The sequence below is a fragment of the Xiphophorus hellerii genome, chromosome 24 (genome assembly GCF_003331165.1).
Source record: "Xiphophorus hellerii strain 12219 chromosome 24, Xiphophorus_hellerii-4.1, whole genome shotgun sequence".
Taxonomy (NCBI): Eukaryota; Metazoa; Chordata; class Actinopteri; order Cyprinodontiformes; family Poeciliidae; genus Xiphophorus; species Xiphophorus hellerii.
Genome location: NC_045695.1, coordinates 15,336,869 through 15,481,047, shown reverse-complemented (window position 1 = coordinate 15,481,047; position 144,179 = coordinate 15,336,869). Strand labels below are relative to the sequence as shown.

The 144,179-nt window shown below is 40.5% G+C and overlaps 1 protein-coding gene and 1 long non-coding RNA gene across 9 annotated transcripts; one reads left to right on the top strand and one right to left on the bottom strand.

Moving 5' to 3' along the window:
* Positions 1–50,305: 50,305 nt before the first annotated feature.
* On the bottom strand, positions 50,306–132,463 carry zeb2b (zinc finger E-box binding homeobox 2b). Of its 5 annotated transcripts, none has more exons than XM_032557073.1 (10): positions 132,156–132,463; positions 130,963–131,174; positions 72,550–72,804; positions 67,979–68,047; positions 65,215–65,403; positions 62,473–62,687; positions 60,253–60,361; positions 57,318–59,326; positions 53,915–54,095; positions 50,306–52,323 (listed from the first exon to the last, which is right to left on the bottom strand). In XM_032557073.1, the coding sequence occupies exons 2-10, from the start codon at positions 131,033–131,035 to the stop codon at positions 51,755–51,757; spliced, it is 3,669 nt and encodes a 1,222-aa protein (XP_032412964.1). In that variant the 5' UTR covers positions 131,036–131,174; positions 132,156–132,463; the 3' UTR covers positions 50,306–51,754. The 5 variants fall into 5 exon arrangements, with proteins under 5 accessions (XP_032412964.1, XP_032412965.1, XP_032412966.1 ...); XM_032557074.1 differs by having other exon boundaries at positions 72,550–72,801; XM_032557075.1 differs by having other exon boundaries at positions 53,993–54,095; positions 132,156–132,445.
* On the top strand, positions 128,489–138,255 carry LOC116716183 (uncharacterized). Of its 4 annotated transcripts, none has more exons than XR_004338401.1 (4): positions 128,489–129,020; positions 129,405–129,490; positions 130,771–131,041; positions 132,462–138,255. It is a non-coding gene; the product is annotated as an uncharacterized LOC116716183 (long non-coding RNA). The 4 variants fall into 4 exon arrangements; XR_004338402.1 differs by lacking the exon at positions 128,489–129,020 and adding an exon at positions 129,027–129,233 and having other exon boundaries at positions 129,405–129,480; XR_004338403.1 differs by lacking the exon at positions 128,489–129,020 and adding an exon at positions 129,027–129,233.
* Positions 138,256–144,179: the final 5,924 nt, after the last annotated feature.

Here is a 144,179-nt window from a genome sequence, read left to right as displayed (position 1 = left end):
AGTCAAAATAAGTTGCAGTAAAAATATAAGAAGCCATGAAAGGCTAGGGAAGATTAAACTAAAGATCTAAAGTTAGCTGAACAAAGCTACACTGAGCTAAAAAACCAGAAAGACTAAATTGAGTTTAAAAAGCAAAAATTAAGCAAACTAAACTAAACTAAGAAAGTGAATCGTAGATTAAGTAAAGCTGAGTCATGGTAAGCTAAAGAGTAAAGAGCCTAGCTTAAGCACGCTAAGGTAAACTTAGCTTAGATAACCATAACAAAACCACATTATGCTAAGCTAAAAGAGACTAAACTGAGTATGAAAAGGTAAAAATAAGGCAAACTAAACAAAAAAAGCTCATTCAAGCTTAGGTGAACTAAACTGAGTCATGTAGAGTTAAAGTCTGTAATACTGGCCTCTACAGCTCATCGTTCCTGTTTATGGTCGTTATTATGTACAACACTTGGAAATTAGATACAACATTCAATTTCCCTTTGGGATTAGTTAAATATGTCTGAGGTGAATTGTAAGTAGATCTATTTAAACTCTATTTTATACCTGAAGAACTGATCTCCAAAAGGGAATCATTATCATTTATCTTCAAAACTGTAAGAAAAAACTATAATCAGAGAACGTTTAATTAAAGTTAGCGAGGCCTCCTTTGAGGGGCTCAGCTGAAATAATTTAAATATTTGCAGTTTTCCAGATGACGCAGCTAATTAGGAGAGTTTAAACCCGTTTCTGAGCATGAATCCTATCACTCAGCCCCACGCTCACAGGCAGGTACGCTCTTGTCACCCTCCATCTTCATAAACAGGCATGTTATTATAACAAGATGGAGTGCTGTGCTTTCCTTCCAGCATTTGTTTTTTTATTTTTATTCTTTATGGGACACTGTAATGCGCCGGAAATCAAAGCTTGTAATTCGACGGTTGATGTTTATTGTGCGCCTCCTGTGTCTGGAGACGTTTGATGAACAGCGTGTAGCGAAGGAAAGGAAATAAAAAAAAGGAAAAGGTGTTGTAGTATCTAGTGGGAGCTTGCCAAAATAATACCCCATTCAGCAGAGCTACCGTGTGAAAATGCCTCTCCTCACTGACTCATATTTCACCGCCACAACGAGCGGTTTGCCGTATGGGCCCGGTGATGAATTACACCGGAGCATATTCCTTATGGGAAATCTGGATGGTGCTGAAGTGAAGGGGGAGCAAGCTCCAGCGACAAATTGCCTTCACTGCCAGTTAGTCCATGTTCTTTTCTTCTCCGTGTCGTTTGGTGAGGGTTTTTATTTTGTTAGGCGGAGGTTATTTCTGGAAATTCCCCACGGCAGCGGAGGGAATCAAACAGCCCTAATCTGCCCAATCGGCGGCGTCGATACCTGTCAGCAAGCAGAGGGGAGCCGGACAGTTGGCTGCTTGGACGGTCGCCAGTTTGAGTCCCGGAGACGTTTCCAACAGGAAGCGGAGCTCATTGTGATCCAGGAGGGCGAAAGCCGGGAGAAAAACCTGCAATCTGGAGGATAAAGTCGGCCTCAGAGCCGGGCTCAGGAGGGGATAACAGGAGGAGGACAGGAAGGTTCAAATCTGTCCACTCCACTGTCCAAACGCAAGGCAGGAAACCAAAACGGGTTGTTATCATAGTTTATCTAGCTTTTACAGTTCGTTTGCACGTTTTTACTAGTTATTAGCAGTTAAATGTGGGTACTTTTACTTTATTATTTCATTATGAAGTATTTCTACTCTTAATTGAGTTAAATTTCTACCTATTGAATGAAAAACAGAGACACACACCTGCAGTTTTTGTTAATGTTTGCAAAAAGAAAAATAGAAACTCATAATATTACCAGAATTAGTACTGATGATAAAGTATGAGTTGAACTGACAGACTATTTTATTTTTTACACGACATTTTTGCTAGAAATTAAATTATTCGCCAGCAGAACAACTTCAAATAAGATCCTATCTTGAGCTGTGAATTTACTTGTAAGTTAATTTAGTCTTATTTCAAATGGAATAAGATATTTGCAATAGAAACTAGACAAAATACTTAGTAAAATTTGTGCAAAAAACTGTTTTCAATAACTGCTCTTTCTTGAACAGCTTTCAGAGCCTCCTTTCTAAACCACCGTTATGTAAATGTAAGTAAAATGTTGGATTCTTCCCCATAAAAAAGATGAAAACAACCAGCATTCCTTGCATCTCATTTGAAGAACACGCAGTGGGATGTGAATCAGCGCCGAAAATCTGGAGATAAGCGCCTCGATCCGGCTAGTTGGACGTTCCAGCAGCCTCTTCAGTGTAGAGGGGATTACCGAACACGAGGGCCGTCCTCCGTCAATCCCAATTTACCTCCGACTAAATCCCAAATTTATGAGCGCGTTCGCGGCCGTAATCCGGCCTCCGTTTGCTTGAAAGGGAGATTAGCTCACGTTGGTATCCGCCGGAGGAAACAGGAAAACACCAGGCGAGATAGGTGGTCTCCGCTCTTGTTGGTTCGCCTGATTTATTGATATTTCTCACTGGGGAGCTTTTGTCTTTCGTCAGACGGTCGGAGCGGAGAGGAGGGGGAGGCTGCAGCGGGGAAAAGTGGTTATTTCTGCTGATAGGGCATATTTTCTGTCAACAATCTCTGGCAGATGAGTGTATGTGATAATACCGCTGCCAAGGAACAGCCTCAGCTCTTCAGAGGAATATTTCTCTCCTCCATCCCAACCTTCATAATTCAGTAAACTGGAGTAATTACCACAGGAGCACGCTCCGTAATTACAGAGCGCTGTGCAGGTAATGGCATCTCTTGCTCTGCTGGCAGCGATAACACAGGTGAGACGAATCGCAGAAAATGCATCTGATAGCATTGTTATGGTAAAGGAATGTCATTATGATGAAGGCCGGCGCCGCAGCCTGGGGGGATTATTGACTCGTCTGTTCGCTCTCTACAGGTAGAAAACCATGCAGCCCAACTTTCATGTCAAACCGGCGTGAAATCGCTCTAATTATCAGCCGAATATTAAAGGTTGTTTACTGTGATTCTGCTTGTTTGGATGATTTACTCACTCATTTCTCTAGATATGGAGACAAAAATGCTAAAATAACAGGTTATTAATAATAAAACAAATCCTACATGATACGATTAATCGTATTAACAGCGATTAATCGATTCAAATGAGCTAATTTAGTGACTGATTAATCATTAACAGGAGTACAAACTCAAAAAGTACAGCATAATCAGATCAGTAATTAATCCGAAACCTTTAAAAAAAATAGATACATTTTGCATTTAAGATGAAAAACTCGTCTATAAACACGTTTAATAAAAGTTCTTCCAGTTGTGTAGGTTTAGCTTCACACAGTTCAAAATGATGCTATTACATTTTAGGAAATAAAATGTTTTTTTCTTATTTAAAAATCTGAATTATTTGTTAATGTATTTCTAATGATGTCTAAAAAAAAAAAAGAGTTAAATGGCTTAATAAAAAATCTCCAGAATGTGTCAATTTTTTTTTGACATTTGATTAACCAATAAATCGTTAACAGGAGCATACACTCAAAAACATTATAGTAGGAACAGTAATTGAGTAAAAACTGTAAAATAATCTATAGTATAAATATATTTAGCCAAAATACGGTGGTAGTTTTAGCTCCACTCACTGAGTCGTTTCTCACATTTAGCAGGGAGTACATGAGGATGATTGACAGCGCTAAGGCCCTCCTCCTGGCTCTGATTGGTTGTTTTTGTGGTGCATTTTTCAGATGACAATAACAGCTTAAAAAGGAGGTGGAGCATTTAATTTTTTTCACAGATTAAACATGTAAAAGCATTTTTTATTAAAGTTGCATGCATGGCGTCTAAACCTTTACAACCAGCTTGTTTCTTTGTAAAAACAAAATGGTGGAAAAACTTCAGAAACGTCTCAGGAAAGAAAGGAGTGTGCACTTCAGAGATCCACTGCAATTAGCAGGAAGCGGCCCTAAATGCTCGTCACCTTGAGAGTTTGACCCTATTTGTTTGTGCCGAGGTAATTTCATTACGCCCCGTGCGATTCCCAGGAGCTGCCGCGAGTTAACGCTAAACGCTCACCAGAGAGCGGATAAGTATTTGGCGAGGCATCAGGAAAGAGAAAGAGAACGAGAAAGGAGGGAGACGCGGCGGCGGCAGCAGCAGCAGCAGCAGCAGCAGCAGCAGCAGCAGCTCCATAACACTTCTTTCATGTTGACAACTTCCATTAATGTGCAGAAGCTGCTGTTTGCGCTGCGTTTTATTTACGATAACGGCGCGGATTCACAGGGCGGCGTTCATCACCGATGTGGCCCGACGGCGCGTGACGACGTCTGATTTGTGCGTCGCTTCCACGGCAACGGGTAGCATCCTGTACGACGAGCGCATCGTGAATTTCCTGCTTGGACATGAACGGATGAAGATGAGGGACGGCTAAATCTGGAGGATGGGATTCTGGTTTTATTAGTTTGTTTTTCTGCATTTTTTTATTTTTAAACCTACAATGTGAAGCGATAAGTTCAACATTTTCTCCAAAGTTTAGAAACTTTTCCTCAATGATTTAAAGACCATTTAACAGTTAAAAAGTTTAATTATTTAATAGTATTTACATAAAAAATGTAAAATCGGATTTTAATATTTGCATTTAAATTTTATTTTGAGTAATTTAGTTCACAAACCAAAACACTGAAGTGATAAATTTAAAATTTTATTTTGAAGATTATGGTTTAAACCAAAAAGTTTTCCAAAATGCAGCATGTTAACAGAAAGTTGGGTGGAAGAAAAAACTGTAACATTTGTAAATGTATAAACTAAAACAGGAAAGTTTAGTGGAAGGAAAAATGTGGCAACAAAAGCCACAGAGGAGACAGTGGATTATTTCACATAAGACCAAAATTTATCATAAAACATCATCACAACAAAAGGTCACAGCCACAGAAACCGGCAGATCATACAAGGGTGTAGCTAAACTAATACCAGAAAGTTAAGTGGAAGGAAAAACTATGGTAGCAAAAGCCACTGGAATAAATATGGTGTCAGTGGATTGCTTTTCAGGAAAACAAAAACCACAAAAGGTCACTATCATAGAAGCTAGCAGTTCACAGGATGCTGTCGCCACATTGATACCAGAAAGTTCAATGGAAGGAAAAAGTGTGGCAACAAAAACCACTATGGCGACAGTGGATTGTCTCAGGCAAAGCGAAAAACAAAAGATCATTTCAGTAGAAACTGGTAGTTCACATGATGCTTCAGGCAAGCTAATACTGGAAAGTTTAGTGGAAGGAAAAGTTTTAGATGTGAAAATCGCTCAGTTGTTACATCTGAACTGAGCCTTTCAATCTCTTATTTTAAAAAATGTTTCTCCCATGAATAAGGTAATCATTGTGGACATTAATTAGCACAAAGCGGCTGGAAATCCTCCATCTTGTTTTTCCACTCTCTACCATTTCCAGAACCTCTAGGAACCCGGATAATCTCTGATGATCCGACCCGGCCGCCATCTTTTCCCCTCCCCTGCATGTACACAGAGCTTCAGCTGGGAAACATTTGAGAGCTTTTCTCTCCCACTCTCTTAATGAGAGGCACTTTTTGCCAAGTCAAGCGGCCTGACATGTAACAGAGAGACGGCAGCACCGTTTTTCTGATGCAATTACTGCTGCAGCGTTGGGGTATCATACTGGGGACTTTTCAGAAACGTAATATTACCTCATTTCGTCTTTGGTGTGGTCTGGACGGAGTTTTTGGGAGGCATTTGGAAGCATTTTACTCATAAAATACTTAACCATTTAAGTGATAGGATACAGTTTCCTGGGTTTTGTTTTCGGCGTTCGGTTGGTACAAACGTTCTGCTTTTTGCTTTAAATCCGGAGGTAAAATCAAGTTGCCAAATGTCACAAAAAGTATTTTGGGTAACTTTCCCCCCTCTTTTTCTTCTTCTTCTCCTAAATTGCAGATTCTTGAGTTACTAAGCTGCCCTAATAGGTACAACCTGCACCGAATGGGTGTCCAAAGACGGGATCTTACCTCTCTGAATTGCTTTTTTTCATGCAGAGGATCAAGAGATATCCCACAATGCACCCTGTCACACGCGATGCTGGGGTGATTTCGGCTGGCTCCTGAGCGCTATCCTGACGGGTGCCAAAGATTTCAATGTGTTTTCTATTTCTTGCTTCGCTGTTGACATCAGAATGTTTCCAACCTCAGTGTTTTATGTGCGAGTACGCCCCCCATCCCCTCCCCCCAACAACCCAAAAAAAGAAAAAAAACACTTAAAACACACACATACGTGGGACTTTTTACATAATGACACACACACACACAGGCATCTGCAGGAGCAGTCACAGTCAAATCAAGCCACATGAATGCAAGAAACACATGCAGGCAAGGTGAGCTTGGAGTTGTTTTATAGGAGCCGAACTATCCTCTGTGGTGCGCTCCTAAATGAATTTTCCGAAAGGATTAACAGGTTATTAGCCGCTTCATGTTGGAGCTTAATATTTAATGGGCAAAGGAAAAAAGAAAAGTTTAAGAAGCTTCTAAGAATCATTGCAGTTTTGCTCAACAGCTTTAAAACCCTTAGTTTTTAGGATGCTTTTCTACATGAGGGATGTAAAGAAGAAAATAAATAAATCAAGATGGAGGAATAATGGCTAAAAACTGAATTCCACACCTTTCATCCCATTATACGTGTTCTATTCAGCACACATTATAAGCTGTTATTGTGAAGCTGGTGCAAGAAAACACTTTAAATGTGATAGAATCCAATGATAAGCTAGGGTAGGCTAAACTAGCTTAGCGCAGTCAAGCCAAGCAGTTTCTCCAAGATGGTACAAGCTAAAACGAGCTAAGCTAAAAATAATCAGACACAGTTAAACTATAATAATTTATCATAAACTTAAAAAAAAATTATCATTTAAAAAACTGGTGGTAAACAATTGTAAAATCCATTGATAAGCTAAGGTAGGCTAAGCTAACTTCAGACCAGGCAGATAAAATTGTCAGACAAAGATAAACTATTATAATTCAATAAAACTTAAAAAAGCTGAAAGATACACAAACTAAAACAACACAAAATAAGCTAAACTAGTAAAACAAATTGCATTAAGCTAACAGGTGCTAAAGGTTGACAAAACTAAATTAAGCTAATGTAAACCAAGCTGAGCACAGTATCACAAACTGTGCTCAGTTTGCTGATTGAGCTAACTTTATTTAAGTTAGCTCGTTTTAACTTTAACAAAAGTTAAGACGAGCTAAGATACAAAAAGCTAAACCAAGCTACCCATCTAAGCTAGCAATGGTAAATAAACTAACATAGCTTAAAAAAGACATGCCAAACTAAGCCTAAATAAACTAAAACAATGCATAATCAAAGTTGCTAAATTTTAAGCTAAAGTATACCAAGCTACACTAAGCTAGGATAGACAATCTAAAAAGAGTTAGGCTAAATAAATCTAAGCTAACTATGCTAGGTGGGACCACTTGAAACAATTTTTTATTAGACAAAGGTGAACAAAATTTTCTTTAAAAAAGTCAAACAAAAGTAAGTTAATTTGAGGTGAAGTAAACCAAACTGCTAAATAAACTGAACTAAGAGAAATTTCTAAACTATAATCTGACTTTTTGTGTCGCTTTTGGACTGATGGCTTCTTCCTCACAGAGTGGCCCTTCAGTTCATATTTGCTTTAATGTTTCCACACTTTTGCAATTTTCAGATCCTTAGTATTTAAAAACAAAAACTGACAGAAAATCTCAATATTCTTGTATTTATCAAATGAAAACGTTTGTAATCCTAATCGAACAAAAATGGGAGAAAAATTAGTTGATTTATGATAAAATGAAGATAAAATAATTATAAACAGCTTTAACTGTAAGTATTCTGGAAAAAAAATTAAAATATAATCCTAAATTCTTTCCATCAGTCCTTTTCTGAGGCCTAATGTAGCAGATTTTATTATTTTTAAAGGCTATCAGGCTTTTCCTGAAAGTAATCCTCTTCTCTTTGGTAGGAAAAAAAATCCGCAGCCAAGATCCTCCATTTTTGTTTTTTTTTTTGCTTCTAGTTATGTCAGTCTGTATTTTAAACAGTGCTAATCATATACCTTTGTGGACACTTAATTAAAATTACAAAACCAATTTTAATCGGTGGTCCAATTAATATGTAAATATATGCAAATGTACTGAAACAAGGTGGTGATTAAGTTAAGGACAGTGTTTCATGTCTTCCTTAAACATGGAAACAAACCGTCTTCCCGACAAAGAGCCTCTCTGTCTGATGGATGGAGATGTTTACAGGCCACATGCTGAGTTAGGGAAACACGACAAGCACACCGGAGCAGATAACGTAAATCCTCTAATCCCACGTTTTTAATAGTTTACTCAGCGCACATAATCTGGTGTTCCCCTGCAATAATGTTCATTTACCTAAGGTCAATGCAAAGTTATACCCAGCACAGTATCTCACTCCATTAAACGTTATGGCTTCGTTTGAACCGGTTTGGGCTTGAGGTGAGGGTTGGCGATTCTAAACGACTTTCAGTTCTAATTAGGCCTCGGAGACACGGTGGTCTTTCAAACGTCGTATCTGCAGGGGTCCGACTTAGCAGGTAATAACCACTCTGAGTACAAGTGGATGTTAAATCACTTTAAAAAGAGGAGAAAAATTATTTATCCTGCAACTGACACCTGTACGTGGAGGTGACTTCATGCCGTTAATGTTTTTAAATCCTGTAATTTATTTTCCTTCAGAACTCTTCCCATTTTGTAATTTTCATTGTTAAATTTTTTTCCCACTAGTTTCTTCAGCCAAATGGAAATCTGAGAAAAAACAAAACAGATTCAAGTTCCAGAAATTAAACAAAAACGTTAGAGTTAGCTTTTATTTAGTCCGCTTTTGGAGACGCACCAAACCGATGTTTACATCTGTATCAGCCCCAATAATAAAAAACATTCAGAATATATAAAGGCAGATCTATTCAGCCTAATTCTATAATTGTTCTTTATTTATTTTACATCATATTTAGAATAATTACTCTTTCTGAACTGTTTCAGAGACGTTTTGTTGCATTTTATTTTGAAATGTTTCACCAAGTTATTGTTTTAGTTTCAGTTTCCTGATCTTTAGACAGAAAAGACAACTTCTACTTTAAAAAATATATATATATTTTTACATCTGTTCAAACTGGAAAACCTCCAATGTTGATATAAATCGCACATAATGCTTTTTACGTCTTTTTTTTCAGCAAATTCCCTTTTTTTGTCTTTACTCCAGTTAGTCAATTACTTTAAATTAGTTGCTTTTTATTTAAATTATCGCTTGAGTCATAGTTTGTGTGCATGTACGCCTTCAGGAGGGGTGTGTGTGTGAAGTTAAGTCTTCAGGAAACCAGGAGTGTGAGATGTGGGAACAGCTTGTGTCATCAGGTGTTAGCGACCTGTAATCCCGTGTGAGTGGGTCTGCAGCTCCCCCCTCCGCCGGCAGCCTGCGCCCCGCTGCTGCCGCCGCTACACGGCTTTCCAGGTGACTTACACTCACCGACACCAGGAGGGGGTCTCAGCTGCTACAGACACACACCGAGCCAGAGGGAGCAGGTAGCGGCCCTGCTGGCAATTTATTCCACCTCACAACGCGGTAAAGAGGCAGCAGACACTTCCCACTGCCAGCTTTAATTGGGAATTCATAGTTTAGTTCAATAATGCAACTTTTATGCATATAAATCTGAAAAAATGGCAAAAATCCTACATGCAAAGCTCAGTAAATTAGCATATTTACAGTAATACACACAGAGATACATTTCACATCTTAATGTAATTTAAATTATTGCAGCTTTCAGTTTAAAAAGATTTTAGGGCGTGCCGTGGTGGCGTAGGGGTTAGCGCGACCCACATTTGGAGGCCTCAAGTCCTCGACGCGGCTGTCGCGGGTTCGACTCCCGGACCCGGCGACATTTACCGCATGTCTTCCCCCCTCTCCCTCCCCCTTTCCTGTCAGCCTACTTCATGAAAAGGGACACTAGAGCCCACAAAAAGACCCCCTGGAGGGGTTACAAAAAAAAAAAAAAAAAAAAAAAAAGATTTTAAACTTTTGCATATTCATGGTAAGTTGAGTGGAAGGAAAAAGTGTTTTAAAAAAGTCTAAAATAAACAGGAGTCCTGCTTTAAAAGGACTGACAATAAATAAGACAATATTTTTATTTTCAAACTATTTAATAACTAATAAAAATATTACTGTTTCATCCAGAATAGCTGTTTTCTCCATATACATGGTCTAATTGCATCATGATTGTTCACAGATTGCTGTATCCAAACATTGCCATGGAAAGTTCAGTGGAAGGAAAACCTGTGGTAGAAAACAACCCTTGAGCAACAAGTTTAACTGCAGCTTTGAGATGATGATTTTATATAATTATGTTTCATGTTTTTACCCATTTTTAATGTCGAAAGTTATTTTAAAGTTTGTTGAAACTGGAAAACTTCCAATGTTTAATAATGTTCAATAGAATAAAGTTGGTACATAAATAAAAGAAATAAATGTGGGAATATTCTTTACTTTTTAAAATGTGTTATTTTAGCTTCCTAAGCTGCATTTTCTTCTGAATATTTTAAATTTGATCTACAAAAAAAGTCTATGAATTAGCGGATTTTCCTTAAATAAAAATAAAACAACTTCACATTTTCACAATATATTTAATTTAAATGTGATTCTATATAACAAAGTTCTCACGTTACAACATAATTTAGCTGTTAGCTTGAATGGAAATGCTGTAAAATTACATTTATTTTTAATAATTAACCTATTTTCAAACCTATTGAACACAGATTAACAACTTAAAACAAAGTAGTTTCAATTTTAATATAAAAATAACAGTAGGACCAGTTTATATGCTCAGATTCTCTCCAACAGCAGCGCGTTTCCCTTTAGACGCTCAATAACAGCGGCCTAATAGAAGCTTTGTTAAATCTGATTGTGTTTGAAAAGGTCAATTGAACGTTTGCTTTCTTTCCAGGCGGTTCAGGAACTAAATCCAAGTTGTGCATCAGGGCTGGACGACGTCCTGATTGGCTCGGCTCACTGAGCGGCGACTGAAATCTGTCCAGTCACGTCGCTTTTCTGCAGCTGAGCTGGAGCCCGGTTACCTCATGTCAATTCAACACGCTGCTCCTGCTGTAATCATGAACTTTAACTGGCTCAAATTAAGGATTTGAGACTTTCAAAGTAAAGTTTATGGATATCAGCAAAGAGGAGCGCTTAAAAACAAAAAATCATAACTGAAGTTTTAAAATTAGATGTAAAAAAATTCAGATTTTAGCTTTTTTTTCATGGAATAATTACGTTTAATTTCCACATTAGTCATTTTTATTTACATATGTTTTTCACATTAGGCTGGAAACTGGAAATAAATTTTTTTTTTCTTTATATTAAACCCTAAAACTATGAATAAAGTGAAACCATTTCATATCAGTCAATATCAATAATTATTGATTAGTTTTAAATGTCTGAAATACTTCCAAACTGGTGCTGTGACCTTTCCTGTTTAAACCAAAGTTTTCTCTGAACTTGTTTTTTTTTAAGCAGTTTTGAGGCGAAACATGAAACTGCTGCTGCGCAAATTACTCAGTAGGTTGTTGCTAGGTAACCATAGAATGAGTGAGTTGCTAGGTAACCATAGAATGAGTGAGTTACTCGATTCCACCCACCTTGCTTAGCTAGCTGTGAAAGGTTTAGCAGCTAAAGCCTTGCCTACATCTCCCAGAATGCTGTGCAGTGATTATTCTATCAGATGTATTATTTGTTGATATTGATCATGTGTCTATTGATATATGTATTGTTATTGATTTATTGCCTTGAAGTAGATTTTTCATTGTTTCATTGTTTTATTGTTGAATCATGACCTCTGACCTTAACCGTGGCCTGCAGAACTTTAGATGACGACCTCTTGGGAGTAATTTAATATCAAATGGACCGAAATTCTCCATTCTTTCTGCATTGATCTCATTGTGTTTTGCCTACTTCGTGTTGTCATATATATATTGTCTTCTTTGAGGGGTTGGGTGTAGATCTTGTATTTTTATGAAAAAGTTCATTTTTCTCGCCACTCTGACTGTTATTCAACAGAAACAACGTGCAGCTAATAGAAACCAGGTTCTTCTCACTTCCTCTAACAACTGAGGCGTTTATGGAGAGAGATTAAACTTTCTGAGAACAAAAGGACTCGATTCTTAAATGCTGTTTCATTCAACACCGACATCAAGAAGCAGAGTGAAGGAGATGAAATTATCACCTGCGTGGAGACGCGTTGTGGTGAGAAAAACGCCACGGTACGAATAACAAACTGCATAATGGCTGCTGCGTTGACTGACAGGTGTTGAAAGGTATTCTCCCACTTTTTAGAATCAAATGTAGAACTGACAACACTTTTTGTTTTAAATTAGACACAGATGATGTTTTTCCACACCAATAATAAAACCACCTGATTAGGTATTATAATGCCTCATTTTCTCAACTTAATTTGCATTGATTTCAAGGAATCAACAACTGCTAAAGACAAAGATTCAGGTGCATTACTGCGAGTTCCTTAAAGATTAAAGAGCAGAAACTACACAGAGGAGAAGCTGGCAGGTCCGCTGAGATCCCCACTCAATATGCAATTTAAAAATGGAAGCAGTTGGTTTGACTAAGCAATAAAACGCAGAAGGACAGAAAACCGAGGCGGCGGCGGAGGGAAGGACCAATTAGCTTATTTATAAATCAACAGCAATTTCACTGATGACTCCATCTTAAATTTGATCAAGCTGCAGGTTTTGAAGTCCCCTAACAAAAAAAAAATCATTTATCTAATTCCCTTTATTGGTAATAATGGTGAGTCCCTCTTTGGCCTGCTCTAATCAGACTCTCATTGATTTCCACTGGACTGCAGGGCGGCGATAAAGTGGCCTCAAGCTTCGCTGTTCATCATGAAAATGCTGCTCATAAAAATGGCCGCCTCTCTTTTTTTTAAATATGATAAACGTCACAGAGAAAAGAGACGACATCTCCAAAGCCTGGTTTATTTATGAGATTGTTGCGTTTTTATGAATATCTGAACTGTTTAATATTTCCTTGTAGGTTTGTGCCAGGAAACATGTCAACTAGAAAACGGTCAAATAGAAACACTTTTCTTAAGTTTTACAGTGTTGATTCCTCTAAAAACAATTATATTACATGAAATAAAGCTGTAACTGTTACATTTTATTATGTCAAATTGATTTCCTACTTATTTCAGTTACATAAACAGTTAAAATAATTTTTATTTAATTTATTTCTACTGAATTAATTTATTCTAATAAATGTATTTTTGAATTTGAAAAATTTTCTTTTTTAAATGTATTGAATTTGACTAAATGTATTATTTTGTTTATTTTATTAAATTTTTTCAACCATTGCAAAAGAAATTCTTAAACTACTCAGGCTTTTTTTATACAATATTAGAAATTCATTAAAAGATTTAAATGATTTGATTTAATAAAAAAATTTTAAAGCAGGTAAATATATACTAAAAAAATCAAATTTCTAAGTTTTGCATAAAACATATTGAAAAGCTAAATTATATTTATTTTGTACAGTTTTGGCTTAATTACTGCTCTGAATATGTTTTTTTCTTCAGTAAACTATCTTTTTGAGTGTATGTTCAAAATAATTATTAATTAATTACTAATTTAGTTGACAAGTCTTTCAATAGTAAATTAATCACGATTAATTGACTCAGCCCTAAAGAATAAAAAGTAAATAAATGAATAAATTTATATATTAATATCAAATTTAACACTGGAACTGGAAGACATTGTATTAAATATCCAAAATAAATAAACAAAACAACAAATAAAATTATATATAAAGTATTTGTAAACAAAATTGTTCTTTAAAAAAAGGGCTGGTCGAGATGAAAACACCAAACTGAAGATTTTAATCATCCAGTTTTTGGTCAAAAGAGAGAAAAACTATAAATAATGCAAATTGAAATAATTGAGTTGTTTTTAATTTACCAGCAGAAAATGAACCAAACTATGAAAACACTAAAACTATTACCGTAATATTTAACTCATAAAAACCAGAAAACATTTTTAAAACTACCTGAAAAGTCCCAGTAACGGTTTTAAAGGGAGTTTAGCTTCTCAGTATCTTGTTGTAGTGGTGTGGATGGGCCGGGTTGCCAGGTTGGTGATTTCATTCCTGTGCAGCATCACTGCCCTCATTAGCGCGCTCGCTTCCACAGGTGACGCTACTGGAAGAGGACACCGCCGCTTTAAAGCGACGCGCAGCAACGAAGACAAACACAAAGATCATTAGCGCGCATTAAAATCCACATCAGGAGTCGAATGCTGCGGTGAGTCAGCGCCGGCGCGCTGCGGCGCGGCCTAATGGACGCCTGCCCACTGATTGCAATTTGGCAGCGAGACGAGGAGAGGCTCAGCGAGGTACATGATGTTACCGCATGTGGGCAAACACGGCCCAAGCTTATGAAACCGAGCCAAAACGGGGTGAGGCGTGCTTCCTGAATTAGCTTACAACAAACATCAGAGAAACCTCCAGGCGATAGCGCCGGGTTTAAGGTTTTTACATTTAGAAAACTCGAAGAAATAAACACCATTATACTTAACTTGTGCTTTAAATTAGTTTATAGAGGCATGAAAAGTCTGAACTGGTCCACAAACAATCAAGGTTCAAGTTTTAAGAAGCTCAAATTTAACCTCCAAACAGGAGAGTCAGGTTTAAATGTAAGCAAATGGTGGTGGCAGCATCATGCTGTGGGGCTGCTACACTCTTATTGGTGTGTGGCACCATGTGGGTGAAATATTAAAGGATGAGCCGCTCCAAATGTATTAATTTACCTCAAATCAACAGCTAGATGGTTGAAACACCCCACAGCATGATACTGCCACCATTGTGCTTTTCAGTAGCAACAGCGAATTTAGGTTTTCCTGTTTGCAGGACATTAATTACCATAATAATAAAGCTTCTGGGATGACTTTGCAAAAGAAAAACAAAGACAAAAAAATCTCAGAAGTGCTGACACTAAGACAATCCCACAGCATGATGCTGCCTACACAGTTTTTGACAGAAAGCGCAGTGCTGAGTCTCAGAGACTCAGATCACTTCTTCTTGTTTGGAGACCAACATCAAACTTCTGGACTCAACTTCCAAAAGCAAATATTCCAGTTTAACGACAAAACAACCCCACAGCATGATGCTGCCAACACTGTGTTTGCTAGTGATTATTGTGGTGAAAAAGCCTCATTTTATCTCATCTGATCAGATTGATCTTGAACTGTTTGGGCAGATTATTAAGAAATAAAAAGAACGTTTCAGTAATTTCAGGAGGCATAAAAAGGTGAAAGGTCGGGTTGGAAATGGCTCCTGGTTTCAGCCCAAAGCTGTCGGTTAGCGCGTTGCTCCTCAGCTAACGCAGAGACACACGCAGCCCAGCAGCGCCGGAGCTCCACCGTGATAAATGAGTTTGTATTGTCTGTCAGAGCGGCTTCCTGCCTGCCCAGGTCACTGCTTATTAAATTAGCACTTGTCAATGTCCTAAATACTGATTGATGGATGATCATGGCAAATGAAGGACTTCCATGACTTTTGTTCCTCTGCCTCCCAGTTTTGTCAGAGCGAAGCGAAACCTTTACTGGATTGTTATTGACAAGTATTGAACCGTCACTGCTGGCTTTCCTCCTGAAATAATCCTCGTGGTTTCATTAATCTTTTATTTTAGCTTCTTCAAGTAGGGCAAATGTTTAGTTGTTTTAAATGTAATTTGTTGTAAATATTGATATGAAATTCACAATTAAAAGCTAATTTCCTTTAATCAGGAAGCAAATATTCTCAGGTGGTTGTTATTTTCTGTATAAGTAACAGAAAAGTACATTAGTTCGGTGTAGAGAAGATTTTAGTCACTTTCATAAATTTAATATCACTGGTGTCAAGTTTTACATTTGATAAAGACAAGCTAATGTAGGATTAATGAAATGTTGCATTAGGCTAAATTAAAGTTGTCTAATGTATGCTAAATTAAGCTACATAGGCTAATTTAAGCAAAACTAAGCCAAGATAAGTTAAGCTATCATGTTAAACTAAGCTAAGGCATGCTAAACTAAGCTAATGTATGCTAAAGTAAGCTAATGTATGCTAAAGTAAGCTAAGGTGGGCTAAACTAGGTGAAGATATTATTACAAACTAACCTTACGTACACCAAACCAGGCTGAGATAAGCTAACCTAAGCTACAGAATGTTAAAGCAGGTTAAATTTAGCATACTATGCTAATGTAGGCTAATCCACACTATTGAGTTAAACTAAGTAAAAATCAGTGGTGGGAAGTAACGAAGTACAAGTACTTCGTTACTGTACTTAAGTACAATTTTCATGTATCTGTACTTTACTTAAGTAGATTTAATAATGGGTACTTTCTACTTTTACTCCACTACATTTTACAGTAAGTATCTGTACTTTCTACTTCACTACATTTCTACAAAAGTGTCGCGTTACTCGTTACATCCAAGTCGCACTGCTCTCTTTTTGTCCGTTAAAATATGAAGTTCAGGGACTTTAAGGTGGCGCCGTAAAATCCAAGCAATAACGTGACTTAGTGTCTGTTGTCACCCATCGCCTCCCCCTTTACTAGCACGGAGCTCCAGACATGCGCAGTGGTTTCCTCTGAGCTGAGAAGATGTCTAACTAATCGATAATAGCTGCATAAATCATAAGATATGACGACATGTAAAACCAGCAGCGCTTCGCTTTCACAGACGGTGGGACTTTGTCCAACTTTTAGCGTCACTTGGAAGGAAAGCTTAAAGAAAGGTAAGATCTGTGGACGTGATGCTAGCAAAGCTAGCTGTACTGAGACACATGTTGCATCTGCGATGAAAAAAAGTTGTCACTCATGCGCTGAATTATTGTGTGGATTCAGGAACGATCCGATTCTTCTGGACGGATCTTTACTAAGGTTGATGGGACTGAAGCCTCACTGAGAGCCGTTCTTTGTTCTTGTATACACTGCAATAGCTATATATAGCTATATATATATATATATATATATATATACACACACACACACACACACATTTATTTAATTGCCGAATAAGTAAAAGTTGAACGTATGAACACAGAGCATGCTCATTGGTTGATTTTGTCTCCTGTCATGGTGGCAAACATGCAGTGGGAGGGAGGATGAGAACAGTCATGGTGCTCCTTCTGCTTGTTGCGCCGTTGGACAGTGTTCATAGTGTTGTTGCAATTACAGTTAATTGCTATGTTTCATGGTTTAATGGTGCAGACAGTTGTGGTTTCTGACATGGGCAATATGGGCAACCGCCCAGGGCGTTATTTTTATAGGGATGGCAGGCGACCTCTGCGGATTGTAGCACAGCGATGAAAGCAAAACAGAATGAAATGAGTTGTAATTGATACTGGTTAAATATATTTCAGCTCTAAGTATTTATATCTAGGTGTTTTTATGGAAATGTGGATCTTTCAGATCAATCTGAGAACCAATTTTGATAGGTGCACTTCATTTTATTGTGTCATGTAGCGCAGGGCGCTGGTCTTGGTCTCGTGTTCAGTGGTCTTGACTACAACTCTGCTACGTGGCTCCTCGATTGCCTGTCTCCCCCCCCACACCTTCGTTCCATCCCCTTTCAGTTGGATTTCTTTCTAAATAAATGTCACTAATGAAGTTCATGCTACGTTAGGACAGGAAATAAGATGTTTCCATCCCTGAAATTATGATGCATAGAATCACATATCTAAGTCTAAACTCTTACAGAGAATAAACACAATAAGAACATGTTTAATCTGTGACATTGTTTATTAAAATGGCACATTTATGATGTATTCAAATTAAATACTATCGGCACACTTAATGATATTAGCGATTAGGTTATGTATTCAGCAAGTACTTTTACTTTTAATACTTAAGTATTTTTAAAAGCCAGTACTTTTTTACTTTTACTTAAGTAAAATGTTAATGTGGTACTTTGACTTTTACTTGAGTACATTTTTGCCTGTGTATTTGTACTTTTACTTAAGTACATTTTTTGAGTACTTTCTCCACCACTGGTAAAAATACATTAAGCTACAATCCATTAAAGTCAGCTAAGCTAAACCAAGCTACATCAATGTTAAATTAAATTAAGGCAAACAAAGAAACTATTGTAAATTAAACAGTTAAACCAAGATTAGACAAGCTAAGGTTAAATATAGCATGCTAAATTAAGACAAATTAAACCAACTGTTAAGTTAAGCAAAGAAAAAGAATGCTGGTTGGTTACTTAATTAGGTGTTTGGGTGAATAGATAGGTGTTTATTTTAACTTAACTATTACAATGGTGACACATTTTGTGGATCATTGTAAAGCAGAAGAGTTGCACATGTGGTAAAATTGTTAGTCATTTAGTATAAACTAGGAGATAAAACTGCATAAAACACAACATGTATACTAAGATCTGGAAAAACTCAACTAAGACTCACTTTTAAACTATAAATTCATGTCTGGGAATCTATTTTGGTTACTAAATCTAAGGTTCAGGTGAAGGTAAAATTAAAAAAGTGAATAAAAATCACATGTAAATGAACAGTTATGACAATAACCTGCTGTAAAAAGAAACTCCATTGACTAATATAAATAAAGTGGGATCAAATTTGTATTTCTGCTTCATTTGGACAGAAACAGAGTGAAGTGGTTCTGGAAAACCCATCTCCAGTCAACACGGTCCTGTTTCGTTTTCTGACACGGCGCTGGTGTGTAGCAACGCGGGCTGAGTGTGCGTCTCTGGGGGGTGCTCAGGGTTCGGGGCATTGATGAGTCTGTGGCTGACATTTGAGCATGATTGAGGGGGAGTGCGGCTACTAAATCACTACATTGTTCTGCTGTCTGTGGGTCCGTGTCATTGCTGCACTTTACCAACAGTTGAGATGCCTCAAATTGGATAATTACCAATTAAACAGGACCACAGGAACTTGGCGCTTTGATGAAAACCCAAAACCTGAGGTGATCGGACCCAAAAGCCGAGAAGTTCAACCAAAATACGACTAAGCAGCAGCTGAAAATCATCTTCTTTATCCAGCAATCACAAAGAAGGTTTTTTATTGCCTGCAAAGCCATCATCAAAACTGATGTTTTTCTTTTCTTTTTGCCGCTATTAAGCCATGCCATATTTGTGTCTAATGATAAGGTAAATGAAACGATGTTTCAAAGAGAACCGGCCCACCCTGAGTTTTTTATTTCTTTCAAAAGACTGGACAAACTGGAGCAGTTTGGAAAAAGACCGTAGGCGAGCCGAATGATTGTCAGTCATGCAAATAATCACTTACTTACAGTCAGTGAGTTTGCTTCGGATAAGGCAAATTACCATTTGAAAATGAGCTCAGAAACACTCTGGGCAAAAAGCTTGCAACATGATTCTCAGTTGTATTACCACGTAAACGCAATCGCACACACATAAACGCAAACAAACGTGCTTCAGAAACACTGCAGCTAGCAGAAATAAACGCTCCTACCTTACTGCTGCTCTGTCAAACTTTTTCCTTCCTCTTGTTCCACATCTTCTACGTTTCTGCAGGAATAAAAAACAGAAATTATGTCAATAATGATTTACTTGGACTACTGACCTACTGTCTTCTACTGAAAATAGAAAAACACACTAAAATGAAACAACGTGACTCTCTTTAGAAAAGATACTTTACAAAAACTGCTCGGTTTTTAGACTTTCTATTTGCTAAATTGGATGTCAGACAATATTTCACTTGTTTTTGTCCCAAGCAGAGATTTTATTCTAATCACTTAAAGAATGTTTTAATCAATAGTTAATCAGTCTTTGTGAATATTCAAGGTTTTTCTATCTACTTTGCCTGTTTTTAATAATAGAATAGAATTAAGACAATGGGAAACAAAACATGAGACGTTTCTAGAAAACCATTTCCAAACGATTCTAAAATTAAGTTTAGAAGTTGTTTTTTTTATAGCTGCTAGTTAGATTAACCCGACTTAACACAGAGTTCAATTAAATGTTAAGTGAAAAAAACATGATTAGATCCACGTGAGTTTTTTTCATTTTCATTTTTGATTATATATTCTACATTTTCCATTTTAGGGATAAATTAGCATCAGATAAGGTAAACCAAACTAATATATGTTAAAGTAAGCTAAACTAAAAGCTAAGGTATTCTAAACTGCAATAAGCTAAGGCAAGAAACTAAGATTAGCTAATATAGGCTGAACTAAGCAACACTTTAAAAGGTAATACTCAACTAGACCAAGGTATGCTAAACTAAACTAGTGCAAGCTAATGCAAGAAGAGCTAATGTAGGCTAAACTAAAATCTAAAGTATGCTAAACTTATTGAATGTATGCTAATTTTGAAGCTAAACTAAACTAGTTTCAGGCATGTCTAACAAGGCTATGCTAACATAAGATGAGCTAATGAAGGATAAATTAAACAAAGCTAAGCTAAAGATTTCTAAGCTGAGCTAATGCTAACCTAAGATTACCTAATGTTGGCTAAACTAAACTAAGCTATAGAAAGTTGTGATGAACTTAGCTCAAGTATGCTAAACTAAGCTAGTGCAAGCTAATCTGAGAAGAGCTAATGCAGGCTAAACTGAAATCTAAATTAAAGTCTCCAAAATTTATTCTGAGTGGGAATATTTTAAGGTGACCTCTTATATTTACCAAGAAAATATCACCTTAGTATAAAAATTTACCAAATATGTATGAAAGTAATAAATTGTTTTTTTTATCCTGATTTGGAGCCAATTTTTAACATTTTAAAAAATCTACATTTGATTTGCAGAACAGAGAAACTAACCATATTTGTAAAAACATAAATACAAATTTAAGCTGTTATTGATGTCAGCCAGTGGGGTTTACAGTGGAGGATAGGAATACTGGTTCATCTTATTCTTTAATATTTCTTAAACTGTAGCGTCTAAGTGACAAAAGCCTTCCTGCTGCGTTTTTATTTCAATCACCTGACACCCGTGTTATTCACATGGTCAGCGAACATTTAAACACTATAATACAGCCAATAACAGGGAATAAACCTGCAAGGTAATTCATTCGAAATGCTGCCCTGAAAGCTCCTTAGGTTTTCAGCCAGGTGCGTGACTCACACTGTCTTCTGGGCTGAATAGAAAGGTTATAAAAAGCCCTTTAAGCTCATCTTATCCTTTTACTTGCTGAGTCTATAGTCGAATTTGGAGCTACTGTCAACAATATTAAGTTTGCAGACAGGATTGAAAGTTTAAGCTATACAGTTTCCAAACTAATGCCAGTTTGATTAAATGCTCTGGATACAAACAGCAGGGGTTTCTGAGCCCCTTCAGCATTGTAGCTTCCCTGATTGTGACGCGTCTCCTCCTGACCAGCTTCCTGTTGGATCATCAGAACCACAAACTGACCAGTTGAGCCACCCAGACGTCTAAATGGTATTTTGATAGATATCTGTTGCTTGCATTTATCTTGGATAATCCAAGTGTGGCAAAAACAACCAACAAAAGAAATGGTTTGAGCTTCATTTTATCTGTTTGTTAAAGATGCAAAACTTACATGTGAAGAAAATTAAATTATTTGTTTCTCTTATACCTGTTTTTTCTTTTCCTTTTTGTTTTTCTGGTGTAAATGGAATCCATACAAACTTGTATTTCCTGTATTATTAATATAATGAATATATAAATGGTTCCTATGAAAAACAAAATCAAACAAAAACTGTTTATAAAGAAAGGTACATGAATTACTGAATCATTTGTTTACGTCCCTCGATACATTAAATGTTTATTTAACACCGACTTGTCGCTCGAGTCCAATAAAAGTCACCAAGTGCCGCCTTGTTTAACGGCGTTGAACCCACAAACAAAGATGGATTGAATGTGTAATTTGGAGCATTTAAATTTGAAGCATGAGAGGGGAAAAGGCGCAATATTTCCTGCAAATTAATTCTTATCATGGTGATGAATAATCAGGCTTCTTATGAGGAAGAGTCAGTGGAATACAGCAGCACTTTGAGCCGTCATAATTAACAGACTCGCTCAACAATGGGCACATTCTCAAAGAGGCTTCTTATTAGCAGTGACATAATGGCTAAAATGCATATTAAAATGGGCATTTAGAGTGGAAGGGATCAAAACTACCAATGCAAACTGGGTTTTATGGTCCACACGGTTCATTGTCGGAGGTCTGAGGTGTAGTGTATGTTCGTCGTGACGCCGCCGTTACCCAGGGGGCCGTGCACGCCTCATTAGAAGCAGGGGATGCTTTGGCCACCGAGGGGCGAGATTCAGACTCTAACAAGATCAGGTTTAAATCTGCAGCGAGATCTGGAACGGCTTCCTGATGAAGACTCATCATCAGCGCAACAATTACTTCACAGCAACGTTGGGGGTTTTTGGAGATCTCCATGAATTTCCTGGTATCCATGGCGATCAAAGCACATTTTTATAAAGTTTAAAGGGATTCAGTAGGAACAATTCTGCACAAGAGTGATTATTTCTTTCTACATTTCTTCCAAGTAGCTGAGGCTTCCTTCTTACCTTATACAGTGACCTGAATATTTCTACAGTTTTATACACTTTTTGTCCATTTGTCTCCCATTGGAAATGAGTTTTGTCATTTCGGAGACCAATAAAAGTTTCCAGTTTGGGAGAAAATATGATTTAACCATCAAAATGATTGAGGCTGAATACTTTTAATACAACAGGTGATCAGCTAAAGGATGACAGAGCTCTAATTGTGCCACAATGTGAGAAAAATAGTAAACGGAAACTGATAATAGATGGTCAGTTTAGTCCATCTTAACAGATTAAACGACATGTTTTTATTATTATTATTATTATTATTATTATTAAGCTTGTTTGAATTTCTGACAGTAATAAATATTTCAGTTTTGCTGTATAATGTTAAAAAGAGTAAAAAAGAGAGAAATCCCTGCGCTAAAGCTAACTAGCATGTCATTAAACAGTGTCGCTTACCTTTTAAACAGGTAAATGGAGGATTAGGGCAACTCCTGACTCCAACTCTTCTTCTGTGGTAAAAAAAAATAATACACACAAAATTAGATATATGAATATCTTGCTGAACATTTTTCTTCACTGATTAAATGCTGGTGAATATTAGTCAGTAACAAAGCAGATTGGTTTATAGTTAAAGTCAGAGTAAGATGTTAATTAAACATCTTAGCATAAAGATCTTAACATCGTTATGCTAAGATATTAAATAAATATCTTTGCATAAACTCCAACTTCTATCTGTTACCGTTTTGTTTTAAACATAGATAAATAGGGTTGTTAATTGGACATTACAATCTTTCATATTTCTTACACACGTAAATTTACCAACAGTATTATTGCAAACATTTCCGGTAACGATCCGGAAACTCAACTTCTATTGTGAAAATCCAAACATGCTACTTCCGGTGCCGAATTCGCATCAAATATTAAACTATAAATGAAACAAAAGACAACTGAGGTTGTATTACTGTTACTTTTATTATTGCTTTTTATTTTTTATTTTTTTGGCCCCGTCAGTCGGCAGTACTGGACCCAACTATAGTTTAAGCTACCTAGTTTTTCTTTGTTGTTTATTCTATCCTTAGTGTAGCTAATAAAACTAAAAATGGTATATTTTAGGGATAATGTAGCTTAAATTTTAGGGATAATGTAGCTGAAATTAATCTATTACATTGTTGCACACCCAAGTATAGGGTTAGGTAGTTTTATATACCTAATCTTAGCTTCACCAAGCTTACTTTGGTTGTAAAGTTGCCAGTTTTAAAATTTTTCAGTTCTTGGCACACATGTCCTTCCTTAGTTTCAACCACTTTAGCTGAATTTATGCTAGCTTAGCATACCTTAAGCCTATTTTAAAGAAGGTATGCTAACTTAGCTACCTTTACAGATTTCTTCGCTTTACCCAAGATTAAATAAGCATTTTTTTGTAATGTTGCTAACCTTAGCTTACCATTAGGATTTATTTAGTTTATCGTCTCCTACAAAGTATATAAACTCATTGGTTTCCATATTTATGTATACTTTAGCATATCTTAGTTTTGCTAATGCTAACCTACATGCCCCTACTTCATTATAGCTTAGTTAATCTTAGTTAGCTCTGCATTAGCTAAACTAAAACCAGGAACCTTTGGTTAACTTGCATCTGCACCAAGACAACTGTCTTCATGTGGTTGATGTATATATAAGTGAACAACTGTTTGGTCTCTAAAGGCAAAACATTTTCTCATAATTCAGACACCAAAACTTTGTGAGTTAACATGCCAACTCAGGTAAGTCTAGCAAATAAAAATGAAAAACAAGGAGTTAAGATCTTCAGGTTTCACTCTGCCAGGAGGCGGGTGGTTGGGATCCGTCAGTCAGCGTCATGAGTCCTCAACCCTTACTGAAGAGCCTGTTCCTCTGTGAGCTCGTCACGGGTGATTACAGGCCTCGCAAGAAAAATGAGATACTGGTTGACCTATTTCTGAGCACTTTGTTTCACACGTGCCCCCTCCAACCAAAGTTGCCTCTTCCTTTCATTTTTTATTTTATTTCAGCCTCTCTGCCCACCGGTCCTCTCAGAGTAGAGGTCAGGTCAGAGGCCACCTGGCTCTTCCACGTTGCTGAGCATGAGCAACCTGGCAACAAAGGCCTCCTCTTGTTGGGGGATCCGTCGCTCGGTGCCAAACTTTCACCTTCACCCCCTCCCCTTTAGCCCCTGTGTGAAGAAAACCCCTGCAGGGATGCTTCAATGGGGGCCTGCGAGTCCCCGTCCCCCCATGGCAGTGAAGTTTTAGACGCTGTCATGAGGCGAGTCACACTGAGATCTCATGAGTGAGGAAGAAAGGTGGGAAAAAAAGAGAGGTGACGCACCTCTGCTTTGACTCGAGGACAAAGACACCCGGAGGCGACGCCGCAAACTTTATGTCCTCCATCGGATGATGAACCGCCGCATTCGGCTGTCAGGATTTATTTTCTGAACGCGTTTAAATGCCACTTGAACAACTCCTTTTTCCTTATTTCAAAGCTGAATTAATAAAGAAAACGCCTAATTGAAACAATACGCTGTGTAAATAGATGAAAGGGTGTTCGTTTCCCGGCGCCACTGATGTCCTAAAAGAAGCCCGTTTGTTGAGTTTTGCAGATAAGAGTTAAAGAAACGGCGGCTGGCAGCGGGCCCTTCGCTTCTCAGATCCTCAGCAAAGCAACATGGGAGACCAGGGGTTTGCTCTTAAGAAGAAGTAAGTAGAGTTTGTTATTCCGCCGCCTTTGACTAAGGTCATATCAAATTAACAGACGGCTGACTGAATAAAAATAGCATACCATTAATTCATTTTTTTCCCCTCCACTGCTCATAAATCTTAAAGGTTGACCTGATTTTTACCATTAAACTGTGGAGAAATTAAAACAGACGAGCCACATGGACTAATTTTAACCAGCTCCGGTTTCACGTGGGAACTAAAACCCTTACAAACACAATACTCTGTCACTTGCATTTTCAATTATCCGCTGGCGTGGAATTTCAAACTTTATGGTGAGAATTATAATCAATTTTCAGGTGATAAAAAAAGAGAAAAATAAACAGCAGAATTGAGGCTGGACGACGCATTTAATTGCCACCACATTCGTTAACAAGCTTAACTCTTGTCTCGGCGCACTCAGCATTCAAATACATCCTAATTATTTCTAGTTGAAGGTCTTAAGATTGCCAACTCTCGTGTTGGCCGATGATAAAAAATGTCTCTTTTCAAACTTAATCATTACAAGTACATTCAGCGAGTGTAAATGGCTCAGAGGTTGGAGGGATGCATTAACTCTCGTGTCCATTTTTGGTTGAATGGCAAAGAAAGAAGAAGAAGGAGAAAGCAGATTACGGCCCTAAAATCCCACCCTAACTGATGATCGCGCTCATAAACAGTCAATTATAGAATGTTTACTGTGGCGTCTTTTTGTTTCTCTTCGCTTGATAACGTGTGAGAGTGGCTTTAGATTGACAAGGATTTATGGGAAAGGGGGAAAAAAGCCAATCATGTAAACAAGTCCGCAGAGGAGAATTAAAGCGGCTAAATCAAGATTTCTTTTTTCATTTTTTTTATGAAAACAGACAAAAAAGACGACGAGATGCCCGACGTTTAATGAGGAGAAGGGATGATGGGCAGTGCTCGCATTGTAGTATGCAAATCAGAAATAGTGTCTGATGGCGCTCTGTACCACAGCCGATATGAATGAGGCCAGAAAACTGCGGCGGTAATTGAGTTTCAGGAGGAGCAGTCAAACTTGTGCCAAGAAGATCCCTCCATACTGATAGAAAATCATTTAGAATAAACGAAGGGTTGAGCAGACGGTACTGATAATTTAGGTTTTTCAGAGTAAAAGTACTGTTGGATGTGAACTTGCTTTTCTCCAAATCACTTCAAAATGTCCGGTCCAAACAACTTCCTCTTCGCAAAGGTGGAGACCCAGGATAGCTGGATCTTGTGTATTCATTCATTTCTAAGAATAAAAAAGACTCATTTCTGTTTCTGTTATTATTGTATTTATTATATCATGCAATATCTATATATAAAATAAGCATTGCCCATGAAGAGCCACCCTAAATTAACGGAAGATATTTCAGGTCAGGATTTACAAGAAAACTTGAAAAACCAGACTGGATTGGTGGAGAGACGGACAACTGAATGAGTGGGAGACCATGGAGAGACTGAGGATGGATGGATGAACAGAGAGACAGACTGTTGGTTGGATGAACAATTGGTTGGACAGACGGACAATCAATTGGTTGGATGGACAGGCCGATGAAGGACGGACCATTAAAACATCAGATTTAATTCTAGAAATAAAATTTTTCAACACTGATCCAGACCTGGAACACACTTTAATCAAATTCCACACTTTCCAGACCACCAGTTAAATAATAAAAAAAAAAAAAACAGTTTGGGTTAAAATGCAGACGTCTCCAAGCCAATGATTTTTTATTCTTTTTAAGAATGCCAGATGTAGTGGAAAATGTGAGCATGGCGCTTTTATCAAGGTGGTAAAGAGTTTTAAATTAGATTAAAACAAAAGATGTCAAACAACCACAGGCAGTAAATCCTTCAACGGACTCCCTCCTCTTGTAATCAAGGTGTAATTTGCTGTGCAGCTTTGAAGACTCCTCTCATCCCGTCTCTATACTGCCGTGATTGTGGAACAATGAAACCGGCTGAGAGCAGAAACTCTGGCGAATGCTATTAATAAAAGACACGTCTCGTCACTCTTAATATGGCAGGAAAACCTAACGGCCTTTGAAGTCCTACCCTTTCACTTAACTTAACCCAGTCTCCACTCATCTCTCGCTCAACTCTTGGCTTTAATGTGGCGAGCCAGCCGGCCTCCCCCGCACCGTCCCAACAGTCACGTCGCTGGACGCCTTCAGAACCGGGATTATTTGCATTTCCTGGTCCGTTTGAGCTTCAAATCACAAAAGAAGACGGGATGGCTCAGCATAAAATAAAAAAAAGGAGAGAGGGAGATCAGGGAAGAAACCACCCCTAAAGTAATGTGGTGCTGCTGAACTCAAACCAGATGAATCTTCTCTATTTTTACCTTTTCCTTTGCCAAGGAAACATCAGGCACATCCTGTACACTTTCCAAAGAGCAGAAGGAAGAAAGATGTTCAACCCCCCCTCCAAAACATTTCCCTTCCAGTGTTTGCCTGATCCTGTTGTGTATGATCTTAGAGAGGGGGATATTGAAAGTGATATGAACATACTCTCAGATGAATACGCCTCTCTCAGTGCAGAGCCAGGTACGAGACACTTCAACTCTCCATGTGGCATCAAAGCTTTACAACATGGTGAAAGACAAAAGGCAGAGATGTAGCAAGAGAAAAATTCCTCTCAATGAGTTTGTACATCTAATTTTAGCTGTTTATTTAATGCCAAAAACATACAAGGACAACCAAGGGGCATTGGTCAGATCAGACCAAAACAACAATCAACACCATCTTTAAGGTCAAACATGGTAGTGGCATTGAAATGCTGTGGGGATGTTGAGGCCTTTATGGTACAGCTGATTAAATTACACCCAGAGAAGACGGTTCAATTCTGTACCTTCTTGGAGGAACACTACTATTGGGCAGAACTAGATGCCATAACCCAAATATTAGCTTGTACCAAGAGGTAATGTTTAAGCATTTTCTTTAAAAAATTGTAATTATTGTCATTTAACACCCAAATTATAAAAAGGTACAAACGGTGTACCTACACCTTGTAAGTACCAAGACACCTAGGAAGTACCAAGGGTATCTTGGTACTTTGGTACTTACAATGTGGCACCTTGCAAGTATTGAGGTGACACCTTGGCACATAAATACCTTTAAGTACCATGTAAAAGATATTCGCATGGCACTAAAGGGGTACTATCAGGGTAATTGAAGAGTACTAATGGGAGTACATCCAGGGTACCAACGAGACTACTTTGAGATACTTATTAGGATATCAACAGGATAAGACTTAAACTGTAATTTTCCAGAATAAACATTCAGTGAAAAATGCAAGAGCTCACTTTTTAAACTTTAGATTTTGGGTAAAATATCAAGTCTTTTCAAGAAAACAGTCCCAGGTCCTAAGACATTGGTGTAAAAGTTCAAGTCAAGTCACAAATCTGGGTCATTTTATCCTGGTATTCACTTAAAATGTGTACCTCTATACTACAATAATCTCTGTTGATGATTTAGATGGAATCATGTTCTTCATGACTATTTTTTAAACAATCTAAATGTTGCAATTAAACCAAGATTACATCAGATTCGGCACTATTATTAATGTTCTTCCATAAAATCAGGTTTTTCCAACAGACTTTCCAGTATAAAGCATACAAAAAGGTAGCATATCGTCCTTTGTGTTGCAGAACTAATTACTGTAAATCTGACTTGCTTTTCACAATGTGTTGATTAGGAGATAAAATCCCCAGTAAATGCTTCTCCCCTCTTTTATAATTTGCACACCTATTATAACCTGAATTCCACTTTGTTCAACATGACTTTACTGGAAAGCTATGTTTGTGAGAACCTTCGTTAATATGGCCCTGTGTTTTACTGGCCTACAGCTCCGGTGATGTTCCCAAACAACAGTTGCAGCACAGATCTTCACCTCCGTCTCAGCCAATCAGATTGCATCTCCCTGCATAAAATGTTGGTGTAACTAAATCTCCAATCCGCTAATGGTCCCATAAAACGGCGTTTCAATCTAACAGAGGCTCGTGTTCGCTCTCCTTCTGCGCGCTGGGGATCAAAAAATATAAATAAAAACCACTCCGGGTATTTCTGCTCCATTCAAACAACGTAGCACCTGTGACTATTCAGCAACGGCGCTTTCAACTTGCTGTCATCGGTAAAAAGCTGCAATTTCTGCAGCCGCCATCATTGTAATCACACTTGCACAGCAGGGTGAAATCAGCAGTTTATTATTGATTTACGTCATTCCTTTATCACATTTAGATTAAGCTGATTGTTTATCATCAATCTATGAAAACACTGGGTGAAGATTGTTTTATATCTGTGGACTTTTCTCCATTTCTCTAATTGCTTTTTCATATTTTGCTTCATAACGCCTCACATAACTCACTCAGCTCCATAAACGTGCAGCAGAGATTAATGCGATGTGTTTAAAGCTAACCTTTTCTGGGAGTCAAGCGGGTTATTTCTACTTTAAAACTGGAGCTGCACCCTCCCTTTACATCCTCATCCTTATTAAAGACATTCCAGGACGCGTTGTAGCCAGGAGCCACGGCTATGATATATATGATTCAGTGTCATTTGCAGGGGAAATCTGGGTTTTACAGCAGGCTTATTCTGCTGTTTCTGACTGCAGCGGAGCAAGATTTTCTTATTATGCATAAAAAACCTTCCAGAGCAATTAAAGAAAACAACCAGCAACACTGTCACATGAGAAGGTAGTGAAAAATACGTTTCTCCTGCCAATACGGGCGTCAGGCAACCTATTTTGTCATTTATTCTGGGAGGACACGCCGACTGTCGCAGTGACGGTCGGCTCCACAGCAAAGCGCGTCTTTCTAATTTATGTCCTGAGTTTTTTGCACACAACTGGCGAACATCCATCTGTGGCCGGGCCTCGCTTGCAAAAGCCTCATAATTTAAACTTCTGAGAGAATCAAAGGGGTGGAGTGTCTCTCGCTTCACTTCTCAAAATGTGATTTTTTTCCCCCTCTCTTTAGTGGTTGGAGGAGAGAAACTTTCCTCCTTTGCCGAACGCTGCAACACAAAAATGATGAATTATCAAATTACAGCCTCCACCTCAAATTGTTGCTTATATGTGAGGTTCATTTGGTTAAAAGACGTCCAAACTAAATATGAGGGGTTTCTTTAGACGCTTTTTTGATTAATTATAAACATTTGCCACCCAATTTTTTTTAAAAGTGGCAAAAAATTTTGACCCACTCTGCTTAGCAGAATAGTTTTCAGTTTCAGTTGAATAAAGTTCTGTGTTGAAGTTTTGGTTATTGACTGTTAATAATACTTCAAGTAGTTAGACATACTATGATGTAGCAGCGCATTAGCACTAGCTTCTGCTAAATACCATGTTGATGTAGCTCCAATGTTTATGGTTCGCACAACTAACTTTTAGCTAACTTTGTGTTTTATCTGTTGCTGAATTTCTTTAGATATGTTGGTGTTTGATACCTTTTTGTCTACTTCCTGTTGCCAGTTTGGTTCCAGTTTGAGTCATTTCTTGATTCTGGATGTCTAACCTACAGAGGAACTTGAAGTTTGATGTCAAAGTTAGCGTAGCTGTGATAAAACAAAACGAAAACAGAAGAAATCTGTTTGTGACCAGATCAGTACATAAATGGTGAAGCAGAGCCACAACTAGATCTGTTGCAACAAACAATGAATCAATTAACTGAATGATAAATTAAAGCAGCTCAATAATTTCCATTTGGATGATTTATAGTTTTTGTCTTTTCTCTCTTCCTACCAAAAAACAGATGATAAAAATCTTCCGCTTGGTGCTTTGGACTTCATTTTTTTTGTCGTTTTTATTGTTTAGTTTATTTGTTTTGGATATTTAAGATGTCTTCCAGTTACAGTGTCATATGAATTTAAAGTTTATTCATTCTTGAGAATGTGTTCCTGCATTACTATGCTGTTATATTACCTGAAATTGGTATCAAAACAACGATATTATCATTTATCACAATAACTTCTGGGACAATTTATCATCCAGAAAAATGTGTCATTGCGGCCGAGCTTGCTACAACCAGAGTCCTGTAGAAAAACCTTAGGAAAAAGATATTTTTATCTCATTTTATTCATTTGATGATATTATTTTAAGGCATTTTAAATATTTTTCCACTGTTCCTTTGATCACGTTCGCGGCCACTTAAAGCAAGAAGCCTCCTTGATGACAGAAAGAGGGACGTAAATTATTTACAGCTTTCCCTCCTCTGTGTTTGCTGTCCTACATCCTCGGTGTGTTTATTTGAAGTGAAAGGGTGTGGCAAGAGTCGGGTAAATGAAACCCAGCTGTCCGCCGCAGAGACACCGAGCGGCTTCCTCCGCCAGAGCGAGCCGAAGGTTGGGGGGAGTTCTCCGACATGTAACACAACACGAAAATCAGAAAACACAAACAAAACGAGTCATTCGCACACCAAAAAAGAGAAGGGTTGGTGTAAACAAGCGGCCGTGCTAAAACAATACAGCTGGGTCTCCTCTTGATATTCATCGCTCACTGTTTACCGCAGAGGAGAAAGGCTCCGGCCCCCAAACAGCCTCAGGTTCCTCAATAACACAAACCAAGCTGGATTCACTAAGTCCGGCTCTGTGTTGATGCATTTAGAGACTGCGACTTGGCACGCCGCGACCTGCTACTGTCCAAACACATCAGGAGAAATGGGAATCATGTGTCCTCTTACTGTGGAGATACAAGGAAAGTTTGGCTTCGCTGGATTCAATGAGAAATCACAACTTCCTCCCAACGACGACGAAATTCATCTACATTTTATTATCCAGGACACATTTTCCTCAGCAACATTTACTAAACTAATCATTCCTCTTTATGGAGGAAGAGCTTATCATATGCAAAGTGCTCAACATCAATGTCTTCATATCCTCGTTTGAGAAATTCATTGCGCGGTGAATTCCCTCGGGAACGCCGCTGCCAAGTTTCTGCCTCGCTTAAACTTTTTTTTTTATTCTTTTTATTTTAATTCTCTCACTTTAATTCAACTTGGCACGTTATTTCTCAGAAATACCGTCAGGCTCCGGGGAGGAACATAGACGTGGTCTCACTTGTTAGTGCGGGTTTTAGTGCTGAATAAGGATCAGACAATGGCTGAGGGGAGAAGGGGGCTGCAGTCTGGCGAGGTATTGACACAGGAGATATCGCTCCAACAAAGTGGATCCGTGAGAAAAAGAGATCCAGCGAGCGGAAAGAAAGAAAGAAAGATTATCTTAATTATCATTCAGGAGCTGCTTAGTGCAGCACCTGTGCATGAATAATGTCATTTATAGGCACATTGAGATGTGCATAATTCCCCCTTAAATCATGCACATTAGCGGCATAACAAGGGATGAACAAGTCGGCCTCTGCGCGGCTCAACGAGGAGCGAGGGGGCTCATTGTCAGCGCTTCAGTTCAACAATAAGAATGTATTTCTCTATTCAAAGACTCGTCTCCTTTAATACTTTCTGCTTGGTCCAGAGCAGATGTGAGGTTACATATGCTTCTTCATGTTACATGTGTGGCTTTAACTGGGACACCTCTGTAGCATCAGGTTTTATGATCAGCAGTGGGATGTTTTCCTGGATAAGAAAGTTGTATGCAATTATTTTGATGGTTAACTGATAAACGGACCTTACTGTTTTGCTGCAGGAGGGAGCACCTTTTATTGTATATTAAAGATTTACTGAAAACAAACTCCTAAAAGTTGCTGAAAAATTACTTGTACATTAGTTTTGTCTTATTTCAAATGTACTAAGATATTTGCGATTTTGTGTTTTTGCAGTGTAAAACCAACTTTGTGTTTCAATATGGCCGCTCTCCACAACAAAAGTAGGAAGATGTGCTGAATAGACATGTAAGAGTCTAAAATAAATGTTATGTGTCGCAAGTCTAATCTGAACCATTTTAAAATGGTGTTTGCTTATGGAAAGTAAAGCTTAAAGGCAAAATATTATGAAAAATTAACATTTTGTACGTTTTTATATTTCCATTTCGGTCTCTACTGCTTCTAAAAACAGTCCAAGCACTTATATAAAAAAAATAATTTATTAATATATTTTGGTATCTAATGAGTTTCAAAAACCTCCCAACTGTTGAGTCACATTCGACAGGCTCTGCGCTGTTACCTAGCAACCCCAGGGGAGTTCCACCCGTTACCTAGCAACCGAAGCAGGGTTCTAGAACGTCTGATCAGAGTTCCCACTTCCAATGTAACTGGAATGCAGTATTTACCTCAACTGAGGATATAAAATGGCCGACACAGGACAATGAGGTTTGTTTTTTACGGTTCGTCATAAAGCAGTGACGTAAAACAACGACTAACCGAAACTCTGTTAGAACCTGTGGAGAATTAGTTTTATTTATTATGTATTTTCATGTTTTTTTGTTTATATTCAGAGAAATTCAAAAGACGGGAATCTTAATTTTAACTTCTCTGTCTTTTCAAAAAGGTCCAACCAAGAACTAAGTTTGCAAATTAGTCTGTGGCTATAAAACAAACCAATGGTTGCTCTGTTTTAAACATGAAATATTGTTTAATGTGCTGTCCTTTATGTGAGCAGAGCTGAAAAGTGTGTTTGAGGAAAACTGGTCTAATAATTTGTGGTTTTAAAGTGAAAAATGTTTAATGTTTTGTAGCCGTTTTATTAATAAAAGCAGCAGCTATTAGCAGGTGCAGCTGTTACCACACATTAGTACGAATCTCATCGGCTGAATTTTACTTTCAGATGATTTCTGCTAAATGTCAGGCACTCTGAATAAGAGCTTTGTTGGCCTGCTTTGGACTCCGGGTTCATCTGAGGAAGGATTCCAGGTCACTAATCAGAACATCAGGAACATGAAGGGTTCTGCTCATGCACCACTTGCAGAAACTTAAAAGGAAAAACTTTCGATTCACGCCCGTCTTGTATCAAACGGTTCATCTCCAGCTTTAATTTGAGAACACGGGGTGGAGTCTGCAGGAAACAGACGGCGCCGGAAAGGATTCGTCATCCAAATCGGATTCTGCGTTGCCACAGGAGATCGGGGCGGTGAAAGATGCGCGCTCCGGCATCAGGAGTAGTAACGAGGCTGTCATCACGGAGAAATGTCAAGTATTCCACCTCGCTGCCGACTCCTCAGCGCGGCCCGCTGCCGTGGAGGCCCGGCCCACGCAGTCAAAAGTTCACAACAACAACAGAGGGCATTGTGGGTTCTCTCCAATCAGAGCACTTGTGAATGCTAACTATGCCAGCAGAAATATGCAGTAGGATTGAACTCGGAGTGTGCATGCTGGGGTCAAACTGCAATTTTAAAACCCTTTGAGCGTTCCCTTTCAGCCTGGGCGGAGGACCCTGTGGGCGGGCTTCGTCGTTTAGGGAAAAATGTCAGTCGGTCACAGAGAAGGGAGTGATTGGATCGACTCAACACATTCTGCTGCTTTGTTTGTAAAACATAAAACATCTCTCAAGCCAAAACCTAGAAATGTTAGCGGCGAAGAAAAGGTGCTTTCACGCCGAGCATGATTTAAAGTGTCTGATGCTCCTTTTGACACCAAAAAAAACCATCAACATATTCATTTTCAGACATGAGTTAAAATATACAAAACCACAGAGGCAAACAAAAGCTGACCACAGCAGAGCTGGAAAAATAAAAACAGGATCAGAAGGCTTCTCCGGTTTCAGCCGAGATGGAAAATAAATGCCATGACTCTTCTGCTACATTTAAAGTCACAGTACAACCTTTTTGTCTTGAGAAATGAAAAACATGCTAAATGAGCATTTAAATTGGGAATTTGTTGCCTTTTGCCCACCTTTAAAAAACACAGAAGTAACTTTGATGTCAAGAAATGTTAAATCTTGAGGGCTTACTGCTGTATAAAACTTTATACATAGAGTTACCATTAGGTTTGGCATTATTTTGTTATTAGTTAAAGATAGACACAAAGACCGGACCGAATTTTTAGTTTAGCACTTCTGCTAATTTTAAAAACATTTAGCTCACTACGGTAACCTTAAAAGTAACTTTTCCAGATAAACATTATCATTAGGTGAGATGTTTAACATCCTTAAATCAGGAAAGCCTGATAAATTGTTCCTTTCAGCGTTGGATGTTTTCCTTTCTGGGTTTTGTACCTGACGACATCCCAAGTCAGAGTTTCGTCTCTTTGCTCTCCTCCCCAATCCCTCGATCCCCGACCTCAGAAGCAACATAATGATTCACATTCGGATCATTATTCTTAATACCTCTGAGTATTCTGCTAATATCTGATAATTGCACTGCAGTGACCTTAGGACAAACGCCATTATGAGTTTAAGAGATGACTGCTTTTCTGAGATTTTATTCCCTCTGAACGGTTGGAAGGGCCCCGTGTTTGAACTCAACTTATATTTATCAAGCGTTATTCCCGATATTTAAGATACTGCAATACAAATAAATTATTCATGTCAATTAGCTTTTCATCTTTCAAGATACAAACTTGTGTGATCTCCTTAACAACTATTTATTTCATACCAAAACACGGCTCTCCCTGGAAGCCCACTGCTATCGCCCGAGGACATGTCTTTTAAATAAAAGCATCAGAGCTTTGCATACCTACGATTTGCATATTAAAGGCGCCGGGAGACAGATGATAGAAGAATCAGGCGCAGCAGTTTAATCATCACTCAACTCTGACTGGAATCCTAAACTCTTTCTGGCTTCGGCCTTCAGAGACGGCAGGATGAGCCAAAACCTTTTCAAGTTGCTGTTGTTGCAGCTTGGTGGTTGCTCTTTGTGTTTGTGACGACTCCGGTGATGGAGCACAATAAAAAGCATGACGCCTATTTTTAAGATTATTCTTACACACCTTCTATTTACTCTGTTAAGCTTCAGGAAATGAACGGATGCAGGTCAAGTTTTTCTAAAAGAAGAAGCAAAACTTCCTCATCTCAGCTGTGCGTCACGCTGATCTCCTCTGATTGGCTGCTGCCCCGTGGCGACACATGCCCCGTTTAATCCGAGGAGTCGCAGCAGCGACTTGCATCACGCCGTTAAACTTGCAGCGCTGCAGTTTTGGACTGAACTCGCAGAAAAAGTTTGTCCTCTTCAACTCATCACCAGACCCGATGAAAAGATGATTTAACCATGAAGGTCTTCAGGAAACTAAACCAGATTAGAAACAACCTGGATCTCTTACAGCAGAGTCAACCCCTCCTCCACGTATTGCTGCATCTGAATACACCAAACACAAACAGATGCCACAATGATTGGCAACCTGAACATTTTTAGACAATAAGGCCAGATGGATGGAAAGACAAAAGGACAGATGGACAGTTTGATGGACGGATTGATGGACAGACAATCTGATGGACGTATGTCCGATACCACTACATAAAAAGCAACCAAAATTTGTTTTTCTTAATCTAAACTTCTTTCAAACGCCTCCTCAAAACATAAAAGACATCCCTGGCCTCCCAGGTCCAGGACGCCATGAGATTCATTCAGTACAGGAGCGTCAAACCAGGAAACACCTCAAACACCAAGGACCCTGTTGCTAAGCACGGTGGAGGATGTGTGATGCTTTGGATCTACGACTACCACTCTTTGGAATAAAAAGACATTTTCAATAGAAATAATTTCAACCAAAAAAACCAACAGCTCCGGTCCAACATATCTCCATCTGTCTCCATGTTTGGGCGCTGCAGAGGAACTAGCTCACCTCTGACTCAACAGGAGCTACAAGCCGCAGCTCAGTTCCTTCAGCCGCCATCACCCTGACTTCCTGTGATGTTTGCCCCGTGGCGACCGCCGTCCTGGACGAGTCCGCTATCCGGTCGCATCACTCGCTTCGTACCTGACCCACTTCAGCCAGTGACCCGCCCCGTCCCCAGACCCTGACGCTGGAGTCTAATTAAAGCCTTCATGCCATTACACTCATTGGCACCGACAGCAGATTGATGCTTGGTGACATCATGCAAATGAGGCCGAGGCAACTTCTCCCACAAACTTCCCCGGACCGCAGCAGATCACTGAATATTTACGCTAAATCTTTCATATGCAGAATTAAATGTTCACAGGAGCTGGCTTCTTTGGAAAAAACCAGCTAGCCACTGAAAAATTCAAGATGGCGACCATTTTTCAAGATAGTCATCAGGGAAAAAATTCTTTTTGCTCTACATTTGTCAATATTTACTTTTGGTGTCAAATCATACACAATTGGAACGATCGGTACCATGTTTCCTCATCATTTTTTATTTTTCAAGATGGCCGCCATGGTTGTCATGGAAAGTTATTTTTGCACTAAAATTACCAGTTAAACAGGTTTGGTGCCAAATCTTACATATTTTCAATGATAGAAGTCATTTGTTCTTGTGTTTTCTTTGGTTGTAATGGAGAATATATATTTTCACTAAAATCTGCTATGATTATTAGCCACAGCTAACCAAAACGTTGGGTTCAATAGCCAAATGTTAGCGCTGCAAACATTAAACCCGCATAAGTGGAAGGTTAAACCACTAAGCACATTTAAATATTAGCAGAAAATAATGTTAAGCACCTAAAAATAGCAGAAGCTAATGCTAAACACTGTAAAAAATTTGCAGAAGCCAACGCTAACGACTAAGATGACTGTCTCAAGTTAGGTCCAATAACCACAATGTACAAAACAAGAATAACGTTAAGCTGCTTAACCTAACAGAAGCTAATGCTAAACCACTAAACACAAAATTAATGAAAGCTAAACACAAATTAGCAAAAGCTAACACTAAACTGATAAAGAAATATTAGCAGAAGCTAACATTGAGCACAAAGAAAAAAGCAGAAGCAATTTTGAAACCGCTAAACACAATAAAACATTAGCGGAAGCTAGCGCAAAACAAACATTTAACAGTAGCTAACTCTAAGCACAATAAGAAATTAGCAGATGCTAATGCTAACCATTAAGACAACTCTCAGTCTGTGTCAAACAACTTCTGATTTAGCAACATATTATAACTTTAAAGTTGGATTAAAACATTTGATGTGACAAATTTGCTTAAAATACCCCAAAACGGCGGCCATCTTGAAAACGGGCCGTGATCCTGATATTTAAGTAGGAAATCCAATAATAAATATACAAATTTTTATGGTGGTATCCACACTTTTTACAGTATGCTGCGCTTTGCATGGACGCCTTGATCCAGCATGGCCTCCCTCTTGGAAGGTGGCACCTCGGTCGCCCCGGGGACGCCGCACTCTCGCATCTCGCAGGCCGGCTGGACCCCCCTGATCGCTGCGGCTTCTGCAACACACACGAATTTACACCAGTGAGCTGCAAACTGCTCCAAGCTGCCCAAACAACACGCGGGCCTGAATGAGACGCGCAGGACGACGCCAAGAACACGGCGGTCCTCACAGGAACTGGACGTGACTGAAGAGTGGAGGTAGAGAGGAAGACGCAGGATTTCTCTGCGTGGTTTTATTCTGGCCAGGAGGTTTATGAGGAAGATGAGACGTCTTCTGAAATACCAGCAGAGTTTACTGCACTGAACAGTTTAATCATTAAATCTGAACATTTCTCACTTAATTTGGGATTTAATTAGACGCCATAGCGATCGGTTTTAACTGATTATTGTTTAACATCAAGTTTTATCTCCAACCATCAAACTTGAGAAGCTGCTTCAGTAAGAGGGAGGTTCAAACTGCGGGCGCCGGTCCCGTCATCCTGATGATGTCGTCCTTTCTTTCCATAGCGTCCCACATGCATCCGTTTTTTAATCTAAGTTTTCTCTCAAGTTTGAAACTTTTAAGTTTCCAAATTCAAGTTTCATCAGTAAAGTTCACAAAGAGGAAAGGCAGGATGGATGGATGGATGGATGGATGGATGGATGGATGGATGGATGGATGGATGGATGGATGGATGGATGGATGGATGGATGGATGGATGGATGGATGGATGGATGGATGGATGGATGGATGGATGGATGGAAGGGAGGACGGACGGACGGACGGACGGACGGACAGAGTCATGGACAGAAAGAAAAATCAAATTCAGAAATTTCAAATCTGGAAACAAAAATATTTTCCCACCTTGTGAAAAACAGATTTTTTCCTTCCTGTGAATTTTCTTGCCATTTTATCAGTCATTGTTGATGTTTATTTTAAATCTGTTTTCAGATAGTTTTTTCTGCAGCGTCATACAGATTTTTAAACTCTGACTCCTCGTTTTGAGGTTTCCCCTTCTGGGCTGCCATAGTTTACACTGAAGTCCTCAGACTCTGTGCATCCTTTAAATTGATACTTGGCAGCCGCTCTTCCTGGTTCCCAGAGCCAATCAGAGCTCGGCGTCAGAAGGTGGTTTGGATCTGGGTAATCAGGAGTCGGCTTTTTGTACGAGGAAGAGAAGAAAAACACCCACACGGGTTGACACGGCGCTCCCCTTCCCCCTGCCTTCCTGTGCAAACTTGGACTCGGTTCCGAGTGAGAAAAGCCGAGGGGGGTCTGGCTTCACGGCGGAGATGGAGGATGCAGAGTCCATCCGTGTGTGTGTGTGTGTGTGTGTTTTTTTCTTGTGCACAAACAGAACAGACAGTCCCAGAAATGTGAATTTCCAACAAGATTTAATATGCAGAGTTGCACAAATGGCATGACTCGGAAAGCCTCCAAAAGTCTCTCAGAGGTAAAAAAAAAAAAAAAAAAAAAAAAAAAGCTCCTGTAAGAGGTCCAACAACGTAGCGGCGCTGACTGAATAATACTTTTTGATCTGTAGAAACACAACACCAACCTAAACTCTGCAGATTTTCTCCACCTTGCAGTGAAAACCTGCTGGCCTTCGCTCTGAAAGCCCATGAAAAGTTAGAAATTCGCCTGATTACAAATGCTACAAACTCTGAGACAAAATGGCGGCGGACAGGCGGTGCTCAGCAAAGTGTTTCTGCAACCCAGAGATCCGAACCCGACATCTATCTGCAACTGAATATTCCCAATTTTATCCGCCATTACCCACAGAACCCCTAAAAGTTCCCGTCCACCATTACTCCTGTCCCACATGTTCATTTTCTTAAGATATTAGGCAATTTAATTACAGTTAAGAGCATTAAGGAGCAAATTTAAGTATAATTTGCAGTTCATGAACTGTTTTTGAAAATTACTCTTAATATAATTAACTTGTGTCATTAGGGCCTAATCCCTGCAGGCTACAGAGGGAAATGCTTCCTTTAAGAAATTACATACGTTCAGTTCCTGTTGGACTGCAGAGGTGGAGTAATTATCCGTTTCCATGGGAAACGGGCCGTTATTAGCTCTGCAGAAAACCACAAAGAGGCCCGGTTCTGACAGAACACACCGATCCAGGTGAAATAAATCTCTGTAAAGAATCCTGCAGATCAGATTGTAGCTAAACATATTCCTGGAAGATTTAGTGGAAGGAAAAGCTAAAATGATAGCGAAATGGACTCAGATTGTCTGCTGTATTTAAGTAGGTATGAGATGCTGAACTGCATCAGGGGTTCACAAACTTTTCAGCCTGTGATCCACAAAACAAAGTAAAAAATACATAATCATTTTCGCCTACCAATTTCTGCGGAAGAAAATTAGGACAAAAAAAAAGAAGATGAAGAAAAAAAACTGAATTTTGACTTTTTTTTCCTTAAAATTTTGACTCTAATCTGAAAATTCTAAAAAATTTTTGCTGAGTTCTAATTCTGTATCAAATATAGTCAAACATTCTTAGTTATTTAAATTTTTTGTTACCATATATAAATCATCACATAACTGTTTCTTTCTTGTCATAGGATTCGTAAATCTTAACTTCATTCCTTCTGTCACAAATTTATTTTAGTACTAGATTGAGTTTTAGGAATAGATTTGTCTTATGGTGCACAAACTATTTAAACATTTCTGATTCTGAGGAAAACAAAATTTATTTTCTTTACCTTTAGTGGCCCCGATATTCTTCCATACATTTAAAACTAAATACAGTCAAACAATTTTATGCATTTTAAATAATTTTCTTTGACAAAATTTTTTTAAATGTATGTTATTTAATGTGACATTTATTTATTTCATGACATTTATGTAATTTTGTCCCTCTTGGCCTTCCATACGCCTCAGTGTTCAGCTCCCTATGAAATATTCATCTTGTTCTGATTTTGTGACGATTCTTGCAACAGAAACATCAAACAGCTCAGTGAAAACGTCGCATTAAAGCCCGAGCTTTGTTACGTTTGTGACGGTAGGACGGGAGAGGTTTGATAGCAGCGGTTAATTCAGGTGTCACATATTTTTACCTGAAGGAAAGAGAAAGTAACGAATGACCTAAAAATGACTAGAAATAATCAGTTCTGTTACTTTTGAATGAGTAATTTAGTATTTAGTGTTTTTCTTACTTAATAAAGTTGAATTTTTTCTCATCTAAATAAATATTCTCAGAGTAAACGTTGGATTTCTCCACCTCTTCACCAGGAGTCTAACGGCAGCCATGTTTCTTCAAACTTTCCTCCACCGAGGCAGAATAAAACTGGTTTTGGTTTCTGACTGGAGCAGCAAAAACGCCCCAGAGAAGAGGGGCAAAGGGCAAGACATCATGGATTTTTTATGAGCACATTAAAGCCAGCCTGTTCTTCCTCTGGTGAAGTACGCCGCTTAATTAGAGCAGATATTTCCTTGTCGAAAATCGTGGGGGCCAGTGTCTAATTAAATCAAGAGACAGTGGCGATCTCAGCGATGGGAACGCCCAGGCAGCCATCCACCAGCTTCATAAAACATGCATGCAGAAGAAGCGCTCATTTAGCAGGAGCTGCAGCTCTCTGAGGCTCTCTGAGCGTCGCACCTTGACGGTTAGCGACGGTTTTCTCGACGTGTCGCTCCGTCTTTGGCCGAGCTTTAATCAGACTCCAGCCAGCTAACTGACCGCTGATTCAGAATGATATGATTACACCTCCACCGGCATGCTGAGCAGCTCTGAGTCAGCCCTCCACTCTCTAGAAAACGTGTAATGAGCGATGTTCCCTGCACCCAGCTGGGGCCTCGCACATCCAGCCATGATCCGGCATCCTAATCAGCCGTCAGCCAGGAAAACGCCGCCGCCGCTGCATCAGGATCTGTGTTTGTGCATATCAAAAGATTTCCACAAACGCATTGGCAAAACACATAATCACTCTTCCCTTGAAGGGGAGACGAGAGCCGGACAGACGGACAGATCGTTTCTTTTGAGTGCAGTGGGACACGTGACGCGCCGGCTGCCGCTTTAATCGAACAATTCCAGAAACTTCTGATCCGATAGCCAACCAAAGGAACAAGATGTTCCTCCAAAAGCAGCATAAACAGTCTGCAAATGCAGTTAGAGAGAAAAACTTTCATATTCATAGACATGGGAGACGTTTACACGCAGACTGCAGGAGGGACTGGTGCGCTTCACGAAACAGACGCAAGGAACACGTAGACACATCTGACCAAAGTTAAACCAAATGCAGAGGAAACTTCTGAACGATTATTCTGGTATTTAGTACGTAGAAATAATTGTAGTAACACTATCTGATCTAAAAACCAGGAAAGATTTGATTTCAACTTCTGGGATGAAAAGATCTTTATATCCTTTAATTAAAATTAAAAACATATATATTAAAACGTTTCTTTTGCCATTTTTTCCCTCTTATTTAATCATTTTGTTTTTGTAGCCCTTTGAGATTTAGAGATATAAAGGGCATTATAAATAAAATCTATTACTATTCTTATTGTAACCGTGGAAGGTTTCTTCTTACCCGACTCAGCTGGATCTCTTGACAGGCTGCTCATCTCCCATCTGAAAGTACAAAACTATAATGAATCTCTGCTTTTTAAAAATAATTGGATACATTAACAAAAGTTAAACTAAATATTTAGAAACATAATTTTAAAAAATTGAATAAAAACAATTTTGAAAACTTTATTTTTTTAGAAAAAATAAAACATTACAACAATTATTTCAATATTTTAATAACATTTGAAAAATAAACGACTAAATAATAAAAAAAATAATTTAAAGAAAATAAATACAATTTTAGAAAAATTAAAATAAAAATTACAGATCGACTTGCTGAGCCACGATGGCAAACACTTCCGGTTTTAGGGGTAGAAAAATACGAACTAAAATCTTTTAATCACACAAAAGTTGTGTATTTATCCACTATTTTACCTCCAAAGTATAGAGAAAAATTAAAGAGTGAAACGGGTTCGAGCAGGTTTGGCATTTTACCAGAAGTCTACCACGCTACTTTACTAAAACAATAAACCGATGTTTGTGAAGGAATGTTGCACTGAACCACCTTTCACCTTTATCAACTACTGCAAAATAACAACTAATTATGAATTTATTGCTTACAGGATGGTTGGTTACGGGCCAGACGGAGAACAAAAAGCTCTTATTTTGAAGGCTGCCGCTTCACACATTCCGCTAGCTATTCGCTAGCTTCAGTGAAGAACCGAGGCTTCCGGTATTTAAAGGCAGTTTAACGATCACTTCAGAGCAAAACGTTATGATGTGAAACGTGTTCTCACCAGAAACACAGAAATTCAACATGGGACAGCAATAATCTCTCTCCTTCCTCCTCTTCTTCCTCTTTAGTTTTATTGGCGTTTGGAAGGAGGATGGGGAAATAAAGTTAACCATTACCGCCACCTACTGGTATGGAGTGGTACATTCAGTTTATTCCTTTTACTCATTTAAATTAAAGTTTCCCACATGGAGGTGCCTCCCAGTTCACAACATGAATAAGAGATGATTAGTGTAGACAAAGAGGCTAGCAGGTGGCTTCTTCTTCTTCCTTTTTCTAGGAAAGCATCTCGTTTTAAAGGAAAACCAGCCTTTCTTTGACCTTTTTTCTAGCTTCCTGTTTGTCACTTTTCTCAGTGAACAGCTAAACTTCCCTTTGGGAGGATATTTCCAGCAGCAGAGTCCCAGATCTCAGCAGGAGTCCGGTTAGCTGCTGCCAAACGGGGTGTTTCAGTGACAGCAAGCTCATAAAACCATAAATGTAAATTAATAAAAATCCACGCGGGGGTGCTTACAGAGCTGTCCAACACCACCAAGGTGTAGCAAGCCCCCGCCTTCGTTCCCCCTTCGACAGGGAGTGCATTGTTGTCTTTGTGGTGCTGTGCAGCTGCCGTATTCCCGGGAGGAGACGGAGACGTTTCTCACACCGTCTCGCCTCCAGAAATCCTGCTTACAGGGAAAATGTAGGAAACAATCTGTGAAAGAGGCCTGAGCCATGTTGGAGAACCAGCAGGTACTTTCTTTAGAGATGTTCCCTGGCAAGGCGCGCCGCTAAAACCTTACAAACACAAACGGCAAGGTTTTAATTAGGACTTCATGTGAGAGAAGTGGCACAAAACTGAGAAGGAAGGAGGAAAATAATTTATGGTTTTCATGATTTGAGAAAAATCTTTGCAGATTAAAGTTTCAAGCTCAGTTTAGCCTCTCTACTAACTCAGTGGAGATACGAGCTTTAGCATTAGCTTTGGCTAAATACCATGTTAGCATACTGCTTTAGAATTAGATTTTGCTAAATACAGTGTTGGTATTATTATTTAGCATTAGCTCCCTCTAAATAGCATGTTAGCATAGTGCTTTAGCATTATCTTCTGCTAAATACCATACTAGCAGTCATGTTAGTATTATTATCTAGCATTAGCTTCTGCTAAATACTATCTTGGTGTAGCGATTTAGCATTAGCTTGTGTTCAACACCTTGTTGGTATTATCATTTAGCATTAGCTCCTGCTAAATACCATGTTGGTATAGCACTTAAGCAATGCCTTCTGCTAAATATTGTGTTGTTGTAGCGATTTAGCCTTAGCTTCTACATACCATGTTAGTCTAGCATGTTACTGTTGCCAGAACTAATGTTTCTGATTAGTGAGGCTAACGTTTTAGCTAACGTTGCCCACCACTGGGATCGCTGCAGCTACAACTTCCTCCCTGACCCATCTGCATCGCTCCTTGACCTCCAGGTTGTCCAATGTTCTCCAACAATCCTCTGAGGCCTTTACAGAACCCAGAGGGTCGACGACGCCGGCTCTTTTTGTTCCTCTTCACCATCAAGCACCTCAAATCTCTATAAAATACGCTAAAAATCGAGAAACAATGCTTGAGTGTAAGAGTGTAGCAGTAAAACACCCACTTTAAGTGTATTTTATGGTGTTCTCCTTGCCCTCTGTAGCACCGCTGGCACCGGGCTGCACCACCTGCTCCGAGCCTCTTTCCAGTCCAGCCAGAACCAACAGCTGGCTGCTCTTCTGACGCTCTGATTGGCTAATCCCTGCTGGTCAGTTGCACTTTCTTCCTCCTTGCGTGTCATTGAACTTTCTCCCAGCCAGTGCCAGGTCAGACGAGAGCGATCTCTGCCTCCTCCGCTCTTCGCCCAGCCTCGTCCTTCACCAGCCCCCCCGCCAATGGACCGGCCTGCACACGTGAATAATTTAATGAGGTCGAAAGTGAGAGTCTCCTCTGCTTTCTCCTTGTTCACACCCATCAGATGGGAAAACAAAGACCCCACATAAACCTGATGCTAACACCTAAAAGCTCTTAGCTTTAATCAGGAACCAGCTTTTCATTAAATCCTTCCTCTTCTTCTTTATTCAACTAACTGACCCACATGGCTGTAAAAAAGAAATAAAATGTCGTAACTTCAGTGAATGGTGATGCTCTCCTGTAGCAGTCAGTCTTACACTCTGAAGAGGCCTCTGACTGAAGATAATTGCTGTATGACTGTATGCAGTTGTTGGTGAAAACTGTTTAAATAGAGATGTTGGGGTAGGGTATATTATCCTCACCCGTTATGATTGATGGAAGAGATGGGTTGAACTTTCTGGTTGGTCCTGTTCTACATCCAAGATTCCTCTTTTTCCGACTCCTCTGGGTCAAAGTTCAGATGTTATTTGAGATGCTAATCAAATTCACCTCATTTGCTTTTGCCACTCTGTCAGGCAGAGAGATGTTGGAGTAGGGGATATGATCTTAGCCTATTATGATTGATGGAAGAGGTGGCTTATATTTCCTGATAGGTCCCGATCTGCATCCATCATTTTCAACTCCACTGGGACTTGGGGTCAAAGGTCAGGTGTTATTTGAGCTTCCAGCTAAAGAAGCTGCTCCAAAACTGAACACCTTCTGGAGGGTATTTGAGCTTTATTGGTTGAAGGTACCTGGTTTTTTTCTCTTTTTTGTGCCGCCTGGTCCTTTCTTCATCCAATTCAAAGCTGTTTTTTTATTTCAGGCACTAATCTGTTCTCCAGCAGAGCCCACCCTGACTTTAAGATGGAAAAAAACAAACATCTTTTCTCAACAAAACCTCAAACCTATTTTCATACGTTGGCTTCCGTCGTGTTCTGTCATGCTCTTACTTTTCCTTCTTTTTTCATTCTGTAGCTGAACTTCCTCCATTTTTCCATTCTGCAACACTTCTCCTTTTTCCCAATAAATGAGCAGAAATGTGGATTTTTCTCCTTTCGAGGACGAAGGGATGCAGGTGAAAAACCAAAGCTGGAAAAGATGAGTAAGAAACTGACAGATGAGTGTTTTTAAAGCGGGTCGGTTTCACTGCTTAGATAATCAGTGGAGGCAGCAGAGTAGCCTGAGGCAAAACGTACACTTAGCTTTGGTCTAAGCGCGGCCCGGCAGTGAATCATCAGAGCTCAGCTGTCTAAAACACACCACCAATCTGGACGGGGCATATGGCGGCATGACTCTGGTATGAATTACTACTACACTCCTGCTTGTTGTTTTTCCTGCCTTTTGCATGTTCTACGAGCTCCCAGCACCGCCGTACATCACGGCCAATCAGCATCAGAGAGGGCCGGGCAAGATGGAGGATGAGAGCGGAGAGGGGGCGGAGCCAAGCGGCAGACACCCTGCAGGACGTCAAGATGTCCTCTGAGGACTCAGTCCCAGACAGAAACACAAGACTGGACTTAACTCGCATCCAACCAACAATCCATCCATCCGTCCATCCATCCATCCATCCATCTATCCGTCCATCCATCCATCCATCCATCCATCCATCCATCTATCCGTCCATCCATCCATCTGTATGGTTTCCTTCTCCATGTTTGTATTGAATGTAATGACAGTAATGAAAACTTTCCCAGAGTGAAGCATTCCGTCCATCACTGCAGTTCAAGTCATTATTCGTCTTTCCGTCTCCGGTCCAAGACGCTGGGATCCTTTAACCGTCCACTTGAGACAGTACCTTCCCCCCCGTCCAAACCCAGAGGGACCGGTCCACCTTTCTCCATCTGAGAACCTTCAGAAATGTTTTGCATGAAAAAGTCTCTTTCTTCCACACCTTTTTTTTTCCTGCTTCTCCCTCTACGCCGCGCGGTCTAATGAATGTAAATTTCCTCTCCCCGTTTCCTAATTCAGCCTCTCCACCACTCTGGGGTTGCAGGAATGTTTCATCACATCCATCTCCCACCTTTGACCTCCCTATTAGTTGCCTGTGAAGTCAGAGAGTCGGAATCTAACAGATGTAAAATGTAAAAGCAGAGGAAGGTTGAAATTTCTCCCCTAATGATAGCGATGTACTCCAGAGGATTCCCTCTTTGCCCATCTCTACACGAGCTCTCACTCTCTCTTCTTTTTCTTTGCATTTCTAATTGTTCACAGCGCATCATCAAATTCATCAGCTAATCATTTAAGACACCCCCTTCCCTGCTTTTATCACAAATGATCCAACGGCAGGACGATCGATAGGAAAATCAGAATATGCAGAGCGTGTTCTGGTCTTTTGGCATCGCGCAACCTTTGGCGCTTTCATCTCTGCCTTTTGAAGTTGCTTTCGCTCCGCAGAGCGCGGCTTGAGTGGCTGATGGAGACGGGCATCTCCTCCACCGGAGAGGACCTCTCAGCTGGAATCCACCTGCCATCAGCAGGGGAGCGTTTCAGGAGGAGATTCGCAAAACGAGGCACTCCTCTGTAGAATCAGATACCTGAATTATCACCTCTGACCGTTTGGAACCAATGATGAACAATAAAAGCTAAAAATAAAAACTCTATAAAATCTCCTGTTTTGTTGGATTCACACACAAATTTAACAGATGTTCTGTTTAGGTTGATGTAAACTCAAATATAAGGTTGAGAAACTTTATATTTATCAACCAAACTGGAAAAACTCGTCTGGTTTTGCTTCTGAATAAAAACAAACGTTTCTAAAAAGAACATAAATTAGTTGTTGTTTTTGTTATTGTTATGTTATTGACTGGTGCATAACAGTTAAACTGTAAACAAAGTAAAAACTAAATTGCTATATTTAGTGTATTAAACCTCTAAAGTGTCCTCACCAATTATGCTTGTTTTAACCAACAAACTATAAGGCAAATAGATTACTCCTTGAAAACTTTACAGTATAATAAACAAAAGTATGAACGACCACTGCGCAAACAACAAGAGCTAGCGTTGTGCTAAGTAGCGGCTAATGTACAAATTAACCCATGAAACTACTAGCATTTTATGAGATAAAAGTTCATTTGGAGGTGGAACAAACCAAACAAATCCTTTCATTGCTTATGACATTCAAAGTCAACCCATAGGAAATACTCACACAAGCAACAAGAAGTAGTTTTAAAGCTAATTTAGCTCTGTTGCTTCAGCTGACGGCAGAACAAAATCACTTCCGGTTCGCCATGAAGTCACTTCCGATCCGCCGCCAAGTCTCTAAAACCAACATAGATCCAGCTAGTGGGAAAGGCGGACCAAAGCAAAGTTCTTTCTAATGAAATTTAAAAGCATCACAAGAGTTTTAACTAATTCCAAAAACAAAGATAGAGGAATAATCTCTTACGGTATCTGAGAATGTTTAATGATTCCACTGTCACAAAATGCTAAGGTTAGCCTCAAAGTACATACATATACTATATTATTATTATTATTATTTAATTTTACTGAATGATGAGGATTTCATGAGAACTAAACAGACTTCCTGAGCAGATTTGCAAGATTTTGGTCATTAGGTTTGTGTAGAAATAAAATAAGGTCTAATTTTCTTTAAATACTAAATTCAACTTGTTTATTAACATAAAGTAAAAGGTTTTCTGCATGTGTGTTGGCACAATGCTTGGACTCAGATATTAAGATTTACCAGCTAAATATAGTCAAATAAAACTATATGTTTACATTAACAAAAAAACATTAATTGACTTTCCAAAAAGAAAAGATGATCAACACAAAGTGTATCTTTGAATTTAAAGATGTGCTTTAAAAATGTCTAAAAAGAAATATTTTTAAATTGATTTTCTGTTCTTGGTTTATTCACAATTTCTTGTAATTGGTGAAATAAATGCACCAAAATTTGTTCCCAATAGAAAACAAACATTCTCAATACATTTAAACATGTAGATATAGTAGCTTTAAAAAAAAATCAAAATAAGTAAAACATTTATCATCACTTCTTTTTAAATGTAAATTTTTTCTGTTTAAAGGAAAATTATAACATTTTTTGGCAAAAAGAAATCCTTTACAAAATAAAATTAACTGAAGTTGACCCAATTTTAAAAATCTAAATAGAAAAAAAAAAAAAAAAAATTTAAGTAAAGTATTTGGGCTATTTTTTAAATTTTGAACTTAAAAAATAATTTTTGCCAAAAAGAAGATTCTTGACACCAAAAATAAAATTTTCTCTAAATAGACATTTTGTAATAGTTCTTCTTACAATATGAAAATAAGTGAAACACAATTTTTTTTAAGTTACTCCTTTTTTATTATTTAAGACAAATTATGAATCGCAAACTAATTTTGCAACACCTGGAATGTAAAATGTTCTGGAAATAGAAGCTTTTATGAGGCACTATTTTCTGCAGCGGATTAAGACATTTGTGTTCATTGCGTCTACAGAATCCTACTGACAGAGGGAAGCATATAAATTATTAAAAACTTGTTGATTATTATTGTTTAAAGCATAAACAGGTGGAAAAATCTGGAAACTATGTTTAGCTACATCTAAATGAGACGTAAGCCGCAGCACCGAGGTCAATTCGCTTTGATCCGCCTGAAAATGAGCACCGAAACTGTATCTAATTAGCATAATAATGAGCAGCAGACGCTTTATCCACTGCAGCTCTGGAATAATGTGGATATGAGAGCAGGAAGATGCTGCAAGTGAGGAAAAACGAAGCGCTGAAGGGTTCGGTACTCTGTAATTTGGCTACTTTTTATTCGAGCAGGGTCATCTTCAAGAGAAAATTACAAATTAAGAATTCATAATACTTTTACAAAGACATTTCAGGAAAGATTTCTTCTTCAGTCATCATATCATACATAGTATTTAACAGTCCCTCTTCATTGTTTTTTCAGCTTAAAAAAAGAAAACAAAGATGAAGAAAGTGGAATTTTTTTTCAGTCGAAAATACAGTGTTTTCACAATTGTATAAAAGTTCCCAAATTTTGGATTTTTTCTTCCAGTAACTGGAAAGTAAAAGAAAAACAAATAAAATAAGATTAAAACTTCACAATGTTTCAAAACACAATAAATGCTCTTTTTTTACGTAAAATTTGCCCCTATGATCGACAACATGTTCCTTTTTACTAAAATATATCTATATATTGAAGAACTATAGTACTGTACACAACAGTATGAAATAAATAAAATTAGGAAATATAAAATGGGCCACATAAATAATCAAAATAAAAGAAAAAAACGGTTTGGTTGTAATACTGAGAGAGTTTAAAAAGAAAAGAGCTGAGAAAACATTGCACAACATAATGTAAACTAAAGGAAAACGGCTGCCTATACGTCTTTAATACTGACACAGGTGCTTCGGAGAACAACGGTGAACCATCTCATCATAATACTGAAGCTGGTGAAGAAGAACAAAACAAAAAATAAGAAACCGAACCGTCCTTTTACACAATACGAGGGTGGCACTTGCAGAAAAACACACAGGTTAAAAGGTTTGCATATAAGGCTTCTTTTTTCTTATCAAAAAACACCTTACAAAGGCTTCGTCCTTCATCGTTTTCTTCTTTTTATCCCGTCCATAAAGTGTAATTTTCCCTTAAAACAAAAGTCTCTTTAAATCTTCTTTAAAAAAAACAAAACACAGTTTAAATTCCTTCATTTGATTCAATTCAAGAGGCCTAAAACAGTGCGGCTGGAGATGTTTGGAGAAATAAAGACGACACCGAAAAACGCAGGTAGGTGGTAATACTGAAGGACTGCAGTGCAGGTAATACTGCTTTTCCAACACTGTATAAATATATACATAGGCAATACTTTTTATTATTTTTGTTCATGATTATAGAAGCGGAGTGCAATTTGTACAAGTCACTAGTTGTGCTATAAATACTATGGAACACAGGAGGTTAGCACCACACGTTGATTTAGGCCTTAGTACTGTACATTTTTATTCATTTATTCGTTGTTCGGTTTGCATAATGCAGCTTATTTCACAAACCCGCCATTGATTTTTGAGTCCTGCGTCCCGCTTCAGCAGACGTCGTCCCAAAGAGAGCTTCCCGGAAGCTTCAGGCACGTGCAGCTTAAAACGCGGCGGCGGCGTTTTAAACCGAGCAGGTGAGAATGCCGAACCGAAAGACAAACTGAAAACTGTAAGATGGGAAGCTTCCTGAAAACCGTCCGTTACATGCCGTCCTCCATGGCGTCCTCGTGATCCGATTTGGTTTCCGTTTTGCCGTCCAGCGAGCTGTCGTCCATCGAGTGCTCCCCGTTCTCCTCCTCGTCCCTCAACGTGTCCGGGTCCGTGTCCATGCTCTTGCTCTCCTCCTCTTCCTCCTCCTCGAACTCGTCCCTCCGTCCTATCTTCGCGTACGTTCCGTCTACCTCCTTCCGCCCCTCCGCCCTGATCCCTCCGTTCACGCCGTCGTGCCTCAGGATGGCCTCGTGCTCCGCTGGGTAGCCCTGAGGAGTCATGCCCTGCAAGTACGCCCTGCTCATCAGCAGCTCGGTGGGCTCCAGGTGGCCCTTCTCCCGGGCCTCCCTCTCCGCCGCCTCCCGCTCCTCGGCCTCCCGCTTGCAGTAGGAGTAGCGATGGTTCATGTGCTGCGAGTAGGAGCCCGAGTGCGAGAAGCGCTTCCCGCATTTGTCGCACTGGTACGGCTTCTCTCCGGAGTGCAGCCGCGAGTGCTCGATGAGATGGTGTTTGTGTTTGAAGGCTTTCTTGCAGATCTGGCACTGGTGCGGCCGCTTGCCTGCGGAGACGCAGAAACAGAAAGCGGGATGTGAGCGAGGCGCCGGAATCGCAAAAAACAACTCAAACAAATCACAGCAAAGCAAAAAAACGGATTTATTTAAGCTAACAAACTGCTGCATCCTGGATGCACAAAGGAGAGTTACAAGAGATCCTTCCTGTTTTTCATTTTTAAATAGTAAATGTCTTTTTCATTTTCTTAGTTCATCAGTAACAGATGCTCCATTTAGCTTTAAGCTACTTTCCAACAACATAAAACATAAAAACATCAGAAAGTCAACAACTGTGAAAACCTGTAACAGATATTTTTACATTTTGTAAACAGACATTGTTAAAATCATCAACACACATCAAATATGTTGGTCAGTGTTCCACTTATTATTAAACAAAGGAAAATCTAAACAGTCTTGGTTTATAGGAACTCAGTGTTTCAGCTGTTTTGCACTTTTATGGAAGAATATATGAATAAGTCTCCATATATTCTATATCAAATCTTTGTCTAAGGTCATAAAGTTACAGTATAAATAGTACTGAACGCCAAGATTACAGTTATTTTTCTGTTACTAACAGCTGTTTCCTGATATTACAAGAGAAGTCCTTTATTTTTAAAATTTTTAATTAATAGTCCAGAAAAAATGTATACATTTTACTTTATCTTGTATGTTATATTATTGTTAATTATTCTTGTTTTTTTAATATACGTTTTTAACACTTTTTGATTTTGTTTTCTGGACTTGCATGCATCGTTGATGCTGTTACGCATACATTTTCCCACAATATAGGATATTTCTATTCTATTCTGTTTTTTATTTAGTATTATTCATATTATATACATCAATTCAATAAAAGTGTCCCAAGAACACAGCCTTGAGGAACACCAAATGTAAACAAGAGATGTTCCACAATTTTAACATCAATTTATCTTTGTTTAGTTGGAAAAAACAAAGATAAATTGAATATTAGTGTCCTGAGATCACAGCCTTGAGGAACACCACATGTAATTAAACCCTTTGCTTCCACTAGTTGCTGAATTTCTAGCTGCCGGTTCAACAGGAACCTAAAAAGCGGCAGAATTCAGAACCAAAATGGATCCTCCTGCCTTTTCATGTCCGAGCCGATAACTAGTCGGCTCCATAAAGCTTTGAGAAAGTCTGAGCTGCTGATACTGGACAAAATAAATGATGCAACTTGGTGAAAGCAGGTCTCTGTATCTCATCAGGAAGCTCCTGCAGTTTGGTTGATATGATTTAATACCAATAAATAATTATATATCTAGGTAAATTAATGTCTTTTAAGATAAAATAGTTTTAACATGATATGATTTGCTCCCTCTTCTTTGGCTACCTGCATTAATTTAATTGCAAAAAGGAACACAAAGTTTTAAGACATCACATCCCTGTCAATGAAGAAGCAAGTTAGGTGTTGGGTTACATATACAACTTAAGGATTGAACAGAGAAGGAAAAAAAGGAGGAAAAAGGGAAATAAAACAAAATATATAAATATATACTTGTAGGATTTGGCAACACAAACATTTAAAACATAAAATAAAAAAGCATGGGGTTTAAAATAAGGGTCTAGAACAGTATATACCTGTGTGTTCATATTTGTGTCTTAGAAGGGAACTGCTCTTCTGGAATGTTTTGTCGCACAAGTCACACGCGTACATACCACTTTCGGTCTTCTTAATCTTCTTCCGCGACAGACAGGAGTCGGGGTCTGTCATGTCGTCCAGCCCTGACAAGTAATCTGGTGTACCGTCAAGCAGGTCCCCCTTAGAGACAAGAACAGAGAGACAAAAGGCGAGACGTAATAAGCAACGCAGCACCTCACAAACCCTCAAACGCTTAAAAATGGTTTAAGCTAAAAGTGAGAAAACTGGAGCTGTCATTTATTTCAGGAGCTGTAGCTAAAAAATGTATCTGTTTACATGCTAAATGTTTGTTTTGTCAAAATATATTCAATTGCAATGTGTAGATGGAAGGTAAATGTGCTAAAAATTTAAATTATACAATGTAGCTAAACCAAACAACAAAACATACGTGCTAATGAGCTAAGTGCTAAATGTGACAAAACACCAAACAGTCAAAAATCACTCCAACAATCTCAATTAAGCAGCTAATTGTATTAAAAATAAATGTGATGCTGATGTTTAACTGAAAAATGCTAACTGCTAATCATGCTAATATGATCAGTCAAAACCCACTTTATATATTAGACATTTTATTTTTTGTGCTGCTAAATTATGAATATGAAAAAGCTGAATGTAATCAAATTTTCCAATTATTTTATAAACTGCAGCTCTCAGAGAGTAAAAAAATTACTAATATGCTAACTGTTAGCTTTGCTAAGCTGATAAAGCATCTTTTTAAAAAAACGTTGAAAAGTTCAAGGTCAATTTTAAACTGGTCAATTTTAAAGGCAACAATTTTGAATTCAGCTAATTATCCATCTAGTTTAGTTACTGTGATTTTCTTGTTCTAAAGAATTAGCAACATTTGCTAATCGATGCTAACTGCTAAAGCTACTACTTTGATCAAGGGTAAAAAAAACAAAAAAAAACAACAAAATATCTTTTTAATAACGTAAAGTCTTAAAAAATAAGACATCTTAGAAAAGAGTTGATGGAATTATAATTTTTAAACATAATGCTATTGCTAATTTAAATAAACACCAAACATCATGATTATAAAGTAGCTAATTGATTTTAAATACACTGTTGAAATAATTATTCATCAGGAAGTTTTAGTTAGCTGTTTTATGCTAATCTGACAACCTATAAAAAATAAAACATTTATATAAAAGACTAGAAAAGCTTATAGAACAAGGGCATTTTTCAGAATAAATATATATTTATTGCAGATTTATTTTAGAAGTTAAAATGTTTAATATTTTCTTGTAACTAGTTTGCTAAAATGGAAGCTAATATAATATAACACAATGTACAGATGAATACCTCATGTTTATGAAGACAAATTGTTTTACTGGACTTTTGCAAATACATGATTTAAAATGAATATAATGAACGTTAAATGGAATAAAAATGTGAGTTTTTATTACATTTTGGGAGCAGAAGCTTTGACCAGTTTAAAGTAAACAGATATTTGAAAAAAATCTGGCTGCTTAACTTGTATTATTAACCAAAAAAAGAAGAAGAAAATATAGATTGACTTTTAATGTGCGTGTAGTTCTATTTCAAAAGTAGAAAATATGGGTTTTAGGAGCTATAATTTATTTAAGTTAATGTTATCTGTGACAATGTAAGTCCCAAAATAAGTTAAAACAACCAAAACTGTAAAGTTTTTTTAATAGAAGTATTATTATAGCCAACATATTACATATATACTACCTATATATAAATAATGCAATATAATACTGAGTATTTACATAATTACGTAATATCTTGTTTGAGAAGTTAAACAGAAACACATCTTTGCTAACATGCTAACTGCTAACTATGTACCAATTACTAATTTGAAGAATCCACTTAAAATGATCCATCAGCACACACACATACACAGATATATCTGTTCAACATAATGTCATAAAATACTAAAATGAAATAAATACATAATAAAAAAAGAGGCAGACTCTTGATTTGAATAAAAGACATGCTAACATGCTAATATGCTAACTGCTAAACATGTACTTTCTTACAACTCTGAAAATGAAATAAATACCTACTTTAGGAGATAAATTATTCTATTGTAAATTGATTAAGATTTTAAATCTGAGGTAAGTTGAGTTTTTTGTCTTTTTCAGCAGCTTTAAATTTGTCGATTTGAAATTGGAGCTAACAGACACACAGCTAAACTGCTACATTTAGTGCCAAGGAAACAAAAAGAAAAAAGACAAGCTAAAGAAATCAGAGATACTTTAGATGTAAATATTTTATTTTGCAATCTGCTGCTGAATGGCAATAAAAAAATTATCTGTGACACCATTTATAAAGCCCTAAACTCCACACAATGCTACAAGTTCATGCATTTTTGATTACCAGCACCCAGCAGCGTTTATTTCTTATAAAACTTTCAGCTCTGGAATAATATCTCCCATTTATAACTGACAGCTTCCTCATTATGAAGCGCAGCTAGCCCAGGCTAATTTTGAACTCGTGTTAATTCTGCACATTCCTTTAAAACCGTCCCCTTTCATAATGAAGATTACTCTTAAATTTAAATTAATGGAGAACAATATTACAACATTAGAGGAGACGCGGTGAGCCATTCTTGAAATTGCAAGCTCATATAATGATTATAATCAGAAGGTGCACCTTAATGGCCAATATTGAGTCACCAAAGCCTGCTTTAATGAATATGTGTGTGATAATGTGAGGACCGTGTTTTAAGAACGGACCACTATCACTCTGCAATCAATTTGAACTAAACGCCTGTAGCTGTATTTTTAAAATCTAATTTAATAACTTAGAATAGGAAACATTATTAATACTTTTTTTCATCAAAATGGTTCCCTCTATGTTAAACAGCCTTCAGCATTCGCTGGTAATGAACATGGAGACTGTGCATTATTAATCCACATGTAGTGAAGAAGCTCATTTTGGCGTTGGCTCGCTTTAAAATGCAGGCGAAACCCGCAGTAGGAGATTTTAGAGAAGTGCACTGCTCCGGGCTTCACCTTTGTCATTTTTACAAAGGCCTTTCACCCATATTTAATAACAAATATCCCAGCTCTGGACGATAAAATTTGATGCTCCTTTCTTTTCAGGCTGCAAGGAAAATACTGCTACGATTCAGAGAAAATCTCCTGCTCATGTCATTATCATAAACCTTTACACTGCTAATGACTTCTCGGTTTTCTCCCACCTCAGGGTGGTGTCCCAGCTGTTTATCTCCGTTGCCTTTGCCAGTTCATCCTACCTCAGGTGAGCGTTTCTCTCTCCTGACTCTTTTAATTAGCACAGAAATTAGTTCAGCACATTTCAGAGAGTCTAAGAGAGCCTGGGGCTTTTCACGAAAATCACAGGTGGCTCATTTACCTGGAAACCCGGTTTTCGCTGGTACTTTCTCCTCTGCTGCATCTCGGCAAAGGTAGCCGCCCCTGCTGCGTAAGTGTAGGCCATGTGCGGTAGGAAGCCCATTTGATCCATGCCCGGGTATGGCCTGAGACCCGGTATGCTGGCCTGCATGGGGGGCATGAATGTGGCCGGGGGGAAAGCGCTCTGTGGTGGAAGTGACGTATACAAAGGTTTGGCAGCAAACGGATTAATGCCAAAGATGGGGCTAGTGCTTTTTTCAAGGTTCCCATTGTTGGTTGAGCCTGAGAAGTCCTTCTTGAGATAGGCCAAGTTCAGTGGCTCTTCAAAGTGCTCTCGGGGAGACGGGATGCTGTTGTGGTCGATGGTGATGCTGTTGACCTTCGGCCTGCTCTTGATGGTCAGTGCGTGCTTGGGTTCCTTCATGAGTCTGGGCAGAGAGAGGTCGAGCGGCTCGGCTTGCAGGTCCTCCGACGTCAGGCTGTTTGGAGTGTAGGAGCTGCTGTGGGAGTTTTTGGAAGATGTGGACGACAGGTTCAGAGGCGACGGAGTGTTGCTGCGGGAGTGGTCCAACTTATCGCCGGCGGACTTGCCGTTGCTGCCGAACTGGTGGTTCTTCAAATGTCTAAGCGAGTTGTCACAGTTGCTGACGTTGTTGTGGAGCTCCGCGATGGAGGGGGACGTGATGCGGTCGGCAGGCTTGATAAGAGACATGGGCGACCTAGCTGCCAAAGAGTCTTTTGGAGGAGTTTGGTGGTTATTTGTTCCGACAACCATTTCCGTGTTGTTCCTGTGCTCTAGTGGTGGGGTCCTGGTAGTGCTATACTCGTACATCTTTCGCTGCTCAAACCATTCCTTGACAAATTCCTGAGGAAGGCCGACTGCTATGGAAATTTTGAGCAGCTCCTCTGAGTTGGGCTCCATGTTCATGGCAAAGTAAGCTTTCAGCACAGACATGTGGTCCCTGTAGGGGTGGAGGGGGCCGGTGAGTCCCTTCTCAGACAAAATGGAGGAGTGGGAGTTCTTCTCCATGAATATCCCTGGTTTGTTAGCCATCAGATTCTCACTGGGCTGCAGCACAGCTTTGATCTCCTCGTTCATTTTGCACAGGTAGCGTTCATGTTGGTGCAAAGGTATTGGCCCTGGGAAGGTTTCTTTGCAATACTGACAAGCATACGGTGTAAACATGTTTTCCGGCACCTTCTCCTCCACACCTCCTTCGAGCATGTGGTTGGATTTCTCTCGTTTGATATTGCTAATCTGTCTCTTTGAGTCTGTCGTCAAGCTCTGGAGGCAGGCTTTGGCTTCGTTCACTTTCTCTAATGTATAGTCGATGATGCTTTTGGTGGCGCCGTTGTGATTGACCAATGGAAGACCAACCTGAGGCCCCCCTGACGACGTCAACCCCTGCTTCTGCTCCTCCATCTGGTTTCCCAGCTCCTTCATGTAGGCCTTGAGCTTGGAGAGCTCCTCTGGCTTGCAGTCCATTTTCTGCCTGCACACAGTGTTGTCCACGATCTGGAGGACCTTCTGCACCTCGCTAAGGTTGTTCGCCAACTGACCTGGGTAGCCGCCAAACTGCGACTCCAGGCTGGCCATGCTCAGATGCTGCAGAGGGCTCTGCGCCGTCGAGTTGTGGTGGTTGACGCCCAGCGGACTGTTCCCTCCCATCCCTCCGTTCATAAACGGAACAGGAGCGCCGAACCCGTGGGAAGCCATCATCAGCTTGTAGTCGTTGAAGTCTAGCGGCTCCGTTTTGATGCTCATGTGGCTCCCGTGATCGGCGAGGCCCAGCGACTTGCCGTTCTCGATCTTCTGGCGCAGCTGGGTGATGGCAGTGTTGGTGGGTGAGGCGGAGGCGGAGGTGGGGGAGGAGCCCGCCTTCAGGTTGGTGCGCATGCGGCCGTTGACGGCGATCAGACCGATGCACTTCTTGCTGCTGATGTGGGAGCTGTAGGAGCCCGAGTGGGAGAAGCGCTTCTTGCAGTTGGGACACTCGTAGGGTTTCTCACCTGAAATTACAAACAGGAACATTTAGAGAAGACTTTTCTTTCAGAAAACAGATTTTTCATCACTTCTTAAGGCTTTTTGAAGGTTTTCTTTAGATTTTGGCAGCTTTTTATCTGGAAATTTTAATCTAGTGAAGACCAAATGTTCTCAAACTTAGCAAAAATGCTAAAGTGCTGAACAAATAAAGTTTGGCCAATACTTTTGGTGTCCTTTGTTTTTTCCTAAATATCCAAGAGAGTGATTTAGATTTTCTTTGGATATTTGGTCCCAATAGTTGACCAATGAATTACAAAGTCAAAAAATTAACAAGTGGCCAGCAGGTTTTTTGGAGATTTTATTTGGATTTTGGCAGCTTTTTCACTCTGTTTCAGTCAAGTAACTATGGAAGTCCATTTCTGCCATTAAAAAATAAAAACAAAACAGGAAGTCATAAATTTGAGATCTAATTATGAGTTTTAATCATATTTATGAGAATAAAAGTCCTATTTACAAGTTCTAAAGTCCTACTCCTGACTTTTATTCTTGTAATTGTGACTTTAAGGCTGATAATTATGACTTCCTGTTGGATTTTTATTTTTCGTTCATGGCAGAAATCTTAACAGAGTTGCTTTTTGGAAGTTGATGCATCTTTTAAATCCCACCTTATGGTTTTGTTTCAATTTTATTCCTGTAAAACATTCAGAAAATATTAATCAATTGGAGATATTTTGGCGTCTGAGAACATATTTAATATCCTGTCAATGTACAAAGAACCAAAGATTGCATAATACCACAAATTCCTGCTGCTACTAGAAGCTGTTTTCCCTAAATATCTTCAATAAAATGGACACTTTCTGTGATTTATTCATATTTTCTTTAGATATTTGGTCCCAATACTTAAGATGAACAAATCAATCGGACCTAAAGTCGTGTCGTGTGTAAATCTCACCGCTGTGAATCCGGAGGTGCTCCTTCAGATGGTGTTTGTACTTGAAGGCCTTGCCGCACTCCGTGCATTTAAACTTGCGGTTTCCGGCTGCTTGGTTGAGCAGTTGGTGCTGCGCGGAAAGACAGACAGAGGAACGATTTTAAACACAATATTTTATTTCATTCTTTTAAAGAAAAGAAGATGCACAAACATGGCGAGGGTGAGAGTTCAGCAAATATTCACAATTGGTCGGCATGACAACCGGCCAACGAGGCGTCTTGGCTTCCTGTTCCCACCTCGGCGATAGTGGAGAGAATCGCATACCTTTTAATTTCCTGGACGCTCGGCCAAAAGGAGGACTGCCTTTACAATCTGGCAGCCCAGAAAACAGAATAAATGAAAAGAGGCTTTTTTAGAGCCTTCATTAGGAGCGCCGATCTGATCTAGTTTTTCATTAATTTTGGCCTAACCAGCTCAGAAAGTATCACCTGTACGCTCGCAGTAATTGGGTCGGCTTGTGGGAACTTGATTCAAAGGTAACGCTTTATAGAACCAAACAGAATTAATTTCCGAGTGGGACAACGCCACCGACTCTGCCCACATTCCTGGGGAGACAGATGGCGGGACACTGGGAGGACCTGGTGGGTCCAAACCTTCAGAGATCCAGCGGGGTGGGGGCGCGCGCTGCATAAACAAACAGCAACAGCTGCTTGGCCCCCCCCAGAGGAGCCCTGCCCGGTAAAGTTTCATCTGCTGCTAATAGGACACAATTGCACCGTCAGGCTGCTGGTGGGCGGAGACTGGATGTTTGCATATGTATAAGCGCTAATTAGTCATATTCTAGCTAATTGGTTAAGAGAAGGAGGAGTATTAGCGCTTGTAAACACAGAAGACGGCGCGTCGCAGCGCCTGTTTACCTATCAGGACGTAATTCTTTATGTAAATCTGAATCACTCCTCCTCAGTTTGGCTGTTAATTACCAAATGTACATTTAATACACATGCGTGTTGCTTGTGTCTTGACTAATCAGCTTGTAATGAGAACGAGCAGCAGCAGGAAGAAAGGACCTAAAGAAGACATTGTGAAATCGTCTGGCGGATAAATAATGGTTGGGTTTTGTTCAGGCTGCTGACCGGAGCGCGGCCCGGCCCGGCCCATCTGCTCACACCCAGCTGGTGGGTCAGGTGAAAGCGTTTGGATCAAACAGCCTGAGCACGTCGTCCTCGCTTCAGAGGGCGCCATGACGACCGCAACGCAGCGCGGTACACCGCATGATCTGGAAGAGCAAGAGCGTTGTCTCCTGCCTGGTAGACCACGCTCAGGGGAAAATCAGCCCACAGGACGGACTCTCTGATTGGTTTAAAGAGGGACGACTCTGAACAAAGTTTATAAGGGTTTTTAAAAACAACTTTCACAAATTTTTAGAGACGGCAGGACTTTATGTAATTTATAAAAACAAACATTTGGAATGAAGCTGAAGAAAATATTTCTGAGGTGGAAGGATGGATGGATGGATGGATGGATGGATGGATGGATGGATGGATGGATGGATGGATGGATGGATGGATGGATGGATGGATGGATGGATGGATGGATGGATGGATGGATGGATGGATGGATGGACAGATGGATGGGTGGATACCCTGTAAATTCTCTCTCTCCCTCCCTCTCTCCTCCAGTCTTCATCTGCTCTCAGATTTACGGCTCTAATTTCCAAACTTATAATTACTGCCAATGTGCAGAAAGTGGAGTTAAACATCCGTGGCTGCCGGATGCTCGACTTTAAGGTGATTCATGCTAACTTCCAGCGGATCCGCGTCACATCCCGGCCGCGCGCGACATAAATCGCGGCAGAAGATCCGAGCGTACACAGATGTTTATGCGGTGCATGAAATTAGAAGTGGAGGGAGGGGGCTGAGTGATGGAGAGCCCCCCAATACCCCGCCGCCCCGCAGCACAGCAGCATTAAAGGCCAGGAGTGGAGCGAAGTTAAGGAGCTGATAAAAATTTCCAAATTGGAAATTAACACAATCATTCGATCGTGAACACGAGGCTGGAAAATCATATCAGAGAGGGCCATCAAAAAACCATTTAGGGCCTCAATTAAAGTTATTACCATTAAAGGATCTGCATCTTCAAAATGCCATGAAAAATTAATAATGATTGCCAATCAGAAAAAAAATGATCGGGGCGCGATGGGGATGAAATGAAACAGGCAAAATGGAGGAAGCTCCGCCTCACCTGATCCCTGGCGGGCTTGTGTGTGGCCATATGCCGCTCCAGCTGAGTGCGGTAGGCGAACGTGTAGTTGCACAGGGGGCAGGCGAAGTTCTCCTCGTTCTTCTCATGGCGGTACTTGATGTGCTCCTTGAGCGAAGTCAAACGCTTGTAGCCCCGGTCGCAGTAGGGGCAGGTCAACAGTTGGGCGAAGGCATCTGGCGTTCCAGGTGGCAGGTCTGTAAGAGAGACAGCAGGGGGGGTGAGGCAGGCCAAAAGGTCAGAGGATCAATGGCAGCTAATGGGCAGCGTGCCCACAGTGCTATCTGCTCCAAGGACAGCATCCGCTCAGAGCTGGCCCAAGGAATATATGAGCTGAGCGACTGCTTAGCACCTCCACACCATCAGGGGCCCCCCAAGAGCAAAAATCTAGACTTACAGACAAAAAGAATGTGTTCCTTTTGACCGGGTTGTTAAAATTTGGGCTCCTTTTCAAAATATTTGGTGAGTTTTTAGAAATATTGTATCAAAATAGATGTTAGAAATGCTCAAAACTTTTGGAAATGCAAATTTTAACTAATAATAAAACTTTTTTGAGATGTCTAAAAATCGGTCAAATGTGATTAATAGTCATTTCCTGATCAAGTCTCACTATGTAGTAGGAATCCCAGTACAAGTTCATGGTTTAATAAAACAAAACGCCACAAAAAAACAACAACATGTCTCATTGTGTTTTAAAGTCAAAACCTTTGGGGTCCCAATGGGAACTGGTTCTGTTCAGGATGTTAATCAGGAGCCCAGGAGATGAAGGTATTATTAATTTAATGTTGTGCGCCACAGCTAAGGGAAAATAATGCAGAAAAAATGGTGAAGAACAACTCAAAACCACTTTTTTCTCTCGCTTTTTTATGCTACACACAGACCCGTTGCCATAGCAACTAACTGACAACAGCTCCACTAGCTGCCAGAGCAGAAATTACATTCAAATTAACACACAAAGAACAGAATATTTAGCCTGTTTTCAGGCTTGACATTTGTTGTGTGACTATTGTGCAGCATATTGAGTTTGTCAAAGTCAAGCTAGCATAGCATATTTTTGTTTTTAATTAAAACTTTACTGACCTGCAACATGTGACATCTTGGTCTTAGTGTTGACAATTAATAGGAAAACACTGTTTCACTTTTTCTTTTATATATCATTTGTACATTTAATATTTAGCGCATCATGTTGACAACGAGACAGCTGCAACCAATGGTAGTCATCGTCGTTTTGTTTTGTCAAACATTTAATGTCACATTGTGATGTAACAGGTCTATATATTTTTTTAAACAACATTGAATAATATAAATGTTATTCTTATTTTTATAATTGCTACACTGTTGGAGAAATATATTAAAACTAAAACAAATACTGAAACTAAAAAGGCTGATTTCAAAATCACATTGTTTTGGTTTGCTACACCTGAAGATTAAAAATCAATATTCATATCAACACCAGTATGATGGGAGTTAATTACAAATGATAGTTTGTTACACACTTTGACTAAAACAGGAGTGCTGAGGCGTTTGGTGAGGACCTGTCGGTTTGGGGCCCACAAATGAAAATCTGCCGCAGCCCCCAAAAAGTCTTGGGTCGGCCCTGCATCGGCTGGACTTCACCCTCCTTTCCTTTATGACCAACCCGCCCATAAACTGACATTCTCCATCCACCCCTCCTGCCACAAGATGTCTGCCGCATGAATCACCGAGGCGTTCAAATCCCGCCTCAGAGGTGCTGCTATCTGATTTCAAGAGGCTGCCCAGCTGTTGCTGTGAGGCTGTAGGTAAACACCCAGGCATCCGGCGAATCTGTGGGACCAACAGCTGCCCGCTCGTGTCAGCGGGAAGAGCCGCTGCTCGCTTTTCCACAGATTCCAGCCGGACAATCTGTTACCGCGGGATTCACGCTTTCTCACGGATTACCGAAACGCTTCGTTTCGGGAGGTTTTAAACGATAAAACGCTGATTCTGGGGTTTCCCAGCTGCAGCTTTTCAAAACAAAACTGAGTAAATACGGAAATGTTGAAGCTTGAAAGACTGAACTATATTTTAAACTTGCTTTACATTTACACTTATATTACTAAAACGTTAAATAATTTACATATTATGTTTTCAAGCCTTTATTTCTGTTAAATATGACAATTTTCTACTTACAGTTGACGAGAACACAACATTTAAAACTACAATATTACATTAGATCCATTAAAAAGCACATTTTAATACAGAAACATAAGCTTAATTTTTTCATTACCTGCTTAAAGATTGTTATTTTTGTCTAGAATAACTCTATTAACCTCTTAATAGGTGTTTTAATGAAAGACACATCTAAGGATGAGCATTGCAAATTGCTAAAGTATAAAACATGTTAAATGTATATACTTTTACCCATCAAATGAATGAATAAATTTACTGTTTTTGGACAAAATATAAGTTTTCTTTCAATTAAAACCTTTAATAATCCAGTAAATCTTCCATCCTGATATTAATTCAGATCATTGTTAAAGTTTAGTAGAAAAAAAAAAGTTTTTTTAAAATATTTTTTGTAATAAACATTAGTAAAAATACTCCAAATTGTTCTGAGAGAAGGTTTTATAAAGTTATCAACTTAAATATAAAAATAAAATGAATAAACATGCTCAGAAATATTTTTCCATCACATATTTAGAGTTTAAATGTCCAAAGTGATGCAGAAGTGACCATATTTCGGATGTTTGACCGGAGTCGTACCGTTTTCCTCGGGTCCCGTTGCCTCCGGCGTTCCCAGCCGGCTCAGCTCCTCCGGGGCTTCTGGGTAAATGATGGCGGTGTCGCCGCGCTGCAGGTACTCGGCGATGCTCACCACGTGGCTGTCGCCGTCGTCCAGCTTTCGCTTGGCGAAGAAGTCCTCCAGCTCTGAAGTGCAATCCATGCTTTTGACTGCAGACAGGAAGGAGGAAGAAGAAGAAGAAGAAGAAGAAGAAGGAGAGGCGGTGAGATAAATCGAATTCACTTTTTTTTTCCTCCTCAGAGAAATGTCTTACAGGAGAATATTGGGAACATTGGGGAGGAAATGCGATGAAGATAGCCACCCTGAAACATTGCAGCAGTGCTTTGGGGGGGATATATCTAAATTACCGGGTTTGCTTGTCATGCCATGTCTGCTAAAACAAGAACTGTAACTTAATCCGGGCAAAAATCAGAGATAAATGTGCCACTATGAGCTGCTGAGGAGAAAACTTCACTGACCTAATTTACCTCAGACAGAAAATCTGATTTTCATGTCAGGAAAATAAAAAAACAGCACCCTCATTCACGTATAACCCCACATATATACACAATCACGGCTTAATCAGCAGCAGTGCCACGTTTCTTTCTATCAGCTTTCACATAAAAGGTCAATCAAGAGGCCGTGGCTTTTGTTGGTTCTGTGTCGAACAGATTACCGAGGCCAAACCACAAGCCGGAGCACGAAAGAAGAAGAAAAGAGACACGCTCTGCCATGGCTGAGCCCAACGTGTCTTAAGCCAGCCAAAGTGCTGAGGCCACACAATGTGAAATTATTTCCCAGTCCCCTCTCTTCAGGGAAACTCTTAAGCTGCAGCCTGGAGATAGCTGCAAACAAACAAAAAACCCAAAAACCTGAGCAGAAAGGGAAACGGCAGCCTTCATTAGTCGAGCTGACTTTCAGAAACACACAAACATTCGACGTTTGCAACCTGCAGATTTTCTTTTTTCCGCTTTGGCGTCTCATCAGGCGTCCTCCCCTGTTAATGAGGCTTTTAAACCGCGAGCCAAGGTGAGGTTTAAAGAGCGGTTTGTTCGGCAGCCAATTTGCAAAAGGTCAAGGTAGTAGATATTTGGATGTCAAAAATGGCACTGAAATGTCACCGGTGCCAATGGATCACTTTGGAGACGTGTGACGGCAGGATTTACAGCATTCTGCTGAGCTAATTGAGATTGTTGTGTTGACGATTGATCATTCAATCCAATCTAAGAGCAAACGCCACGTATCGCGTTTGGATGGAATACATAAGGGGAGAAACCTTTATTCCAGCAGCGCAGGAAATCACCTGGATCAGAGTGTGCTTTGGCACTGCGACGTGATCGAACTGCTCATGCCTTTAAACAGAATCACATGTGATCCAGTGGCGGAGAGCTCCGACTGCATCGTTTCCAGAGAAGAAAAACTCCTTTAAAGCGGTTGAAATGGAAAACATTTGCAGCATTTGGAGCGGGAGAGAGAAGAGAAAACACCACAACGAGCGGAGAGTAATCAAAGCTGAAGTTAAGGCTTTGAGGCGGGCCTGCGTGGCGTTCTGTGGGGTGAATTCGGTTCAGCAGAGCAGCGGTCCAGGCCAACTGTTGAGGTGGCCCGGATGAAATCATGGAACGGAGGGGCGCGTGGCGGCAAATCAGCCCCACACCTCGGAACGCGACATGGCAGCTCGGGTTCAGCTTCACCAGAACAAACACTGTTTAATTAGTGGGTTGTTTTTTCTGTTTTTCAGGGGCCAACGTTAAGACATGACCGGCCTATGGGTGGCACAATGTCTGACGTCTTGTTTTCTATTACAGGATGGTGACGTTCGGCTACGTCCCTCTCTGCTGCGCTATGGCTCAGCGACTAGCATTCGCTAAATATTTCTTAGTTCTGGTTGGTTGACACAGTCTTGTTTTTGGTGGTCTTTTCTTTGTTTGACTTGTCCAAATTTAACCTAATGTTAGACTTCGGGTGTGTTCGGGTGTGACTCGGTTCAATTGGTGATCAAAGTTGCAACATTTGCTACTGTGCGGTTCACTTTCACACTGCACTGTGTCAAACAATCCAAACTAACTGAAAAACCTGTTCCCCTCCTGGCCTGTGGGGGCGCTGCAACAAGAACTACTGAAGGAAACAACACAAAAACCCCTGAAGACACTGAGGCAAACTTCCTTCTTCACAAAATGGAAACAAAAATGGAGTAGCGTCAAATTTTAGCGGTTGAATGACTTCTACAACTGGCATTGCTCTTGTTAGCGCTAGGCTAATATGTTTGTTTTGGTTGAATTTACCCAGAATTCCCTGCACTGTAGTACACTTCCTGCTTTTGGAGCAGTTTCCGCTTCACATATACTTTCAAACCGAACCAGACTTCCCTTCAACTGAACCCAGACAGAGGTTTGTAGGCGGACCTGAGGTCATTTTTTGTTCCGCTTCCCCAAATGAACCAAACTTTCTAGCCAAACAAGCTGGAGTTTGATGAAAGTGGACTAAACATGACTGGTGTGAATGTTATATAACTGAAAGGTAGGGATTTCAGAAAATGTATCAAAAGATTGTAGAAATTGAACATTTTATGCTTCAAATTAAGCAGAAAAGTTTTCTTCTGAATTTTTCTGCTACAAAAAACAAAACACTTTTGTGCAGCAACACTTAATTGTTTTTCAGGTTATTGATGTTTGATTAGTCCTGATTGACCCAACATATCAGTGAGAGAAGATCAGAGGCCAAAGACAGGAGGTCTTAACTCACCTGTACCGTTTCCAACTGCCTGTAAGGTGGCTTCTGGCCCCAGGGCATCAAAATCATCTTTTATTTCATCTGCAAACACAGAAGAGACAGAATAGGTAGGGAGGGTGAGTGATGCTGACAGCAAGGCCTTTAAGAAGAAGAAGAAGGTATGAAGAAAGCAATAAAAGCACCGCTGTGCATCGCAGCGTGCCGCTGCTTTGTTCAGCATGCCTAATGAATGCTATCAACGGGGCCAGACAGTGACTTATTTACCTTTAACATGACAACAAGCGGCAGGGGAGGCGAAGGAAGCTTCAGTCGCCAAACATGGCGATTAAATACAACACGGAGCACATCCACCTGAGCAATCACAGAGCTCCAGCCAACACGCCGGCTGAGCTTATTACTCCCCGGCTGTGACGCCGCTGCAGTCCTCTGCATGCACGATCACGCCTGCTTTATCGTTCGTCACGTGGTGGATGCCTCTCTATCCCGAGCCATTGTGAAACGCGCTCGCATTTTTGTGATTCGCCGCAAAGCCCCGGCAGAGAGTCGGTGCCTCGCTCCTGGAACTAAAAAGAATACAAACCCTCGACCACAAATGAGTAGTTGTAGCTGCAGGAACATTTCTCGGCGGCAGAAATAACCTCATCGGTTCAGGGTAGACCTCAAGTGGGCGGGGCGAAGGAGTCGGTGTTTTCAAGCAACAAAATGGGCAGGCGAGGCCTTTAATTCTAACTTTTACATGCATGATACTGAAGGAGGACGTGAGTTTTTGACCATAAAGAGACAGAAAGACAACCAGACAACCTTTTTGATCCATCGCTAGGTCATAATTAAAGAGCAAACCTCTAGAAATCTGTGTTTTTGTGCCTGTGAGGCCACACGGAGCAGGCCTAATCAGGGTAATGGCAGCATGCCCGTGCAGACAGACTCATATTGTCCTGGCACAGGTGAGGCAGCTGTAAATAAACAGCGGATTGAGAGAGGCTCATAAACAAACCCTCTCTTGACAAATTTTTCCTCCACACGAGGACACCGGGCGGACAATCAGCCTAAGAAGTCGCCGGTCCCTCCTTCCCGCCCTGCTGGTGCAAATCAAATCAAGGTGCTTCCGAGAACATGTGCTGCTCAAGCACAAGGGCAAGTTTCATATCCATACTAATGCATCCGTTTCTGGAGATCGGAGGAACCTGACGGGGATAATACAGGAAAGGGTTGTGGGAGTGCATGTTGATAATAATGTCGTCCTGCTTACATTACTGCACACAAAGGCCAGAAACAGCAGGAATTTTTATTTTCAGCCGAAAACAATGGGGCTTGATAGTTTGTGGAGCTTGCAATTCCAGGGTTTGCTCGGAATTAGAGGCCTGGCTTCGGCGGTGGGATGATAAATATCCCGGTCGAAGGGTTTACAGAATAATGACAGACTCTTCAGATGGGTAGGGTAACTTCTTGCTGTCTTTTTTCCCTTCCTGTACATGTATGGGAAACTAAACACATAAATAAAGGCAGTCAAAGCAGATTAAAATAACCCCACAGGTATCAGATATCTGCATGTATGAAAACCTCCCAACAGGGGCAAGAACTCCCCCGCATTTCCGCGTCCTCATAGGCACTGTGTTTGCTTTGGGTAATCAAATTTGCCTGCATGCTTTCGGGCTGACGTGGAGGGATGACCGGTGGGATTAACTGGCCCTTCACTCTCCCTCTGTTTACCTTGGAAAACTTTTGGTTATCTGCGGTTGTCTGAGAGCGGCTGCTTCCAGTAGGAGGTAGGCTAACACCGCGCACACCTCTCAGGCTGTGGCATACACACACACAGGCACAGATCTGTGGGCTGGATTCAGTGTCATTGTGGTGGAATCACCAGGAACTGCAAAAAGAAGCCAGAATTTCCACATCTATGCCGAATATATGCGCATGTTGTGTCTCTGGGAAGCATTTTTGGTGGTATTTTGTCAGCAGTAAATCACAGGCGACTCCAGACACCTCCTTGAAGAGTGATGTCGGGGTCTGAAGGGGCTCAGGAGGAGCCCAGACTACCTCAGTGGGGCCCGACTGTAATTCCACCTATTTTCATAGCGGCTCTGATGGTGTTTATTTTCAAAACATTCCTATTTTTACGGCCAGTCCCTGCAGTCGCAGGATCTTTTAAAGTCTACCCCCCCGACTTTAGTGCGTTTTAGCCTTGGGTATCCTGAATCTGTCAGGTTTGAGTAAATGGTTGTTGAACTGCAGGTTATATTCTGTGTTTTAAAAAGCAAATAACAGGGAATCTAACTCTTGGCAGGGTGGATTGACGTTTAAAACAGTACGTCTATTTTGAAATGCCTTACAGAGGTATCCATATCACTTTACTGTCCAGGTCTTGTCACGTTGCCAACTCAAATTTAGGTAAATTTCTGTACAATTTTACAGACCACCCCAAACTATAATAATTACTTAAGGGAAAAGGACAGAGTTTCTATTTCAATTTGTGTTTTTTTTCTCAAATAAACAGCTGAAAGTATTTCACATCTAGACACTGAAATGTAGGCGTTAACTGAGCCATTCAACACATCTTTCCTCCAGAATTGTACATCCATTTCAATCAGCTTCCCTGCTAGTTGTAGCAGGAGAAAACGAGAAGAAAAGCTAGGCACAGGAATATTTTTGTTGAATCAGGAAGGGATGCACCTTTTGTGGGAACAGAACATGCCCTCTTCCAGAAAACAACCAGCCAAACAGGCAGAAATCTTCCTGACCTTCTGGAGAACAGCTAGAAAAGAGCAGGTGATTTATTTGAGAACGTCTGTCAGTGATAATGATGTCATGCTTTCCAGAACATTGCGTCCAGCTTCGCTGTGGGATTGAGGAATGTCAAGGACAACGCCAGGCGTAAGATTGTACCCTGGAATCAGAGAGAGATCCTGATAAACTTTACTTTGCTGTCTTTATCGTCTTCTTTCACCAGAAGCTCAAAGAATATGTCAGGAAGGTTTCACCTGAAAGCAGACCCTCAGAGACCCAACAAACGTCTCTATCCTCTACACTCTGTCTTACTCGGAGACCTGTAGAACAACTCCTGATAGGGGAATGACAGCAGAATCGTGAAGCAAGGAGGGAGGGTGCCGACTTATCTCAGGCCCGAGCTATGTGCTGAGGTATCACTGTAGACACTAAGGCACCGTGGAGGAAGAAAAAAGAAAAAAGTCCGGCTGGGAAACACAGCAGCCGCAAGATTGGGAAAGAGACTCCCAAACGCTCTAATGAACTTGACTTGCTCTCCGAAATATGTCAGCCAGTTTATCACACAAGAAGCAGATTATCTGGAAATTGCAACATAGTTGAATTACAGACATTATGGCACCGCAGGTCTTTATCAAATAAACAATTACCGTATGCAATGACAGCTTGTTTATCCTTTATCTTGATTTATTTACCAAACCGTCTCCTCTTTCTTCCACCCCTTAAGGAGCCAACACAAAGCGTTATTTAGAAGAAGTTTTTCTTTCTTCCGTCCCTAATAAATGCGCAACTCCACCCCCCACCTACACCCTCCGTATTAAAATTTAAGACTGGTGAATGTTCCCCCGTTTTTCGGCACCGTGCACAGCCAGTTCATTAGCAGAAATGAATAGCGAGGCCCGGCTCATTTAGATGGGCTGTCTTACATGACTTCTCGCCATACTCTGTTCCTGTCACATGCTTCCAAGAATCATTGACTCTTATTATACATGTAAATGGCTATCATAAAAATAAAAATTTCATTTAAGATTGTTAATGACCTTTTTTTGCAGCAGTCTGCCTTCCTTTAATGATTATACCCTGCCCCCTAATTAAAAGTATTTATCTTTCAAGCATCCGTGACTGGCACCCCCTGAAATGGGAGCTGCTCAACAAAAGACCATCACTCAGTCAGGTTTGGGGAGGTATCACCTGCCAACCTTTAATGTCTTGCATCTCCTGCAGAATCTGCAGATTTGACTCCTTCCTGCATTGTTTTTTCCCCACTCCTACATTACTGTAAATATTTTCTGCTGTTTGGCTCAGAGCGGGGTCTTTTCTCTAAGCGCTAACCAAATGGTCCGCCGCCGCTTGTGGAGAAACTGTTTATCACGTCTGTCTGCCGAGATGGAGGGGGGGCGTCGCCGTCAGACCTGGCTTTGATCGCTGTTTGCAAAACGCTCCGTGCCGTTTGCTTGAGTCTACACCAGCACCAGATGGGTGGGGTTTATGGCATAAGATAAGTTCCACAAGTGGCAGGATGTGCACACAAAGCGCCCAAGATTCAGCTTAAGGGGTAGTTTTAGGGGATTGGAAGCTCACCTGAACCTCAAACATCTGGTTTGAAGCTAAGAAAAGCAAAAGAAAGAATTAGTTTTGTGGAATATCTTAGACGTTCCACCTGTCTCATCAGGGACAGTGCGCCGCGCAATGGACTCTATAGAAGCTCACCATGCACCTGTTTCCTTCATCAAATCCACCTTGTTTACCATCTACCATCAACCAAGCTCTTAAAATTGGTTTTCACACAAACATATATGGTATAAATGAAACCATGTGCAACATGAGTTGCAGATTTCAGAGTTGAGGCTTCAGACACTCACCAGTACCATCGACCGAGGCACTCAGGATGTCGTTGTCAGGCCAGATGTGCTCCACGCCGCTGTCCCGCATCTCGTCGTCCTCTTCGTCCTTGGTCAGCAGGCCGTGGCTGTCGGCGCGCGGCGACACCTCGGGGTTGGTGAGGCTTGCTGGGCTGCCCGTGCCGTTGATCAGGGGGTCTTCCTCGGACACGGGCAGCTTGTCCTCCTCCTCCGTCTCTGAGCCCGTCTCCACCACATTCTCATAGTTAAGAGCTGCAAACAAGAAAGAGAGAGTGGACAGAGAAAAGCCGGTCAGTACTGGAAACTTATTTGGACTTCGGCTGGGGGGTTTACAACCCAATTACAGCATCTGCGACTGGAATTTGTAGCTGAACCGCAGCGGTGGGCAGACAGCTGTCCAGGAGATGCGGGCCAAAATAGCCGCTAATTTTCAGTCCTGCTCACATGCCTCAGATGCCGCTGAGCTGCACCTTTCAGAACGGCTCGGCTCTGAAACATACCACCCGGGCTTTAGATGCTCCACATAGCAGATAAGGTACCACAACAGGGTTAACTTGTAGTCATTTCGATTCTTTCATATGGTACTGTAAATCTAAATGCTTTTTGATCATAAACACAACACACACATGGCTGTTTCCACACAGGTCCCTGACATATGCCCGGCTTTCTTAAAATAGACAGCCTGTAAATAAGGGCTGTGAACTCAATCAAAGGTGGCTCTCGCGCAAATTTGTCACCAACGGCTGTTCTTCAGCGCATACACGCCTCGGCGTAAATCACTGCAGAAAACGGACGTCGGTGGGCTTATTGGAGCGGCGCAGATGCAGCACGAGGCGAGCCAGGAGCTCATGGCATCGCACTGAGACACACCTCGTTGGCAGAGCTTCAAAATTCTGCTGCAATCAATTCATTCATATAGAGTAAATACTACAGAATAACTATGCAGGACAGTGAACTTTGTGGCCTTTTTAGGACAATAAGGCTGATTAAAGTGTCTTTATGCAAAAGTAGGAGCTCTTGGGTCGTTTCAAAATAAGAGTGCCAACCAAACGATGTCCACGCATGACATTTCTGAAAACATCATGCATATGAAAAGATAAGCCTCCCCACCGCTCCTCCTAACACGTCTCCCTGCGACTGACCGGTCTGCACTTGCCTCCAGCGAACAACTGCACAACAGGTGCAAATTAAAATGAAAACGGGGCTTTCAGACGGGGGAGCGAGGAGGGAGGAGGAGGAGCAGGAGGGTGGGAGAGCGGTGACCTGCCTCGAATACCAATCGGCGGAGGAAACAAAACCTTTTCAAGAGGTGTGATCACAAGGGTTTAGGCAAGTTCAGACTCAGTAATGCTCCTTACGGATGACAAAAAAGGCAACCCAGGCTGGAGATGCTGGGAGTTCCTGGGTGGTCCACATCCACCAAACAGCTCTGTACCTGTTCAAATGTTTCATCAAAAGTTTTCTCCTGTTATTTTAAAGTTTTGCATCCTTACAAATTTTCAAACCGTTCTCGACCATGTCTGTGCCATCAGCTCTGTAGCTCTGTATCCCTCCCTCCCAGCTTCCAGAGGAAAGAGGGGGGTTGCTGCTAGAACAAAAGGCGGAGAGGCTTGGGAAGCTATCAACCCATCCCTGTGAACCTGATCCCTGGATGCAGATTCAATGACGGCGGAGCAGGGGCCGGCTGAATGAAATTATCTAAGGCTGGACAGGTTTTAAAGGGCCCATTCTTCCCCAATAAAAGGAGTGAGGGAGCTTCTTTTTGTTTCCGCACACATCCAGACACAGCAAAGTGCACCGTTCCTGACTTCCCACATAAGGAATGAGGGGAACGCTGCCCTTGCCGATCCAACTAACTTCTCAGGACTTTCGGATATTTTTGTCCCAAGTTTCCAGCGTTATATGCTGCTTCCGAGCAAAACGGGGGTGGCGCTGAACTGTCTGAACGCAAAATCTTCTCCGAACGTCAGCTGTCAACGAGCACCTCCAAGAAGGCAAAATGACAGCGGGGCGCTCGTCAAGTCAAACGCGTAGTCTTAACACGGAGAAAGCTGCCCATTGTTGAGGTGCCACCGCTGACAGGAGCCGCTCCCTCTGCGAGCGCCAAGCATCTATTGGTATTGTGTCACGCAACAAAGTAATTCTAACCTACTAATATTTCGCAGGCAGCTTTTTCATCTCCCCCGAACATCGGTCTTAATCAGCCTTTTGTGTCTTTTGGGAGAGAAGAAGACAAAAAGGAGATAATGTTTACTCCTCAAAATGCCTCTTCTGTCCTTTTCTTACCTTAAGTGTCATCCTTGACAAAGGCAAATTATGGATGACGCTCGTTTTTTCTTCTGCTACCTGTTTCTTTCCTTCGAGTTGAGCTTTGCAGATAATTAAAATGACATGCTTTTAGAGTATCTGACATAACGTGGTATTATTCTGTCATTTAGTGGAGAAAGGGAACACAGCCAGGGCTAATATTTTGTATCGATTAGGGTGGTTGGAAGGGAATCTGACTGGAGAGACTTGGTAGAACGGCACAGACAGTTCAGCTATGACAAAGACGCAGGGGGAATTAATGTAACAAACCTCAGGTCTAAAATAATTGTGTTTATGAAGGGTTTGACAGCAAAAAAACATGCTGTCAATGGTGGAGTTATAATCAACTGCGGCTAAATGGTTGGAAGCATTCAGACAAAAAGTAATTTAAGGAATAAACAGTGACCAATTCTGGTTCTTCTTGCATTTCCAGCTGAAGGTTTGGCATCAAGGTTTCTACGACTGTCAATCCAGTATTGAACATCCAACAATCCACCATTAGCAGTAATAACTCCGACTGATGCAACAGCATTTCAATCACTCTGAGGTCTGGACTTTGATTAGGCCATTGGAACACCTTGATTTTTTCTTTTATAGCCCGTCAGGCGGCGGACACGATGGACTCATATGGTCAACCGAATCCCTACAAAACAAACATAAATCATGAGCCCGCCGCCACCGTGTAAGACAGTAGGGATGAGGTTTCCTCAAGAAAACCCTTCCCAATCTTTTTCTGATTGACCTGTAAAATTTAAACTGTTAACTAAGGCCAGTGGAGTCCAAGATGGCGGATTTTGAGCATTATCCAGTTTGATATCAGGGTGTTTTAGCTGCAATGTCGAATCAAGTTAAAAATGAGCATTAAAGCATCCTTAAAATCTGATCCAGAAAGCTTTTTTCACATTTACATTAAACTTTAGAGCAGCACAAACTCTTGGTATCCATACATTTGGAAACGTGGTGATGATTAGTCACTACAAGGCATTTGATTTGCTGCTACTTTACTCCTAAATCTTATGGTAGCAGGAGGAATGGACGTGTTACACCAACCAAGACTTGAAATAAAACAGATTTCAGCCTAAAAAACCTCAGCTCAGCTGTGTTTCACCTGCAGGGTGCTGGGGAAAATCCTTTCACCAAACTAACAGGTATAATCAGATTTATTTAACAATCCCCAAGTAGCTAAACCAGAAGCCACAGGAGGCTGTGTTAAAAGGCCTTCCTGCTCGAGTGTCAGAGCCAGAGAGAAACAGAGCTCTGTGGAGGTGATCGCTGCAGGGAGAATGACTAACACCCACGTTGGCGCTCTCGCGCTCACCCCGGCTGACTTTTTTCCCTCTTTTTTAAAGTCAAGTGTCGAGGCTTAGCTCCAGGTGACACGCTCGGCCTCCTACGCCGATAATGAGCCGGGACATTCTCCCTATTGGACGATAACTGCTCGCGCTCGCTCCCTGTCTCATGAATGTGAGCCAAGCGGATCACCTGGATGGCTGCGAGGGAGAGACGGGGATGCGGGAGCGCTCCGTTAGAGCGGGAGCCGAGTGTGTGTGTGGGAGGGCATTAAGGTGGAAGCAGGGTCGCTGCCTCGTGGCTACGGCCGGCGGTAGCGGATTCTCATGATGACCTTTTGTCTGCCATTGTTCGCGTCTGCAACAGTTTAAGCACTTCCTCGGGTAACTCTGATAGAAACCTCACACCGACCGAGGGCAGCAGCTTTCCTCCACATTTTTACACTTTCAGACAACCTTCATCCTGTTTTTTTTCTAAACTGGCCAAACCAGTAAGAATAATATATATATAAAAAAGAAAAAAGCTGCCCGGTGACGTGAGCCGAGTCCAGACAAAAGAAAAGCAGACATGTTTGGATATTTTGTGCTATCTTGTCTCAGTATAATGGCGTGATCGAGCACAAGGGGCAAATCGGGGCCAAGTCGGTGAAAGGACGGTGGCAGAGGGCAAACAAAAGCTCTGAAAAGAGACAGCGAGAGTGAGGGGAGGCGGAGGGGAAGGGGCGACATGAGGGAGACGATGAATGGTGAAAACTCAGTGAAGTGTAAACGCAACCTGGGTGTGTGTGTGTGTGTGTGTGTCTGCAGAGTCGGGGGAGTGAAGTGAGTAAGTGTTTGTTTGACAGATAGAAGTTTCTTACAATTTGGGTGTTTAACAGATGTGTTTAACCTTTATTACACCCAGAACAAGCAAACGATTTCACTTTCCTTCAGGAAAAACAAAAAGTTTTCATCCACCAAAACGTAAATTCAGAGAATAAAAGCTTTTTAAAGCTTGTTGGAAGCAAAAAAACACAAAAAACAAAGTTGAATTACATTAATAAAAACATATTTTTGATTCAGAAAAATAAAAGTTCAGGTAAACCTGAGCTTTTTTTTATACTTCCATAACTTTCTAAAAAATATTTGTCTTATTTTAGAAGTGTTCTCTGATTTTTATTTATTTTTAATATTTATTAAATTTTTTACTCGCGTACTTTTTCTTTTTTTGACTACAACTTAATATTTCTAATCTTTTTTCCTGTAATATTTTATTTGATCTTACATTTTCCATTAATTCAGACTCATATTTTATTTATTCTTATATATTTTCATATTGTAGTTTTTTTATTTTGTTATATTTTTATGTGTACTGTCTTTATCTTTTCATTTTATTTTTTTTACATTATTTGGTTTCAGTTTTGACCAGAAAACACTAAAAATCCTTGAAGTCAGTAGAGAGAAATGTCATTTTTAAAAGTCTGTTTAACCTCTTAATTTTATTTTATTTTTCTCCCAGGTCAGAATACATTAAAGTCAGGATTACATTTAAATCTTTACGGTTGGAAACTTACATAAACGCTTAGATGTTTGGGATTTTAAAAAGAAAAATTGTGTCTTAGCAGGAGTTTTTTGTAAACAAACACCAGATTTCCAGAAGAAAAACAATAAAAACCAGATATATTTTCTGTTTTGCATCATGCTGTCCAGTTTCTCCTGCTTCTTGCCTATAAGGAGACCTTCACTGCAGCACTGACTAATTCAATTAATGTGCCATTTATTTGCAGAGGAGGCCCAGGCAACAGGCTGGGGAGGGGAGGGGAAGCTCAGAGGTCCCACCTTCGCCGGGTCCTGCACGGATTCACCATCTGTGCCCCGTCCCCTCCGCCTCCTCCTCCCAGTTCACACATGTTCCTCCCTCCAACAAATGTTCCAAGTAGACCCTCCTCCCACCTCCCCTGTCACACAAGCCAAAGAAAAAGAATAAAAAAGACACACAAAAGCTTCCCCTGGCTGCCCCCAGGACTCCCAGGCCAGGAGAGGAGAGTGGGAGGAAGGAGAACAGAAAGGCTTACAGAGCTTATATCTTTTATCCCGACTCAGGTGAGCTTCCGGATGTTGCACACGTCAAGAAACGGGAAGAAGGGAGAGGAAAAAAACTGGTTAAAATTAGAAAATTTAATTTATTTGATAATTTCCCAGAATAATTAGAGTTAATATGGGTTAATTAATATGCAAATCTCTCAGCAGATGTTCAGCAGCGAGGCTGAGGAAAATACAGCCCCCTTCTACTTTCTCCTGCCTGGTTTTGGCTGTCAGTTATTGGGCCGTAATTACTGTAACTAACCAAACACACACACACGCACACACACACCGAAAGAATTAAAAAGAAACGTTTGCTGGATGAACCGCTTCCAGTTTTGGAGTCGTCGCCAGGCGAAGTGGGGGCTTCTTCACGTGCACATAAAAGGGAGACCATCACTAATTTCCCCTCCTTTATAAAAAAGCCCCATTTTTTCTGCTGCGAATGAGAGCAGCAAGTGCTTTAAAGTACGTGAAATCTGCGGGACTTTGTTTCTCAATGTGCGTGTAAACGGAGATTGTAAGGGGAGAAGAGGCACCTGCAGGTTAATAGTGTAGAAACACAGCTAATAAAACAGATGTGTGCAATCGATTTCGAGTCAAGACACGTGTTTATGTGTTAAAGCTGAATATGAAAGCATTAAAAGGCAAGATTTTCAAAATAAAACATTGCATGACTGCTTTTAGTGTCATAATTAGCATCTTAAGTAACTGATCAGGTGGCCTATAATCAGGGAAGTGATTAGGCTTTGAATATTTTCAACAAGCTTTAGCTGTGGACCGTTTTAGCACACATAAAGAGACTGTTTACACTAAAATGAAACATCATCCTAGAAGCAGCATTAGCATGTACTGTCAGCTAAAGTTGTAGCGCTAATTTAGAGTAAAATCTACTGCTTTTTAAATGTTTTTCTGTCTAAAATGAATAATATTTTCCATTTTTTACTTCACAAATACTGTTAAAATCAGCATGAGCTAAAACTGGCATTAGCAAATGACGTGACTGTTAGCATGCTAATGTTATTGTCACAATGCTAAATAATAAAATGTAATTTAAAATGAAAAAGTATCTGTCAGGGCTCTAAAATGTAATAAGTGTGTTAAAATTTCTTAAAATATACAGCTAGCTTGTTAAAATTAAAGCAGAAAACTGCTCTAAAATTACAATTAGCATGCTAACATCACTGCTAATATTTTAAAATTACAATCGACATGCTAATATTACTGTTACGGCTCTAAAGAAATAAAAATTACAATGTGGATAATAAAACAACTATTACCATTTTACAGTTAATGTTAATCAAATCAGTTCAAATCCTAAAGAATTACTGTTAGCATCTTTAAACACCAAAAAAACAAAACAACAATATACCTTTAATGCTCAAACATTACAATTTGATAGTTTAACTATTTAAAAAGTCTTGTTGGTATGTTAGAAATAAGAACTAAAAGGCAAAACAGAAATAAGAAATTTTGTTTTAGCATGCTAAAATTTCAGTAAAGATATCTGAATTTGCTTACTTATGAATACAAAATGTATTAAAATGAGAGGTTTTAAAAATAAAGCAATACATAATTGGTTTTAAGACCAAATACAAGCCTCAAGTCACAACTTGAACCCATTTTATGTTTATATCGTTGAATATTTTCATCAAGATGTCTGACTTCGTTCATGGATTCCTCCCTGGAGAGGAGGGGAAAATATCCAGGCCTATCTCCGGACGACCCGGCGTTCTCCTGTGGTCGGCTCTCTCCAATAATAAGGAACAGTGTGTGTTTGTGTGTTATCTAAATCGCTTCTCTTCATCTCCTCCTCTGTCTCAGAGGGACACGGTGGCTCAATGCCACGGCGTCCACGCCCCACACCGACAGCAGCAACATGATAACATGGCATGTGGAGGATTTTTATTAATAGGAGCACACACTCAGGTGGTGGAATCTGCTGACTTGTAGTCAGGTTTTTGAGGTGGGGTATTATCAGCTCGGACTATTATAGAAACCCCACTTTGTGTGTGTGAGTGTGGCGGCCCTGTGAGCCCTCTGAGCCACCGCGATAACACATCTGCTTCGGGTTCATCTGTTTATGAATCACTCCTATCTGCCTTGGAAGTGCTACACCGATCCGGTGTGAGTGGGAGTGGACGTCTGTCTCTGTCTGTGATGTGTTGTACCTAACCTAACTGTGTGTTTACAAGGGAGGAGAGCACACAGATAAAAAGGAAGGTGGTGCAGGGGAAGATCTGCTTTGATCACAGGAAAAGATGGGAGCTAATAACAACAAAAATGCTAGAAAATCAGCTCGTAGTCCTGATGTTTTTTAGAAATGAGGCTGGTACATCGGTAAAAGGTACAAAAATTATTATGTTCTTTACTCTTTAATTACTCTACTCAATAGTATTAGACAGGCTTAGCTCTCTGTGTTTCAAACACAAAGCAGTACTTCATCTTTTAATTAGGTAAAAGGAAGTGCTGGGTTGTTTTGGGCTAAAACACGTTCTAATAAATATACTTTCTTTTTAGCACCTGCATAAAATTTTATGAGCTGAATACAAATTTGCTAATGACATTTTTTCCATTTAATCTGTAGTGATGTTAATCTTCACAAATGAATAATTCATGGAGAACTAATACACTAAAAATATGTTTTGCTGCATTTCATAACACATTCTTACTGTTTTCAAAACTGAGTCTACTGAAATGTCTCTCGAGTCAAAATATTAACATGTTAGCATGCTAAAGTTACAGTTAGCATGTTGAACTTACTGTGAAAGGACTAATAATTTTAGATAGAATATAAAATTACTTTTAATAAACCCAAATATGCTGTCAATGAACAACATACAGTTACTGTGCTATTCATTCTTGATATATTAAAACAAGCTATTGTTAGCATAACAAGATTATGATCAAAACATTTTTTAAAAGTGCTAAATTTACTAGCATGCCAAGAATTACTTTTAAAACACTGTAATCGTCGCGTACATGGCAAATCAATGTTGAGATTAGCATTAGCCTGATAAAAAAAACACCATTAGCTTTGTAAGAAAATAGTGTTAGCATGTTAAGGTGCTAAAATAAAAATATTAGAATGGTAAAATCACTTGTGTTAAAATGTTAATATGCTAAAATCACTGTTAGGAAACAACATTAAAATAACCTTCAGAGTGATAATGTTTCAGTTAGCATGCTACAATAACTTTTGGGATGTTAAATTACTGCTAGCATGCTAACATTAGCGTTATTGTGCTCCCCAAGCTGAAGTTATGCTACATAACTGAGTGTTACAGAATATTACTTTTTGCACTGGATCTAGTTATACTCATTTATGGACTGAAAATTATTTTTATGACTTTATTATTATTTTTTTTTATTCAGAGCTAAATAATGAAAATTAGCAAACCAATGCTGGTAACAATGCATTGGATTGTACAGAGACTTTCAGGAAAAAAAGAAAAAAAAGAAACTGATGTTAAATTAGGACAGCCAGCCCAAAGTTTAAATCATTTGCTAAGTGGTACTGGGCAGTCGAAACGACCACAAACCAATCCCAGAAGTTGTAATCCAGCTAAACACGACAGTACCAGAAACAAACTTTGGAGCCAGGTGGTGAAACACCTTAGCTTGCACCGGTAAGAAAAATTGTCTCCCTTCCAGCAAAGAGAAGCAAAATCCAGCAATTTTTCATCTCTGACGGCCCCCGTGTGCCTCGATTTAATAAAAAAGGAATCTATAAAAATAAATTACTCGCACTAAGTATATGCAAATTCAAATGTAAGCAATCATTGCAAAATTAATTTTGCCAGAACTGATTAAAAGCTTTAATAAATCTATATACAGTATTCCCCGAATCTGATATTGTAAATTTATTACGCTGCCTGTAAGATTAATTAAAAAAGCGACGGTAACATATTGCACTGCCAGGCCAGATTACTGTACTTTTTTTTGCTAATAACGGCTAAGCAGAACCTGAGCTGTAATTACCAGCTAACAGAAGCTTTTGATGCTGATTTCCTTCACGGGGAGGGGAGAGAATAAGACGTAATGCATCTATTTGAGAAACAAAAAAGCTCCTCAGTGGCTGCAGAAAAAGATCCAACAAAATACACTTTGAACACCGTTTGCAGCTGGTAAAAGCACGTCATAGAGGTTACGCGCAGTCATCCAAAGCTCTTTAACCTTTCTTTATGTTCCAAGAGGCACAAACTATTGAGTGGGACGCCAGATAGCTGAGAAAACAACCGGTTTGATCTGGCCAAGGTTGTTTTGCATTCTTGTCCACAGTGACGGGGCCATGGTCACGTTTATCTCAGCAAAACAGCACCTGAGAGCTAAAACAACCACTTCTCACTCTCCAAACTCCTCAACAGCAGAGTCCAAGAGTGACATTACTTTTGGTTAAAAAACAGGAATACTAAATGACAACAAAAACACCAGAGAATGGGACCTTGTGCTGTTATAAAAGTCTGCCGGTCACCAGCTGTTTAAAGGTCGATCTGTGTGTTTTAAGGAGGGGGAACCAACCCAGGACCTCAGATGGACTAAAGAGATCAGACAGGATGAACAGGAAGGGTGGGGGGTCCAGGTGAGGGGCCACAGGAGGGTGATGAGAAGAGCTGAATCCTTCTTCTGTGGTCTGAGCCAATCTGGGGGCCCGGGGCCTCATTCACATGTTAATGAGATTGTAAAATCACATCTGTTACCCCTGCAGACACACACACACACAGCGGATCTTTGTCACCTGAATGGCATCCCCACCAGGTATCAAACAGGCACCAGGAAATGGGGAATTGTGTGTGTGTTTGTGTCTTTGTATAGCTCCTCACCAGCAGGGAACCAGCTAACCGGCCTTCCCGGTCTACAAATCACACACACAAACGCACACACACACTCAGGAGATGAAGAGGGAGAGCCCTCTGGAGAGAGACAACTCTCCCTGACACTGTTACCAACTTCCCAATTAGCCACCAGCCAACCAGAGGAGGGGGAGTTTGGAGGCTGGAAGACAGAGAGGCCAAAGCTTATTGTCACAGCAACGCCCCAAGTGTCTCAAACCATCTTTTGGAAGCTCCTTAATTTCCCTCTCTTGGAGAATGATCTAAGAAATCCACCTTAGTTGCTTTTTAGTACCAAACACCCCCTTGAACCTGTGCTACAATCACCACTAGATTCAAAGTGATACCTTGTCTGTTTGTACTAAACAACCAGGGTTGAGTGGGTGGGTATTCAGCCACTAACTCTTCTTACGTGACCCTTTTGTTCTATGGTGTTAAGGCCAAACCACAAAGTGGTATCTGGTGTGCTCCAAAGGAAGTCAGTGCTGTCCTTTTCAATCATGCTCAACACTGGACCAAAACTACATCAAAACCACCAATTATGAAACAATATGCACTGTGTAGCATTTCCCTTTAGCGCTCCCACTAATAAGGTAACTCTCTTTTTAGTAATAAAGATTGCATGTTAGGTTTGTACATCTTCTCTTAGTCCTTAAAGTCACAAGTGGTAGACTGATAAATTTAAGAACAAGACTTGGGAATACTGATTGACATAGCATCCCACACCTTTATTAACAACACAAGAAGCTACAGATGCCTGAAATAAAAGCTTTTTATGTTTTCACACCTGATAGACTGGTGGACTTGGTTCGATTGGGGACCAAAGTTGCAACATTTGTTAAATTTTTGCCTGGTTTGGTTCACTTTCACACTGCACTCAAACAAACCAAATCCTTTTGGTCATCCGAACTGACCCCTAGGTTTCTAGGTTAGCTTTTTTTGGTCCAGATCAGAGTTCGGTTACTCATTCACACCTCCCCAAACAAACCAAACTCTCTAGAGTTTGATTAAACCGTTTGGTGTGAATGCACCCTGTTCTTATGTCCAACTAGTTGCTGAATGAGCTTGTGTACAACTTCTTATTTACAAAAACATCAGTGTGTATGTGTGCATGTTAGACCCAGCCAGCGGCAAGGTACGCCAGGTGTAAGACAGCAGCTAGATGACACAACTTAACCTCTTTCTCGATCTCTGTAAACGGCAGGAAGAGGCAGCTCTGCAGTCGGAGGCCCCAGAGCCCATGACTTATACATGACGTGGGAGGGAGTAAACAGGAGCAGACCGAGGCGTTTTGATTCTCTCTTTTTGTTCCTGTTGCCTTTCAGTTTTTATTTTTTATTTCTTTCACGTTGCACCTGTCTTTCTTGTCTCGCCGCAGGTGGGAGATACTACACTTTTAATTACATGGAGGGAGTTGAGAGTCAGAGCAGGAGTGGAGGTGGAGGATGAGGATACCTGGGGCTTTTTACGCATCCTCTACACCTTAATAAGCATGCTAAGACCTTCACTTTAAAGTCCAACAGAGCAACCTCAGTGGTTCAAATTGTAGTTTAGCCTTTAACATCCTAATTGACAACACTTTTGCTACTTAAAATCACCTTGTAACACTATACTTTCCACAATAAGAAGCAAGATGATCTCTGTGATCATGGCCTTCGTGGAGGAATGGCAGAAATTTGAAAGAAGTTCGCCATGAGCCACGTAGGAGACACATCAACATGTGGGAAAAGGTGCTATACTCCAAAACAAGCCCCCAAAAGAACCATTGTCGTGGTAAAACATGGCGGTGGCTGCATCAGCAGGGACAGGGAAGCTAAAGTACAGTGCATTCGTGGAAGAAATTCCTCTCAATGTTTCTTTCTGACTCTAAAAATATAGAAAGAGATATAATCAAATATCTTAGATAGAGTGGCCTAGTCAAAGTCCATAACTAAATCTAATTAAACTGAGGCAAAGCTTGACAAGCAGGCTATATTGCAGAGAAGAATTGGAGAGGAAACCCAACAGACATGGAGCTGTCATTGCAAAAGTTGGGTCTATGAAGTGTACGATTTTGACAAATCGCGTAAAATCTAAATAAAATTCTCTTGCAAAAGACTGTATACATAGGCTTACATAATTGAGCCGCTCAGCTCAACATGAGCACGAACACACACACCGATACACACACTCTGCCTCGTACTGTGAGTAAAAAGGAAATTTTGATCTAAGGCTTTCCCCCTACCTACCCTTGGGTTCTGCCTCCCCGTGTTTCTGTCAATCCTCTCCCCTTCCTTTTTTTTAATTTTTTTGATCAGTGGCTTGAAAGAGTCGAGCATGTGTGAGTGCTCAGGTACCTGGGGTATGCAGAGGTGCTAATTAGCTCAGCAGGATAATTGATGTGTAGATTACACCGTTGAACAAATGCTCTGACTTGTTTGTTCTTCGCACTTCTTCTAGGAAGGAGAAGAAAAAAACAAACTCCCACTGCCAGTTTACCTCGGCCCTAATGAACAATTTACCTGGCTTGTAAAGGAGGTGGTTAAGCCTGCCAAGGCAGAGGGAAAACAAAGAGGGGGTTGCACTGGAGTTCACTTCCCACAGGTGGAACCACGGCTCCTGCGTCTGCACCCTGGTGTTACTATGACTGGTTGTGAAAATTGAGTATGTGTGTATATCCACTCTGCCAAACCCTTAAGGAGAGGATGCCAAGCAATTCCAAAAGGGAAACAATTTTCAAAATGAAAGAGCATGCCATTAAGAGTGCCGGTAGGCTTTCATTGTTCTGACCCCCCCTTCCTATAATGCTATTTCCTCCATCTTTTGTCTTTGGGATGCTATTATTAGCCGAGTACGCACGCGAATAACCTCCCCCCTCCCACAGGCGTCCGTTCAATAGGGTTTGAATTTGCTCATTAACGGCTAAGAATCCACAAACACGTTCGCCGGAGCTTTTGCTACTGCTAATAAACTAATCATGCCCTCTTGTCTAATTGGGAAATAGAATGAGAGCTTCGCCTGAGGATTTTTTTTTTCTTGTGCGGCGCTGGGTTTCCATTGCACTGGCAGAGAAGTGGAGCCCATTAGCAGGACAGATGTAGAGGCAAAAGGTGAACGGCTGAGATGTCGGCGCTTCGCCACACTGCTGGACCGCCCGTAATCTGTCACCCGCGCTAGTTTACAAGTTAAACACATTATTGTGTTTATTGAGTCTCATTTCTAGGATGCATAGCCGCGGCTGCTTCTTGTTTTTTTTTTCTTCCCTCTCCCTCGTGGAGCGCTTACAAACCTGCCAGGGCACTGTCACTGCTTGAAAGCCATTAGCATTTTTCTTGCAGTCCTGATTAGTCAGGCTGGCAGGGCAGAGACAGAGCAGGAAAACAGAGAGATAGGCCAAGACATTTTACAGGGTTGCTTCCTGAAACAATGCCTCGTAAAAATATGGATACCTGCTGATTTTTCATGTTTATTTCATGGAATTTACAACAAATCAACTAAAATTTGAGCAAATGTTTGCCGTTGTCCATTCAACCCAATGAGTCAGTACTAGCAGAAGAAAAGTTTAGGTGGGTGGTCATGTCTTGGTGAGATTAAATCACTCACTAGTGGTCTGTGACCATTGAAGTTCATTGAACATATCAGAGAAAAGGGGGATGAATGCATAGAGGTAAAGCTACAAAATGTGTTGACATCTAATGGCTGCAAATGTTGGCTTTATGAAAGAGTGATCAGCAGAAATGCATGATTTAAAACACTTTGAAAACCACCTACATCCTAATAAAATACTCTAATGTTTGTGCTTATGACGTGACAGAAAGAAAAAATAGTTTAGGCCCCGTCTTCATGGATGGATCTCTTGGGTCTGCAATTCTCACCGTCCCCAGAAGTCCTATCATTTGTATTTTTCTTGTAAAGTGTAACAAAGAGACAGCCGTGAGAAATGCACTCAATACAACACAGATAAGGAGGAAAAGAGATGAGTTTTCTGCTTTAGATCAACCCTGAGACAGATTGACGTGTCATCAGAAAACCTGCGGCGGCATGTTTGGGAGTCTTGCTGACTAACTGGCAGTTTCCGTCGCCAACCTGATAGCTCTGCTCCAACATCCCTCATCCCAGACCGGTGAGCCAGCCAGCCAGCCAGTCGGTCGGTCGGTCCGCCAGCCCACTAAGCAGGCAGGCACTTTCTTTTTTTGTTTTTCCTCCCTGCCTTTTTCCTGTCGCCATCTCGGTATTTAATCTAACACCGGCAGGCGGCAAGAAGGGTTTACTTTTCCCCCTCAAAGACAGCTTTGCGAGTCAGAGAAGGCAAAAGTGGGAGGAAGAGAGCCGAGCGTTCAGGCGGGGAGCGACAGGGGAGTCTAGGCAAAGGCACAGGAAACCTGGGCCAAGCGTCACTTTTAACAAAAGCCTTTCATCTTTCTCTCCGCTTTCCCCCCTCAAGACAGTGCGCTTCCAGCGGTGGGATTCTTTTAAGTACATACCTGATAAGGAAACTTTTTCCCTTCTCTTTTGAGAGTGCATGAAGGAAAGTACCCCCTCCCACACACATATGCACCCACCCTGGTGTGGTTAAAACCCTCTGATCGCTTTGAACACCAGATACTGTCCCTTTTATCCCCGGCAAACGGGTTTCCTATGGCTATTAGCTTATTCAAAACAGGTAATTACGGCTGGCAAACAGAGACGCCGCGGATCAGAGCGAGGCACTTAGGCCCACTCCACCTTTTGCAATCAGACCTTCACTAGGGCAGAGGTGGTGAAGGATCCATTTGCGGATAACTGCACCTAATCCATTTTAGTCAGGAGTTGCTGTGGCAGAGCCGGAGAGGGACCCAGGGGATGTATCTGATGGAGAGGTCGTAAATCATGAGGAAGAAGTTGAAAAAGTCGAGCTCCCACAGACTTGAGAGGTAGCAGAAGACAGGGTTGGGGGTGGGAAAGGAGAACGCCCCCTTCAGAGGAAAACAACCAAGGCTATCATCACCTTAGTTAAAATATCAGCGGCTCAGGCTGGGCAGGGCGGGGCTGACGAACAATGCCCTCTTCCTTGTGGTTGGAGGAAAGAGGGACTCAAGCAGAACCTCAGTGGGTGGATGTTATTACAGGACAATTCCCTCAAGTGTAGTTAACATAGCATGAGCCAGTTGGTGGGCATTTTTATCCAAAGACCTCTCACTGCATACATTTCTAGCTTGGCTGAACTCAGCAGGAGTTGGACCAGCCTGACAGGAGCGCTGGAAGGGGGAATTGAACCTCTAACCTTGGTGGAGTTGATCTCCAGTGCAAGCACTTCAAAGCAACCGTTAACGCCGAGGTAAAGAGATTAAGCTTCTTGCATTGCTAAAATGTCACAGCAGAGACGACTAGGTGTGAGAAAAAAGGACAACCCAATCTCAGGATCTTCTCATCTGCACAGGAAGTAAATGGCGCCCCAGGGGAGCACTCTCTCTTTCCTTCCTCACCCCTTCTTTTTCCCTGTGCTGTTTGTTGTTTCAGGTAATGAAAACAGAGTGGCTGACAGAGACGTTTTCATGTTGTTTTCCTGACCCTGGACGACTTGCCCGAGCCTCCTGCGAGCTAACGCTCGTTCAGGCCAGAGGTGAAGTTTGACAAGATCCTTAAACATTCTCCCCCTCCTGTAGTCTCCATCCTCCCTTTGCTCGAATTTCGAAGCAAAGCCGTTGCGTAAGAAACTCTCTGTATCTATGGTAATGGGCAGCTAATTGATCCCGTGGGGATCCGTTGGCATGGGGAGAACTTATTTACCCCTGCGACAGACATTTTTCTCTCTCCTCTAATGCAACTCTAACTCTCAAATTCTCTTATCTGTTCAGGGCAAGACGAGGTCCAAAGGGAGGGCCAGTGTCTACACATTTTCCCATTTGGGAAACATGTGTTCCCTGTGTGACAATCAGCGGCCCGTCGCACCGCACAGACCAACCAATCAGACTGCAACACCTTCACTCCTCTCTCCCTGAGTTGCTTCACCCACCTTGCTGTCAGTGCCACAATTTGGCCTCCAGCTGCAACCCTGGATGCCAAGGAGCCATTAGACGGACAAGGGCTTGAAGTCAACTCAGTGGTTAATGTGTCAAAATCCTCCTGAGTCACTACTCTTTATTAGGAAGAAGCATATTTCCTCTCTATCGATATCCTTGATGGTTGTGGACAGCTACTCAAAAGTGGGCAAGCAGAGGACGAGTCCAAGGTGCATAAAGACACCTGTCCCTGCGCAACATCTCCAATCAAACAATGCCCTAATCTGCCCCTGACTGAGCGGATTAGGTATTGTACCGACTTCATTTCCTGCAAACACACCATACCTGAGTCAGCTCAAGCCGAGCACGGCCGGCTGACTTCCTCGCAGGAATCAAATCCTGTCCCAGATAACAGCTAATCATTTGTCACCCGGAGAAGCAATTCCCTCCAATCACCCGGGAAGAGAGCGGCGCTTTATCCTGAGCTGCTGTCAGAACGGCCAAGAAATTACACTCTGCCGAGATTCCCGTTTGGAATGACAGAACAACAGCTGACAAGGATGAGCGGGTGAGGAGGAGGAGAAGAGGAAGATTGTCCTCCTAACACTAGACACATGTTCCCATCACAGGGTTCTGACCCGACGCTGAGAGGTCTGGGAAAGTAGGGAATGTTTTCCAGGTCTGGATCAGGACAGAAAAAAAGAATAAGAGTTGGGAAAAATATTTATATTTCCAGACTTAATTCCTTTTGACATCCAGCCACTGATCCCTCCATCCATCCGTAAGTACTTTTGTATATTTTTAACAGGCTAAAATGAACTGAGAGCTCTGGGAATTTGATTTTTGGAACATAAAGGAATTTGACATGAAGTATTACAGGATCCCTGCCACCTCTACACCTGCCTGCATTTCCTGCCTCCCATCCCAAACGAGCCCAAACACCTGGGTCTTAAACACTTAGATGCCTGGGATATTTTATTTTTTTCCAAGCACATGTGGCCCAGAAACATAAGAACACATAATCACACAGAAGCTTTGGGAAAACACATGCTGGAAATATGCACACACACACACACACACACACACACACGCACACACCCCCCAACAGGCTGTCCATGCAGCTGTTTCCTTCTGGGATTCCTGGAGTTGCTACCCAGTGACTCTCATGGTTCTCCCAGTTAGAAAACCATTTGGAAAAAAGACCAAACCCTGCAGATTAAAATGCTCCAGGAGCCTGAACACATAATTAAACTTACAACCATGACTTCCAAGATATTACCACACCACACAGACAGAGGATCGAGGATCTCTGCTCATCACATCCTTGCAACAGGAAGCAGTTGTCAGGACTTCACTTTTCCCCCAGACAGACAGAAACACACACTCCTACTCTTAGGATGAACTTTAGCTTTGTTCCCTTTTTCTTGTCTTGAGCAAGAGGAGACATTTCTCCTGTAATCTTTGAACTTTATGTTCCTTTCTAGCTAAACAGAAAAAGAACAAACTGAGGTTAGATGTGAATAAATATGTTTGCCAGAAATCCAAGCCACAGCGCTACCTTTTCAGTTGAATTTTGCAAGCTTGTTGGGGCGTTTCTTCAGGTTTTATGTGTTGGGTTAGTTAACTGACTGGTTCTGGGACTGCTGCCCACATAGCATTGGTCATGCTTAATTACATTATGCACAGTGTGGGGATATTCATAGTAGACATGAGAATCAAATTAAAAGGCAAAAAAACACAGACAATATTGCCAGTGTGGAAAAGGACCTCTGACACCGAGCGAATTTGGTGATTTATTTAGAAAAAGACACCATCCTATTTGATTAGCGATGCTAAATTAACGTCAGTTTAGGAACCTGAGAGCGGCTTGGCGGCGTGGCGGCGGCGGCGTCAAGGAGACACCGGCTTGTTGAAGGCATAATGCAAAGTCTGCACGTTGCAGATAAGAGTGCTCATACAGTAGGCCCAAGGCCCAAAGCTGTTTGTGTTGCAGGAAAACGAAGAGGAGGAGGAGGCGGGTGCATGTGTGTTAGCATACAAGACAAACGAGGAAGGTGCTCAACGGTGTGGAGCGACTTATCTCTCATTATGTGGAACAGCAGATGAATAAAGCAGTCAATAGGAGATGGAGACAATTAGAGCTCCAATAAAAACAGAAGATTTTGCAGGTAAAGACATTAGATTTCACTTTGTGTCTCACAGAAACTTCAATGTATTTTATGTAATTTTATGTGATCCAGATTGTCTGTGAACATCAGCTTTCAGGACTTTGACTGGGCCATTTTAACTCAAGAATATGCTTTGATTTAAATTTCAGTCCCTGGAGGTTGGTGTCCTGCAACTTTTGGAAGTTTTCTACGACACACAGGATCGATTTTAAAGCTTTTGAGCAACAGGAGCTAATAGCATCACCACGAGCTCAAAGCAAGACAAAGTATTTTGTATGTCAGGATTTACTACACGGATTTTTATGGTGAATATCTCATGTCAAAGCTACATTTCAGCAAATTTTGAAAATGCAAATTAGCCATGTTTTCATCTACTGCTTTGGAGCGAATCCACCAAAGCGTGATTTTGCCAGATATTGACATTATGCATGGTGTAATAAACCAGAAGTAGAAGTAGCAAACTAGCACGGACCAACATCTCAGAAAATTGGACCTTTTCTGGGTTTTGTGCCTCTGGTAAGGCACAGATCCAGGACCAGCAGTTGGGAATGTTTGCCAAGTCAAAAATGTTTCCATTTCCCCTTTAGTACAATAACTATTGGTTGGAAAAACAAACAAACAAAAAAGACCTCAACTCAGCGTAATTGGGGACATTATTTCAAATTTTGCCCTTTCCATCAGCATTTTCTAAAACAAAATGCCTGTAAAAAATTGATGGAAACACAATTAATGTTGTAAAAGCATGAAAGGTCTGACTGAAGGTGACTGAATCCAATTTAGCATCACATATGGAAGTTGTAAAAACTAGACTTGTTTGCTGTTTGGGTCACACTTGCGTGGTGCAAACAGATTTTACTGCAAAACTGTTCTAGATTTACCTCAAACTAACTTCCTATCAACTCCAACCAGCTATATGCAGGTTCAAGCGTTAAAAGGTGAAACATTTATTTCTCTTCACAATTTTTCTTCATCTATGTTGTACATCTCATAAAATCCTGATAAATTATACCAGATTAAATTTTTTTGTAGGGTCAAAGAGGGAAAACTTGGGCATTTTGAAAACAAATCTCTGTCAGGTAGAGGAAAATAACGGATGCACAGTTTGGCTCGGGCATGATGAAGCCGTTCTGGCCTTTAAACCTGCGATCCTCTTCCTGTAGGCCTGAATAATTCAAACCGCCAGGTGGAGAGTCTTAGTCTACTCCCTGCTTGTCTCCCTTTTTCTGGCAAGCTAATCCAAACGGCCTCATGAAAGATTAAAACAGGTGTGAGGACAGGAGGTGAGTTGTACTTCCTGTCACCTTTATGGAAGCTAAAACGCAGGAAAATATCCTCACATTTCCTCACCTACATACTCGGGTTCAGCCCGCCGCCGCTCCGCTCTTTGCGAGTCACCCCGGATAAGAGCGGCGGCTAAATGGCAAAAAAGTAAATGGAAGATGACAGGCCCTGGAGATTCCTCTCACTCCTGGATGTGTGTGTGTTCAGGTTCGTCCTTGATAAAAGGCGGGGGAAAATATATTTGTGGCGAAGAGGAGAAAAATTGAATAGAGGGATTTGGCATCACAAAAGTGTGTCTGACAGGTTGAAGGGCTGGAACCGTGAGCGATCGGACACCTTGGTGGCTTTTCCTGAAGCGGCGGCTCCTGAGCGGATATGACACTGGGAGCAGAAATCCCCCCACCTCCCACCCCGTCCTCCGCCGCTACCTGACAAACCGTGTTTTAAAAAAAAGTTCATACCGAAGCAAATGAGCCTTAACGGGGAAACTTACAGCTCGGATCTTCTCTATTTCAGCAACATAACATGTATTTATTGCGTCCCTCCTTCTTGCTGACACTTAAATTTCCCTCTGGGATAAATAGACCCTGAATGTAGCAGAGGTCCTGCTGTTTTAACACACAGACACAGACTGAGCTGTCTGAGGGAGGAAAACAGGTACCAGTCCCTGCAGAACCTTTAAATTACCTCAGATCAATGCAGTAAAATAAAGCAAAACGCATAATAATGTGTTAGCTTTCCAGCGGGAGAGCAGAGAACAGAGAGGAGGCAAAGGTTTTCCACGCCAGGCTACGCTTCTTTCCTTGAAACTCCACACACCCCACGCTGCTCGGTGGCCAAACAGAGACGAGGATGTTTGTCAGAAAAGTAACAAAAATCAATAAAAGGCAGGACCCCACCACCAACCACCTGGTCAAAGGCTCACCGCGCTGTTTTCCTTCCTACGCTCGCAAGGAGGAGGAGGCCGGAGGAGCAGCTGGGCCTCTCCCACAGTGATGCCTGTTGGCTTTCCGCCTTAATGTGGAGTCCGGAAAATAATCGGACATCATTACGATGACCTGCGGCGAGAACTGAGGCGCTTAAAGTTTGATTTTAGCACATTTTGCAACCATTTTTACATCCTGGGACTCAGAGAGGCATTAAAATTGTGTTTCTAGTTTGGAGAAGATCAGATTGTTTTTGTAGGTTTCTGAGATCAATTGAATTTGACAAAGTTTGAGTCACAAAATAATTTAAAACTGCTTTTTGTACGTTTTGCATGAAAACATTTCTGAAAAAGAGAATTTACCACATTTGATCAGCTTGCATAACAGTTTAAGTCTAAATTTTTTTATTCATTTAACATTTTTTTAGATTAGTGACAACCTTGTTGCCTATACTGCCACCTACTGATGACGATTCACATCACAGCTTATTAAAACTGTGATGTGAATTTTTAATACTCCAATTGGAGTTTTCTTTATTTAAAAGTAAAAATATTTTTTGGTACAACACTGCAGTAATTAAATTAGGGATCCTTGAACAGCTTATGCTATGGGCTAAATAAATCTAATAAATTTTAGATAATGAAATTGCCTCTTTTGCGTTTCTTTCAGAATGCGCTGTCACTTTAAATTCAAATAAGCTCCCCACTCAATTTTTACACTTGCACGTGAAAACAACTAAAAAAAATATGTGCAATTATTCAACTGAATGTCTTTGAATAGCACAAGTGGAGCCTCCTCCACAACCAACAAGAATGCAGCAAGTGGTTTCTGGATGGGAAGTCGACAACAAAATAGTTATTCTTTCCAGCAGCCATTGTACAGCAGTAAAACCAGCTGACCAAACATTTTGTCATTCTGCTGGGGTTGCTTGGTAACGGGCTTAAGAAACATTAATTTATTGACAAAATAAAAAAAAAATGTCTGGGCTGTTTTTAGACCCAAATGGAAGCACAAAAATGTGCGAAATGTGAATTTTTCTACTATGTTCCCTTTTTGGTTCACCAGTGTTTCCTCCTTCACAAGCCGTTGCAGCCTGACATCATTCTCAAGGTCCCAACATCAGCTGAAATCAAAACATGACTCGACACTCGCCTCCCTTCCTCCATCGTTCTCACTCTGACACATTTTTCTGGCAAACATATGGCAAAACAACATAAAACTCCCCCTCCTAAAGTACTCCAACTACGACTGGTCCTAAAGCAGCGCTGCAGCCCACACAACGTGACCCGAACTCTGCTACACACAGAGGAACGAACGTTTGACCCCTGATTTCAATAAGCAGCAAGAACTAAGAGTACTGGAGCAGCAGAAAGGAGTAATGAAATTTTGTGGTTCCTTTCCCTCGTTAAAAAATAAGGAGTCCAATGTACAAACTCGAAGGTTTGGTGGTGAATACGTCACCATTATATCACTGCTACAAACTTTAATTAGACCAAAATCCATGCACAAACCGTACTTTAAAAGTTGGTCATGAAAAGTTATATGTAAGAGCTGTTTCAGAAATAGAACAACAGCATTTGATCCAAACAACTTTCTCCAAGAGACTTACAACAAACTCAGGCAGCTGAACGTTGCAGCAACCAGGAAGTGGGACGTTTTAGACTCAAGTTGCCATTTTGGTTGAGTTTCAACAAACCAGATGTTGGAGGTTTAAAGTAATCAGAACCTCCAGTTTCTGCCTAAATCAAAGCTTCAACGTTGAGTGTTTTTTTTAACCTACATTTAAACAAAATGTTTTCACGTTTTTACAGGAAATATCATGCTGACGGAAAGAACCATGACAATTTTCTGAGAGATTTCTAGCAGCAGATTATGTTGAATTATGGATGTAAGATTTATTTTAAATCTTTGAAATTTCAAGAATCTTAACTTTCTAATGATAATGTATGAATGCTAACGCCTTAAAATGTTTTCCTTTCAAAACAAAAGCCTGGAAGCCATTTCTTTCCCCAGATTTAAGAACATCCTGCATTTAGATTGTTGAGGATTAATTAAGAAAAACACATTTCTGTGAAATCTTAGCTCATTAAACCATCTTCACCCCCCACCAGCAGCCACTGAAGAGAGGAAACAAGTCGAGCATAGACCCTCTAATTGCAACCCGCTCTTACCTGCCTCCCCTCCTCCCCACATGAGGGGGGAGAGGACAAGGACAGGCGTGTGTTTTTTGTGTTTGAAATAAACATGACCCTTGTGGTTTCTCCCAAGGCGAGAGTTAAGAAAAGGGAAGAGACGCCTGAGTGATAGTAAAGAGGGAAGGGCTCTTGACGACAGCGACGATACTTTTGGCTGAACAAAAAGAGGAGAGAGGAGTTATCATGAGGAGGAGAGCCATTCACCGCCACTTGGATCTAAAAATAGTACGAGTGTTAACCTCCTGACTCACAGGAGGGGGGAAATTAAGAAAATAAAAGCCTCAACTCGTCTTTTTAAAGCCAACAGGTACTGTAAGTTTATTTAAAGGTGTAACAGGCGGAACATTTTTAAATAAAATCTTCTGAAAAGTTTACAATTTTGTAAAAATGTAACTATTTTGTTTGGTTCAAGGATTTCGGGGCAGAAGTTGAGTTATTTTCTCGTGTACGGGATCCTCGCCGTGCCGTAAATGCATTCAGCTTCACATGTGCCGGGTGTTAATTGTAAGAAAGGCGAAAGGGAAGGGAGGGGCTCAGTGACGAGAAACGGCTCTGCTTTGTAAAAATCTTCCAATAAGGGATTATGACACAGATCATAAATATACTCAACCTTATAAATATTTGAGCTTGGCTACTCCCCTTGCTTAATGTGCTGTACAGGCCCTAATTAAGCCTGTATCTGATAGATGCCACTGCATAATGATGTGCGGGTGTCTGGGGTGGGGGCGGCGGCGGCGGCGACTGGGGACAAAAGTATCATCCGAAGCACTCGCTCTGTAATAATGATAGCAATGTTAATGACGGCGCTGCTACTTCAATTAAAAGTACTCAGCTACGACGGCGGCTGTCGACGCGCTGACCCCGGCTCAGCCCGTGAGAGTGGAGAGGTAAGCCGTCTCTCTCCGGCAAGAAAATCCGCCTTTTATCAGGTCAGTTTGGACTGTAGCTGAGGCTAATTTTGTTAAACCAAGTGAGAATATCAACGTCCTGCAAGAAGAGTCGGATAAAGAGGCTAATTTAGCCTGAATTCTAATGCTGTTATACCTGCTGAAAAGCTCATTTCAGTCGCAGTTAAAGCAGAAGCAGCAGCTGTTTTAAAAACAATAACTCAAAAATGTTTTGGTTTTATTCAATTTTAAGTTTTAGGATAAAAACGGACAAAAAATATCTTTTTTTTTTAACCTACTCGACAATAAATTAAGCATAAATTATTTTAATTAGACAAATTATCAGATTTATTTGTAGAAACAGGACTGTAGATCAAAAACTTATTAAGTTAAATAAAAAGCATCCAATTAGCTCATTATTATGGGCTTAACTGAATAAAACTATAGTTTTAATTTTTGACCAAAGTGTAATTTAAATAATAAGTAAGTTAAAATAAATAAACTAGAAAGCTTGGATAAGATGATCACTTCCTATTGCATTCAACTTTTCTTACGTAGATTTTTTCCTCACTTATTCTTGAATTGTGGTCAGGGCCGCAAAAAATCAGTCCAGGGACCACAAATGGCCCTCACTCCCCACTTTGAACATCCGTAATTCATTATGATTAGCTAGTAAATAACAAGTTTAGGCTAAAAACTTCTGCAAAATGTGCAGATTGTCAATAATACCCCAAGTCGTCTTTATTCTCAGAAACATCTTGAGTAAAAATTGTGGATCTTTTTTTTTTTGAAAACCTCCAGTAACGTGAACACAGAAGGTTAAGGGTCAAGTTCAGGGTCCAAATCACCAAAGATCCCCTTCTTGTTTAACAAGCTGAGTTTTAACGCTTTGGAGCTCATTAAAATGCAAAAACAGCCTCGTTAGATTGTTGTTAGGGTCCCAGTTTCCCTCTTCCAGTTTTACACGCCGATCAGCGAGAAGTCTCATTTTACTCGATTTCACAAACTGTAACACTCCCTTCTGTCTTTGTTGCTTTAAAAAGAAACTGTTTCCAACTTCCTGCTAGCAGGAATTTGGATCATCAGCTAATACGGCCTGATTCTGATGCTTTCCTACCTGCTAAAAAGATAATTTGACACAATTGTGCTCTAGAATATTTATTGTGCTGAAAACGATATGTTTTTAAGGAATAGTCAGTTCTATCTTCTTTTAATTAAGTCAAAAAAGTAAAATTGTGCCCTACTGGTTTTGAAAACACTAAAAGAAAAGAAGGTTTGGGCCAAATAAGATGTATAATTCACCTAAAATCTTAATTTTGCTTCCATTTTTTGTTTCTTTCACTTCCAAATCTGCACTAAATCTACCACAAACCGTCTCCTTTAAGTTGCAGCTTAAACTTTGCAGCGGTGAACGCAGCTCAGACTGGTTTCTGCTGATGAAGTCCCCTCGCCTTGCGCTGGATTTGCTTTGCCAAGCAGTATTTGAGCTGCGATTCACTCAGTAACTCGCAGGTTGACACCGAGAGGAAACGTCCAACTCCCCCGAACCAGTAAATTATTCTAATAAAAGAGCGATAAAAGGTTACGAGACAATATACATTGCCATTTTTGAGCTTTTACTGCACGTGGTGAAAGCTGAAAATAAAGAGAGGAAACCTGGCCTAGTTTTAGGTCTTGAGACAATTTATAAGAAGAAAATAGATGCAGAAAAGCTGCATTTTTCTTTTTACAATTCCCTACAGAGGAGTCCAGCCGGGACCGCGGCGATTCTTCTGAGCTTCCCCCGATTTAGGCGCTCAACTTGTAACCCGAGTTCGAAAAGCCACCTCATTGTCTGGCGAACCCGTGCATCAATCAGCTCCGGCCACATTCAGATGATCAATGCAGATTAATTATGTAATAGCTGCTTGGCGGCGCGCCACGTGCAGCAGACGCAGGATGAAGGAAAGGGAGACACACGGACTTGCTCAGGTAGCGAGGATTTATTCAATTACTGCACCGCAGAGCAGCAGGAGTATCTGGGTTTTCACCTCACACACAGGCTCCCCCTCTCTGCTCTGACAAGCTCTCATTACTGAGCAAACACGCTGCCAAGTAGCCATGAAGCAGAGCCTAATAAGCACATTATTGTATTTACCTTAGATAAGGTGAGACGCAGAGGCGATAAGAGACAGATAGCAGCGTGTTTGCATAGCGGATGGAGCTACAAATCAGGATCCTGGTTAGCAGGAAGTGACTGAGCTAAAGGTCGTAAGCTAGCTCCTTAAACTTGTCACATATTGAGTTCATAAATCTGAAAGTACCTGGACTTAGACTTTAAAACCTAACAATCATTTATTTTTAATGTCTTTTACTCACAATTTCTTCTCTGTTTATTATTCATTTCCCTATATGTAGCGCTTTTAGCTAATGCTACGTGACTCAAATGTGGGAGCATCTGGTGGCACTTTACAACTTTTTCCAAACCTTTATAATGAATATTTAGTATTTATTAAATTTTTTTTAGCATAAATGCTGCCTCACACCTTTTTATTTTAGTTTTTATGGTTGGTTTGGTCTTTTTATTGTCAAAAACATTTCCATTTTGCGCTTGCTATGCTAGCTAGAGAAGCTTGACAAATCAGAAATATGAGAATTTCAATACATTATTTTTAAATCACATTATAATTCAAAAGCTGGGATTTAAAAAAATATTTTTGAATTCTTTTTTTCTTTCTTTCCGAGGCCCCCTTAGGATCCCATTGTGGCCCCAAAGATGGCCGCGCCCCCCACTTTGAGAAACACTGCACAAAAAGTTGTTACAGTAAAGCTTTTAATGTCAGAATTATTTTTGTTTAATTTAAATGTTTTTTAATTTAAACTTTATATATATATAGTTAGCAGCAGGCAGATTTTGCTAATATTTCTTTTAGATTAAAAGATGGCAGATCTTCACTGCTAAACTTACAGATTAAATTTGATCTAGAAAACATTTGTGTGTGCTTATCTTTAACAGTTTAATCTAATCATTACTCTTTCTATTTACCTTGGCAGCGATTTGAACTTTGACCGCCGTGTCACTCAAAATCTGCTGGATTCAAACCCAAACCAAGAACAAAAACACGGAAACGTGAGTTTTTGGGATTTTTCTTTCCCCCACTGCGCCAGATGCGTGTCCCCCCGATCCGCGACACCCATCATCCTCCGCCTGCATGTGACCCGAGACGGGCCCGCGGCACATTTCCGGGTAATTTCTCGCTCGCATCCCACACCGTCGATCGCGGCGCCGTTGTGAGGTGAGGGAAAGTGACAGCGCCGACTCTCCGGGGCAGAAGCTTCCCAGTCGAGTGGATCGGCGGACTGAAAATCGCTTATGAATAGTCATTAGGCCTTCATTACAAAGCCCCTCGCTACCCACTTCTTCCTGTGCAGCCAAATGCTTCTTGTCATCCACACAAGGTGTATCATTTAATTGCCAATTGATTTCTCTGCACCCCTCCCCCTTCTTCTCTATGTGACAACATGTCAGAGCAAAATGCTGCTTCGACCAGCCCTGGGCGGCCACGTTTTCTTGGCATCCCTGAATATTCTTCAAAAAAAGAGAGAGAGCTTATGTGCAATAATTAAAGACAGAAAGAGAGAGCGAGGAAGAGAGGGAGGAAATATTCTTTGTGTGACTGTTTGCAATTGTTTCTTTGTGACCCATTTTCTGATTCGGAGGCCTCAAAAGCTGGAAAAGCTTCTGGGTAAACAGTTCTGGTGGGTGTCTGCTCTATCTTACAGAGACATTCGCTGAGCCTGGCGCAACTATTCACAGCAGAAACCAACAACTTTAATACGTTTGATAAGATTTTACTGCTGCGTAACCTGTGGCTCTTTATACTCCTATAAATCGGCTCTGATTCCTTTCATTTTGGCTGAAAGTTGGATGAAAAATTGATCTTATCCACAAACACAAAGATCTGAAAATCAGCTGTGAGGGAGAAACTGACTGACAGGCGTCTGCAGTGACTTTGTATTTAGCAACTTTTACACAATAAAATTGACCAAAATCGGAAAACTGCAATCAGTGCACCTACAGTTTTAGATTTTAAGATGTAAACAAGTATTTTTTTATGCGACTAGTGGCTCTCGATACATTTAGCAGGGCTTTTTGAAGCATAAAGTTTGCTGATAGACAAACAAAACGTGGTTAAAACCTTTAAATCTGACCAAGTATTTTTGTATATTTTCTCGTGTAATTATTTTAGTACAAGAGAAAAACTTCAGCAAGAATTAGGAGCTTGTTCTGGGCGCGCCGTGGTGGCGTAGCGGTTAGCGCGACCCATATTTGGAGGCCTTGAGTCCTCGACGCGGCCGTCGTGAGTTCGACTCCCGGACCCGACGACATTTGCCGCATGTCTTCCCCCCTCTCCTTCCCTGTTTCCTGTCAGCCTACTTCCGTAAAAAAGGGACACTAGAGCCCACAAAAGACCCCCTGGAGGGGTACAAAAAAAAAAAAAAAAAAAAAAAAAAAAAAAAAAAAGAATTAGGAGCTTGTTCTAAGTGAAACAATCTGCCAATGAACAATGACTTTTATCTATTTTCAAGGAGTATTTCCTTAAAAAAGTTCCTATAGTTGCTGAAAAGTTACTTTTGTCTTATTTCAGTTTTAATCAGATATTAAACCAAAAACAGTTGGTTAGATTTTGTGTTTTCTCTAAATTTGTTGACGTTTCAGGGTAAACTTGTCCTCTTTAATCTTTATTATTAGTTCTACTGGCTGATTATTTGTATTGAAAACCTCTGATCACTCCAAAAACACAAATTCTTACCAAGGTCCAATTTCTAGTCCAAATAAATAAATTAGCACACTTGAAATAAGACAAAACAAAATTACAAGTAATTTTTCTGCAAATAAAGGACAATAATTCATTAATATTGAAGGAAACAGTAAAAATGTGACATTATAAGTGAAACAATCTGCCTAGCAGTTTTTCTAATCAATATTAGGGAATTATTGACTTAGAAAAAGCTCATATGTCTCATTTAAAGCATGCACTAGACCAGCAATATGTGGTAAAATTTGTTGTTTTACAGTATAATTTGTAAAACAAATGTTGAGCAACAAGCTTTGACCACCTGAAGGTTGTGCAGTGAGAAACTTTCTGCATGTTTTCAGGTCATAAACGGTAAAATCAAACATTCCTGTGAAGTGTGTGTGTCCTCTCAGGTGTGCTCCGTCTCGCCTGTGTTTACAGTTTCCTCCTCGCCTGCGCCGCACGCGTGGAGGATGGAGCTCGCCGCCTCGTCTTTGCCTTACAAAATGCGGCAAATCAGCACCCTCGCCGGCCCCCCGCACCCGCCACCCCCTTTGACACGTAACGCGGCGCGATTATCGAGTTGGTGCAGCCTTAATAAGCTGAATAATGAGGGAATTTCAGAAATGCCCGAGCGCCATTATACCCCAACAATAAGAGCTAGGAGTGAGTAAACCAGTGCGGGGCAGAAGGTAGGCGTCGGGGATATAATGAGGCTACTGTGTCAGTAATGTAGTCTCTATTGTACACCCATGTAAAAGCCCATTTCTTCACATGCACATTAAGCCAGTCAGATTTCTGGAAGAATGGCACACACAGTTCTTCTTCTACTTCACCCCTCGCTCTGTTTTCCCTTTTTCTCTTGTCTGCCGTCTCAGTGGCAGCCGGTGACAGTGGCTGGCAGCCGCCTGGCTTCTTCAAGGCAAACATTACAGCAAAAGATGAGCTGCAGGTGTGCCAGGCTTGTAAACATGCGCTAATTACACTTTTTTTTTTCCAGCGGATGACAATGAGGTCACTGAAATAATTGTTGTTTTTTATGAGCTGCTCTGCTGCTTGTAATCCTAAATAATGCACACCAAAACAAACTCGCTGCATGCTAAATGCTTCACCTGCTAACCTGCTTTGCAACCAGATCCTTTAAACGGACAATCAGGGTTGCCATTAATTATATCTGCAGCTCACTCAATACCCGGACGGTAAATCAGGCCTCAAGAATCATCCTTCAGCTGGAAGATGTAGGGAACAGGGAGGTCTGTTCCAAGAAAACAATCTCTCCCATGTATTGTCAGATAGGAGGGAGGATACACAATGAATAGGCACATACATCAAAAGACCTGCCAAACAATTGTCTGGTTTTTATTAAGAAGCTCCGAACGTTGCTGCCGGACAAGGCCAGGAGAAGTGCCGGGTTTGCACTATTTTTTTTTTTTTTTCCCTGCAGTGCAATACAGGTGCATGACTTAACAGCCCCTCACTCGGTGTGTGTTTTCCTGCAGCATAAAGAGGCTTGTAAAGCACCCTAATCTGTCAGGGCTGCGCCATGGCTTGGCTCTACACAGACAGGAGATACGCCTTCGCCAGGGAGCCTGCTCCTTTTCAAGCCGAGGTCACAAAAATCCAGGTGGATCGCCAACACGAGCCAAGTTCCCCTCCTTCCCCCCAGCTGCTTTTATTCCCCCGACGCAGTTAAACCCATGAATACAGATCTCCCCAAGCCCTGCAAGGCCTGGCAAACCTCCAGAGTGAAGCTGAAGTGAGCATTTCCCATCTCAGCAACTCACTTCTCCCTAACATTTACTCCTGGGAGTCGCCTCTTGTCTGTGAAAAGGTGAACAAACGTGCAAGTGTAGGAAAAGCAGCTACACGTATTCACAAAGTAAAGCAAAAGTTTCTCAGTTGACTGACAGTTTGTATTTTTACAGGTCACTGCAGGATGCAACGTCACCATTTCAAACTCTGGTAGCTGATTGAAGGATCTAAACATGCTTCAGTCAGACTACCACTGCATCTACATCTACAACCCTTGTCCTCAAGATCTAATGTCAATGACTTTTGCCATCCTGAAGATGTAATCCAGTCTTTTGATTCAGTTGTGTTGGAGCAGGAATCCATCTGAGGGTGTTTAGGCTTCTTACGATTGGGGACCAAAGTTGCACCAACAACCACTGAAGGAAACAACACAAAAGCACAACTTCCTTCTTCAGGAAACGCAAACGAAAATGGAGTAGTGTCACATTTTAGTGGTTAGTCATTGACTAAACCTCACGAGCCATTTCTCCCGCTAGCACTAGACTCTTGCGTTTGTTTTGGATGTTTGTACCCAGAATGCTCTGTGCTGTAGTCCACTTCTTGCTTTTGGTGTTGCCAAATGCACCAGAGTTCACCAGAGTTCACAGAGAACCAAATTGAGAACCACATTTCTCTGTAGTCACCACCAAACTGAACTTCCACCGTCGTCAAACAACTTCAAATTTCTAAAATATTGCACCAGTTTATGCGAACGCTCTCTCATTAACCGTCATCGTCTTAGCTTTGGGCTGTCGTTCTCAAGAGGCTGACAAATATTAGCATAGAAATGAAAGCAGAAAAGTTTCACACAGGAAGATTATTAGTGACGCACAACATCCAAACCTGTTTGGCCTTCACCGCTCTTGGACTAGCCGTTAGCTTTAGCCTCCAGAAGACGCCAAGAGAGTTCTCTGCTGCTAATTATTTTAAAACAAGTGCCAATTTAAACATTTTAGGCTGTATGCACTATTAGCCACCGTAAACAACTCAAAGCAAAGAGTACAACTTGAAATATCCACCTGGAGCTTGTAGTCCTGCCTGCTGCACTCTGTTTAAGCATTTCTTTCCATTTATCGAGGGGAGGGGGGCAATCTTTTGCCGTACTTTTTACAAGCTGTTAATATTGATTGCTGCCGCGGCTGAGGGAGGAGGGCGGCTCAATCTCAATAATAGCATTCCATTATACGGCAGACGACAGCCGTGCCGAGTGTGCATCTTCCATGCAGCCACGCATTTAGAGTATTATCAAATTGATAGTGACTCAAATTGATTTGGATAATGAAGGTCGCTGCACCTTGAAATATAATGGCCACTTATTGTAATTACCGTCACAATTATCAAGGTCACCGCATCAAAAACAAAAGGGGCTGACATTGTGACCACTGCAATGGAGTCTGACGAGCCTTTACTACCGATTCTGATGCCGTTACGTTTTACGGTGGTGGGAGCAGAGAAAGGGTTCGATGGAGGTCACGAATTTTCACGTCAGAAACTACAAATAAACAGAGATTGAAACCTTGACGAGTACTCCTGCCTGATTTTTTGACAACCGCTGCCCTTCACCCTCCTTTTTTCCTCCTCGCTGCCTCCGACGCCCATCAACATGTCGGGAAAAACAGGGAATGACATCCCTGTACGAGCAAACTGTCACGCTCGACACCTCGGATGAGGCACTTGCGGGCATTGTGCACAAAATGACAGGGTCCCTACTTACTTTCAGATCTTTTTGGAGCAATTTTTAAGGAGAATTTGGGAGTGAAACCTTGGAATATCTAGAGTCAAATTTTATACCTTTCCCTGAAATGAAAACAAAACCACAATATCTTGTGGTAAACGGTCCTGCGGACTGTACCACTATCTCCGTATAATCAAACAATGTTGAAGTGTGTTTCCTTTCACACAGTTGAGCCCGCAATAAACCCTTGGCCTTTGTTTCGACTACACCGAGCAGAAGGATGACCTCAGCTTTGAAACAATAAAGTGCCTGTAATGGTCTCTCCAGAGGCCGGCTGCCTCAACTTTGTTTCTCCTGAAAGTGTGAGAAGAGGGCAGGAATGAGGGAAAAGGCAAAACTTTCCCTGCGTCTTACCCAGTTTGAAGGCATTGAAGGTGAAAGTTGAAGGAATGCTCCTGGTTGAGACAGGATGAAGGCCCAAAGGTGGACAAACAGTGAGTGAAAGTGTGCTAATAGTAGTAAGAGTGGTGGTGGAGGGTACTAAAGGGGCGGAGGCATGGCAAACTGCTAAGAGGATCAAATATTGAAGCACAACAAAAGCCGTGTCACAGGGGCGTTTGAGTCACAAGTCTCCCTCCTCCACCACCCCGTACCTCTAACCTCCTGTTACCACGACAGCGCTCTGCCACAAAGACAGCCCCCAATATGACAAAGAACAAAACGGCAGACAGATGTAGGTATTGTCATGCAGAATGTTCCCTCCCTCCTCCTCCTTCTTCTTCTTCTTCTTCTTCTCCTTCTGCACTCGCAGAGGAGGAAGGAAAATAAAAAGACCCAATAACCTGCGCTTGCGCCTCCAACACCTCTAAAAAAGAGCAACCGGGTCGCTGCCCTGTGGTTGAGACCGCTGACGGCCAAAAGAGCAAGCCAACCTTCTGGTCACAAGAGGTGAAGCCAGCTTCGAAACAACCCTGGAAGCAGAATTTGGACTTTCAAAGCCAAGTCTGCAAAGGTGGTAGTTTGGGTCGATATTTTTGTGCATAAAATGCGGCCAGTTTCGGAGCCAAAATAAATCCGAAGATTCTGGTTTGTGTTATTCTAAGAAAAAGAGCCACAGCCTCACTATCATGGCTCAAGACTGGGAGCCAGACTGAGGAGGAGATTGCAGTTTCTTGAGGCCAGCTGATGCATTGATCTAGTTTCAACATCAAACAGGTTTTATTTTTAGCTTCCTGGCAAACTGAGCGAGACCAAACTGTCGGGGTTTGCTTGTTCAACTGGTTAGGAGAGGATTTGTTCTTTAACGTAAGTTCTCGTCTGGGTCCGCTTTTCCCCCAGGTGTCGGGTCATCTATGTCGGGAGTGACCCGAAGTCCGAGGTGAGCTCTTTACGAAGCCGGGACGTATTATTACAGCTGGGGACCTGTGGAGACCTCTGGCATGGGGACGGGATCTGATTGATTCGGACCAGATGGGCGTCCGGACACGTTTGCAGCAGGGCGACTGAAAATAGCTGCACGCCGTCTCACTGCATTCCTCGGGAACATTGTGCACGCTCTTTAACTACTTTGACTTAAAGGAATCAAAATGCAACTTGATGCCATGAAACATGCTCACAGTATGCTAACTGCAGCTCTAGCACATTAGATTATACATCAGTTCAAAACCACAAAGGAACTCCATTGGTATCGGTAAAATGTAACATTTAAGGCCAGATAATTCTAGCTTCATTCTTGCAAAAGAACTTTTGAAGACCAGTCCGTTTGGTTGACCAAACTATAACGCTTATTTTGTTTAAATTTGTTTAATCAGTGAGCCCAGCTAGCTAAAATGTTCATGTTTGCAATACAGCAAATGAAGCAATTTATAGCTGTTTTCACTCTTCTTTTTGCAAAAGGATTAGTTAAGATTTGCAAAATAGTTCACAAAGTTATCAAACCAAACTTAATTTTTTTACTAAATGTAAAGGTTTTGATAAATTCACCAATTTTAGGCTAAATTTGGGTCATTAGCTAAAACATTAGTCAAACTGAAGTGCTAAAACGAGATATTTCCCCTGATTTTTACCCACACAAAGCATCCAATTAGCCCAGTAAGTCAAATATCCAAATTTAAGACTAAATCCACAAATTATGGGTCAACATTTACCCGTCATCCTAGTTAGCCAAAACCTTAGCAAAACATTAGCCAAGAGCAAATGCTAAGACAAGATACTTCTTCTGATTCTTACAAACGCAATTTGTCTTAGCCCAGTAAGTGATAGGTTTTTAAAAAGTAAATAAAGTCTTGTATTTTGCCCAAATTTAAAACTAAATTCACAAATTTTAGACCAACATTAACCCATTATTCTAGTTAACTAAAACATTAGCCAAATTCAAATGCTAAAACAAGAGATTTCCCCCGATTTTTACCACCACAACTGAACCAATTAACCCAATAAGACCCAATAAGTTTTTACAAACTAAATGCAGTCCTAAATTTTGTCCAAATTTACAAGTAAAATCATAAATTTTAACTCAACAATGTCCCAAAAACTGAATTAGCCTGAATGTTTGCTTCCAAAGACCCAAATCCACTAACTTAGAAAACATATTTCCAATCATTTTTAATCAGCTCAATAGTTATTAATGTTAAATTATCAGTGCTATGTGAAGCTGAAAGGTAAAGATTATACTGAAAGAGGGACATGAATGCCAAAACAATCAAAGCCCATGTGGTCGGGGTCTCTACTGAGCATGTGCATCAAAATAACAAATTACTTAACACTGCAGGAGCTGATATGACCAGAGCGGTACCTTAAATTAGCCGGGGATTTAAGCTAATTGGTGAAAGTCATCTGCTCCAACCTTCAACATGCTAAATCCTCTGACCCCAGTCTAGACTGAATTCTTGACAGTCCTGCGCTGATGTCCCGGGACGACGGCAAAAGGGAGACAAATTCAGAGCGGCAGGCCAATCCGACACCAGGCCTGTCTCCGGGGTTTTAATGCCGGATGGCAGCGCAGGCCTCTGTTTGGGGAAATCAATTACGGTTTAAAAAGGTGATTCCTGGCCGCCGTTATTCCAGGGAGAGAGGGGAAAAGAAGCAAGGGGTGGTCCCATGGGGTTTACAATAAAACACCCACACTCATATAATCCCACACCTCAATGGTACCATTGTCCTGAGAAACCGCATAAGAGCAAATTACCTGATTTAAAAGTTTACACGGTTGTTTTATAGCTGATTCACTCTTAGAACCTGTTGAAAGAATCATTCCCAAACTCATCTCTCCATCTGTCTGGAGCCGATTTGGGTTTTATTAAATGGTCCCTACGTTTTTTTAAAGACACAGTGGCTCCAGGAGACGAGACAAACTCATTCTGAAACCAGAGATAATTCAAATCTCCTATTCACTTCTCCTCTAATTCCTGATGAACTTTGTTTCACTTTGCTTTTAGCTGTTCTCACCCTCTGGTTCGGTCCGCTTGTTCATTAAAACTCACATCTGATACCGCGCTATCATCCGCCACCAAAACCCTGAAACCTGTGAGAAAGGCTTGGAAGGGCTTTATCCTCGTTCTGCAACGTTTAGCGGTGAGCTTGTAGGATTTCACTCAGTTACAGCATGTATCAAAGGAAAGGAGTCTTAACACACACAAAGGTGCCTCTACACCTTAGCGTCGACTTTAATCTCTGCCCCAAGGCACCAGACAAACTATTCTTTCCCCAGCAAGGCACCTTGCATAAGATGTCGAAATCAGCTTACGACATGATCTTTTAAGAAAGCCCGCTCTTGTGTGCAGGTTTATAACTGAGTGGCATTGTGATCTGCTAAAAGATGAGCATCCACCTCACCTCCGTATCGCAGCCTTCAGCGCTCAGATACACATAAACAAAACCAGGCAGCGAGGCCTGATGCATAACTCTTGTTTATGTCATTCAATTTAGCCCTGCTCACTTGGCAATTCATTTTCATGATCAATTACAAAACCTTTAGGCATCTGTAATGCATTTGCTTTGACAGGGTGAATTCACAGACGCCTGCTGAACAAACACACACACTGTAAACTAACCCGAGCGCCTGGAAGAGCAGGTTGGATAATTCTCCTGCTTTTCATAGCATATTTGTGGGGATTTTCCCCTGGGAGGCAGCAGTTACCTCCACCTTTCAGGCTAATAGCAAGCGTTGTTTGTTTTCTCTTCCTTTTATTGTTGTTTTCTCGCACATCTGCAGATGATTAACAGGATGCAAAAATGTAATGTCAGCAGAGAAGAGCGTTTTATTTTTTATACTAAGATCATTAATGAATCAAAGTACACACAAAACCATTTTTAAAAATCATTTGATCATAAATTACAGCTAAAATTACCTTTTGACAAAGCTTATTGGCTAAATTAGACTATTTTAATCTATTATTTGATCTAAAAAACTCTTCTCAGATTTAACAGAACAGTAATTATAATAATTATTTAGTCAGTTTTAAAATATTGATTTTCTACTTTCTACATTTAGAACAACAAAATATTCTAGTACATTTAAGCTAAATAATAAAACTATTTAATAAAAAAAAGTTTTTTTAAATATTAGTGAGATTTACTTAAAATATTTGACTCAAGTCAGCCTAGCTAATCCAGCTAAAACTAGCTAAACTAACATAACTAGCATGCTAAGCTAACTTGAGTCAAAGCTAAGCTAAAAATGATCAAGTACGTTAAAAATATATTTTAATTCCTACATAATTAAAAGTAAAACCAAAAAATTGAGGTAAAAACTTGATTTGGAGTATTTGGCTAAAACACACCAATCCAAAAAATTAGCTAAGCTAACTAGCTTCCAAATCTTCAAAGCATTTTGTTTGTGCAAACTCTACCACATAAATGAGAAAACAATGTATAAAATTTAATAGAATTGAGTCAAACCCATTTTAGATCAAAAGCTTGGTTATGTTACAGTTTAATATATAATATAAGCTTTTAAGAATATAACAAAAATGCTGTTTGATTTATTCTTTTGAGGATTATACTCAAGCAAATCGAGATAAATATCTACCAAAGTGAAATATCTGAGCTAAAACTGCTTAAAAGTGCTTAAATGCATCAGAATGAGTAAAAGAAACAATATTTTTATTATTAATTTACATCCTGACTGATGAAATCAACTATTTATTGCTTTGCTTTTGTAAAAGAAGGATTAGTAAGAATATAAACCTGTCAAAAATATTTTGTTCCATCTAAACTGACATGTAAAGGTATGGCAGGGGAAGGAAAATAAACGACAGGAGTCGTTTTCCTGTTAAATTACCATGTAGTGACAAAATAAAACAAGTTTATAGAATGAAAATGGGAAAAGGTTGCAGTATCTCCGCAGCAGATGCGGTAAAATAAACAAAGCATCTGAAAAAATCTGAAGTTTGTCCTCTGCTGCCTCCCTCTCCTCCCCTCACACCTCCTTCAAACAGGTTCGATTTTATGAATCACTGCTTGCCCCTCGAGGGAACACATTGTGCATTCCTACAGCCGTGGCCTCTGCTCATATACAGGGATAATTCATTTCAATATTTATCTCTATGAATATTTTGTTCTTGCTTCTTCTTTTCTTTTCTTGTGGGGTGAAAAATAAGGTGGAAATCACAAAACGGGTTTGGGGGGGAACGCACGGCGCCGGGCTGCAGCGTGGAGGTGGGAGGCTTGGAGGAGATCATCAGAAAGGGAAATTGTGCACAGCAGGAAGAAAAATCATTGTGTTACCCCAGGTGAAAAATATTGTTGCTTTGCTTAAAAGTGCATGCAAGGCGAGCTACATTATTAGAATGTTTAAATATTAATTCTTCTGCTGGGTAGTAAAGATGATGGAGTCGCCGAGTCAACTACTTTGTTTTTCCTCCCCCTGCTTGTAGGCCACAGCTGCATTATTTCTCTCTCATCTGAGCCTCGCTTTGTTCCCCGTTCCTGCAGAAAAACACTCCCCTTCTTGCACTCAGGGTCGCTCTCCAGATAATTTCTGATGTTTAAACAAAACATGTGATATAACTGGAAGGACGTGGAGGGTAAGATGTGGCAGCTTTGATCTGGGAATCAATACTCCTCGGTTTTGTCCTGACTGAAGGTGAGGTTGCATTTCAAGCCCTCTATGGAGTCGGCACTTAGAGGTACAACACGACGCAAAAACGAGGTTTTTCTATGAAGGTAGCAGAGTGGACAGGAGGAAGTTTCACTCCTAAAATGCTATGAATAAATTTGAGAATCTAATTATCACCTGATGCTCATTTCCCTGCTTCATGCAGAAGTCGTTTAGCGAAACGCGCCTGAATAAAAACGCTCAGAGCCGACTGGAGGAACGAAGCAGAGCGGCTGTTTGCCCAACAAAGCCAGGTGCGATTCACAAGGATTTTCAAGGTAAAGTGTGGATGAAAAGAGAAAGATTTCAAAGCCGCCGGCTTAAAGGTGAGCATTAAGATGCTCAAATCTGAAACGCTTTAGAAAAGTGAAGAGGATAAAGACTCAAAACGCTGAAGGAGGAGAAACAAGACGGTGAGATTCAGGTAGTTTAGCAAATCAGTGCGACTATTTTGACCTTAGAAAGGAATTCACATTGACGTTATTGTACAATAAATAAAGATTTCACTTGAATTATATTAGTTTGATACAAAATATTTAGATTTTTGAACCATTTAAATGTTTGGAGTTCCTTTTTTTAAATTAATTAGATAACAGATAAAGCTTTACGGTATAAAACACTTTAAATGTGGGGCTGATTTTGCAAAAAATAAATGTAAAACATAGAGAAATGTTCAAGATGAAACATTTCTCAAGATAAAAAATAATAAGGTAACATTTTACCAAGATCAAAAGAATTGTCAGTATTTTCTCTAAAAGAACATTAATTTGTTTAAGCCTGAAAGGTCGCATAGTTTTTAACAGAATTTAAATTAAAACAGGGGTGTCCAAAGTGTGGCTCGGGGCCCATTCGTGGCCCTTGAAAAGATTCTGATCGGCCCCGGTCCACAAGTCAAGAATAGTAGAAAATGTGACCAACAAAACAGAAAACAACAAACGCCTGTTTTTCATCGATAAAGATTTCATTAAGGTTTTTGCAGTTTTGATTTGATAACGTTTGTGCGCTAGCCAGTTTTGGCGTCACTACAAATCCAAACGGAAAATCTTAATGTAACCTAAACGTCTTGATTTACTTCTTTTCATCCAGTGAGCTCACCTCCTGCAGCCTGAGGGCAGCCGACTGAGCAGACAGCAGAGACCTGCAGAGTGCTGCCTGTCACTCCCACTGCCTCCGCTCCGCTCCACCTGAGAGCGATTGCGGTGCATGTTCCAGTCACTCATGCGTAAGAAGCAATACACAAGTCCGGTGTACAGCCACTTTAAAAGCTCATCAGGCGCGTACTCTTGCTTGTAGGAAATACCTTATTCATGACGGAGCTGGCTGTAGCCTAGGTAATTACTCGAATCAAGGTGGCCTCGGAAATGTTTAAATCTACAAGGACTGGGAGGAGGCATGAATAATGCAAAATAATTTGCATCTAAATTTTTTAAGTGTGCTTTATTTGAAAAAGCTAAAACATGGGCTTGGATTAAACTTTGATGAGTGAAAGCTGAGGAAAACCGCCCATCTGAGGAGGCGAGGCAGACTGGAGGTAATGCTGATAAATAATAATTAAGAAAGAGGTATTGCAGTGGTGGGGAATCAGAAACAGGTTGCAACACTTACACCGCCTCTCAACATCTCGATCGGCGGGTTTCTCCCCCTCACACACACTTTTACAGCTCCAACTCCCTGAATATTTATGAGAATGTGTTGTTCACAAAGCAACGTTTGTAGCTTTCATCAGGTTTGAATGTACGCCACCCTGCTGATGATGAGTTGTGCATGTAAGGAGGCAACGCAGGTGATGTTTACACACTACAGCGTGCAGGAAGAGGCGGAGGTTAAGTGCTTACCTGCTTTGGAGTGAAGAGGCGCCGGCAGCCGGAGGAGAGGAACCGGGAAAAAGAAGAAAAGAACCCAGTTAGAACATGAAGAGCTTGATTTAAGACTTTTAGGTTGGAAAGGTGTTTAAACAGCTGACCAACAAATTATCCACACGAGTTTGAGAAATACACTTTCAACAAATACTCTTAATTTAACATAAAATATCATAACATCATCAGCATATTGAATAACAGCCCATTTGGATAGTTTGAATAAAAACACAACTCATGAAAACAAGAAGAGACTTCTGCCTATTGTTTGGTAAAAAAGTACTAAAACCTTTGAATTGGAGTGAAAAATAATAATAAAATTAAAATAAACTAATTTTTATTGCTGTGATTTTCTCCTGGTAAAACCAGATTAGTAGAAGAAGTTTAGATGATTAACATAAAATATAATAATAGTATCGACATATTTAGTAATTAATTACAGGAATATACAAGTTCTGAAAAGAAGAAGGGAAACAGTAAACTATTACTTTAGTAATCAAGTAACTTATGGATTATTGTGATGATTAAATGAGAAATTGAGTAAAAAACTGATAAAGTAAAATATTGGTAAATACAGCTTTAATATTAACAGCAAATTTTTAAGTTAACCTGGACAAAAACTGTACAAAAATATGAAAATATATTAAATTTAATAATAAAGTAGGCTAACTTAGACACTTCTAAAACATGTCTTTACTTCACTTTTGAGTTTATGTTTTCATCTACTGTCAATTAATTTAATAGTTGAACTCTGACCTTTCCCAGTCATTTAGTTTTTCATACCTTCGTCACACACAAACACATCTGCTATAACCGAAGAGAAATGTAACGTCTATTATGAATTTATATTTATAAAACCTATGAATTATCCAGCGAAATGCTGCTAATTCTAACTAATAAGACCCAGAATCGTTTCTGTAATAACGCAGAAACGTTACCGCAGGTATAAAATGTGTTTTTCCTGTAAAGCTAACCTTAAGCTAAACAGCAGGTCTGATAGTTCAGACTATCGGCTCCACAAAACACCCGCCGCGATTTAAAGAATGATTATTGATCCCCCGAAAAACAATAAAACTCCAACCATTATCAATAATCAATTAAATCAACCAGGACCGAACTTGAAAACTGACGATATGCTGCTAGCTGTTAGCATTCGTCGAACTCAAAACCGGAAGTGGGAGCGCTGCGCGACATAAACAATCTTCCGGCTGGAACACGGTGCGCTAAATAATAAAACATTAATTTAATTTAATTTACCTGGAGGAATTTTAATAATCTAATCATTTGAGAAACTGCTACAGCTTTAGATATTTCTGTTAAAGCTTTGGAACTGGAAATCAGAACAAAACGATTATCACTATTGATCGTTATGATTATCACACATCATCAACAGATTATTAACACTCATTTTCTAATCCTTTCTATTAGAACATCTAACATATAGAACATCTATCTAAACACCACATTTAATATATAATATGAGGATATCAGGTTATATATTAACTATGTGAGTCATAAAAAATCTTGTTTTTCAAAATCGTTCAGCTCCAAAAAGGTTTCAAATCAAAACATCTGGCTTGATATAGAACATTTTGCATTTTTGATCACCAGGAGATCCTCAAGGCTGGGCGCTTGGACCCTGACACTGATCATAAAGACGTTTTTGTAAAAATAAACTCAATGTAAGAAATATTTTCACCCAGTTTAGGATCCGGATGGTTCCCAGTATGTACATACTGAACTCAATCTGTACTTTGTCGAAATTCAAAGCTAAATTATTACATTTTTTTGCCAATTTAACACCTGCTAAGAATTAGCAAAGACTGAGATGTAGATCTCTTAAACCAGATTTTTCTCTTCAGATGGTAAAAAACCCCAAAAACAAAGCGAACACACACACCAAAACACACACACCTCTCTCTTTGTTAAACAAACCATATATCTCTGCTTTTCTCTGCGGCTTGGCCTGGGCTGGGAGGGCAGGGGAGGTGATAGAGGAGAGGGGGATGAAGGAGGAGGAGGAGGAGGAGGAGGAGGTGTACGTTGGGTATTTTTAAACGGAGGCTGGAAACAAAGGGCCCTCCTGAGGCCGGCCCCCTGCCCGCAGGATCACCTAGTCCCAGGCTACCCCGCTCCATTTTTCCCACGCTAACCTCCGGCCTCATTTGCATCCCCTGCTGCCCCTCGCAGCCATTATGTTCAGGTGAGCTGCTCTCTATGGTGGCTTAAGCGTGGTCGTCCCTGTTTATGTCTACGTGAATGTGTGTGTTTACGTGATTTTTATTCGCCAGTCCTGGTGTGTGCGTGTGCATGTCCACCCCCTGATCCTGCTCTTAATTACGACTGACTGGCACCAGACACAATCGCCCCCTTGATTCGCCACCCTCCCCTCCGAGCGGCCCGCGCTGACCCGAATCATCTCCCAGCAGCAGCTGGAGGAGGACGGCCTCGTCTGCGCGCGATGACGACCGCTACAGAGTTGCGCTGTCTTCCTCCTCCTGGAACACAGCTCAGACTATTATACCGCCGTTTCTATAGGCTACAACAGCTCTCTGTGCGCTACTGTATGAGTCCCGGCGCGGCGAGAGGCAGCAGCGTGTCCTATTCATTCATTAACACAGCTGTCGCACACGTTAACCAGACTCAACAGTCAACAGCGTGAGCACTACAGGCTACAACACAGCCATAAAGTGCACTAATGGCTTCTACAGCAGGAAGCAGGCACTATTCTACGGCACATTTATCACACGATACAAAGCAAAACATCCATGATACCAAACTACGCCGTAAAACCTTAATGTTCTGTCTCTCACCTTCACCAAGACGCGATTTAATCTGCTGCTTTTCCCCTGTTTTATTCAGGGTTTCTGCTTAAAATGTAACCTGAAATTCAAAGACAAAAACTAACTAGAAGATAACCTTTCAGCGAGATACAGCAGCTTGTTTTAAGTCAATAATTCATTAATATTGATAAAAAAATTCTATTTCTATTGGCAGATTATTTCACCTATAACATGGGAAAAATGTCTTCTATCAGCCAGTTGAACTAGAACTTTTTAAAATCAATATTAAGGAATTATTGACTTAAAACAAGCTCCTGTATCTCGCTGAAAAGTTACTTGTAAGTTAGTTTTGTCTTAAATCAAAAGTAGGCCAAAAATACTTGATAAGGTTTTGGTTTTTTGCAGTGCAGGTTTTCTCCGAAGTCTGATACTGGAAAATTTAACGTTTTAGGACCAGAAATTCAGAATAAAATATATGTGGAGATGAGAAATTTAGCTTCAAAGTGGACATTTTCCAGAAAATGTTTTAATTATTGTCATTTTATTTGGAAAATTGGTCCAGTTTTGTCTTTCTGGTTTGCTGTTTATACTTTTAGACCAGATCCAAGTCTTCAAATTTTACTTGGGAAAAACTTGACGGTCATCTGAAACATTGTTGATTATTAGTGGAGCTAATTTTTTCTTTAGCCACTTAGCGCTTTTGCTAACTTTGAAAACGTTTAGCGCACTTAGCTTCTCCTAAAATTATTTTTCTGGACCAATTCTAAATCTCTAATTTACTTTGCTGTTTAAAGTTTTACATTCTTGTTGAAGTTTTGCTTTTATTTTGAAGTGTGTGAAGACAGCAGTTCTGTTTCCTGTCCACACATTCTATCTTTTCTTCCCCAGTAGGTTTATTTACCTACAATAATCTAAGCGAATTATGGAACATGTAAATTATAATATCAAAACTAAATTGGTGCGTGTTGGTTAGCGTGTTAGCATTAGCTTTGGCTAATGGTTTACATCTCGTCTGCAGTTGTAAACCTGATTGTAAAACTGAAACCTGTTGATTCTTTATGTGCAAAAGTTTCAGGCCAGCTACAATTTCATAGAAACTTTAACCCAAGGAGCCTGGATGTGTTAACCTTTTAACGATAAAAGGTTTTCCAGACTTCATAAAGCATTTCAGATGAAAATGACGAGGAAAATAGGAGGTTCACTGCAAATACTAAATTAAAAAAATTGCAAATATCTTAGTACACTTGAAATAAGACAAAAATAACTTACAAGTAAGATACAGGAGCTTGTTTTAAGCCAATAATTATTGGATATTGATAAAAAAATATATATATACTGCCATGTGGTAGAGAACATGGTTGTAAGTGAAAAAGCTGTTGGTGGAACTTGTACTTTTCCTAAAATCAATATTAAAGAAATACTGACTTAAATCAAACTCTTATATCTTACTGAAAAGTTAGTTTTGTCTTATTTCAAGATATCCACACTAGAAATTAGACCAATAATACATGCTAAGATTTTGTTTTCCTCAGATTTTTTGCCAATTATCACCTGAAATGTATCAGAAATCAATCAAGATCAGGTGATGTTTCCTGCTCCACTGTGTTCGCTCCATGTAGACCAGACTATTTGATGATAAAAGCTCATTTATGACCTTGTGCTTGGCTGTTTGACACAACCACTTACAGTCAGGGTCGGAGCATTTATGTAAAAATGTTCACATTGTTCTCCCAAACAAACCTGAACTCCGTCACCCCGGCTGTGTCAGAGCCTTGTTCTTCCCACTGAGCGCCGCACGCAGAAGAAAAAATAAAATAAAGTAGCCCAGTGATGTCGGGCCTGAGCGCTTCTTCACAGCAACGGCAAACAGACAGAACCAATGTTTGTCCTGCTGCAGCCGGGAGCCGCGCTCATAACTGCACCTTATTATTTCGCATCATCATGAGCTGCAAAAGTCCACGGAGGAGAAAGAGGAGGGGGGAAAGGTAGCTACGAGGCAGGAGGAAGCAAACACACACATGCCTAATATAATTGTCAGCGTTCATCCCTCCCCCGGCTCAAAGTGAAGTCCCGGCGTTCACGGAGAAGGGTAATTATCGTGTATCCCGAATGGGAGGATGCAACCAACTCTGGCTCTGATTAAAGGGGACAGGAGAGGAGTGTTGCCTCCCTTCTGCAAGCCAGCATTTAGGGGAGGCGCACCTTTCACTGGCCAAACAATGTCTGTCAGCCGCTATCAATAGCTGCTGTGGGAGGAAAACCGCGCCAAGGTGCTTGGACTGGGTATAAATTGGGTGAGAAGTGGCTTAACTCTGAAAACGTTTCCGTGTGCGGATGGCTCTATCAGGTCCAGATTGTGTCGTACCTGCTGCTCTGATCCCTCACATGAGGAAAAAACAGAGAAGATCCTGTCAGAGTGGTTCTGGTCAGAGCGTTTTTAGTTGGCCTCCGTGTCACGCTACGCTCCCTTCACCTCGTTTCAGATCCCCAGAGGATTCCATCTGCACACACACTTCCCTCCACAGCATTCACACATTTCCCTTAAAAATAATAAAACCGCGAGCACCTCTAGGATTCACCTCTCCAGATAAAATAAACCCAAAACTTAAAGCGCCTTTGAAGTTCAAAGGAAGGAAGTTTGCAGCCACTTGAGAGCTAATAGTCCATTGCAAATGTGAGTGAAATCAGATAATGAGTAAAAACATTTCAGGTTTCTGAAATGAGCTGAAAAAGCTGCAGATTTGTGGAGTTTGATCGTCTAGAGGAAGAAAAAAAACTTATCAGCAGCTCCTTGGTTTTATTTCATTTATGAATTACAAGGGAAGATGCCATTATATATTATTAATTCTCTGCTGTTGCCTTGGCTCTGGCTGCTGCAGCGGTGAGCTGCGGATGTCGGCGGCGGTGTAATTACGTTCTAGCCGGGCAGCCATCCGTTTCCTTTCAAAAATTTACAGGATTCTTAATCACGTTGCTCATTTGGGCGCGCGGTGGCGGGGACGGCGAAACACAAACAGGGGCACGTCTGTTTGCACGGGAACACCTGCTTAGCATTGATAGCAGATGTCAGTCAGTGAACTGAACAAGGAGGAAAAATAGAGAAAGTGCAGCGAGAGGGAGGAGGGGGTGGAATTAAAAATGCAAGCATCACCAACTTCTTATTATTTACTTACTCTGAAATGAACTAGTGGAATGGGAGAAGGAAAATCCTGGCGAGCGGCTGGAAGCTGGGCCTCATAATTGTGCCTCCCTCCTTTTTTCTTCTTCTTCTCCCTTAAATCCAGCTAACTACTGAGCATCAAGCTGCCGTTTTTATTTTTTTTAACCTTTTCCCTCTCAACGTACCGAGCTTTTTCATATTTCTATCCGTTTGCATCAGTCTTTGCTGCATTATTCATTTGCATTATAGTGCGGGGTGGTAATTAAATCTTGCCTGGGATGCTGTTGTATTTAAATGGAAAGTGAATATTTTAGCAGGGGGGGGAAACGCAGAATGCCTAATCTGCCCCCCCACAAACACACCCACTCTCTGTTTTCTGATTGTTTATTGAGCCGCCGCTTTCTAAACGGCTTTTTCTTAAAGAATAATACTGTTGAGTCAACAACTGCATTGACGAACGTATTTCAGCTGATGCCTTCGCCCGGGCAGGGATATTTGATACCTCAAAGCACCACACACACACACACACACACACACACACACCGCTTCTTTTTCTGCACACACCCACGTGGAGACGCAAACAGATACAAAATCTCGCCAACAAAATGGCCACCAAGGACCTCTGGCCGACAGAGGAGACCTTGATGACAAACTCAGCTGTGAGATTGTAAGACTGAGACAAGAAGAGAGTAAAACTGATAAAACATGTTCCTAAACACAACCACAGCGAACGAAAACTGAAATTAAATACTGAAACAGTGACTTGTAATGAAAGTTTTCTGATAAAAACACAATTATCTTTATATTTTAATCATCAAAATCAACATTTTCTGCCAGTTTGGTAGTAATTATGAAAAAGCTATCGATGAAAAAGCTCAAATTTATAAATACTATTTTGTGTTTGAATCTCCAACTCACTGTGAAAAGAGTTTTAACCTTCATCTGCTCATAATAATCATCAAAATCAACATTATTTTGTAGGTTTCAGTTAAAAACACAGGAATTATGCAGCAACTATCATCTAAAAAGTTCAATTTTTAAACAAGCAGGTAAAAAATCCACTATTTCTTTTCTAAAGCTCACATTAAATATCAATACAATAACTCATAATAAATGTTTTCAACAATCAAAATCCACACTTTCTTTGAGTTTTAGTTAAATAATAAAAGTAAAAATGTGATTATTTTGTTGGTAAATCTCAAATAAAATATTAATACACTAACTCATTATGAAATATTAAGTTTTAATATTATTAATAGTTATTAATAATAATAATAGTTCAGTTTTACCATCAATACCTGTAAATGAAAATGTTTTCGTCGTCTTTCCTCCTCTGTTTCTTCCAAAACTCAAAATGTTTAGTTTGTTTTTTCAAATCAACCCCAAAAACTAAACTCATTGACTCCAATTATCTTTAGAAATCGTAACTGAAAGATCATTTTTTACATATGTGACCAACAGAAATTGTTACAGAACTATTTTTGTTGTTTGAGTCGCTGGTTTTTATGGTTTTATCAGCTTTAAGTTTCCATTTCTGGTTGAAGAAAGCTAACCAGTTAGCTAGCTCCAAATCATATCTGACTTCTGCTTTGAATATTTTAAAGTTTGGCTTGTTTACTTTTTAAACTTTTAAACTTATTATTTCATGCACTAGTCAGTCCCTGGAATCAATAGACGCAAAATCAACACATTTCCACATAATTTTTCACAAATTCTTTGCAGATAAAATGTTGAAACGTTGTGTTTAAGCGACTGCAGCCTCAGTTTTACCTGATGACAAGTTGATTGATATGGTGGGTAATAAAACGGAGCTGCTTAAGTTCCAGTGTTTCCAATTCCTTTTCCACAACTTTCCCTTCGATTTTAGAAGGAAAAAATGCTGCAAATACGTCTAAGGTAGCAAAAAACTCACAAAATATTGGTGAGATCCTGACCGACACCAGCAGATTTAACTTGGTGTATCTAAATGCAGTTGAGAGTCGGGTCAGTAAATCCAATATGGAGTCCAGTTGAAAAGATTTTGGGTGGAAATAAAGTTCTGTTTGACCCAGGGAGGAGTTGTTTGTGCCGCTCGTCGACAAGCGAGACAATAAAACAGAGGAAGAGAAAGGGGCAATAAACCTTTGCTCCATATTTGCAGATAGAGGAAGAGAAATAGCAGCAGAAGAAGAAAAAGAGGAAGGACGGGATGACAGAGCAGGGAGAGCGAGGTGGAGGCAGAGGGATGAGCCGTGCCTTTAATGCCCATCTGGCCCCGGAGATGTAATAAAATTGACATATTGATTCCTTTGAATTTACGAATGCCTGTTTCATAAACTCCCATTTCCAAAGCCGGGGCCTCTTTAGAGCCCTGTCATTTTTCCCCCAAATGGATCAATTATGTGCCCACGTAATCCTGTTACCTGAGGAACCCACGCATACTTCTCCCATTTGCGCCGCTTCACCGGGGCGCACAGACTCGCATTATGAGCACATAAACAAACTCAAGGTTTTTGTTTGTTTGTGTGTGTCAAAGTGTGTGTGTTCTCCACCCCCCTCTCTCCTTTCCTAATATTAGCAATTGTTTTCTCCCCCCTCCCTCGGGGTTGTCGTGTGAGTCTCTCCCGAAAGGCTTTAGGGAAGCTTTTTTCCCTTCTTGTTTCTTGTTTTTGAAGTCGTAGAAATCCCCTCTACCCCTGCCACCTTGACATCACCGTAAACAACCCTCTCTGAAAGGCGGATAAACACAGATTTCATTTCCATCAGGAGGAAAAAGTCAACTCTTTCTTTAAAACACACAAGAAGGAACAAGAAAAGAGGACGTTTTTTTGTTCTTGTGATAAACACACCTTCTGAGTCTCAGGGAGTTTGTGTCAATGCAAATAGTTTCATATTTAAACAAACTTTCATAGCTGGTCACCATTTGAAGTTGATTAAATAATCTACAGAAGATTAGAGCCACTGAAAAAAATCTCTTTAATCTGAGAATTCAAATTCTGCCTATTAAAATCCAAGTAAACAATTTAAACAATTCTGATTCTCTGAAAAAAAGTCATAATTCTGAGATTAAAGTGAAAATTCTACAGAAAAAGTCAAAATTCTGAAATTATAATCAAAATTCTGAGATTAAGCTCGAATGCATGAGATTAAAGTCAAAATTTGAAGGAAAAAAGTAAAAATTTTGCAACTAATGTCAAAACTTTGAGAGAATTTTGACATTTTGACATTAGAGAAGCTCTAATTGTCTTCTAAGAATCAGAACAGATGCGTTTATAAGTGGGTCAAACAGGAATGTTGGTGAACGATTCCTGGCTGGATGTCTCTGTTTCACTTCTGCTGGGCTGTAACCAACAAGGAGCCATGAAGAGATGAAAAGCAAAGAATCAATCCTACATCTTATTCTTTGCACTTGGCTGAGCAACAAGCAGCTCGGTTACAACAAGGCTTCCACTGAAAACCTGATAAAATAATAAAATGCAGGTTTTTCCTGACATGAATGTTAGGAGTTTGCAGTTAGGATCTGGGTTCAGAGGAGCAGCATGTGTCACACAGCAGCTGAGGAAACGTCCCTGAGCTTTGAGGTGATTGTTAAAAAGTGAAGAGGAGGTTTGTGCTCACTGGACTTAAACTGGGAGAAAAAGGCCCCAGTTATGATGAAAGGTCGACAGAGTATGTCTCAGCAAATTGGCTTTTCTTTCTGCCTTTTTCATGCCGACTGATGCTTCAGCTCCACTGCAGCAGAACCTAATGACCTCCAGCCCGGTCTCTCTCTCTCTCTCTCTCTCTCTCTCTCTCTCTCTCCTGTCCTCACCCGGCCCACCTCCTCTTGGATCCACTTTCTGGGGAAACGTTTGGTCTCCAGACCAACAAAGGCTGAATTCACACCAGTCCACTTTAATCAAACTCCAGTTCGTTTGCCTACAACTGGTTCATTTGGGGAGATGTGAACGACCAATCGGACTCTGGTCCACCGATACGCTAAAGTCTCTGTTTGGTTGAACAGAACAGACCAGAGGCTGCTCAACAAAGCAAGGCATTCTGGGTAAATAGAACCAAAACAAACACGTGAGTCTAACGTTAGCAGGAGAAATAGTTGGGAGTCTTTTACTAAAATCTGATGCTACTACATTTTTGGTTTCGTTTTGTGAAGAAGGAAGTGTCTTCTTCAGATGTTTTTGTGTCGTTTCCTTCAGTGATTCTTGGTGCAGCGCCCCCACAGGCGAGGAGGGGAACAGGTTTTCACCATAGCAGATGAAAATGTAACAACAAATGTTGCAACTTTGGTCGCCAACTGGACAATATGTCCTTCAGACATAAGTCAAGACAAATCCAGCTGCTATTGGAAGACCTGGATAAAATTGTTGGGGAGGTGTTTCACCCTTTTGAGTGTAAAACATGAACAACGAGACTGCAACCATAACGGCAAACTCTTTCTGTGAAGTTTGAAGCCGCGCTCTCCGTTTTCACCTCTTGATTAAAACGAGTAAATTCGTGTCATTATTTAGCATCCAAAAGCGATGCTAACTCCTGCAGAATACAAAGCAGCCTCAATGTTTCGCCAACATCTTCACCTGCATGCTGGCACAGCAGAGCTGCGGAGGTGGAGACGGGGGGTTGCAATCTCTCGCGTTGCACCGTCTCCCCCCAACCCCTCCTTTTATAAATTACCTCATCAGTGAGTGAAATTAACACCGATTCTTGCAGGCAATTTCTCAATTTCCAATGCTAATTAGCTTTCTCTCTTTACTTTTAAATTCTGTAGCACCTGTTTAGGGGGAAGACATCTTAGGCAGTGCAGGCGCATTTAATCACAATTTTAATTAACCGTCCCCGTAGATGTGAAAGAGAAGCAATTATAATGCAGATGAATGATGATTTTTCCACATTAAATTGTTTTGTTTCTTCGTTATGTTGATTGCATAAATACTGGCGCCGTTCACTTTTTATCTACTGTAATTTTTTGTAATTGTTTTGCACTAAAAAAAAGAGAGAGAAAGCAGCAGAAAGGTTTTTTAACAGAGTTTGCTTTCTGACAAATTGTTTCATTTAGTTAACCAGTTAATCGCCAAAGACGCAGGCGCAGATTTTCACACAAAAGCCTGGAGGCGTCGATTGTTTGACCTTAACAAACTATTAAACCAAATGAAAGTCATCTAGTGTCTTTACTCAGCCTCCATTTTAACTACAGAGCGTATAGTTGTGAGTGAAAGCACAGATGGGTGCTACCGGGATGGACTCATAATCTTTATGCGCTCGTGAAAATATCATTGCGTTCAATGAAGGCGCTTCCGACTGCGTTTATTGCTCCTCGTTCTCTGAAACTTTGCTTTTACTTAAACGTGAGTCGCAGCGTTCGTCGTCAGCAGAGGCGGGATTTCCTTCGACTCTGCTGCAAAAAGTTGAGGTTGTAAAAGTGCTACTGAGAAAAAGCTTGCTGCAAGACACAAAAACAGCTCCCAGAATCCTCTTGTGTTCACGTCCCTCCGCCCTTCACCACCCCCAGCAGCACTCAGCCCCTAATCCCACTGAGCGCTGCTTTCAGTTTGCCCAGAGACCATGCAGGACGACTCCAACGGCCCACACTCACACACACACACACTCCCTGTTTGCTCCGTTTCGTCACATGGACACTCACTTCTGCAGCTCAGTCATGTTCTTCTACCTCAACCTGAGGTGCGTCTAAGAGGAAAAAGCTCCTCTTTTGGACATTAGCTGGAGGTAAACAGAGCATTAAATCCTGCGGCGGGGGCCAAAACGGGCGAGGGACAATGAATTTGGCCCCGGCGTCTCCGAGCCTTTGTTCTCGGCTTAACGAAAACGCCGCCGTCACCGTTTTTACCTCAAACCAGGAGAGACCATAAAGGTGAGGAGGGAAGACTGAGACACAAAAGAGATGTAAAAGTGACAAGAAATGGATGGAAGCATCATAAAAACACTGGTGTTGTTTCTAAAACGCACAGCGGCGTGAGGAAGGGGCTTCATGACGTAAAACAGCAGAACTGGAGCAGCCACTGAAAGTTTCATCACTAAAAGAGCAGATTAGCAGCGCTAATCTGGACCGAATCATCAGCAACCATTCAAAAAAATCTCAATAATGCAACAACAAAACCTGCAGAATATTAATCAATTAATCTCCACAATCCAGAGCATCAAAATAACTAGTTCATAATAATATTTTCTTTAAAAAAAGGTCAAGTTTCTTGTCCTTGAGGGAAGCTTGGTGGGAGGTGATCAAATCTAAACTATCTCCTCTAACGTGTTTCAATTACCTGGTGAAAAAATAACATGTTGAGTTAATTAAAGGGGATTTATCACCACTTAACCCAAACAGGTTGACCTCAGATGATCCTGGGCTGAGAGGGAGCTGCTTATGCTGAGATTTGTTTCCTGGATGGATGGAACAATCTAAAGCACCAGCACTTAGAAACAACTTATTTTTTCAAGATTATGACAAGTATGAACAGAAAACCTCAGCTGTCAGGTGACCTCATCCTGATATGGAGGAGATAACATCCAAACAAACACTTTTAAGGTGAATATCAAGAACATTACCACAAATATTTAGTCTAATTTCTGGTGCAAATATCTTTGTGGCCTTGAAATAAAAAAACTAACTTACAAGTAACTTTAATTGAAAGATATAGGAGCTTGGTTTGAGTCAATAAATCCTTCATTTTGATGATATGAGTGAAATAATGTTGTTTTAATCAACATTAAGGAATTATTGACTTAAAACAAGCTCCTATGTCTTTCTTGTAAGTTAGTTTTGTCTTATTTCAGGGGTTGCAGGAGGAACCAGGAGGAAAATACTTGTGAAGATTTGTTGTTTTTGCATCTGTGGTTCACTTCCCCTCCCTCCTCTCTCCTCTTCCTGCTAATTTCCACTTGAAGCTCGACTGAAGCTCTGATTTGATGCAAACCACCAGGAGGGCGGCGCGCCGGTCGGCGGCGTCAGGTTGATTTTGCGAAAGGTAACCTCTCCGTCGGGGAGAAGACGGCGAGATAAAGGTAACAATAAACGGGGCAACGAGGAGGGAAAGCTCGCTGCCTGACTGTCAGCGCCTGCTAATTGCAGATGTGCCATTCTGCCATCATAATAAAATCAGAGGCAGGGCGGACATTAAGCACGACTGGCTCATTTGTGAGACTGCTGAAAAGGTAGCACAAATGAATATTTCATTACCTTAATTACTAAGGAATACTCCTTTCCACCAGTCGCCGAATGAGTGTTGCTGTAACTAATTATGAAGCGTAATAACATTAGGGATACCGTGATTGCCAGTTTATAAGCTCGGCGCTGAGGTATAAACTGTGTTGGTAACATTCAGGAAGGAAGGAAGTGGCTGGTTTGTTGCTCCAGCAGTGATGCAAGCCGCTGCTACCTGAACGCTTTGACCAATCCGTTACGCCGCTTCATCACGCCGCAGCTTTCTCATGTCGTCGTTCACCTCTGCGTCTCCACGCCCGGCTGTAATGTATGACCGCCGATAAGGCCGTGAGAAAAAAACGGCAGAGTACAAGGTCTGCTTTGATGGCCATGCTAATTCCAATACCCCTAAGTAGTAAGAATAACAAAGTGGAGGGGAATTTATCTCAGGAATGCTGGAGCAAGACAGCCGAGCGATAAGGAAGTAGCTTCCCCTGGGTGGGGGAGAAGTAATTAGGCTGGGCTGACTTGTTAGATGACTGGCCTGGCTGGCAGGACGGCAGCAGAAAGGCTTCAGCCCTGCAGTTTTAGCAAAAAGGAGAGGAAAGTGATACAAAGTCGTAAAGCCATGACCTAACCGGAGACAAAGCTGCGTGTCAGGGCTGAGTCACAAGCTTCAACTCATGTCTTCTGTTTCCTGAAACCGTTTCTAGGTCAGGAAATACCCGGCGAAGAACAAGCGGGCCTCGATGGCGGCGGCGGCGGCGTTGGTTTTCCGCCGGCCACACAAACACAAACCCAAACTCTGTCAGACTCCAACCTTGTGCGTGTCGGAAAGGCAGAGGACAGCGCTGTCGGTGTGATTATCCCCCGCTACCTGAAGAGGTGTTTGTTTGACATTCCCATCTGACAAGCGGCGGGACATGAAGCGTTCAGGAGAGGAGGGGGGGTCCCCTCTGCAGTCAGAACCCATTAACAGGGGCTCGACTTGGGCTACACATGTCCACCGACTGCAGCAGGATGACATTTAAAGGGGAAGATGTCTCAGCTCTCCTTGACTCACTCTTGCCAAAAGGTTAAACAGAACGTCAGAATAACAAGCAGGCCGCTGACCGCTCCCCTCGCTCGGCTGCAGCCTCCGCTTACCAAGGTGCTTGATCAGCGGCGAGATGAAAGCGGGAAGCGAGCGAAATCCGTGCAACCGCAAAACGACCTAATTTTGGGGCCTAATCTCGCCTGGCGATCGGCTGCAATTAAATCGAGATAAGAATTTGGGAGCACCGGGGAGAGCCAGACGAGGCCTCGTTAAAGACGGGAAAAGGAGCAAAAAGGAGTCACTTAGGTGGTACAGGAAGCAGGAAACCTCCTGAATAATGAAGTGCAGTTGGAAAGTGAGCGCTGATCAAATAGCATGTTCTATTATGTGGAATTAAAGGTGGGAACGGTGGGCGAGTCGGCCCAGATTTCCACATGTCACCCAGCCTTAATCTGCCGATCTGCTATTGATTCCTCCACGCGGCCCTGACCTTGCCAGGAGAGCTCTTCTGACAATCCGGCGTACATCAAGGAGTGTGTGAATTTCCCTAAATGCGTGTGCATGTGTGTGTAAGAGAGAGAGAGAGAGAGAGAGAACATCAGAGCGAGGAAAAACTGGAGGCTGCTTTCAACACTTGTTTGCACAAAGGTGTCATCTCTGAAAGCAGCTGCCGCGCAGAAACGGAGAAAAATGGGAAAATTATTTTAATGGCCAACACGACACACACACACTTTTACACACAAAAAGCGTTCACACAAGCACGGACCAGCTGTGATGTGTTTGTTCTTTTCATTTAATCTACATTTAGGCTTTTGTTGCTCCATAATCCGGCTTGTTAAAAAGCTGGACCTGACAGGTTGGGATCGATGCTTCGGAGATAAATTGGAGCCGTTCTCCAAATGAAACACAAATACAACCGTTGGTTTTGGCGGAACAGCTGCTATCCGAGCGAGCGCACATGTAGCATTGTTGGGAACAAGAAGGTGTTTGTAAAGTTGTTTTTCACCGTCATCAACATTTAATTATGAAATCTGAACGCTAGTTTACACCTGCTCAGCAACCTGTCGCCTGTCGCGCCCAGACTCGAGGAAAGTCGAGGAAAATGTCGGAGAAGAAAAAAAACAGGCGAGACGCGGCGGAATAAGTGCAAACAGCAGGACGAGGCCAAATAAAGACTTTACATTTTCACTTCAGAACGACTCAAATGAGGCATTTTTTTAGAAATATATATATATATTTTTTAGAAGATGCATCCTCCTCCTACGCAATGCATAAAACATGCTGGCTTAGGGGTAAGGAGTGGAAAAAAAGTCTGAATGCATGCAGTTATTTGCCAGACCAGTGAAGTTTCAATTTCTGTGTTTGCTTGTTTTTCTGGGGAAAAACAAGAGAAGCGAGAAGGCATGAAGAGATGTGGGCCTTTTCTCCGACTCATCCTGCAGAGTCTGGAGTCTCACACAAGTTCAGGAGGAAAACGCCGCCGCTGCGCTCGCTCCCCCCACTCTGCCTCCACACAACCACAGCAGGGGTTAACATCACGGCTGCCTGGTAAGGCTTTATCCCGAACCGCTCCGAACAAAAGGCCCCTTTTGCAAACAGACTCCTACTTTTTTTTTTTTCATCCCACAGTGTCCAAAGGTGTTTGCTGAAGTAAATCTGCCTAAATCCTGCCAGGAGGGGAGGGAAGGTGTTCCTATAATCCCTAAAAAGAAAGTTGTGGGTGAGAAACGGTGTCACATGACGGCTGGGAACGTCTCAATGTTCGTCCAGACAAGACACCTGCTCTCCTTATCTGCTCAAACCAGGATTTCTTTTGATTTCTTTTTTTTCCTGAGCGTCCGTGAATAGTGTGGGCATGCCATCTCGTAACACTATCTGCGTGTCAGGAGGGGCCGGGGGTCCCTGCTGGAGTACGGAGGCTATAAAAGGCTTGTAACCAGGGGACGAGCAACAAACAACCACAAACACCCTGGTTATTCCTCTCCAGCACCCACCCACCACTTTCTGCCTCCATTTTTCTCTTCCTCTTCTTCTTCCCTCCTCCCCCTCCTCTTTTCATCTCGGGCCCTTTTCTGATGCTGAATGCAAATGTGTAGCCCTGCTGCTGGCGGCGAGAGGGGCTGAATTGTGATTAAGGAGAAGAAGAAGAAGGAAGAAGGAAGAAGAAGAGGAGGCTCCTTTTTTTCTCTCTTCTTCTTTGTTCTCCCCCCGGGGGGATGTTTACCAGGAGAGACACGGCGGATCAGATATGAAAGGCATTCAGGTCAGCATTGATGTGAGCGAAAGTGAAATCGTACCTAAGGCATTCCAAAGAGAGCCGCGGTGTCAGGGGGTCCGGGGCCGCCGGTGCCTCCTGCGAGTGTGTGTTCAGAGGCCGGCAGGCACACAAATATCTGCACACAGGCAGGAGGACGGGCAGCCGTCACAGCGCACCGATGGTAACCAGAAAAATGTGTCAAGAAAGGAGAGAAACCAGGTCCGAATGGCCAACAATCGGCCCCACAGTCTGCTCCGCTTTTAAAAGCACAAAGTGATTCTGAAACTCACATTTTTATCCATCACAGGATAAAATCTCCCTAAATGTGACTTCAGTACAACAACTTTCATGTCTTCCTCAGAGTAAATAATCCCAGATTTCCTTCCACAGGAATCCAGCAGCTTCCTGCTGGGGTGCAGCCCCGTGTGGGAATGGCAGCCCGGACAACCCCCCGCCACTATTGACGGTATAAACATGTAAATGAAACACATTACCGCTGACAATCAATTGTCCGCGAGCGCCCTGCGAAACGCAGCCCTCCTCCTCCTTCCCCTCCTATTTTCTCCTCTTTTTCTCCCTGCGTGATGGAGGCAGGAGTTTAAAGGAAAGGTGTAAACTTTTAAAAAGCGACGGGTTTTTAAATATTCCTGCAGATTCCTGCTGCTTCAGGTTATGTAATCGGTGAGCGTTCCCAACGCTCCGGAGTCACGGGAGAAACACACCAACGCACATATTCTGTCATTTTCCTCCTTACATGTTGCTGTTTGATGCTCGTGCTGCTTGAGCGAGAAAAAAACAATCCCAGGTGTGTGTGTACGTGTGTGTGTGTGTGTTCCCGTTGGCCGCTCACAGCTGGATGTGACAGGCAACACCTGGCGGGGGCCAAACTCTCAAACAACTTCACGCTGCTCGGATCAAGTTTCGCACCAGGAAAAGGCGAAGAGCCTCTTCTGTTCTTCTTTTTCTTTTCGAGCAACAAAACAAGCAAAGTTTGGAGAAATCAAATAATCTGGGATGATTTATTGGACTCAAATGATCTGAGAGGCGTTTGGTGAAATGAGGCGATTTGGTTTGTGGATTTCAGATTAGAAATGAAGCAGTGAGGGTCTCAGCCGTCCCTCCATCCAGGCAGGAAGAGGGGAAGAGAGGGAGGACGAGGAGAGAGGGGCCAAGCCTCAGTGAGCCGCTGCATTCCCAAAAGGGGGAAGAAGGAGGAGGACAAAACTGCTTTTTTTTTTTTTTTTTAAAGAAATCGTTGGATTAAAAACTCCTGACACTCTGAGCCGCATCTCTACAGCTTCTTCAGTTTGGACATTTTAAAATTTGCATTTCAATAATAATTATAATAAGTAAAAAAGAAATAAAGCAGGTTTAAATTCAGCACATAAATATATGAATAAATCCAATAAATCAGCTGTGGAGCAAAATGTTTCTGCTATTGATTGTTGGAAATCAATAGATGAAATCTGATCTGGATAAATAACCAGTGCGGCAGGAATTCAATTCAATGAAATAATAATAGTACTAATAATAACAATAATAATAATAAATCGTGGGGCGCTGAGGAGGAACGGGACTGGGAATGTCAGCGTTTATTCCTGCACATTTCAAACGGAAAAACGCTTCAAAGTGTGGATAATAAAAACAATAATATTAATTAAAATAAAGTGACGCTTTGTGGATTATTTCAGCTCTGACACGATTTCGAAAAAAAGTCATAAAATGTCACTTTTCTAATTCTTGTTGATTTTTTCAGCTGCAGACAGAAGCGGGACAGCAGCCCGGATAACGGAGCCCTTCATGGGAACCTCCAGCAGCCCGCAGCGGACTCCCGCTCCACCCGGAGCCGCCGCGGACGCCTCCAACCCCGGACACAACATCCACAGCTCCGGCTCCTCTCCACCCCACACCCCACGGACAACACACGCTCTCCCCGGGATCTCCTTACCGTTTTTCCGCCTCGGATTGGCTTGTTTTCGCCTCTTACACCTGGGGCCATCCGCCATGATCTCCTGCTTCATTGATAGGTGTGTGTGTGTGTGTGTGCGTGGGCGTGTAGGGGTGTGTGTGTGTGTGTGTGTGTGGAAAGTGGTGGAGGAGGTAGGGGGGATCAGATGGCAGCTCGCATGGACTCGATCCCTTGATTTTTCTGCGTGATATCTGCAGGGAAACAACAGACACGGAGCGTCAGAAGGGACATTTTTGGGGAAAATTGAAAAACGGAAATCTTCACTTTCATCCAACTTTACTTTTTTATCACCAGGAAATTTAATCAAATAATTAAAAGAAACTACAATCCTCTTCATTCTTGGATTTTTTTAAAAATTTATTTTATTTTTAAAAAGTAACACAAACCTGGTAAAATACAAAATAAAGTGAATCCAAACTCCTGCTGATAATTAAAACACCGGGAATAAATGTTCAAACGAGACAAAAATAGTGAAATAAAGACGCGATTTTGACCTAAAAACCCGGATCTGAGCCTCAGCGCGGAACAATTAACGCGAAAACAGCAGAAATGAGAGCAAACTGAGGAGAAACGCGCTTTATTCAGCTCCAAATGTCCCGAACCTCGAACCGGGATCGGAACACATTAAAGCTAAAATAAACTCATTTTCGTTCTGATCCAAACTTTCTTTTTAACACCAAATCTGAGCCGCTGGCTTCTAGATTTCGCGCTGGGCGTCTTTAGACATTTTCGACGTTTGTTCCAATCAAAGAAATAAAACAGAAATTAAAGCTGAGCGGGATTTCTGTCGGCTCGGTTCGCCCGGATATTCACACATGATGTTGGTTCCGATGAGAACGCGGAGCTGGAAGAACCGGGATCGAGAGCGGCTCCGTGTCCGGAGAGAGAGCTCGCTTCCCCGGACTGTCAGATCCAAGCCGGGACGCCTCCTCTTCATCCTCCTCTTCATCCTCTTCCTTTGTTGGAATAAATAAGGAAAGGTGAACCAGCAGCGCACCTTTCCTTCCTTCCACCTGCGCAGGTAAGCCGAAGTTCAGCTCCAAGTTTTACGCGGACGCGCGCAAAGTTCAAATCCAAAGAAAATCCGGAGAAAAAAAAACTGGCATAAAAATAAAAAAAATCAATTAAATAATAATAAATAAAAAAAAAACAAGAAAGAAAGTCGCACCTACCTGCTTGTTTTTATTAAATGGAGGCGGTAAAGACGCGGCTCTCAGATGGGAGCAGCCGAGGAGGGATGATGGCGAGCGGATCCTTTTCCACCGGTGATAATAATAAAGCCTTAGAAATAAAAGCCTCAGAAATAGTTGGGAGGAGGGAGGGACCGCTATTCCTGCTAGGGCAGGTTTACAACTGATGTCTTACACCCACTCCAGGAAACAAACCTGGGTAGGGACTGACGTGTTACGCCTCTTCTAATGACATTTTTTTCTCTCTCCTCTCCTTCCACCTCCTTTTCTCTGCCGTGCGGAACACAGAGGAGGAAGAAGGAGAAGCCCCCTGAAACGCACGCCACCTATCTTCACGGGAGGGGATAATTGAGGAGAGTCAAACGTGAGCATCTTCTGGGTTGAAGTTGTTGTTTTTTTTCCTTCTTGCTCTCCTTTCTCTCTCTCTCTCTCCCTCTCCTCCTCCTCTCCGTTCTTTCTTGTTTTCTCGGCTTCGGCAGAAGAAATGCGGCTCTTTATTTTTGCAGAATCAGACGGGAAGCGGCTCGACTCGCGTAAGGATCTTTTTTTTATTATTACAAATATGCATTCTGTGTATTTTAATTTATTTAAAATGTTTATTTACGTATCAGCGCACCTGCGTTGCGTCACCTGGATGCCAGGTGCGTCCAGGTGCGCCTCCAGGTATTTTACCACATGCAGAAATTCAACCAGAATCTGTGCAAACTTTATTGATTTCTTGACGCAATTAATGCGGAGGAATTTGAGAAACTGTAAAAAGTGGGTGAAATGTGGAAATGGAGCGTGTTGGTGCTGGTGTGAGTGAATAAGGCGCAGAGCGGAGCGGCGCAGAGCGCGGCTCAGAGCGCGGCGCAGGCTCCACCTTTGCGGCGTCCTGATTGGTTCTGTAAATAAAGCGTTATTGTGTCCTGTCCTCCTGCAGCTCGCCACTGTATGGCTAATTAAATCATCAATCAAAAGGGGGAACCAAGCAGATCGACCCTGAAAACCAAAAAAAGAGAGAATTTATTCTGATTTAACTTTTTAAAATATTTTACAATTAAGAGGAAGTGTGTCTCCAAAAGGAGGGAAGCTTCATTTAGTTTAGTTTATTGATTTATTAAATGAATTAATGAATTAGTTTAATGTGTTTCTGCCTTTTTTTCTTTGTCTGTAGGTGTGAGCAGAGGCTCAAATAAGGGGAGGGGCGACGGGGCAGCAGTGGCCACCTTCTGCCCCCCAACCAGAAATAAATAATATTTGGATTTAAAAGAAGAAAATCAATTCTGCGACTTTTATGTATTTATTTGATCTTTTATAGGAGAGGTGTCACTGAAATTGACTTCTTTTTTATTTATTTTAAAAAAAGCAAAGATGAGATGTGACATTCATTTATTTATTAGTAATGATAATTTATGCTTTTTTTGTCATTCAGAGCAATTAGCAAGCTGCAACATTTATTTATTTACTTGGATGTATTTTTTTTTCCTGCTGGGGTTTGATTTCACCAAACTAAAAATACCCTGAATGCATCATTTGAATATTTGCTCTACAGCAGGAGACTCAGAAGGATTTGCATCCTCAGTGTTTTGGGTAAGTTTGGATTTTATTTGAAATTTTCTTCTTTTTCCTTTTTAAATGTTTTCATCCAAAACAAAGAGGATGAAGAGGAGGAGCGTCTGTCCTGGCTGAATTATCGTCATGCGTAATTTACTGCCATGGAGCGCGCATGTAAACCAAGCACACACACACACACACACACACACACACACACACAGAGGCTGGAGTGGCCTCCTCTGTGGGGCCACATATTCACCGTGAAAACGGATTACAGTGGCTGTGTGACCTATAGGGCACCTTGTGCTTAATGAATATATGGCTTTAAATCAGGGGATTTGTTGACTTTGTTCATTTTAATAAAACATTCACATTTTGTTTTATTTCTGCAAAAAAAAGAAAGATGATTTCTTGTCTTTTTCCTCTGAATAAAACCTGAAACCTTAAAAATGGCTTTTTTTTTACTTGGATCCTGTAAATTTCCTCTGCGTGTTTCTGCCTCTCGTGTTTTGTGTTTTTTTCTCCGCAGCGTTGAACCTTCCAGGCAGCGCTGCAGAGAGGCAGCAGGGATGCTTCGCTGTCTTTTCGGTGGAGTTGCAGCTTCTGTTTGTGAGCTCGTGTTACACAGCTGCTGCTCCGCCACGGAGCGAGTCGGCAGCAGAAACTCAGAACGAGACGCAGCTTCAGGATTTAAATGACGAGCCGCGTCGCAGCACCTGCTGCAGACAGCTTGGATTCGTCAAATTTCACCCATTTCTTGCCCCGGTTTGAGTCGGAACCGCTCTGGATTCGGACCCAGAGAGAGGATGCCGATGCAGAGCGAGCCTCGGGGTCTGAGCTCGGTTCTACACGTTGTGCATCCAGCAGCTCAGCCGCCAGGCGTCCCTGATTATTGGCCTAATTTAGATCTGAGAGTCACGTGACGACGCAGAGCATCCAGCCATGAATTCAGGCTCCGTCCTGTCAGGAGAAATCAGACGCTTTTCCCAAACCTGTTGCGAGACGGAGAAGAGGATTTTGAATAAAAAAAATCCTCAGAAATGTAAAATATTTCCACTCACCTGAGGCTGAGCATCAACGTTTTGTCCAGATACGTTTTAATCCTGGATCAGGATTTAGACGGGAAAATGTTTCTGGCTTCCAGATTCGTTTAAACACACATGAGCCAACGCTTCGCTCTCCAATCTGATCCGGTTCCAAGCAAAACAATGATTCAGCTTCTCCAAATTCACAGAGTGGAGTCTGTGCTTCAGCCCAGATGGGATCTGATCAGTAGGTCAGCTGAGGTCAGGACCTTCTGGGTCATGACATCAAGCAAAAATGTGTCAAAAGTTGCATTTGATTCACCTTTTTCTCTTCCTAAAGAGACTTTACAGTAATTAAGGTCAACAATATGAAGATATTTCAGGAACATTTCTGTTTATTTAGAACAAAACCCTAAAATAAACAACTCTACAAAAAGTGAATCATTTTTGATTTGCACAATTACAAAGAATAAAACTGAAGTAATAAATTATTTCCTCAATTTTCAGTTTGTAAATCCTGGATTTAGTTTTTATGAAGCATAATTAAAACCTTTTAATTGATTACACATTTTCAGATAAATGTAAACCTCCTACTTATGTATAATTATTCATTTTAAGCAACTTTATAAGTAAATACAGAGGATAATTTTATCATCATTTACCAAACGACAACTTTGAATTCCTTCATTTGCTGCAAACCTTTTCCTAACATATTAATGTCACCATAAAGTTAGTAAAATCGAGCTTAAGCAACAAACAGTGAACTATAAAACCAATAAAAACCGAATATTACAGGAAATTATCTCAACCGAATGCTGCAAATTCCTCATTTTAATTCTACAGTCAATAAATTTTGATTATATTCCAGAATATAAAGTCAGAGAAAGCAGTACGTTTTATCACTTTACATGAAGTGAATTAAACTTATCGACTTTTACGTGAATCTAAATTATGGAGCCAAAATGGAAACGTAAAAATTGAGAAAACATTCCTGCAGCTTTACGCTTAAATTATACAGGAAGTTGTATAATTTACTGAAAACCACTTAAAGGTGAGTGAATTTGTGGTTTAATCTACAAGAAGTCAGAATAATTATCGATAAAAATACAGGAAATTATTGAACAGTTTCAAAAGAAAACTGAAAACTGCATGAACTTCACTTTCTCTTTACAGTTCAGTTCTTGTTTAATCTTTTAAAATCGATTAAAAAACAAAATAATAGATTTTCAGAATCATTTGTGTAAACTCCTTTTTTTAACTAATATTAAAAGATGTTGAATTCAACATGAACAAAGTTAAAGTAATCAAGTCAATGTCAATAAATCAATCAATATCACCATGTTTCACGACTAATTTAAATTTATTTAGCACTAAACTGAGAAAAAACTAAATATTTAGTTTGATTTGTTGTTTTGACGCGCCGGTTCTCCTGCTCAGATTTCTTTAAAAGTTGATAATAAAAATAAAACTTGTAGTTTTTAAGCAAAGATAAAGTCAAAGCTCATTTCTATAGGAACTTTTAATGCTACATCAAGAACTTTAAAAGGTATAAGATCAATAAATCAGCAACAAAATTAACCATAAACTATTTAAAGATAACTTATTAAAACAAATATATTAATTAACTAGTGGTGGGCGGTATGAACTTGATGTTTTATTATCATATTTTGCAGTAGTATTGAGAACACTGTAAAAATTATCATAAAAAACTATTTATTACTGATTTATTTGGATAAGTGTGTGGATGTTATTGCCAATAAACACAAATAGAAACATTTCCAGTTGTAATGTGCTTCTTTAGATCACAAGTCACATTAAAAATGTGATTTATGTCACTAAGCTGCACACCGTAACTTATTTTAATCATTTTTTCTATTTTATTAATATTTATAGATATTCTCAATAAACAAACTGTGGAGAAAACAGTAAAACTAATAATCCAGAGAATATGAACAGTTTAAACATCATTAATTAGAATTCATCCACTGACAAGGAATTTATCACGATAAATGATAAACGATACGATAAATGACCATTCCTATAATTTTTATAAATCATTGAACGACTAGCAGATAGTTTAAACGTCATTAATTTAAATTTATTGTGACGATGATAAATCAAAATTTCTGTCATGACAAAACTTTATCGCGATAAATGATAAACGATAAATAATCACCCCTATAAATAATAATACAAACCATGGAACCAATTGTGGAGGAGACGGTAAAACTGTTAACACAGATAGCTTAAAAGTCAATAATTTCAATTTATCACAATGATAAATCAAAATTTCTATCATGAAAAGAAATGTATCGCGATAAATGATAAACGGTAAATACCCAAGCCCATAATTAACAATATAAAACATTTAAAACAAAAATCAAATCAAGTCTGAGTAACAGTTATTTGAAGATATTTGCAAAAAGTCAAATTATGATTTAATTTGCAAATCAAATTCAAATTAAAAAAGCTCTAAGGGAGATTAAACGTCGGCCTATTCCAATCACATGTATTCAGTTCACATGTAGAACAGCAGACTTTTCAGTTTCTACACGTTATCGTTTGGTTCTGGGAATAGGAGAAGTTATAAGGACCGAAAGTTTTCACGGAGTAAATACCAATTATCACGACTTTTTGTGATGTAGAAGCCAAACGCTGCCGATCTGACCGCAGATAAAACCGGCAGGGAGGGACAGTTTGAAAATCTACTCCTGCGATTCAAAGCAGCTGTCAAGCGGCTGCAGCTCAGCCTCTCGAGCGTTAAACCCTCAGCAAACAGTTTGTGTGTTTCAGCCCTGAAAGCAACTTTTTTTTTTTTTTAATTAAAGTAACGGTTGTTGTTCAGACGGATCGCATCTCCTCCTCGCTCTTGTTTGGAACTCCTCGACATCAAAACTCGGCGTCTCTCGGCGGGGCTCGGCTCTGTGATGGCCACGCCACAAAAACACCAGAGAATGACGGACAATTAAAGAACGAGAGGCGAAGGCTGGACTCTGTGAAAACATGCAAAATGAATCTGGTTTACATTCGCCACCAGCGAGAGAGAGAGAGAGGGAGGCTCTCTCCTCTGAGCAGTTTTGATCTCACTCAGTTGGGGAAGAAAGCTCGCCAGGAGAACAAGAACGCTGCAGAAACAAATGATCACTGCAAAAAAATATTGATTTTCATGTTGTTCTTGTTAGCTGAAAACTGAGCTGAGGCTTCTACAAATGACCACTTATCCAACCGAGGCTCTTGTAAAACAGACAAACATACGATGTTGTTTCTTTCCTGTAAGATGGTCAGATGGTTTGTGGTTTCTAAAAGCATCAGGGTAGGAAACTCGACTGAATAAAACTCACTTTTTAAAAATACTTCTTTCATTGTGAGTACCTCAGATCCAGATGTTTGAGTTATTCTTGTCATCTCTTGTAGTATGATCAATCAATATTCCGAAAATAACCATCAAATTCAAACGCTTGTTTAGTTATGTGGAGGTTGTAGCTAATATCCCAAAATAAATGATTCCTGGTGCAATCGTTCATCATTCTCTGGCTTTTATTTCACGATTACGTAAAGGTGACATTATGCTGCCTTGAACAGGTGAGGATACAAAACATGTTTATTAAATGTTTTGCACAAAATCATTCTTAGATAATGAGATTCCAGCCTATTTTGAGCTGTTTTAGGGCGTCTTGTCGCTTTAAATCCAAGTAATCTGCTGCAACGTTTGCACTCAGATGGGAATATGGCTGCAAATAGATGCACAATTATACAGCAGTACATCTTTGAAAAGCAGAAGTGGAGCCTCCTGCACAACCGGCAAGAATTCAGCAAGTGGTTTCTGGATTCTAAGTCAACGACAAAACACTTTTACACTTTTTCCAGCAGCCATTGTACAGCAGTAAAACCAGCTCATCAAATGTGCTGGATAATATAATGAATATCAATATTTGTCAAAATTACTGTTTGGTTAAAATACAATAAGAATTAAAAGTTCAGTGAAGACGGAAACCAGCAGTAAAAATGAGCTGCCTGCAAAAAGCTACAATTTATGAGTATTTGACGTCCAGAAGTGATAATAACTGGCTATTTTAATCGTTAAACACAAAGTATACTTTAAAATGCATTAACACGACAGAGGAAATAAGTATTGCATCTCCAAAATGCTTTTCCATTCAAATGTTTTACATAAAAATAATTTTAAAAAATCAGAGAAAAAGCAGGTTTTCCAAAAATATTTTGGATTTATGTTCCACAAAAAAATCCAGTTGAATCTGCAAATAGATGGGCGAAAATTTAACATTATTATTATAATTAGTATTTTTATCATTAGTAGTAATGTATTTTTACCTGTTTAACAGTTGATTATAGCTAAAAGATGTAACTTTTATATTTATACCTGTATTTATCTTTTTCCCTCTTTTTTTAATTGATTTCTTATTTGATATTTTATTGTTTTTTTAATGCATTTTTAGCTGAATTTTATTTAATTTAACTTTACTTTATACCCTGAGTGTTGATTGTTTGTGGTGGTGATTGAACTTTTATCCTCTATGTTTTATATATGCAAAAACACAATAAATATATTACAAAAGAACTTATTTGTGGATTGGGTTTCCAAAAATGAGTTCATTCAGACCAGTTGGAGTAGACAAAAGGTCTACTTGTTAAAAACTGAAGTTAAAGTTTTAGTTTTTGTCGCAGAAGATGACCGAAGCACTGGAGGTTGCTGCTCTGTTACTCTGTGATTTAAAAGCAATAAAAACAATAACTAATAAGACTGAACATCATCTGCCTGGGCTGAGCTTGGATCAAAGTAAGTGGCTGGTTCTTTGGCTAAACAATCACAGGAAAGATCCAATCATGTTGGAAGCAGACACAAAGAGGCGTTTGCACATACAGAATACATAATGCGCGCCGTCTAACTGTCTGATCCCGTCACAGTCTCTGCATAAGTGCCACCAAAACAAATCCAGCACATTTACTGTACTCCACAAATAAAATGGTTCTGATTGGGATGCTGATAGATCCCTCAAGAAAACTTTTTACTCCAAGATGAAAAAAGGCGCCTTATCGCTCACTGAAATGAATAATTGACGGCGTCTCCGATGAATAATTAATCAAACATTTGAATAATTGTTGTAGCTCTAATCTCGACAGACATTTGCATATCTGCGTGCTCTTAATATCTGCCTGTGTATATGAGGTTACATCCTCCCAGGACACGGAGATAGAATTAAAAGATTGAGCATTCATATGCACAAACCTTGACCCACTCAGCCAGAGCTGTCCACATAAACCCAGATCAGCTCAAATAATACGCTGCTAACAGAGGGAGAGAAATTTGTTTACCAAACTGGTATTGATAAGGTTGGAAAAACAAGATTTGCAATCATACTGCAAAACCTGGAAACCAAACACTCAAAGGAATATGTAAACTTACAGGAGGATAATTAATCCACATGCTAATGTTATGAAAACATCTCTACTACAGTTAGAATATGAAGTTAAAATATGTATTTAGAGTCCGAAACAGAATATCACAACTTTTAAAGCTGAAACTTCGTCACATAAGGTAGACCGATTGATCACATTCAGATCCAAAACTGCTTGGAAAATTAATTTTTATATTATTAAAGTAACTATACACAACTGTACTAAAGTTTAGGAGACAGAAGACATGATTTTAGCTAGCTTTAGCTTAGCATCTTCAGATTCAGAACCAAACATGGAGAAGCATCATTTAGGTTTTATGCTGCAAACTGATTTCCTTTAAAACAAGGCTAAAAACTAATTTCTTTATTTTTCAAATGTAATGTAAGTTATTTTTAATATTTTATATTTTCAGTACTTAGAATTCCCTTATTGCTGAAATGTGCAATAAAAAACCATCTTGTCAATCTTTTCACAGTAGTTTAGCTTTGCACTAATTTCACTCATTTTAGCCAAGTTAGCTTAGCCAATCTTCCTTTAACTTAAGTCAGAGAGCATCTTACGTCTAATTTCCTGGACAAAAGGAACAACTAAGTAAAATTTCACTCAGTTCATCTAATTTTAGATTACATTATCTTAGTTTAGCTTAATTTATTTAAGTTTAGCTACATTAGCATAGTGCGCCTAAAATGCCTTACCCTAGTTTAGCTTTCCTGTGGTTAGCCTTCTTTAGCTTAGTGTCGCATTACCTAGCTTATTTTATTTTTCTTATCTTAGCTCTGTTTACTTTCTCTTAGTTTATGCTAACTTAGTTTACCCTCACTTATTTAAACTTAGTGTAGTCTTTTTTTATCTTTCTAGTTTAGCCTAGGTTAGCTTAGCCTATCTTTGTTTTGTTAAGTTTAGCTTACCTCAGTAGCTGTTAGATATTATTTATTTGCTGGAACTGGACTGAAATGTTTGGAAAATCTGAGGCAAACTCCACTAAATACTTTCACAAAGCCTGCAGAACTTCAAATTTAGACCATTTGGAAGATTTATCACATGATAATATTCAGCTAGTGATTCAAACATAATGAGCTCTTCTGTATTCAGTGTACAAACATATCGCACATAAAACTGAAGCCTGAAATGTGTTCATTTCACAGTTAAACCCATAAATTCACACTGTGTCCACCTAATGGTGAGCATCATTCCTTTAGGAGGGAGAAACATCCCCAGTGTGTGTGGCTGGGTGTGGCGGTGGCACTGGAACATGAACTCATCCAGAACCATTATGGTTTACTGGTATTCTCTGCTCAAGTTGGACCTGGTATTGTTTTCAGTAATTGTTCAGCGTGACATCTCAGAGATTTAAAATGCGAGCCTAACCAAAGATATGTTGAGCACACAGGATGCTCGACTACGAAGAGGAAATTTTAAACATTATGTAATCTGAGGAAACACAAAACAGCCATTATGAAAATATGGTTTCACCTTTTAATGGAAGCCAAAACACAAAATCTTACCAACTATTTTTATAGTCCCTACTGCAAATACTTGAAATAAAACAAAATTAACTTAAAAGTAACTTTACAGCAAGATATAGGACATTGTTTTAAGTCAATAATTCTTTAATATTGATGAAAAATGAGCAGTTTCATTAGTAACATGGTAAAAATGTAATTTTATAAGTGAAATCATCGACCTAGTACTTGTTTTAATCGATATTAAGGAATAATTTACTTAATTAGACTTGAAATAAGACAAAACTAACTTAGAAGAAAGACATAGGAGCTTGTTTTAAATCAATAGTTCCTTAATATTGATTAAAACAAGTATATATTTCAGTTACAACATGTCATTTTTATCATGTCACTAGTAGAACTAGAACTTTTTCATCAATATTAATGAATTATTGACTTAAAACAAGCTGAAAATTTTATTGTAACTTTTAAACAAAAGTTAAAAGCAACTTTTGCTGAAAAGCTGCTTGCACACTTGCCTTATTTCAAGTGTACTAAGATATTTGCACTAGAAAATAAACAAAAATACTTGGTAAGATTTTGATTTCCGAAAGATTTTTCACATAATCAATGAAAACAGCTGAGATTATATTAAAATTAGCTTAATGATCTGAAATATTTTAGTGCCTAAAAAACAAAAACTGAAGTACATTGTTGTTTCCCTCCTTTATTGTCACCTAGTGAAGTCCAAGAAGTGTCTTGGTGTTTTCGTCGGGTCCACTGAGAGACGGTGAGTGGGAGCTTGTGACTGTGACCAGGGAGCTTTGTGAACCGTGTTGCATGATTAGTCAGGGTAAGATGGATGAAACATTACGTCTGGTTCAGGAAAAGGTCATGCTGTGGTTCAGACATTTATTGCAAAGACGTCAATAATCAACCAAAACGAACTAAACCTAACTAAACATCTCTGATTTAGTGCTTATGTTGAAATTGGGTTTGCTTCTCTCACCAACGGTTCAATAACCACAAAGTTGTAACATTTGTTACATTTTCAGCTGCTCTGTGTCAAATAATCCAGACTTTGAAAAAGCTTTTTCCCCTCCTGGCCTCTGGGGGCGCTGCATCATGAACCACTGAAGAAAACAACACAAAAATCTCTGAAGACATGAGCGCAACTACCTTCAAAAAATCTATATAAAAATGGAGTCTTGTCAGATTTTAGTGGTTATTTATCTTTGGTAAAAGACAACAAACCATTTCTCCAGCTAATGCTAGACTCACACGTTTGTTCTGGTTGTATTTACCCAGAATGCTTTGTGCTGTAGTCCACTTCCTACTGCAGAAACACAAAGTCTTACCAAGTATTTTTATCTAGTTTATAGTGCAAATATCTTTGCACATCAAAATTAGACAAAACTAACTTACAAAAAACTTTTCTGCAAGATATAGGAGCTTGTTTAAGTGCAACAAATACTTTTTAAATCTATATTTAAGTTAGTTTTCTCTTATTTCAAGTGTGGCAAGATTGGGAAGATTTGGTGTTGAATCCACATATTCAAGCTAAACCAGAGTTTTTTAGAGGGACCAGAGTCACCAAACGAACCAGACTTCCTGTTCAGGATAACATCCTAACTGAGTAAAGCTTTCACACACACCGCTTTCCTGCACAGCTAGCTAAACCGCAGATAAAGGTGTGTGTGTGTGTGTGTGTGTTGGCTTATGTGTTGGGAGCCGAGTCAATGATTCTCTTTTGATCCTGGCGTGCTTGTTGTCAAAAGCCGCCTGGATTGAAGAGACTGTTGGCCACAATTGACTGTGACAATTAGGGCACGATCACAGTCCCTGAGTGGAGCACTTAAAGGCTAATTTACATGTCACTTTGGCGAATTAAAAAAAAAATAATAGCAAGAAAAGATATTCTGCCTTGCCCTCCTCCCCTCCCACCTCCTCGTCTCTCGATCTACTCTCCTTTTTATTCCTCCATGCCTTGTAAACTGTAATTTGTACACTGCTTAAGGCAACGGGCAGAAGAGAAGCAACCAGCATTTCCATTTGAAAAGAGGCAATCACCAGGCCACTGCTGAGCCTTTTGTCCAGCCGTGTTGGTGGGGGGTGGCGGCAATTTGCAGGCAGAGAAGTTAACCTTCTGCTGAGGTACATTACAACACGGCTCACGCCTAAAGTATGCAGATCCACTCATGTTTGCTGATATTTAGGTCTGATATTGTTCTAACACCGAGCGCTGGAGGAGCGTCGTGTTCGGTTGCAGTTGATGATGGAACGACATGATATAGACACAGTATGTTTGTTAAATGTTAACAAGAAAAGTTTAACTTTTTTTTAACCGTGCCCTCCCTGAACTGGAAGCTGGTTTTATATTTTTACCTCAGAGTGATCAACTTTCTGTTATTCCTATCTCAGTCCAGTAGAAACAGTCGGGGCTCCTGCACTTCCTGTATCTGTATCTTCTTCCTCCTGATCTTTTTTCAGCTGTTATAACTATGTAACCTGTTGCTAATGTGTCGTAACGTGTTTTTCCAAGCCGCCTTTAAATGCAACATGAGCGCTAAGATGCTAATGCTGGT

Excerpts from the sequence above, each read along its gene's own strand:
- zeb2b (XM_032557073.1), bottom strand. The coding sequence starts at position 131,035 with ATGAAGCAGGAGATCATGGCGGATGGCCCCAGGTGTAAGAGGCGAAAA. Across the intron at positions 65,404-67,978 it reads GGCAGTTGGAAACGGTACAG|TCAAAAGCATGGATTGCACT; the intron begins GTGAGTTAAGAC and ends TCCTGTCTGCAG. Across the intron at positions 54,096-57,317 it reads AGCGAAAACCGGGTTTCCAG|GGGGACCTGCTTGACGGTAC; the intron begins GTAAATGAGCCA and ends CTTGTCTCTAAG.